Raw genomic sequence first — 118,667 nt, forward strand, 5'->3', positions numbered from 1 at the left:
GCATCTGTTGCCCTCTTTGTGAAGAACATGCAAACAGTTTTTTTCACATTGAGATGTAAACACGAGTCACTGAGCCACTTTGTAACCTGGACCATTACAGTAGTGAGTTCTTGTGCAGCTTGTTGTTTGCTCTTTGCATGCACATATATCACTGTATCATCTGCATACATTTGAACTTCAGACCCAGTACAGACAGAAGGCAGATCATTAATGTACAGGCTGAACAGGAGGGGCCCCAGTGTTGACCCTTGCGGCACGCCCAAATCATAGCTAAGAGTGGGCGACAGCTCATTGCTCACTCTGACACACTGAGTTCTGCCTTCAAGGTATGATTTCATCCATCTCAAGGCATCAGGGGAAAAGTTGAACTTGTAAAATTTTGTGATGAGAATCTCATGGTTAACAGTATCTAAGGCCTTCCTTAGGTCCAGAAACACAGCCCCAACAACGCCCCCTTTGTCCATCTTGGACAAAGTTGGCCGTTTCTGTGGAGTGGTTCGCTCTGAAGCCAAACTGCATGGAGTGTAATGTGAAGGGGCTGCTGTTGAGGTGGGCAAATCAGTTGTTCTGCGACACACTTTTCAACAACCTTCAACACCATAGGTAGTATACTAATGGGCCTGTAGTTACTCACATCAGCAGGGTCTCCCGATATAAAGATGGCCGTTATTATGGCCGACTTCCATACCCTTGGAAACACCCTGAGACCAATAGATGTGTTGGTGACCTTGTAATGGGGCCAATGAGTTACTCTTTGTAGTTTTTAAGAAAGGTAGAGTCCAGCCCAAACACATCTTTGGCTTTAGAGTTCTTTAGTGAGCTAATCACCTTCACCTTTGACTCAGAAACCTCCCTTATGATGAAGACAGGTTGAGCGTCATTCACTAGCACTGAGCCCAAGAAACCAGTGGAGGGGTTCTGTGTCAGTACCCTTACAGAGTCAATAAAGAAGGAATTGAAGGCTATTGCTATTTCGACTGCATCCTGTGTTAGATTGTTAATCACCAAGATTTCTAGTCTTTTTTGCAGTGTTACCATGGTCTTTCCCTGTTAACTTTTTTAGATTCTCCCAAATCAATTTAGAATTTCCCTTTGCTTCACCATTTATCTTAATAAAAAAGTTTGCCTTGGCCTGTCTGATTTCTTTCATCACCTTATTTCTCAACATGGTAAACCTACGTCTGTCATGCTCCAATTTTGATCTTTAGGGCTATTGTTTAGAGCATAATCTCGTTCTTTCATCAATTTCCAGATTTCTCCATTTAGCCAAGGAAGAGTACTCTTATGGCCAGGTTTGGATTTGATTTTCTTTAGGAAATCATTTATTGTAGTCTGGATTGTGGATAGAAAAAAACATTTATCAACTATCAACTTCCACATCTGTATAGGACAAGAGGTCATTCCAGTTAATTCCCTTAATTGCGTTTTCAAAATAGTTTAATTCACTCTTAGGTATTCTTAGTTGATCCGGCTTTCTAACAGTAGAGAGGTTAAACCTGCTTTTAGACAGCTTTCTGGCTATAAGTGTCAGATTATGATCAGATAGCCCAGTAACCATATTGAATGGGACCTCTCAAAAAATACTTCTCAAAACTATACATTTTGCAGATAGAACCTTATAGTCCCAAGTCCTTGATTATTCATAAATAAGGTTCTGGTCCTCTTTTTCAATACTTACATTTATTTTCACTAGAATGACCATGCCGTGACTTTGATTAATGTGATGACTTATTTAACAAATCAACTAAATAATGTTTAATTGTTACTCAATTAAATGAATCATGTAACAATTAACTCATTGGGAATTTGGGGCACCACAAAATAAGTAGTTTAATGAGTTACCATCTCCCAAATTAAACTCAAGATGATCTAGATAGATAGATAAGTCATTTATTAATCATTACCTCATATGTCTCATTCTGAACGTCACAGACTTCTTGAATCCGCAAGAACCCCAGCCTTTTCTAATTATTCAGTTCTACACAAATGTATTTCATTATTTATTTACTAACTAACTAAATAATAACACAGAATACACAGACACTTGCATGAGACAAAAGTCCCTAGTGGACTGACAAGATATTACGGCTTGTTACACAATGGAGAGGGGGTGGGGAAAGAGAGAGACAGAGATAGGGACATTTATCGCAGATACATTCTATAACTATTCTCACATTAATCATATACCTTGCACATGAACCACCGCCCGCTTGGGTAAGAAAGTAACAAATATATTTATGTGGTGAATGCCTTCGTTCGTCGTCTATCTCGGTCAGAACCAAGCCCTGTCGGAAGGTTGTTTCAGCCGTGTAGCCACAACTACACGTTTTCTGGTCTTAGAGTTTAAACCATTTGTAATGTTTAGCTTACGCTTCACGTCTGCTGCTCTCATGTGTTAATTTTTAGCAAGTCCTTTTAAGCACTCCATCACACTGACATGCTCTTCTGACCTCATTCGGCACGTGGTTTAGGTTAATGTGCAAGGGACATGAAAACTATGATCCATTATAAAACTAAATTCACATTCCTAGCTTAACAAGAATAATTTCAACAATCTTCATATCGTATTAAAATCATATTGGATGGAAACTTAACATCGAAAGGGGATTTCCTCCCTAAGTTACAGTATTAGGTTCATAAAGTTTTTAATAACATCACCAAATGAAAAGCAATAAGACATGATTTTTCTTTAGATCCCCACTGACCATTTTAAACATTCTTATCTTAGAAATATTTTTACAAAGTTCCCTCTCTGGAGAGTTTTTGGGCGGCAGAATGTCTTTGTAACGAAGACATTCCAATCATGATACTAAAAAACAAGAGAGGGTTCTCTGCTGCATAAGATTTACAATTGGCCTGAGGTGTCATAAAACCGGCCCAGGTCTGGCTAGCTGTCAGCCATTTGCCAAGCTGATCTGAGGCCTTGGATCCTCCACCAGGATAGTCATGACAGCCATCTAAACTATTTGTGGGGAAAAAATAAATAAATGCAGGTACCTTAGAGCATGTTTTAGACCCTTAGGCGGGGCATTGCTGTTTTTGGCTTGTTCACTATCAATCCGAAAGCGTCCATGGGAGGAGTATTTCACAAAAATTACAAACTTACCACATTTGATTGATTAATAGAAAGTAGTCTAGTTTACTGACTTTGGGTATCAGAGACCAGAAAAACATCAGTTTACTCATCTAGAGCTATGCCATAGATAGAACAATGAGACAGATATTTCACCGGATGTATAAATGTGAAGCATCTGGCTGGCATTTTCACTCACTATCAAATGGTGGTGAGAGGCAGTGGGAGAAGATAGTGCGTATATATATTTAGAAAATACATCTCGCTCTACCGGTCAAAAATTTTAGAACACCTACTCTTTCAAGGGATTTTCTTTATTTTAACCATTTGTTTACATTGTAGAATAATAGCAAAGACATCAAAACTATGATAGTAGTATTCAAGTATTTATGCTGCAGTAGTTTGTGTCGGGGGGCTAGGGTCAGTTTGTTAAATCTGGAGTACTTCTCCTGTCTTATGCGGTGTCCTGTGTGAATTTAAGTATGCTCTCTCTAATTCTCTCTTTCTCTCTTTCTTTCTCTCTCTCGGAGGACCTGAGCCCTAGGACCATGCCTCAGGACTACCTGGCATGATGACTCCTTGCTGTCCCCAGTCCACCTGGCCGTGCTGCTGCTCCAGTTTCAACTGTTCTGCCTGCGGCTATGGAATCCTGACCTGTTCACCGGACGTGCTACCTGTCCCAGATCTGCTTTTTTAAACTCTCTAGAGACAGCAGGAGTGGTAGAGATACTCTTAATGATTGGCTATGAAAAGCCAACGGACATTTACTCCTGAGGTGCTGACTTGCTGCACCCTCGACAACTACTGTGATTATTATTATTTGACCATGCTGGTCATTTATGAACATTTGAACATCTTGGCCATGTTCTGTTATAATGTTCTGTTATAATCTCCACCCGGCATAGCCAGAAGAGGACTGGCCACCCCTCATAGCCTGGTTCCTCTCTAGGTTTCTTCCTAGGTTTTGGCCTTTCTAGGGAGTTTTTCCTAGCCACCGTGCTTCTACACCTGCATTGCTTCCTGTTTAGGGTTTTAGGCTGGGTTTCTGTCCAGCACTTTGAGATATCAGCTGATGTACGAAGGGCTATATTAAATACATTTGATTTGATATAACCAATATGGATCCAAAAATCTCAAATTTGGACTCAAATTTCCACTGATCTAATGTCCATTGTTTGGGTTTCTTGGCCCAAGCAAGTCGCTTCTTCTTATTGGTGTCCTTTAGCAGTGGTTTTGTTGCAGCAATTTGACCTTGGAGGCCTGATTCACGCAGTCTCCCCTGAACAGTTGATGTTGAGATGTGTCTGTTACTTGAACTCTGTGAAGCATTTATTTGGGCTGCAATTTCTGAGGCTGGTAATTCTAATTAACTTATCCTCTGCAGAAGAGGTAACTCCGGCTTCCATTCATGTGGCGGTCTTCATGAGAGACAGTTTCATCATAGTGCTTGATGGTTTTTGCGACTGCATTTGAAGATACTTTCAAAGTTCTTGAAATGTTCCGTATTGACTGACCTCCGTGTCTTAAAGTAATGATGGAATGTCGTTTCTCTTTGCATATTTGAGCTGTTCTTGCCATGCATTCCACCTCATGAAGCTGGTTGAGAGAATGTCAAGAGTGTGTAAAGCTCTCATCAAGGCAAAGGGTGGCTATTTGAAGAATCTCAAATATGAAATATATTTGGATTTAACACTTCTTTGGTTACTACATGATTCCATATGTGTTATTTCATAATTTTGATATCTTCACTATTATTCTACAATGTAGAAAATAGTAAAAATAAAGAAAAAGCCTTGAATGACTAGGTGTTCTAAAACTTTTGACCAGTAGTGTATACTGAACAAAAAGTGTTGGTCCCATGTTTCATGAGCTGAAATAAAAGATCCCAGAAATGTTCCATATGCACAAAAAGCGTATCTCTCTCAAATGTTGAGCACAAATTTGGTTACATCCCTGTTAGTGAGCGTTTATCATTTTCCAAGATAATCCATCCAACTGACAGGTGTGGCATATCGAGAAGGTGATTAAATAGCAAGATCATTACACCTTGTGCTGGGGACAATAAAATGTCACTCTAAAATATGCAGTTGTGGCACACAACACAATGCCACAAGTTTTGAAGGAGTGTGCATTTGACTGCAGGAATGTCCACCCGAGCTGTTGCCAGAGATTTTAATGTTAATTTCTCTACCATAAGCCACCTCCAACGTTGCTTTAGAGAATGTGGCAGTACGTCCAACCAGCCTCACAACCGCAGACCATGTGTAATCACGCCAGCCCAGGACCTCTACATTTGGAAAAACAAATTCTGATTGGCTGGGCCTGGCTCCCAAGTGGGTCGGCCTATGTCCTCCCAGGCCCACTCATAGCTGTGCCCCTGCCCAGTCAGGTGAAATCCATAGATCAGGGCCTAATGAAATTGTCAATTGACTGATTATCTTATAAGAACTGTAACTCAGTAAACTCGTTATAAATTGTTGATGTTGAGTTTATATTTTTGTTCAGTTTACATTTGAACAGGGCTGAAAAGCGACTGGTAGCAGGAATATATAAATACTTGGTAACATACTAATGGTAATATATACATATATATATATTTAAACGGGAATAATAGTGACCAGTAGCAGGATAAATACTAATGGTAATGGCAATCAAAGTTGTTGAAATGCAGTAACAGTGCTGTGGATAAAATCACTGTGGAAGCCAAAAAAAAGCCACATTACAACCTGTGCTGTGATAATTGCGCAGTTTGCTCTATAAATCCAGCTAATTCATATGACTTGTGACCGTGATGTATCGGCCCAAAGGCCGAGACAATAAGAAGTAAGACGATAGTGGCAGAATAAATTCAACCACACCTTTGTTTTCTCACAAAACCGGATAGTGACCTCTGTCCAGTGACGTCCACAAAGCATATTGCATGTAACAGACAGTTACATGACCCACAGCATGGTAAAGCAAGTTGATGTTTCAGACATTTTCGTCCCACTAAAGTACTATTGATTTAGAACCACAGATGGATACCGCAAGTGGCAAAGAAGGCAGGAGCTGCCTCCACTATTCTAGCACCATTTCAACATCATCAAATCACCTCTGCTTTGTCTAATACAGTGACAACTAAAAGATACTAAACCATTTTTTGTGCAATCAACGAAAACTAAATATGATGTAGCTGTCCATGGTTCTGATTTGTTTGTGTGCTCGTTCGTGCAAGTAGAAAAACATATTGACTCACACTACTTGTGGAGAAACGCCAATGCCATCCTCTCTTTCATGCTGACCAAACAGTCTCTCACGCTGTCATACAGTACATACTTTTATTTTTTTGTTTTCGTAGGCTACCGGGCTAAAGTGCTTGCTCGCTAGCTTAACTTCCATTTTGATATTTTATTTAGATCAATAAAGAACAAATTCTTATTTACAATGACTGCCTACCCTGGGCAAACCGACGACGCTGGGCCAATTGTGCGCTGCCCTACGGGACTCCCAATCGCGGCCGGTTGTGATACAGCCTGGAATCGAACCAGGGTCTGTAGTGACACCTCAAGCGCTGAGACCGCTGCACCACTCGGGAGCCCCTTCTACATCTAGCTACACGTTGAACTTCCATCCTCTCAGGCCAAGTGCACAACAATGTATTAATTAATGGTTGGATCAGAATTACCGTTATCATCATTGGCCAGTACGGAGAATTAAGTAAAACCACAAGTCCTAATCCTGATCTCCATCCATGGCTAATTGGTCAATTTTATGTGGATGTCTGGCTTCCTTTGTATTTTGTAAAATATTTTTGTATTTATTATGGATCCCCATTAGCTGCTGCCAAAGCAGCAGCTACTCTTCCTGGGGTCCAGCAAAATGAAGGCAGTTTATACAATTTTAAAACATTACAATACATTCACAGATTTCACAACACACTGTGTGCCCTCAGGAACTTACTCCACCACATACAGTGGGGCAAAAAAGTATTTAGTCAGCCACCAATTGTGCAAGTTCTCCCACTTAAAAATATGAGAGAGGCCTGTAATTTTCACCATAGGTACACTTCAACTATGACAGACGAATGAGAAAAAAAATCCAGAAAATCACATTGTAGGATTTTTTAATGGATTTATTTGCAAATTATGGTAGAAAATAAGTATTTGGTCAAGAACAAGTTTATCTCAATACTTTGTTATATACCCTTTGTTGGCAATGACAGAGGTCAAGCGTTTTCTGTAAGTCTTCACAAGGTTTTCACACACTGTTGCTGGTATTTTGGCCCAGTCCTCCATGCAGATCTCCTCTAGAGCAGTGATGTTTTGGGGCTGTTGCTGGGCAACACAGACTTTCAACTCCCTCCAAAGATTTTCTATGGGGTTGAGATCTGGAGACTGGCTAGGCCACTCCAGGACCTTGAAATGCATCTTACGAAGCCACTCCTTCGTTGGCTACACATGTTAATATGGCCTATTTTTAGCACTTTTCTGGGTTGCTTGATTGTTTTTAATGCTTTAACTGGGAAGCTTGTCAGAGGTAGGCTTACTCATGTTATTTACATTGGAGCTGATCATGCAGCTCACCCTGCACTAAGTGGTCTTCCTACTATTGCACACCGCCTCAGTGCTAACAGTGTAACTCTGATTTATAGGCTCATGATTACTGCTTACAATAGCTGTAGGATAAACAGATGTATTCGGTGCAATTAGGGGTATATAAATTAAATTACTTACATTGTGTTTGCCAATGCCCCTAAGATCATGTACATTTGATGCAGCATTATGAAGACTTATTGTCACAATGGTAGGGATTAACTGAGCTGGTCTAGGATCATTTACCAGTCATTGATCCAACGCAGCCTTGAAATGCACGAACAGAGTCCAGGAGCCAAGAAGATTTGGATGGGCTTAGTCATTCCTGTAGAGTATCTTCTGTTTCCAGAAGGTGTCAAAGTTATCAATAAAAGTGACTCCAGCAGAGCTACAGTCTTTTAGCCAGATGTGTAATGCAAGCAGTCTGCTGAATCTTTCACACCCGCGGCCCAACGATGGTACTGGACCTGAAGTTATTGGCCGTTTTATGTAGTCTTTTAATGATAAAATCAGTTCTTTAAAATACATTTTCAAATGTTCCGAGTTAGCCCTCCTTATGTCTTCAGCTCCCGGCATCTGTGGTAGAACAGTCAGAAGCAGCCTTGTTATGTCCTGTACTCGTGCTCCTTCGTAGCACAGGGGTTTTGCCTTGGGGACCGACATGTTTCTCACCATAGAGCTGCCTATGATGACAGCTGGTGGTGTTGAATGGACCGGTCTCTCAGGCAGTCTCACGGTCTGGTGAGGCTGGGAGCTCCGAGAATCTGAACCCGAGGTAGAACCCACTGGAGAGGGAGACAGATCCGAGGTTGCAACGTGCATCCATGAATACACGCCACTGCAGAAATGCAACGTGCACCCAGCTCGAATGCACCGAGTGTGTGTGTGCTGCCATCCTGTTAGAAGGTAACAGATTATTTTATTACAATGGTTAAATTGGATTTTCATTGTGTTCAATGGTGTTATTTGCCCCCTAGTGGCGCTTTCTGGTACTTAGAAAGACGACGCAAACAGGAAGTACAGAATTTGTTTTGCACGCATAGAAGCAGCTACAAACAACGCTACGGTGCAGGTCTTTCAATGTAGTTATTTCTTGTCACGCTTCAGCCTTGGAAAAATATTTGTTTGTAAGTTCGATTCAAGCATTTAGCTAATGATGATAATCTTGTTATTGATAGAGTTGCTTACATATCAATGTTGGTTGCATTTACTCACAAATTGCAATGCCTTTAATGTATGTCGTTAGCTCTATTACTTTGCTCATGCGTCATGCAAACGAATTGTAAAATATACAATACTGTAGTTTTGTTACTGTTTCTAGTGTAATATGCTTTGTTATTCTACATAGATGGTTATACATTATTAGAGTAATGAAAGGAGCCAATTACCATATGGTTAACAATTAGCTATATGGTTTGGCATCATGCCAGATGCATGGTACCTTAGCGCGTGCTTTGTATTTATGCAACTTCAAATGTTTAATGTACAGCTACAGTATGTCGGTGTGAATTGAACACTAAAGTATATTCTTTTCTGTATTTTGCAGTTTCACAACATAAACGTTTACAATATATTCATTCAAGAAAAAGAAAAATCACGCCTTGGGAGTTTTATTGAAGAGTTAGTTGTTAGCTATCTGTCTAGTTTTGCATGGGAACGCAACTCAAGGGCAGAATAGTGTGTCCCTTAGCTTTGAACTAAGTGGAATTACACTCCTGCTGAACTCCGCCCATGTTGAGCTTGCTTTTTGCGTCATCAAAAGTCGACGCTGAACTTTTGACGTGTAGAACGTGTTCGCCATAATAAATGCTGTGCTAAAACAAGTGACAACAAGGTGGCGTTTGTATTCTTATCAACAAATATTGGTGTAGTTAGCAAGTGTTTTGTCGGCATTGTAAAAAAAATAAGGAAGACTTAAAGAGCGAAGGAAAATTGAGCAGAAAAGGGTACGTATTCGCTAGCCAGCCAACAACACTGTTTGGCACACAAGCTGTCTTCCTAGACGGTCTTGTAGCTAGCTCGAGTGCCCACAACGCAGACAGCTGTTTCTGGTGCGGAACAACAACACTGAACTGATTGTAGCTCTTACACAGCGTACGTTCCAACGTTGTACTAGTACTAACTTTTATATAGGGCATATTCATAGCTAGTTGGTAGCGCAGCTAAAATACTCTGCATATGTGAAATATCCCTATCGATGATAGTTAGCTAACTAATGTACAATATGTAGCAAAGTACGGATGACTAACCAGTTCAGTAGTTGGCTAGCTGAATCACTACAAAACACGTGTGTACGTTAGTTTGTCATCATGATGAAGCTAACGTATTAGCTATATATTACAGAGAGTAAGTTAAGTAGCTAGTTGAGGAACGCAACTCCGTTTTCTTATATCGAGCCGGAGTTGAGTTTTGATGACTGGTCGCGGGACTTGCTAGCAACGTCATTGAGTCGCCATCAGTTGATTATTGTAAAAATGTCAATTCTGAAAACGCTTACCTATAGTTTATGTTTGTCCTGTACAACTGCGATCCTTCCGCGGGGTACTGAAATGCATTCTTCTAATAAAAATCGTAGCGAATACAACCGATTTTTGTTGTTGCTTGTACTACGTAAACTGAGATATAATTGGGTCAGTGCTATCACTGTGATATGGACATCGCCAAAGATCCCGGAAGTTTACATTTTAAATGGTACGGTTAGGGACGTCCCAAGGATTCCTGATAGTACGGACCCAATTTAATCGCAGTTTACGTAATACGAGCATGAAGGAAAAGTCGTTTGTGTTAGTTATATTTTTTTATTAGAATTATTTATTTTAGCACTTCGCGGATGGACCGGAGTTGTACAGGACCAACATATGTACACGTAAGGGTTTTCAGAATTGACATTTTTACAATAATCGATTGATGGTGGTGACTCAATGTTGTTGCCAGCAATTCCCGCGACCAGTCACCAAAACTATACTCTGTCTCGATAAAGATAACTAGTAACTAGCTAACATTAATTATACAGGGCAGGCTAACTAGTAGCTACTGCACAATGGCGAATGTTATTGGATGTTTTCTAGCAGAGCCATAAACATGACTATGGTTTCTAGCGTCATGCTCAAGGCCATGACCAAATCACCTGTTGACTGTCCCAAGAACCTGTATAGTTGGATCGGTTCTGAACTGGAGCCAAAATAAAGGTCAATTTTGTGTCACTGTTTGCAACTGGAGAGGAAGTCATGGTTTGTGAGCATCGATGGATCATGCATTAATTATATTTTATTTGAGGAGTAGGCCAAATTAGTAAACTAGTGTTAGGGATTATATGCTAAAAATGCTGTGTTGGTGCATGCAAGAGGAGGGAGTAGGGAATCAATCTAGCTCATATCAACATTTACAATGACAGGCGACTCTCTCCTTTTGCATGCACCAATGCAGGTTTTTATTTTTTTGCATGTTCTCTCTAGACTCCAAGTAAAGTTTAGTTGATGACATGATTTGTTCTGTGTGTCAGGCCAGACCATGGCGTCGGCATCTGCTAGTGTGGATTCCAAGGCAGAGCTGACCTCTCTGCTGGAGCAGTGGGAGAGGGAGCAGCAGGCCAGCACACCGGACCTGGTCAACATCCTGACTAAGTGAGTGTCTGAGTAATACAGGAGGATAATGGTTAGTAACACCAGTGGATATTCTGGGAAGTAACATCACTGAATGTTTTTTATTTTATTTGCGTTCACCTTATTTATTTATGCCACATATTACTTGATGAAGTTTTTTTTTTTAAGTCTCTGAACATTAAGGAATATGTGGTTGTCTGTTTTTGAGTATATCATGGGTTTTCTTTTCCCCTCAGGATTTCAGAGCTGGTGGAGAGGGAGACTGAGGAATATCACAAAGCTGATCCGGATCCTTTTGATGACAGGCACCCTGGTAAGATTATGTATTTATGTTGTATGTAGTCATAACTATAGTATTAGCTATATCAACAGTGATAGTTGTTGACCTTCTGTAGGTTTTTCTAATTCTCCCAACCCCTTGCCACTTAGGGAGAGCGGATCCGGAATGCGTCTTGGGTCAGCTGCTAAAGATCCTATTCAAAAATGATGACTTCATGAATGCTGTAAGACCTGAACTTTTTTAGATGTCTTTTTTCCCTCCACACATTTACAGAATGGTATTTGTTCAAATTTGAATTATTTTAACTCCTGTCTTTTTCTAGCTCGTTAATAGCTATGTGATGACCAGTAGAGAGCTCACCCTCAACACTGCAGCTTGTCGCCTGCTGCAGAATATCATGCCTGGGTTGGAGACTGCTGTGGTCTTTCAGGAGAAGGTAGGCTGTAACCTAAATCTGTGGAGATGCACTTGAACATGTTTGTGTATTTAGTCAGCTATAATATGCAACTGATTCAAATATTCATTAATCATGATGTCTCTGTTTGTGTGTGTACATGACAGGAGGGCATAGTGGAGAGGCTTTTTAAATGGGCCCAGGAGGCGGAGCAGCCCCTGAGAATCTATGCTACAGGCCTGTTGGCTGGAGCAATGGAGAACCAGGACATCGCTGCCAACTACAGGGAGGAGAACTCTGTCGTGGTCAGTGGCAACATCCTACTACTACCTGAGAAGGTTTATCAACATCAACATAAGATCTTGTGTAAATACGGTAATGTGGGTTCAATTGAATTTAGCCCTGTCACCACAAGTGGGTGTCCATCACCAGTATCTGTGAATGATGCTAGATGTCAGTATCTGTGAATGATGCTAGATGCATCCTTCTTTCTTTAGGTGCCTCTGATGCTGCAGCGGCTACGCGAGTTGCAGGCCAAGGACACTGAAAACCGGAAGGGGTTTAAACGGCCCAGTCCCAGGAAGTGCCTGGGGAACCTCTCCTTCCTCTGGATGAGGAGACGGTCGACGGGGGCTTCCAGGACAACCCTTTCCCCCCGGGGAATGAAGGCATTGAGAGGAATGAGAAGGGATCCGATGAGGACCGAGTGGAGATCCACAGCCACGAGTCTTACAGCGAGATCTCCTTCCACCTCAACTACCTTAACCACACCCACAAGACCAGTAGCTGCGCTAACTCCGCTGTCAAAGGACTGATGAAGCCTGTGTCTGCCCCGCCGCCTCTGTCCCACCGGGACTTCCCCGACTGCAGGGAGGAGGGCAGCACTCACCTCAAGAGGAGAACAGAGAGGGAGAATGGACGGAAGGTGAAACAGAAACTGAACTTCTCCCTGCCAGACCCGGAGAGGAACTTCAGCGAGCTGTCCAACAGCAGCTGGTCTGAGATGAGCCCCTGGGTGATTGGGAACAACTATCACCTTTACCCTCTGACCCCAGAGATGGAGCAGAGGCTCATCCTACAGTACCTCACCCCTCTGGGAGAGTACCAGGAGGTTAGTGTCTGCTACATAAACCTACCAGCAGATGTCAGTCTTATCAAACTCCATAACTGCCATAAATGACTGGTAGACAGACGAGTAGTTCTCTGTATAAATTTTTTATTTCTCTGTATTCATTTGCCTTTCAGCTTCTGGCTGTCTTCATGCAGATGGGAGCCTGTGAGCTGCTCATCCATTACATGGACCTGAAGCAGACCAATGATGTACAGCTCACCTTTGAGGCTCTCAAGGTAACATTTCTACAACTGACCTATAATGCATCTCAATTGTTTAAAGAGGAGCATCCCAGCCTTATCCTTAGATTCTCATTCGCTACCTGTAGTATCTAGCCTCCCTGCTCCTGCATAAGAAGTTTGCCGCCCAGTTTGTGGTCCATGGAGGGGTTCAGAAGCTGTTGGAGATCCCCAAGCCTTCCATGGCCGCCACAGGGGTGTCTCTGTGCCTCTACTACCTGGCCTACAACCAGGATGCCATGGAGAGGGTAGGACAAACACACACTGCATAAAAAGGTCAACTGTTGATAAAAGTTGTGACCTGTGGTACATGGGTGTAACATTATTTACTTCCATGTAAATGTGTAAGTCAATACAAACATGCGTTCATGTGTCCCCATTAACTGTGTCTTTGTTACCCCTAGGTGTGTATGCTGCCCCACTCTATCCTGTCTGACGTGGTGAGCTACAGTCTGTGGCTGTTGGAATGTTCCCATGCCTCGGGCTGCTGCCACGCCACCATGTTCTTCTCCATCTCTTTCTCCTTTAGAGCAGTGCTGGAACTCTTCGACAGGCAGGACGGCCTCCGGCGCATAGTCAACCTGGTAGGAGGACCTGTGTGGTTTAGTCATGCTTCTGTTACATCCAGTTGTATCCTAGTGAAATACCAAGTGCTTTTCACTGTCTCCAGAGCAGTTCTCTGAACATCCTCTGTGTTGGAGTGTATTAGACTGCTGTTTATTTTGTATTCTACGGTCTCCAGATCAGCACATTGGAGATCCTGAACCCTGAGGACCAGGGTGCCCTGCTGAGTGATGACCAGATCTTCTCCAGCAGGCAGACGGCCAAGCACACCTGCATGGCCCTGCGCAGGTACTCCGAGGCCCATCTGGCCATCAAGGTGGAGCAGGTCAAGCAGTCCCTGCAGCGGACTGAAGGAGGTGCTCCCATTCACCCACAGCCTTACTACAAGGTAGGAGGAACATGCTGTTCCATGTGTGTTGGGATATGGTGATTGAAATTATCTTGGGTCTTCTTTCAATTAATGAAATTGAATTTCAATTAACTTCCTCAATTGAAATGGATTTTACCGCCATCCCCCTGGAACCCATCATCACAGATTAACTTTGGTGATGGTTTTCCTTCAGTGATGCCTCATTCTCTTTATGTTCCCCAGGCATGTAGTTACACCCACGAGCAGGTGGTGGAGATGATGGAGTTCCTGATTGAGTACGGCCCAGTCAGGCTGTACTGGGAGCCTGCAGAAGTTTTCCATAAGCTCTCCTGTGTGCAGCTTCTCCTGCAGCTCATCTCCATTGCCTGTGACTGGAGGACCTACTACGGCAGGTGAGGACAGAAAATAAACGCATCCTTCCTTCTGATGAGAAGGATGGACTTATTTATCAACTCCATCTGCTCTATATTAAAATTACACCTCTGTTCGTTATGGAGAACATTTCTCACAAATTCAAGTGAACACAAAGTTGTACCCTGTGACTATTTCACCCTGTGTTGGCTTGTCCCCTAGGAGTGACACAGTGCGTTATGCCCTGGACATACTGAGCATCCTGACGGTGGTCCCTAAGACCCAGCTGCTGATGTCGGAGTCTGTGGCCGTGCTGGATGGGGAGGGGGGCAACGCCATCTCCACCGTGGGTATGTTGCACTGCCCTGCCTTATCATTAAAGTTGCACGATATGGGCAAAAGGTCATTGGGACATCTGTGTGTGGGAAGGAGCCACAAGAGGAGAGGGACAACAACTGAATAAACTGTAAAAACACACGTCACATGCAGCTAATTAGCATTTCAAAATATTTCATGCGATATGGATCTCTTGCGATATGAATATTGCACAAGTCAATGTACACTGTACAAAACATTAGGAACACCTTTCTTATATTTAGTTGCACCCCCTATTGCCTTCAGAACAGCCTCAATTCATCGGGGCAAGCACTCTACAAGGTGTCAAGCGTTCCGCAGGGATGCTGGCCCATGTTGACCCCAATGCTTCCCACAGTTGTCAAGTTGGCTGGATGTCCATTGGGTGGTACACTTGATACACATGGGAAACTGAGTGTGAAAAACCCAGCACTGTTGCAGTTCTTGACACAGTTGCCTGGCACCTACTACCATAACCTGTTCAGACACTTAAATCTTTTGTCTTGCCCATTCACCCTCTGATGGTCACACATACACAATCCATGTCTCAATTGTCTAAAGGCTTAAATCCTTCTTGAACCTGTCTCCTCCCCTTCATCTACACCAGTGGTTCCCAAACTTTTTATAGTCCCGTACCCTTTCAAACATTCAACCTCCAGCTGTGTACACCCTCTAGCACCAGGGTTAGCGCACTCTCAAATGTTATTTTTTGCCATCATTGTAAGCCTGCCACAGACGTGGGAAGTGACAGAGCTCTTATAGGACCAGGGCACAGAATAATAATAATTCATAATTTTGCTCTTTTATTTAGCCATCTTACATATAAAACCTTATTTGTTCTTCAAAAATGGTGAATAACTCACCACAGGTTAACGACAAGGGTGTGCTTGAAAGGATGCACATAACTCTGCAATGTTGGGTTGTATTGGAGAGAGTGTCTTAAATCATTTTCCACACAGTCCGTGCCTGTATTTATTTTTCATGCTAGTGAGGGCTGAGAATCCACTCTCACATAGTTGCAAAGGGCATCATTGTCTTAACAGCGAGATTTGCCAAGGGAGTGTGCTCCTGAGCGCAGCCCTATCCAGAAATCTGGCAGTGGAATCTGATTTAAATTCAATTTTCAAAGAAACGCTTGTTGCAATTTCGATGAGGCTCTCTTGTTCAGATATTGGTAAGTGGACTGGAGGCAGGGCATGAAAGGGATAATGAATCCAGTTGTTTGTGTTGTCCGTTTCGGGAAATTACCTGTGTAATTGAGCACCCAGCTCACTCAGGTGCTTTGGTATATCACATTTGACATTGTCCGTAAGCTTGAGTTCATTTACACACAAAAATCATACAATGATGGGAAGACCTGTGTGTTGTCATTGTTAATGCAGACAGAGAAGAGCTCCAACTTCTTCTTAATTATAGCCTCAATTTTGTCCCGCACATTGAATATAGTTGCGGAGAGTCCCTGTAATCCTAGCTTCAGGTCATTCAGGCGAGAATAAACATCACCTAGATAGGCCAGTCGTGTCATGCAAGTGGTGAGACAAGTGTTAATTATTGCCAGTAAAGAGAACTTTAATCTCGTCTCTCAATTTAAAAAAAAACATGTCAATACTTTGCCCCTTGATAACCAGCGCACTTCTGTATGTTGTAAAAGCTTTACATGGTCACTGCCCATATTGCACAATGCAGAAAATACAAGAGAGTTCAGGGGCCTTGCTTTTATAAAGTTAAACATTTTCGCTGAAGTGTCCAAAAAAATCTTTCAAGCTGTCAGGCATTCCCTTGGCAGCAAGAGCCTCGGTGGATGCTGCAGTGTACCCAAGTGGTGTCGGGAGAAACTGCTTGCACGATGCGCGTTACCACTCCACTATGTCTCCTTGTCACGCCTTTTGCTCCATCAGTACAGATACTAACACATCTAACACACCAAAGACCATTTGATGTCACAAAGCTGTCCAGTAACTTTAAAAAATATCCTCTCCTGGTTTGCGGAATTTTATTTTATTTTTGTCAGTGAAACGAGGCTACTCAGGCCGTGGGGGGAAACTCACCCAAATGTATAGCCCTGTTGGAAAATCTAAGTGGACTGTGTGAAAATGTGATTTGCATTTATATTTGGTGTTCCCCACGACGGCATTGCGCGTACCACTTGTTTGGGAATAGCCAATCTACACTGATTTTGAAGGGGATTTAACAAGTGACATTAATAAGGGATCATAGTGTTTACCTGATCAGTCTGTCATGAAAGGAGTAGGTGTTCCTCATTTGGGCTATACACAGAGTGTACAAAAACAAATGCCATGGCTTTCTATTTACACAACCCCATATATCCAGTAGACCAGTACTCTTGGCTTTGCGTTCTAATCTTAATGTTCTGTTGTTCCTCAGGTATGGGTGTAGTCCTGGTGGTGGCAGAGGGAGAGGTGTTTGTGAACGATGCCGAGATTCAGAAGTCTGCTCTGCAGGTGGTCATCAACTGTGTGTGCGCTCCAGATAAACGCATGTCCGGCATCGGCAAGTTCATCTCTGGCACGCCCCTCAGACGTCTACCCCAGACCACCAAGAACAGCGAGAGCGTGCTCACCAAGATGTGGAATGTGGTGCAGTCCAACAACGGCATCAAGGTGAAAATATTTATTTCAGAAATAATCAGAGCTCTTACGCTTGAATGTTTTTGGGCTCTACTGGTCTCATAGTTCTGCCATCTCCCTGTAGGTACTGCTGTCCCTGCTGACGGTGAAGATGCCCATCACAGATGCGGATCAGATTCGGACGCTGGCCTGTAAGGCCCTGGTGGGTCTGTCCCGCTCCAGCTCAGTCAGACAGATTATCAGCAAGCTGCCTCTCTTCAGCAGTGGACACATCCAGCAGCTCATGAAGGAGCCCGTGCTCCAGGACAAACGCAGCGAACACGTCAAGTTCTGCAAGTTTGCGGCAGAGCTAATCAAGCGGGTGTCTGGTAAACCCCTCATGATCGGGACGGATGTCTCCCTGGCCTGGCTGCAGAGGGCAAACGTGGTGGCCCAGTCCAGAATATCCTTTCCTGAGAAGGAGCTACTGCTGTTGATCCGGAACCACCTGGTGGTCAAGGGTCTGCATGACACTGCCACCACACTCACCAAGGAGGCCGACCTCCCCATGGCCATCCTCCCCCACCCATCTTCCTCAGCTTTGCTTCCTGTCGTTGTTCCCCCTGCTTCTCCTGCCCCTGCCCTCCCCCGGACCCCTCGGCTGGCCAATGGGGTCACAGCACGGTTGGTGAGCCACAGCTCTCATCCGTCCGTGCTGTTGTCAGTTCACCCCCAGCCTCGTCCCTCGACGTCGCAACTCCTCATGGTACCTCCGGCCGCCCCTCCCCTGTTGACCCCTCACCAAAGCAACGGCTCTCCCCTGATTGGGCGGATCGTGTTCATGCGAGAGCGCCCGTCGCCGTGCCCCGTGCCTGCCATCTGTAAGAAGCCGCGGGTGCTGAGGCAGAAGTCAGACTACGGTGCCTTCAGCCAGAGTCCAGCCATGAAGAAACAGCTGGACAGACACCTGCCCTCTCCCCCCGCCCTGGACAGCATCATCACAGAGTACCTGAGGGAGCAGCACGCGCGCTGCAAGAACCCCGTTACCACCTGCCCCCCTTCTCCCTCTTCACCCCCCACCAGTGCCCTGAGCCCAAGCAGAGGCGCCAGGCCCCAACCAACTTCACCTCCCGACACACACGCAGGGTTGTCTACCCAAAATACGGAGGGGTGGATGGCGGCTGCTTCGACCGACACCTCATCTTTAGCAGGTATGATTTCTTCCTACTACACTGGGGACTCAGCACAAAGTCCTTGAGTAACCGATGTGAAATGGCTAGCTAGTTAGCGGGGTGCGCGCTAATAGTGTTTCAATCGGTGATGTCACTTGATCTGATACCTTGAAGTAGTTGTTCCCCTTGCTCTGCAAGGGCTGCGGCTTTTGTGGCGTGATGGCTAACGATGCTTTGAGGGTGGCTGTTGTCGATGTGTGCAGAGGGTCCCTGGTTCGAGCCCAGGTAGGGACAGTAGCTACACTGTTACACTTGCCTTTCAGGCTGAGGTGGACCTTGGGTTTTTATATATCAACTCAGCAACAAACAAAAAACATCTCACTGTCAACTGTTTATTTTCAGAAAACTTAACCTGTGTAAATATTTGTATGAACATAACAAGATTCAACAACTGAGACATAAACTGAACAAGTTCCACAGACATGTGACGAACAGAAATGGAATAATGTGTCCCTGAACAAAGGGGGGGGGGGGTCAAAATCTAAAGTAATAGTCAGTATCTGGTGTGGCCAGCAGCTGCATTTAAGTACTGCAGTGCATCTCCTCCTCATGGACTGCACCAGATTTGCCATTTCTTGCTGTGAGATGTTACCCCACTCTTCCACCAAGGCACCTGCAAGTTCCCGGACATGAGGGAGGAGGATTTCTTCCCTGTAACGCAGAGCGTTGCGATTGCCTGCAATGACCACAAGCTCAGTCCAAGGATGTTGTGACACACCAACCCAGACCATGACGGACCCTCCACCTCCAAATCGATCCCGCTCCAGAGTACAGGCTTCGGTGTAACACTAATTCCTTCGACGATAAACACGGATCCGACCATCACCTCTGGTGAGACAAAACTGCGACTCGTCAGTGAAAAGCACTTTTTGCCAGTCCTGTCTGGTCCATCGACTGTGGGTTTGTACCCATAGGCAACATTGTTGCCTGTGGTGTCTGGTGAGGACCTGCCTTGCAACAGGCCTTCAATCCCTCAATCCAGCCTCTCTCAGCCTATTGCGGACAGTCTGAGCACTGATGGAGGGATTGTGCATTCCTGGTGTAACTCGGGCAGTTGTTGTTGCCATCCTGTACCTGTTCCGCAGGTGTGATGTTCGGATGTACCGATCCTGTGCAGGTGTTACAAGTGGTCTGCCACTGCGAGGACGATCAGCTGTCTGTCCTGTCTCCCTGTAGCGCTGTCTTAGGTGTCTCACAATACGGACATTGCAATTTATTGCCCTGGCCATATCTGCAGTCTTCATGGATCCTTGCAGAATGCCTGAGGCACATTCACGCAGATGAGCAGGGACCATGGGCATCTTTCTTTTGATGTTTTTCATTCAGTGGAAAGGTCTCTTTTAGTGTCCTAAGTTTTCATAACTGTGACATTAATTGCCTACCGTCGATAAGCTGCATCCTGTAGCTGTTCCACAGGTGCATGTTCATTAATTGTTTATGGTTCATTGAACAAGCATGGGAGACAGTGTTTAAACCCTACAATGAAGATTTTTGAAAGACAGGGTCCTGATTTTTTTCTTATTCCCCCCCAGGTTCCGACCCATCTCTGTGTTCAGGGAAGCAGACGAGGATGAGAGTGGGTTCATGTGTTGTGCCTTCTCTGCCCGTGAGCGGTTCTTGATGCTGGGGACATGTACGGGCCAGCTCAAACTCTACAATGTGTTCACAGGCCAGGAGGAGGCCAGCTATAGCTGCCACAGCTCTGCCATCACACACCTAGAGCCATCACGGGTCAGTGAGGCACATTTACAAATCAACCTATCTTGTGGGTATCTAAAACATAGTATTTAATTAAACCTATATTCTTGTCTTTTGTCATCAGGATGGCTCTCTGTTGTTGACGTCAGCCTCATGGAGTTATCCTCTGTCTGCACTGTGGGGCATGAAGTCAGTGTTCATCATGAAGTAAGTGTGACTCACATAAGACTAACCTTGGCCCAGTCAATACAGTTGGTTATTGCTTTCCATGGGGATGACTGCTCTACCGTTCCATTTCTATGGTTCATTTTACTGGTTCTGTGTCCTCAGAGCAGGGAGCTGCAGAAAGGGGCTGACAGGTTCTTTAATTATGCACACTAACTGAACTGCCTTAGGGCTGGAATCTTCACTTCATAGAACACAGACAGTGTAGTGGGGCCACAGTTTAACAAAAGCAACATTGGGGTTTTTGTGATTTTAGCTAGAACATCGGTCCCTCATTGCTTAACCAAAATGGCTTTTAAAAAACATTTATTTTCCATTTGTCTTTATTTTTTAGATGTTTGATTTGATCTATATATATATATGCGCGTTTCCCTTTTTCTTTCCAGGCATTCCTTCTTAGATGACCATTATGTGGAGTTCAGTAAACTTTCACAAGACCGAGTCATTGGCACAAAGGAACACATAGCTCACGTAAGTTTTCTTTCTCAACATCTAAAGGTGAAACTGAACAACCATGTATATATACTGAATATACTGAACATTAGGAACACCTTCCTAATATTGAGTTGCACCCCCCCCTGGTTGACTGCAATGCTTCCCACAGTTGTCAAGTAGCCAATTTGTCTGTGCTTTGGTTGGGGGACCATTCTTGATACACACGGGAAATGGTTCAGCGTGGAAAAACCTAGCAGCATTGCCAGGCGTATCGGTTTGTGTCAAGAACTGCATCTACTACCATACACCGTTCAAAGGCGCTTAAATCATGTCTTGCCCATTCACCCTCTGAATGGCATAAACATAATTAATGTCTCAAGGCTTAAAAATCCTTTGTTGAAGTGGATTTAACAAGTGACATCAAGGGATCATAGCTTTCACCTGGTCAGTCTGTCATGGAAAGAGCATGTGTTCTTAATGTTTTCTATACTCTGTGTATAAGCTGAAATCATGACATCGTCTTTGGGTCTCAGATCTACGACATCCAGACAGGGCAGAAGACCCTCACCCTCCACTACCCGGACCTGTCCAACAACTACAAGAGGAACTGTGCAACCTTTAACCCCACCGACGACCTGGTGCTGAACGACGGCGTGCTGTGGGATGTGCGCTCAGCTCAGGCCATCCACAAGTTTGACAAGTTCAACATGAACATCAGCGGAGTGTTCCACCCCAACGGCCTGGAGCTTATTGTCAACACTGAGATTGTATCCTTTACTCACTTACTGTACAATAGTAATAATACATTTTTAAAGAGTATTCCCAATGCTCAGTTGTCGGTACTTCGCCTACACCAGTTGGTCAGATGTTATCAAGCCTCAAAAGTGGCCTCGTGTCAAGATTAGTTTGTCACGTGTCATCTGTTGTGTAGATCCAGTAAAATACCCCAACACCAAATTAATTGGAAAAAATAGTCATTACATTATAGTGAAAGTGATGTGACATTGTGATTTCTTAATGAGCGTGTCGGCAGTGGGACCTGCGGACCTTCCACCTGCTCCACACAGTGCCAGCTCTGGACCAGTGCAGGATCGTCTTCAACAACAACGGCACGGTCATCTACGGAGGTGAGGACTGAACTCACTGCATGATGGGAAATACAGTACTGTATCCTGTGTCAGCGAGATTAATCCAATTTCACCTGCTGAACAGCTAGCACTTTATAGATGTGTGTAAAAAGGTGAGTGCTTGGGGGTTGTGTATTTCTCAAGTATTGGAGGCGCATGTAGAGGTGTGTGTTTGATGCCACACTGCCCCACTGAACCATATGGCCAGGAGGCTGTGCCCTGAGCTGGCAGAGGAGAGCACCAGCTGGTTCACACCACCTCACAGCCAGAGCCACAGGGAGGCCATGATGGATCCACCCACATCCATATCACTCGAGTGTCTCCGTAGCCTGAGCCATGTGGAGGCCAAGATGTTGCCAACCACAGCAGTGGCACTCGAGCAGCAGTATCACTCTTCTCATACAATCTCTTTATCCACCCATACGTACATCCATGCAGTTTGTACGTATGCAACTCGTGTTATTTTGTGATCATGGATCCTCGCATTGCCAAAATTCATTACATTTTCCCCAAATTTAGTTGTATATCTGTCTTTGTTTTTTTTGGTAATCTTTTCACATCTCACTTTTTAATAGAACATTAAAAAATATATATAATAATTGTAATTGGGAGGGGATATACCCGTTTTAATCTAAGTGTTAGCAGTTGATGTTAACTCGCAATAACACAGATTCCAACGCAGATCAGGTAGAGAAGAATGGGTTTATTCAAAGAGGACAAATCATAGATGTTATGCTGAGAGGGAGATGTTCATTCTCCCCTTTCCTCAGTGACTCTCCTCAGTGATTCTCAACACAGAGCAAATGGAGAGGATGTAGTTTTTTTTACCCAACCCTAGCCTGTGGTTGACCAATTGGAATTCCTTGCAATTAAACTGTGACAATGGCCAAATAAGTATCCTATTTCAGGCTTAATGTATAGACAAATTCCTCCCATGTCTCTGACCCATTGCTCATTAATTCCCTATTACAGAAAAAACACTTTCCTTTGATCGTTAGTATTGTATTGACCTTCAGTCCTCTTGACCTTTAGTCCTCTGCATTGTGTATTTACATTTACATTTACATTTAAGTCATTTAGCAGACGCTCTTATCCAGAGCGACTTACAAATTGGTGCGTTCACCTTAAGACATCCAGTGGAACAGCCACTTTACAATAGTGCATCTAAATCTTTTAAGGGGGGTGAGAAGGATTACTTTATCCTATCCTAGGTATTCCTGAAAGAGGTGGGGTTTCAGGTGTCTCCGGAAGGTGGTGATTGACTCCGCTGTCCTGGCGTCGTGAGGGAGTTTGTTCCACCATTGGGGGGCCAGAGCAGCGAACAGTTTTGACTGGGCTGCGCGGGAACTGTACTTCCTCAGTGGTAGGGAGGCGAGCAGGCCAGAGGTGGATGAACGCAGTGCCCTTGTTTGGGTGTAGGGCCTGATCAGAGCCTGGAGGTACTGAGGTGCCGTTCCCCTCACAGCTCCATAGGCAAGCACCATGGTCTTGTAGCGGATGCGAGCTTCAACTGGAAGCCAGTGGAGAGAGCGGAGGAGCGGGGTGACGTGAGAGAACTTGGGAAGGTTGAACACCAGACGGGCTGCGGCGTTCTGGATGAGTTGTAGGGGTTTAATGGCACAGGCAGGGAGCCCAGCCAACAGCGAGTTGCAGTAATCCAGACGGGAGATCACAAGTGCCTGGATTAGGACCTGCGCCGCTTCCTGTGTGAGGCAGGGTCGTACTCTGCGGATGTTGTAGAGCATGAACCTACAGGAACGGGCCACCGCCTTGATGTTAGTTGAGAACGACAGGGTGTTGTCCAGGATCATGCCAAGGTTCTTAGCGCTCTGGGAGGAGGACACAATGGAGTTGTCAACCGTGATGGCGAGATCATGGAACGGGCAGTCCTTCCCCGGGAGGAAGAGCAGCTCCGTCTTGCCGAGGTTCAGCTTGAGGTGGTGATCCGTCATCCACACTGATATGTCTGCCAGACATGCAGAGATGCGATTCGCCACCTGGTCATCAGAAGGGGGAAAGGAGAAGATTAATTGTGTGTCGTCTGCATAGCAATGATAGGAGAGACCATGTGAGGTTATGACAGAGCCAAGTGACTTGGTGTATAGCGAGAATAGGAGAGGGCCTAGAACAGAGCCCTGGGGGACGCCAGTGGTGAGAGCGCGTGGTGAGGAGACAGATTCTCGCCACGCCACCTGGTAGGAGCGACCTGTCAGGTAGGACGCAATCCAAGCGTGGGCCGCGCCGGAGATGCCCAACTCGGAGAGGGTGGAGAGGAGGATCTGATGGTTCACAGTATCGAAGGCAGCCGATAGGTCTAGAAGGATGAGAGCAGAGGAGAGAGAGTTAGCTTTAGCAGTGCGGAGGGCCTCCGTGATACAGAGAAGAGCAGTCTCAGTTGAATGACTAGTCTTGAAACCTGACTGATTTGGATCAAGAAGGTCATTCTGAGAGAGATAGAGATTTAAGAGATTTATCTTTAAAATATTCTTACAGAAGTGAGCATCAGATGGAGACCATGTGATTCTTGAGTTTGCTAAACGAATGGCCTCGATTGATGCAAATGAGCATGATATCATTCTGCTAGGTAGGCGTAGGCTTTAATGTCTAACATTTCATGGAGTGTTTTTGGGGGGAAAGCCTTCACATCTTCAAAGTGTAGACTAGACATGCAAACGCACTGCACACAACACGCACAGACGGGCATTCCTGTGCCGTTTCCAAAAGATGCTGGAAAATACAAATCACAGATGCATTTTATTATGATGAACTTGGGCAAATTAATGTATTTTCTAATTGGTTCACTACATTTAGTTGCTTTCCTACTACGTTTAATACATTCTGGAACATTGTTGAATTCTGTTCTGTCCAGATTCTGAGAGACCCTCTGCATTTTCCGCAATGTGGCCCTATGGTACCAGAATTGAGCAATGCCTATTTTCAAGCAGCATTTTTCAATTCTTTCATTGGAATTCCTATTCACTTTTTTTGCTTTGACTGAATAGAAATGGAATTGACCCCAACTCTGTTACCTAGGGCCATGTGGATGCCATGAAGGCTCTGCCCACACACACACGCACCCACACCACTCTGTTTAGTAGCCAGAACCATGGCATGTGTAAAGGAAACGTAACCCTAATGTTGTTTTTCCAGCGATGCTACAGGCAGATAATGAGGACGATCTATTGGAAATGCAGATGAAGACTCCCTTTGGCTCCTCCTTCAGGACGTTCAACGCCACTGACTACAAACCCATTGGTAAGACTGCTCTAAGACACACTGTCACAACAGTGTCTAGGGCCTTGCATTTATCAGAAGTAGACTAACCTATTTTAAATTGCAACCCAGGCATGACTCAATAGTGGCCCCTGTCCTGACCCACCATCTGGGAAACACTAGTTTTGTAAAACTACAGCTTCATGTGTTGGAAATGGAGTCGGATTAGCTTTTTTCAAATTGACTCTTCACAAAATAGTTTATTCTTCCTGTATCAACTCCTTTCAATATTGTGAAGTCATATGAGAGGTTTATTATTTCCCCCCCCAGCCACCATCGACGTGAAGAGGAATATATTTGACCTCTGCACGGATACTAAGGACTGCTACCTGGCTGTGATCGAGGTCCATCTTCTGTCATCTGTTAGATTACTCGATAAAGCTGAATCACATACCCCACTTTGTTCAGTCAGATATTGAGTTTAGTGGTGGTGGGGCTTAGTACTATTGAGACATACAACTTTTGCCAGACCTTCTGTGTGTTTCCCCTCCAGAACCAAGACTCGGTCAACACAGACACGGTGTGCAGACTGTACGAGGTGGGACGCCAGAGACTGGCTGAGGAGGAGGAGGATGAGGAAGATCAGGTAAAGGACCCAACGTACCCCTTCACAAAGCGCCCCCTCTTGTGTTATGTTGGTTGATAATCCATCAAATAACCAATTGCTAACATTGGCATTGATTATTGGTTGGTTGTGCCAGATTTCTTTTTTTATTGCAAGTAATCCAGCCTAAATATCGAAATATAAGATCTGGTTCTTCTGGGACACTTGTCCCCTATCAGGAGGATGATGATCAAGAGGATGACGATGATGATGAAGATGACTCTGACGACGACATCGACACAGACCCACTGGTTGCCGAGCTGGAAAATGAAAATGGAGGAGAGGACGAGGAAGATGGGAACAATGAATTCTCTCCCTCTGACGATGAAGAGGTAGCTCGTCTGCTTGAGGGGGATGATGACGATGACTCGGATGGGGACCTTGCCCTGGATAACAGTGAGTAACAGTTGTCAGTGTATCCCTCAGCCACGCACTCATCTAGGTACAGCATTGGATGAAGGACCAGGCAGGGTTGAAGTTTGTGGTAACATTGAACTTTAACCTTCTGTCATAAGGGCTAGGATACATAATTAAAAAAAATAATTACATAAAACAGGGGCATTCCACTCTTACCCTATGAGGTCCGGAGCCTGCTGGTTCTCTGTTCTGCTTGATAATTAATTGCACCCACCTGGTGTGCCAGGTTTAAATCAGTCTGTGATTAGAGGGGAACAATGAAAAAACGCCAGTGGAACTAGCTTCGAAGGTCAAGAGTTGAGCTTAAGAGCCATAGACGCCATAGCCATTTATGTTTATTAATAGAATGCAACTTTATTGTCCATCCAGGATGGAAATGTTCCTTTGGCATTTACCGTACGAAGAGGATTGCCAACACATTCACATCGTACACATGAAACCTGTCACTCATGCATACACAAAAACAATTTTAGAATCTCCCTGACTGCCTAGCTTTTATTTTGGTCATTGCTAATTCTCTATATAGGTTCATTTAGGGCTGTTGCGGTGACCAGATTACCGGCAGTCATGGGTCACGACCACAGTAAAATTCCATGTGACCGTTGAGTCATGGTAATCTTCTTTATGAACCCTGGACATGCTTTGGTAGTACCCAACTTGTGAACTACCATCAGGTCCTAATGGCCTGGTACTCAGGGCTCTATTGTTCTTCCATCAGGTCCTAATGACCTGGTACTCAGGGCTCTATGGTCCCTCTAACCACTCTGACAACAATGCAAATGCAATCAAAAATAACATTAAACACTTATCATCAAAACAGTAGGTCTATCACACTTTTAAAACTCAACTCACTGTGATGATCAAATTGAAGAGCGAGGTTCAACACCAGCTTGAAACAGTGTAAAACATGGTTGTGTATGTTTCAAAGCCTAATATAACGAAATGGACAGCGCTTTCTAAGGTGACGATTAATTCAAATAACCCGTACACATATTAGAGCTTATGCATAGGCTTATGAGCCCAAGCCAATATAACGGAATTAAAATTATTATTTTGCTATTACACAATAGATGTCCTACTGCACATTACGCATGGCAGAAAAACATAAAACAAAACTGATTTTAGCCTTTGAGTGTGGACTGTATTATTATGCATACTGGATGCTGGTTACCTTATCCTACACTCAAAAATGCAGATCCATGAGTGGGAGAGAATGAATAGGCCTAGGCGATGTTGTTTCATTGGTTGTGCTGGGTGTCTTACAGTTAACTTACCATTACAAAATTGGATTTTGAAAAGCCTAGTAACAGGGATTTAAAATCTATATATTTAAATGTTTTCTATTTCATTAATTGGGTGACCTTAAGCAATACAGAAGATTTCCCTACCATGTGTTTCCATCTCCTCCGCTCCCTCCTTTTATTTCTTTCTCAAGTGCAAAGACGTGCTGTCAACAGTTTTAGTGAAATATGTTTTGTTGTGAAAACATGTTACTATCGATGTTCCTGAACAGATTTCACTTGGTTTCCCAAATTAAGTTACTGGATAGCTGCAGGAACAAGTTTGGAGAGCTCATGGCATACAGTTTGGGGCAGAATATCACCTGTCGGGCAGCGAGAGCATGCTCCTCAGTGTTTGATGCATGGAGTGAAATAAGTGTTCTTGTATTTATTTCTCAGCTGCTCATATGGACCGGCGGGAATATGTGCGGCCTCCATTCGCTATTTGAGTGCATACAGATTACATGTATTTTTGCCCTTGTTCCTGTCCATTTGATAATGGGCCATTCTAAATCAAATGTCCATACTAGTAAAGACTAGATTAAATTGAGAGTAGTCTGATGGGTGAAAATATAATCACTTGATGAGAGAACATCTGTGCAGCCTGAGGCAAGGAACAGTGCAATATTTTTTTTGCTGCTTTCTTAAATCATCAATGTTGCATCATGCAGACCCATATGTTTTGATTTCTGACATTCTGTGTTCATCAAACTGTTTCAAATAATCACATTTACGCTCAACAGTGCCTTCGGTAAGTATAAAGACCCCTAGACCTTTTCCACATTTTGTTAGGTTACAGCCTTGTTCGAGGCAGTCATTGTAAATAAGAAATTGTTCTTAACTGACGTGCCTAGTTAAATTTATGTAAATATTTAGTTTTTTCCCCCTGAATCTACAGTGGGGCAAAAAAGTATTTAGTCAGCCACCAATTGTGCAAGTTCTCCCACTTAAAAAGATGAGAGAAGCCTGTAATTTTCATCATAGGTACACTTCAACTATGACAGACAAAATGAGGAAAAAAAATCCAGAAAATCACATTGTAGGATTTTTATTTGCAAATTATAGTGGAAATTAAGTATTTGGTCACCTACAAACAAACAAGATTTATGGCCAAGACCAAAGAGCTGTCAAAGGACACCAGAAACAAAATTGTAGACCTGCACCAGGCTGGGAAGACTGAATCTGCAATAGGTAAGCAGCTTGGTTTGAAGAAATCAACTGTGGGAGCAATTATTAGAAAATGGAAGACATACAAGACCACTGATAATCTCCCTCGATCTGGGGCTCCACGCAAGATCTCACCCCGTTGGGTCAAAATGATCACAAGAACTGTGAGCAAAAATCCCAGAACCACACGGGGGGACCTAGTGAATGACCTGCAGAGAGCTGGGACCAAAGTAACAAAGCCTACCATCAGTAAGACACTACGACGCCAGGGACTCAAATCCTGCAATGCCAGACGTGTCCCCCTGCTTAAGCCAGTACATGTCCAGGCCCGTCTGAAGTTTGCTAGAGAGCATTTGGATGGTCCAGAAGAAGATTTGGAGAAATGTCATATGGTCAGATGAAGCCAAAATATACATTTTTGGTAAAAACTCAACTCGTTGTGTTTGGAGGACAAAGAATGCCGAGTTGAATCCAAATAACACCATACCTACTGTGAAGCATGGGGGTGGAAACATCATGCTTTGGAGCTGTTTTTCCGCAAAGGGACCAGGACGACTGATCAGTGTAAAGGAAAGAATGAATGGGGCCATGTATCGTGAGATTTTGAGTGAAAACCTCCTTCCATCAGCAAGGGCATTGAAAATGAAACATGGCTGGGTCTTTCAGCATGACAATGATCCCAAACACACCGCCCGGGCAACGAAGGAGTGGCTTCGTAAGAAGCATTTCAAGGTCCTGGAGTGGCCTAGCCAGTCTCCAGATCTCAACCCCATAGAAAATCTTTGGAGGGAGTTGAAAGTCCGTGTTGCCCAGCAACAGCCCCAAAACAAATCAAATCAAATCAAATTTTATTTGTCACATACACATGGTTAGCAGATGTTAATGCGAGTGTAGCGAAATGCTTGTGCTTCTAGTTCCGACAATGCAGTGATAACCAACAAGTAATCTAACTAACAATTCTAAAACTACTGTCTTATACACAGTGTAAGGGGATAAAGAATATGTACATAAGGATATATGAGTGAGTGATGGTACAGAGCAGCATACAGTAGATGGTATCGAGTACAGTATATACATATGAGATGAGTATGTAGACAAAGTAAACAAAGTGGCATAGTTAAAGTGGCTAGTGATACATGTATTACATAAGGATGCAGTCGATGATGTAGAGTACAGTATGCATATGAGATGAATAATGTAGGGTAAGTAACATTATATAAGGTAGCATTGTTTAAAGTGGCTAGTGATATATTTACATCATTTCCCATCAATTCCCATTATTAAAGTGGCTGGAGTTGGGTCAGTGTCAATGACAGAGTGTTGGCAGCAGCCACTCAATGGTGGCTGTTTAACAGTCTGATAGCCTTGAGATAGAAGCTGTTTTTCAGTCTCTCAGTCCCAGCTTTGATGCACCTGTACTGACCTCGCCTTCTGGATGATAGCGGGGTGAACAGGCAGTGGTTCGGGTGGTTGATGTCCTTGATGATCTTTATGGCCTTCCTGTAACATCGGGTGGTGTAGGTGTCCTGGAGGGCAGGTAGTTTGCCCCGGTGATGCGTTGTGCAGACCTCACTACCCTCTGGAGAGCCTTACGGTTGAGGGCGGAGCAGTTGCCGTACCAGGCGGTGATACAGCCCGCCAGGATGCTCTCGATTGTGCATCTGTAGAAGTTCGTGAGTGCTTTTGGTGACAAGCCGAATTTCTTCAGCCTCCTGAGGTTGAAGAGGCGCTGCTGCGCCTTCTTCACGACGCTGTCAGTGTGAGTGGACCAATTCAGTTTGTCTGTGATGTGTATGCCGAGGAACTTAAAACTTGCTACCCTCTCCACTACTGTTCCATCGATGTGGATAGGGGGTGTTCCCTCTGCTGTTTCCTGAAGTCCACAATCATCTCCTTAGTTTTGTTGACGTTGAGTGTGAGGTTATTTTCCTGACACCACACTCCGAGGGCCCTCACCTCCTCCCTGTAGGCCGTCTCGTCGTTGTTGGTAATCAAGCCTACCACTGTTGTGTCGTCCGCAAACTTGATGATTGAGTTGGAGGCGTGCGTGGCCACGCAGTCGTGGGTGAACAGGGAGTACAGGAGAGGGCTCAGAACGCACCCTTGTGGGGCCCCGTGTTGAGGATCAGCGGGGAGGAGATGTTGTTGCCTACCCTCACCACCTGGGGGCGGCCCGTCAGGAAGTCCAGTACCCAGTTGCACAGGGCGGGGTCGAGACCCAGGGTCTCGAGCTTGATGACGAGCTTGGAGGGTACTATGGTGTTGAATGCCGAGCTGTAGTCGATGAACAGCATTCTCACATAGGTATTCCTCTTGTCCAGGTGGGTTAGGGCAGTGTGCAGTGTGGTTGAGATTGCATCGTCTGTGGACCTATTTGGGCGGTAAGCAAATTGGAGTGGGTCTAGGGTGTCAGGTAGGGTGGAGGTGATATGGTCCTTGACTAGTCTCTCAAAGCACTTCATGATGACGGAAGTGAGTGCTACGGGGCGGTAGTCGTTTAGCTCAGTTACCTTAGCTTTCTTGGGAACAGGAACAATGGTGGCCCTCTTGAAGCATGTGGGAACAGCAGACTGGTATAGGGATTGATTGAATATGTCCGTAAACACACCGGCCAGCTGGTCTGCGCATGCTCTGAGGGCGCGGCTGGGGATGCCGTCTGGGCCTGCAGCCTTGCGAGGGTTAAACATCACTGCTCTAGAGGAGATCTGCGTGGAGGAATGGGCCAAAATACCAGCAACGGTGTGTGAAAACCTTGTGAAGACTTGCAGAAAATGTTTGACCTCTGTCATTGCCAACAAAGGGTATATAACAAAGTATTGAGAAACTTTTGTTATTGACCAAATACTTATTTTCCACCATAATTTGCAAATAAATTCATTAAAAATTCAATTAAAAATTTCTGGATTTTGTTTTCCTCATTTTGTCTGTCATAGTTGAAGTGGACCAATGATGAAAATTACAGGCCTCATCTTTTTAAGTGGGAGAACTTGCACAATTGGTGGCTGACTAAATACTTTTTTGCCCACTGTATATACAATACCCCATAATGACAAAACAAAAACTGTTTGTTTTTTAGACATTTTTGCCAATGTATTAAAAATAAAATATATATTTTTTCACCTTTTTATTTCACCATTTAGGCTAGTTGAGAACAAGTTCTCATTTACAACTGCGACCGTGCCAAGATAAAGCACCGCAGTTCGACACATACAACAACAGTTACACATGGAATAAATAAACAAACATACGTGCATACAGTCAATAATACAGTAGAAAAAATAAAAATCTATATACAGTGAGTGCAAATGAGGTAAGGCAATAAATAGGCCTTGGTGGCAAAGTAATTAGAATATAGCAATTAGACACTGGAATGGTAGATGTGTAGAAGATTAATGTGCAAGTAGTGTTACTAGGGTGCAAAGGAGCAAGATAAATAAATAGTATGGGGATGAGGTAGTTGGATGGGCTGTTTACAGATGGGCTATGTGCAGTGATCTGTGAGCTGCTCTGACAGCTGGTGCTTAAAGCTAGTGAGGGAGATATGGGTCTCCAGCTTCAGTGATTTTTGCAGTTCATTCCAGTCATTGGCAGCAGAGAACTGGAAGGAAAGGCTGCCAAAGGAAGAATTGGCTTTGGGGGTGACCAGTGAGATATATACCTGCTGGAGCACGTGCTGCGGGTGGGTGCTGCAATGGTGACCAGTGAGCTGAGATAAGGCGGGGCTTTACCTAGCAGAGACTTGTAGATGACTTGGAGCCAGTGGGTTTGGCGACGAGTATGAAGCGAGGGCCAACCAACGAGAGCGTACAGGTCGCAGTGGTGCGTAATATATGGGGCTTTGGTGACAAAACAGATGGCAGTGTGAGACTGCACCCAATTTGTTGAGTAGAGTGTTGGAGGCTATTTTACAGATGACATCGCTGAAGTCGAGGATCGGTAGGATGGTCAGTTTTACAAGGGTATGTTTAGCAGCATGAAGGATGCTTTGTTGCGAAATAGGAAGCAGAGTCTAGATTTAATTTTGGATTGGAGATGCTTAATGTGAGTCTGGAAGGAGAGTTTACAGTCTAGCCAGACACCTAGGTATTTGTAGTTGTCCATGTATTCTAAGTTAGAACCGTCTAGGGTAGTGATGGTGGATGGGCGGGCAGGGTGCGGGCAGTGATCGGTTGAAGAGCATGCATTTAGTTTTACTTGCATTTTAGAGCAATTGGAGGCCACGGAAGGAGAGTTGTATGGCATTGACGCTCGTCTGGAGGTTAGTTAAGTGTCCAAAGAAGGGCCAGAAGTATACAGAATGGTGTTGTCTGCGTAGAGGTGGATCAGAGAATCACCAGCAGCGAGAGCAACATCATTGATATATACAGAGAAGACTCGGCCCGAGAATTGAACCCTGTGGCACTGCCATAGACTGCAAGAGGTCCGGACAACATGCCTTCTGATTTGACACACTGAGCTCTATCAGAGAAGTAGTTGGTGAACCAGGCGAGGCAATCATTTGAGAAACCAAGGCGGTTGAGTCTGCCAATAAGAATATGGGGATTGATAGAGTTGAAAGCCTTAGCCAGGTCGATGAATACGGCTGCACAGTAATGTCTCTTATCGATGGCGTTTATGATATCGTTTAGGACCTTGAGCGTGGCTGAGGTGCATCCATGACCAGCTCTGAAACCAGATTGCATGGCGGAGAAGGTACGATGTGATTGGAAATGGTTGGTAATCTGTTTGTTGACTTGGCTTTCGAAGACCTTAGAAAGGCAGGGTAGGATAGATGTATGTAGCAATTTGGGTCTAGTGTCTCCCCCTTTGAATAGGGGGATGACCGCGGCAGCTTTCCAATCTATGGGAATCTCAGACGATACGAAAGAGAGGTTGAGCAGGCTAGTAATAGGGGTTGCAACAATTTCGGGAGATCATTTTAATGAGTGGGAGTTCTATCTTGTCGGAAAATGTTATAGTTAGGGATGGAAATTTCAGGGTTTTTGGGGGTCTTCCTGAGCCAGGATTCAGACACGGCTAGCACATCCGGGTTGGCAGAGTGTGCTAGGGCATTGAATAAAACAAACTTAGGGGAGAGGCTTCGAATGTTAACATGCACGAAACCAAGGATTTTATGGTTACAGAAGTCAGCAAATCATAGCGCCTGGGGAATGGGATTGGAGCTAGGTACTGCAGTGCCTGGATTAACCTCCACATCACCAGAGGAGCAGTAGGATAAGGGTACGGCTAAAGGCTAAAATAACTGGTTGTCTAGTACATTCAGAATAGAGAGTAAATGGAGCAATTTTCTGGGCACGGTAGAATAGATTCAAGGCATAATGTACAGACAAAGGTATGGTAGGATGTGAATACAGTGGGGGTAAACCTGTGCATAGAGTGATGATGAAAGAGCTATTGTCCCTACAAATATCATTTAAACCAGGTGATATCACCGCATGTGTGGGAGGTGGAACTAAAGTGTTAAATAAGTCGTATTGAGCAGGGCTAGAGGCTCTACAGTGAAATAAGGCAATAAATACTAACCAAAACAGCAATGGACAAGGCATATTGACGTTAGCGAGAGGCATGTGAAGCAGAGTGATCATAGGAGTCCAGTGAGTGGCTTCAGGCAGCTTGCGGGCCGGGGCTAGCAAGCTAACAGAAGGGCCTTGGAGGGACGTCGCGACGGAAGAATGTCTGTTGTGGCCCCCTCGTGCTATTACATCGGCATGCCAATTGGCAGAATATGCATAGTGGCCAAAGAATTTGTTCGGTGGGCCTCTTAATTAAGCTAACAGGCCGATGTGCTCTGGACAGCTAGCAGGCCGCGGCTAGCATGCTAGTGGATGGGATTTCAGGGGACGAAGCGACGGCGGAGCCAGTTGAGAAAAACCCCACCGGGCGAATCACGTCGGTGGTCCAGTCGTGATGAGTTGGCGGGGGTCCAAGCCAGTTATCAAAAAGAGGTATAGTAGTGGCTGATGGACCTCTTTAGCTAGCCGGGAGATGGGCCAGGCAAGGCTAGCGCCAGGCTAATTGGTTCTTCTTTGGGACAGTGACGTTAGCCAGGAGTGGCCACTCGAATAGCAGCTAGTTAGCTGTGATGATCCAGGTGAAGGAAAAAAAAGGTTCAGAGCTTGCAGTAGGAATTCGGAGATATGGAGAAAAGTTTGTCAGATTTGCTCTGGTTTGAGTCACACTGTGCAGACTGGCGAGAGTTGTCCGTGCTAGAGGTGGCTGATGACCCCTAGCAATGGCTAGCTGACTACTATCTAGTAGCTAGTTAGCTGGCTAGCTTCTGTTGGGGTTCCGGTTCAGGCAACGGATCAAGCTGGGCTCCGTATGTTGGGTATCGTGGCCAAAGAATTTGTCCGATGGGCCTCTTACAGTCTGATGTACTTTAGACAGCTAGCAGGCCGTGGCTAACTAGTAGCCAGTTAGCTGGTAGCTTTTGAGTTGATGAGTTCTTAAGTATAAAAATAGCAGATCTGTACCACATTGGGTGAGGCGGTTGCAGGACAAAAATATTCAGTCCGTAGATAGAAAGTGATATTAAAATTTTAAATATATACGGGAAAAAAAGGAAAAACAATGTTTACAGGGGACAGGAAGGGACAAGACAAAAACACACGTCCGACTGATACGCCATCTTGGAATATTTTTGAACTATTCAAACCCTTTACTCAGTACTATTTTGAAGAACCTTTGGCAGCGATTACAGCCTTGAGTCGTCTTCGGAAAGACGTAACAAGCTTGGCACACCTGTATTTGGGGAGTTTCTCCTATGCTTCTCTGCAGATCCTCAAGGTCTGTCAGGTTGGATGGGGAGTGTTGCTGCACAGCTATTTTCAGGTCTCTCCAGAGATGTTTAAAAGGGTTCAAGTCCAGGCTCTGGCTGGGCCGCTCTAGAACGTTCAGAGACTTCTCCCGAAGCCACTACTGCATTGTCTTGGCTGTGTGCTTAGGGTTTTTGTCCTGTTGGAAGGTGAACCTTCACCCCAGTCTGAGGTCCTGAGCACTCTAGAGCAAGTTTTCATCAAGGATCTCTTTTTACTTTGCTCCATTTATCTTTGTCTCGATCCTGACTAGTTTCCCAGTCCCTGCAGCTGAAAAACATCCACACAGCATGATTCTACCACCACCATGCTTCACGGTAGGGATGGTGTCATTGTTTTTCCAGACATAATGCTTGCATTCAGGCCAAAGAGTACAATCTTGCTTTCATCAGACCAATCTTGTTTCTCATGGTCTGAGTCCTTTAGGTGCCTTTTGTCAAATTCCAAGCGGGCAGTCGTGCCTTTTACTGCCAGACCAAGGCCCTTCTCCCCCGGTTTCTTAGTTTGGCCGGGCCGCCAGCTCCAGGACGAGTCTTGGTGTTTCCGAACTTCTTCCATTTAAGAATGATGGAGGCCACTGTGTTCTTGGGTACCTTCAATGCTGCAGAAATGTTTTGGTACCCTTCCTCAGATCTGTGTCTTGACACAATCCTGTCTCGGAGCTCTACGGATAATTCCTTCGACCTCATGGTTTGGTTTTTGCTCTGAAATGCACTGTCCACTGTGGGACCTTTTTTATATTGAATTTACCACAGGTGGACTTCAATCAAGTTGTAGAAACATTCCATGCTCAGTGGAAACAGGATTTACCTGAGCTCAATTTTGAGTCTCGTAGCAAAGGGTCTGAATACTTATGTAAATAAGTTTTTTTTTTTTTTTATCTGCAAAAATGTCTGAACTTGTCTTCGTTTTGTCATTATGGGATATTGTGTGTAGATTTGATTTAATACCTTTTAGAATAAGGCTGTAACGTAACAAAGTGTAAAAAGTCAAAGGGTCTGAATACTTTCTGAAGGCACTGCATTCACAAACTTAAGGATATTTTCCCATTACTATTTTATTCAGTTAAGTTCAATTATATTCTTCTAACTATAAAGTCATATAATGGCACGGGACTTATAAGCATATCTTGTCTGCTAAATGTCTGCTAACGAACATACAGTAGGCCAACTCATATTCTGTTCTTCTGAAATACATTTTCTTACCATAATGTTAATTTAGATCTGACTAAAATAAATAATGGATTTATTGATGGTGTTCATAGACTTATTATACTTCTTTTTAACGGTGCGCATCAGTGTTTTGTATGCCGGCTATTACTTGCCTTTTTGTAAATAGTCCTCGTTCTCTGTGAAGCTTGTTATCAAAATTATTGCTTCAAAAAAGTGTTACTATACTGCTGCGTGGACATTTCATCTTTAAAGAGTGAGTAAGGAAAAACAGAGAGATGAACCCTCACACATTCTGTTGCAGGAGACAGGTTTCTACTTTGTGGCATTTTTACTCTAGCACCGTGACTTGTACAGTATTCTGTGCCGTTATTCCGCGGACCTCTAAATCTGTTTTTACTTTCTTTCTGTCAACCCAGCAGACAGCTCAGACCTTGAGGATGACATAATCCTGTCCCTGAATGAGTGAGGAGTTGTCTGGGACCGAGAAACTAGGACAACATGTCCGGACATCTAGTGAGAGCTCTCCCGTGGGTGAACACTCATTAACAACTGAGACAAGACGGTAAGGTACAGTTGGGGAGAAAGAAGGATGGGATTTGGGAAATGAACTGCGAAAGCCGACAGCACTGCGAGTTTGGAATATTGTCCCAATGCCCACCTACCGCCCAGGAGCAATAGTGGGAGAAGCTGATTGGAGAGTCCGAAGTAGAGGGTCAGAAGAAAGTTCCGCCTTTCAAAAAGTTTCCACGGAATGGTATTCCTGAAGAAAAAAAAACCTGAAGATTTGTTTATGATATAGTTTTATATTACACAGTTTGCTTGATGAGTGGGGGAAAAAACTGGTACACACAACAAAGACTGACTCTTTTAAAATGTTGATTTCATTAAAGCTCTTTTCAAAGTTTTTCCCCCTTATGGACTATTGGTCATTTTCTAGAATGCTGAATGACCACCGTCATGTGTAGACTGTTTTAGATTGGGAAACTGAAGGAAACCACATCTCTCTGTGGATTGATAAGGCAGAGTGTTCGCTGACTCAAGCTTTCTGTACTGCATCAGCTCCTATGTGGTCTGCTAAAGACTAAGGTGCTGCTTGAGGCCGCCACTGTAAAAACAAACACCCACACAGAGAGCTGATAATCTGTGGAGCTAAACCAGCCATATCCTCAGGTTCATCTCCACTGCACCACCTACAATACAAACGTAACTAACGACCAAGACACCACACACAATAGTGCCATCAATGACCAACACCACTGGGTTTCACTGTGTAATCATAAAGGATTAAACATGGTGCTCTTTAAAAATGCTGAATGCTGGCAATTTAGGAACTGTACTCACATTAGTGAGTGTAAAACCGTGGACTCTACAAATATTGTCAGCACGTGATTGATGTAGGTGTATGTCTACATAACGAGGCCTTAAATGATGCCTGACATTTTAATTTTTTTACACCGTGTATGAATTTGGCTTAGATTTACATTTTGAGTGTTTGATATCAACATTGGATTTATGCTGTCTACACACAGGAAATGTTATATTGTAAGACAGAAAGCAAACTTTACCTTACATTTTGGGTTAACATCTTTTGGGGGGTTCATTAGTGGACATTGCTTGGTATTCAGTTGTTATTTCCCTACAACCTGTTTTATTTTATATATATATATATTATAACAACACTTAGGATTTGTTTGGTTCCTCTCATGGAACACCCCTGACAGAAGTGCATTGGATGATGTTTTAGTTGCTGACTGTCAATAATGCAGAGACACTGGGTGCACATGTTTTGCATTAAGGGATGTCCGGGTGGGTGAATTTGGCACTTGATTGGCGATTTAGGAGCCTGGTGGAAAACACAGAATCCCACCCTCAAAACTGCCGGTGAGGCCGGTTATAGGGATAGCGTTGAAAACAAAACAATGAAAATCGTTCCCCCGGTTATGCAAAACAAGCGCACTGTATTTTGGCTGAGGTGTGTTTTGTTTGGATTATGGTTTTGACCTTGAACTTTGTTGGGTGGAAGGGAGGGTGGTTTTAGAAGCTATTCCTGGTAAGTATTAAATTGTGCACAGCTGTATTATTCAGTTGCTGCTACTTTTTAACGAGACAGTCAATATTCAAATGTAGGATGGTCTCGCATGTATTGCCAACATATCATGATTTTTCTTCCCGAATCATGATCTTTTCCTAGTTTTGATTTCATTATTTTCCTTCTGCCTCTCTTCATTTCTTTGTTAGAGGCGCTCTTATAACGAGCCATAAGAAACATGTTCTGTACAGTAATGTATCTAAAAGTATTTTTGCTCCCATTTAATTTAAAGATTGAGTGCTGTCATCTTTAGGCCTAAATTAGAATACCCTGACATTAAGAGATTAACGCCCTGGTGTGAACATATATGACCTGCATCATGCACCCAAAAGCTATAATTCAGTTGCTGTGATGGAAGAGTTCACTCATCTCTAACCTACGTAGGAGCCAGGGGTTCACGACCAGAACATAAACGTATAGAATATACCTCAGAAATGTACTATAGATTTAGTCATTTGCCGTTCCCAATTTAAGCCTATTTTATGGATATTATAATACACACATTTGTTTCGAAACTTCACTATTTATTGTACACTATATGCTCTGTCTACAGACATGGGCTATTTGCTATATAATCAGCTAATTCAGTAGTGTGCTGTTGCATCACCATTGGTTACCATATGTTAAATTGGATTATGTAATGTTCTTAGATAATTATAGAATGGGATCATAACATTCTAAAAACAACCTTGTTTTGATTAAAAGTTATTTAAAAATGTGTGCGTGTATGAGGTATTGGTCTGTATGAGCATGCTAGAGTAGTGCATGGGAGATGTCTGTGTTGTGCTGAAAACAGGCATGATCTTGTCTAAGATAGGAATACATTTATTTTTTTCTCTCTGTGGGTGATGTTGCAAGCGGAGGCTATCTTGTCTGTGTGAATATAGTAGTTGGGATGGAGGACTGATTCTGTGTCTGCCCATAATAAAGTAGCTTATAGTGTCTGTCTGTTATGTTTGAGCAGAGAATTGTGTGTGTGTGTGTGTAAGAGAGGGAGACCGAATAGATTTTATCTGCGTATGTCTTGTTTGCACGTGTGTATGACAGGGGGAAAAAACACTCCCTCAGCCAATCTTATTAGGGCAAACGGTACTAAACGACTGTGTACAATAACATCTAAAACGTCTTTCAATCAAAGCGTTCATTAGATGTCTTCTATGTATCAACTTCAATGAAAGTAGAGCCAGAAAATCACACTGTATAGTTTGGTTAATGTTTTAAAGTTCATTTAAATTTTAAAATGTTCTTGTGCCCCTGTTACAGGTTCTAAAATACCATGTTTGCTTTTCCCAGATGGTGCAGAATGTACTTCGCTACTCTACCATACTATTTTCTCTCACTGGCTGTCACTAACCAATTATGTTAAACATTTTATTTATTTTTTATTTTATTTCACCTTTATTTAACCAGGTAGGCAAGTTGAGAACAAGTTCTCATTTACAATTGCGACCTGGCCAAGATAAAGCAAAGCAGTTCGACAGATACAACGACACAGAGTTACACATGGAGTAAAACAAACATACAGTCAATAATACAGTATAAACAAGTCTATATACAATGTGAGCAAATGAGGTGAGAAGGGAGGTAAAGGCAAAAAAGGCCATGGTGGCAAAGTAAATACAATATAGTAAGTAAAACACTGGAATGGTAGTTTTGCAATGGAAGAATGTGCAAAGTAGAAATAAAAATAATGGGGTGCAAAGGAGCAAAATAAATTAATTAAATACAGTTGGGAAAGAGGTAGTTGTTTGGGCTAAATTATAGGTGGGCTATGTACAGGTGCAGTAATCTGTGAGCTACTCTGACAGTTGGTGCTTGAAGCTAGTGAGGGACATAAGTGTTTCCAGTTTCAGAGATTTTTGTAGTTCGTTCCAGTCATTGGCAGCAGAGAACTGGAAGGAGAGGCGGCCAAAGAAAGAATTGGTTTTGGGGGTGACTAGAGAGATATACCTGCTGGAGCATGTGCTACAGGTGGGAGATGCTATGGTGACCAGCGAGCTGAGATAAGGGGGGACTTTACCTAGCAGGGTCTTGTAGATGACATGGAGCCAGTGGGTTTGGCGACGAGTATGAAGCGAGGGCCAGCCAACGAGAGCGTACAGGTCGCAATGGTGGGTAGTATATGGGGCTTTGGTGACAAAACGGATTGCACTGTGTTAGACTGCATCCAATTTGTTTAGTAGGGTATTTGAGGCTATTTTGTAAATGACATCGCCAAAGTCGAGGATTTGTAGGATGGTCAGTTTTACAAGGGTATGTTTGGCAGCATGAGTGAAGGATGCTTTGTTGCGAAATAGGAAGCCAATTCTAGATTTAAATTTGGATTGGAGATGTTTGATATGGGTCTGGAAGGAGAGTTTACAGTCTAACCAGACACCTAAGTATTTGTAGTTGTCCACGTATTCTAAGTCAGAGCCGTCCAGAGTAGTGATGTTGGATAGGCGGGTAGGTGCAGGTAGCGATCGGTTGAAGAGCATGCATTTAGTTTACCTTGTATTTAAGAGCAATTGGAGGCCACGGAAGGAGAGTTGTATGGCATTGAAGCTTGCCTGGAGGGTTGTTAACAGTGTCCAAAGAAGGGCCGGAAGTATACAGAATGGTGTCGTCTGCGTAGAGGTGGATCAGAGACTCACCGGCAGCAAGAGCGACCTCATTGATGTATACAGAGAAGAGAGTCGGTCCAAGAATTGAACCCTGTGGCACCCCCATAGAGACTGCCAGAGGTCCGGACAGCAGACCCTCCGATTTGACACACTGAACTCTATCAGAGAAGTAGTTGGTGAACCAGGCGAGGCAATCATTTGAGAAACCAAGGCTCTCGAGTCTGCCGATGAGGATGTGGTGATTGACAGAGTCGGAACCGTTGGCCAGATCAATAAATACGGCTGCACAGTAATGTTTCTTATCGATGGCGGTTAAGATATCGTTTAGGACCTTGAGCGTGGCTGAGGTGCACCCATGACCAGCTCTGAAACCAGATCGCATAGCAGAGAAGGTATGGTGAGATTCGAAATGGTCGGTAATCTGTTTGTTGACTTGGCTTTCGAAGACCTTAGAAAGGCATGGTAGGATAGATATAGGTCTGTAGCAGTTTGGGTCAAGAGTGTCCCCCCCTTAGAAGAGGGGGATGACGGCAGCTGCTTTCCAATCTTTGGGAATCTCAGACGACACGAAAGAGAGGTTGAACAGGCTATTAATAAGGGTGGCAACAATTTCGGCAGATAATTTTAGAAAGAAAGGGTCCAGATTGTCTAGCCCGTCCAGATTTTTATAACATAACGTAATTATATTGCGTTGACATCAGTTCTTATTTTTGTCAGTAGGAATAGGAATCAAATGTCAAGCTAGATCAGGGATCATCAACTAGATCATCAACTAGATTCAGCCACGGTCTGGTTTTATTTTCTTTAGCTGAGTCAATATTTGCGGTGTTGACCCTTCTTTTTCAAGACCTCTGCAATCCACCCTGGCATGCTTTCAATTAACTTCTGGGCCACATCCTGACTGATGGCAGCCCATTCTTGCATAATCAATGCTTGGAGTTTGTCATAATTTGTGGGGTTTTGTTTGTCCACCCGCCTCTTGAGGATTGACCAGAAGTTCTCAATGGGATAAAGGTCTGGGGAGTTTCCTGGCCATGGACCCAAAATATCAATGTTTTGTTCCCCGAGCCACTTAGTTATCACTTTTGCCTTATGGCAAGGTGCTCCATCATGCTGGAAAAGGCATTGTTCGTCACCAAACTGTTCCTGAATGGTTGGGAGAAGTTGCTCTCGGAGGATGTGTTGGTACCATTCTTTATTCATGGCTGTGTTCTTAGGCAAAATTGTGAGTGAGCCCACTCCCTTGGCTGAGAAGCAACCCCACACATGAATGGTCTCAGGATGCTTTAATGTTGGCATGACACAGGACTGATGGTAGCGCTCACCTTGTCTTCTCCAGACAAGCTTTTTTCCAGATGCCCCAAACAATCAGAAAGGGGATTCATCAGAGAAAATGACTTTACCCCAGTCCTCAGCAGTCCAATCTCTGTACCTTTTGCAGAATATCAGTCTGTCCCTGATGTTTTTCCTGGAGATAAGTGGCTTCTTTACTGCCCTTCTTGACACCAGGCCATCTTTCAAAAGTCTTCACCTCACTGTGCGTGCAGAGGCACTCACACCTGCCTGCTGCCATTCCTGAGCAAGCTCTGTCCTGGTGGTGCCCCGATCCCGCAGCTGAATCAACTTTAGGAGACGGTCCTGGCGCTTGCTGAACTTTCTTGGGCGCCCTGAAGCTGCCTTCACAACAATTGAACCACTCTCCGTGAAGTTCTTGATGATCCGATAAATGGTTGATTTAGGTGCAATCTTACTGGCAGCAATATCCTTGCCTGTGAAGCCCTTTTTGCGCAAAGCAATGATGACGGCACGTGTTTCCTTGCAGGTATGCATGGTTGACAGAGGAAGAACAATGATTCCAAGCACCACCCTCCTTTTGAAGCTTCCTGTCTGTTAATCGAACTCAATCAGTATGCCAGTGATCTCCAGCCTTGTCCTCGTCAACTCTCACACCTGTGTTAATGAGAGAATCACTGACATGATGTCTGCTGGTCCTTTTGTGGCGGGGCTGAAATACAGTGGAAATTGTTTTTTGGGGATTCAGTTAATTTGCATGGCAAAGAGGGACTTTGCAATTAATTGCAATTCATCTGATCACTCTTCATAATATTCTGGAGTATATGCATATTGCCATCATACAAACGGAGGAAGCAGACTTGGTGAAAATTAATATTTGTGTCATTCTCAACTTTTGGCCAGGACTGTACACATCAAACATTCTGAGACTCAATCATCGGATCATTGTATTTTTCATAAATCTTTATTTATGTACAGTAAAGTTATTTCACCTGGAATATATTTGTTCTCCCTGTACAGAATGACATTCTGCATATCATGCTCTGACCCAGGGCGGCAGGAGGATGATGTTATACTCCAGGTAGCTGTGCTGGTTTTCAAGGCAAAAATATTAGATTGTGTTTCCCAAAATATATTTTCACGAGGACTTTAATGGGTTTCAGTACTGGCAGGAAGACTGCATTCTTTGAGCCCTCTGCCGTTCTGAATGCAGTAAGCTGACTGGATTCAAGAACCCACTGATATGTTTGCTGATATGATTACGTTGTACAGTAATTGTAGAAGACAGAACTAGTCAGGTACAATATTTAAATTCATATAATTTCATATTCATATTTTCCATTCATTATTTCACACATACAGTGCATTTGTAAAGTATTCAGACCTTTTGACTTTTTCCACATTTTGTTAGGTTACAGCCTTATTCTAAAATGGATTAAAGCGCTTTTTCCCCTTATCGATCTACACACAATACCCCTTAGTAACAAAGAAAAAAAACATTTACATAAGTTTTCAGACCCTTTTACTCACGTTTGATTGATGTATGTTGATTGATAGACTATAAGATTAAGTTCACCTTTTTCCATTTCTGATTGATTAATATGCATTAAACATAGGCCCCCTCTTGTACTCCCTGTTCACATATGACTGCGTGACCATGCACACCTCCAACTCAATCAAGTTTGCAGACGACACAACAGTAGTGGACTTGATTACCAACAACGACAAGACGGCCTACAGGGAGGAGATGAGGGCAATCGAAGTGTGGTGTCAGCAAAATAACCTCTCACTCAACGTCAACAAAACAAAGGAGATGAGAGTGGACTTCAGGAAACAGCTGAGGGAGCACCCCCCTATCCACATCAACGGGACAGCAGTGGAGAAGGTGGAATGCGCAACAGCGCCTCTTCAACCTCAGGAGACTAAAGAAATTTGCCTTGTCACCTAAAACCCTGAACTTTGACATATGCCCAATTGAGAACATCCTGTCGGGCTGCATCACTGCCTGATACGGCTCTCCAGAGGGTGGTGCGGTCTGCTCAACGCATCACAGGGTTCAAACTACCCACCCTCCAGGACAGCTACAGCTCCCGATGTCACAGGAAGGCCAAAAAGATCATCAAAGATGACAACCACCCAAGCCACTGCTTGTTCACCCTGCTACAACCCCAAAAGGTGAGATCAGTACAGGTGCATCAAAGCTGGGACCGAAAGACTGAAAAACAGCTTAGATCTCAAGGCCATCTGACTGTTAAACAGCCATCACTAGCACAGGGAGGCTGCTGCCTACATACAGACTGGAAATCATTTGCCACTTTTAATAAATGGATCACTAGTCACTTTAATAATGCCACTAATATTGTTTACATATCTGGCATTACTCATCTATGTATATACTGAACTTCCGGCGCTGACAAAGATGGCCGCCTCGCTTCGCGTTCCTAGGAAACAATGCAGCTCTGTCAATGCTCATCCATGTATTTATGTGTATATATTCTTATTCCATTCCTTTGATTAGTGTATATTAGGTAATTGTTAGATATTAATGCACTGTTTGCTACACTCGCAATAACATTTGCTAGCCATGTGACCAATACAATTTGATTTGAAATAACATTCTCCTGGCAGATCCCTTTTTAAGTGTGTATATAGACCAATAAAGAGGTTCTGTAACCATTTTTTGACAGACCCTGTAAGGAAAGCCTACCACATCTCAGTCTTGGTTCCAGTAACTGATGTAATAGCATGGACAGCTTGGTTTAGCCCAGGAGCTGAAGATTCAATTTTAAGGCACAGTGAAGCTAGGTAGCTGCCCATGACAGTGAAAGTGCAATTAGTGATGGATGCAATTGCCATGCAGTTGCGCTCCGACAGTCAAATTTACATTTGTAAATGCTTAACACAACCGTATTGACAAAACGAGTCATGTGACGACCATGAAGATGGCGCATCTTACAGTATATAGCAGTTTTCTGAAAATGTCTTGCCCCTCAATACCAGTTTGGACCGGCGGACAATATCACGAGTGTTAATTATCGTCTGACTCAACCCAATCGCGGGGACCCGATATCACAGCGTTGTTGATCATTGGGAATCCGACTTGGTAATGAACCACAGGCTAATGACTAACCTGGAAATACATAAATAAACCGTAAAAAAACATTCCCGTTCCTATCGAGATGCTGCTGCAACAATAGCGTTTGGAGATTTAGATGACCGTGTGTATTGGGTAGGTGGACACCGAGACTGCATCTTGTGTGACTAGGAGACACAGCGAGCAGAGCAGACCGGGAGATAAAGGAACCGCGGGCGAAGACATTGGTGGTCCATTATATGTTGTTGCCTATAATAGCCTATATTTCTAACGAGTTGTAGCCTAGTCCCGTTCGATACATAAAGAGCCGGGGATATTCCTATAGCTTTCATTTAGCCAAATCCTCCCACGATATCGACAGAATGAGGCTTGGTCTCCAGGTGGGAAAATAACAAAAATCCCAAGATGTGGATACCGACAGAAGAGGAAAAAATCGGAGTTGGTGAGTAGATTCAGTATTTATCTGGCTATTTATCTTTTTTTTTAATGAATTATTTTCAATGTGATTTACTTTTCTCATTCAAAACGGATTATTTTCTTATGAAGAAGCGCTGTGACGATCACAGCTTCGGATTTGATATCCTGTTTGGTCATACAGGTTATTATATGTAACTGTAAGGTATTCGCATCAAACAGTCACAATGTCTAGTGTTTTAAATTCATGTAATGAGGCTATAGCTTACAAAACACAAGTCTATCAGCTGTGCTTAATGGCTGAGGATAACCTGACAATAAGAAAAGGTAAAATATCGGTTATTGCGTGGGATGATATCGCCTAGTATAGGCATGCTACCTCTGTATGCCTGTATCACCAGTGGCTATCCATAACCTAGTCCTACAGTATGCTTATCATTCATTCATACTAGGCTACATTGTATGTTTTGAAAATGCGTCAATAATTGTGTTCAGATAGGCTCTGACGCTCTTCAATGCCTATCTGAAAAGGCATTCGACTGGAAACCACGAGGGGCAATGGGATAGCGTTATGCCAACAGGTGTAGCCTAGAGTCTGAGTATGCGCATGCTTACCTGTCGGCATTTGTAACACAGCACCACGACTACTTAGCTACTACTACTACTACCACCATCTGTGATCTACAACCACTATGTCATAATGCTCAAGCCGAATCATTGTGAAAAGTGCTAGTAGCCCCAGAGGTAATGGGTCATTTATATCAGGAGTATTGGAACTATCTGCAAAATGTTCCTGGCGATTTGAATGAGTCATGTTGAATCAGTTCGCTCAGAACACACACTGCACTGCTTGTTGTAGTATAGGTTCGACAAAATACCCAGACTCCAGAACTATTGATTTGTGTTCAACAAAGAGAAGTCATTGGTGGAGAACGGGAGAGAAGCAAGTTTGAGAGCACACAGTGTACTGTACCTTTTGATTTAACCAGCCATCCTTTTCGTTTCGCTGTCCGTGGTGCTGAAAATTATGCTTCAACCAACCGCGTGTCGCTGTCCAGGGTGCTGAGACACAGAAAGCAGCGAATATGACCAGCGTTTGTCAATTCCGGTGGCACAATTTTGTAAGCGCAACATTGCAGTGCACACACCTGATTCAGCTAATCAACTAATAGTCACGCGTGTTAGTGGTGGGTAGAACAAAATGTGAAACCCTGTACGTAGGCCCACGATTTGAAAAACACCGGAGTAGGCTACAGCCAGAGGCAAGGGACTGCACACTGTTAGAAGACCCGCGGTGTCCATTTCGCTCTACTACTCAGAATTTTGCCAGAGTAAACAAAAGCCACATATTCATCAGATTTGTGGGCTGCTGCTAAGGTTTGATGCTTGATATTTGAAGCTGTCCTTGTGAAAATCATGTACAATGTTGAAAGCTACAAACTGACATTGAGTTTTCAGTTTTGATTGGAAGTATCTACTATTGCATTTGGGACACATTTCTTCATCCACCCAATGGTCAGGATTGGGGCAATTGTATCCGTTCCTAGATCCGCGTTTGGGGCAACTTCTACTATACAGTTTAAAACGAAGTGCGGTATCTGATCCTAGATCTTTTTTAGAGGTAACTTCTACCATACTGTCTAAAAGCTGCTGTACTCTTCTCTGTGGGCCTCATTCCTCCCATCTTATCTTAATGGGCACAGGCTAACAAAGAGAACATATAGAACCCAAATAATGAAAAATGGAATATCTCCTTTTAGACAACCTCATTATTTGTTTTTTTTATTGGACATAATACGTCTCTGTGAATGTCTTCGTCACTATACAGTATCTCACCCTGTGTCCTCTTCCCAAACTTAGCAGGTGATTTGCAGGTAGTTCCAACAGTTGTATCTGGTGGTAGTGAGGTGATATGGTAGTTGGCAATAGCTGTACACATGACTGTATTCACTTCTCACTCTGGTTCAGAAACATCTGCCCCTCATGTGGCTCTGACATTGGCATGCCCTTGCACCTCCACATGCAACGGCTCAAGTGCAACTCAATATAGAAATAAGTTGAAGTCGGAAATTTACATACACCTTAGCCAAATGCATATAAACTCAGTTTTTCACAATTCCCGACATTAAACCTAGTACAAATTCCCTGTCTTAGGTCAGTTAGGATCACCACTTTATTTTAAGAATGTGAAAGGTCAGAATAATAGTCGAGTGATTTTATTTCAGCTTTTATTTCTTTCATCACATTCCCAGTGGGTCAGAAGTTTACATTCACTCAATTAGTATTTGGTAGCCTTGCCTTAAACAATTTAAACTTGGGTCAAACGTTTCGGGTAGCCTTTCACATGCTTCCCACAATAAGTTTGGTGAATTTTGGCCCCTTCCTCCTGACAGAGCTGTAACTGAGTCATGGTTGTATGCCCCCTTGCTCGCACACGCTTTTTCAGCTCTGCCCACAAAATTTCTGTCGGATTGAGGTCAGGGCTTTGTGATGGCCACTCCAATACCTTGACTTTGTTGGCCTTAAGCCATTTTTCCACAACTTTGGATGTATGTTTGGGGTCATTGTCCATTTGGAAGACTCATTTGCGACCAAGCTTCACTTCTTGACTGATGTCTTGAGATGTTGCTTCAATATATCCACATAATTTTTCTTCCTGATGATACAATCGATTTTGTGAAGTGCACCAATCCCTCCTGCAGCAAAGCACCCCCACAACATGATGCTGCCTCCCCCGTGCTTCACCGTTGGGATGGTGTTCTTCAGCTTGCAAGTCTCCCCCTTTTTCCTCCAAACATAACGATGGTCATTATGGCCAAACAGTTCTATTTTTGTTTCATTAGACCAGGGGACATTTCTCCAAAAAGTGTGATCTTTGTCCCCATGTGCAGTTGCAAACCGTAGTCTGACTTTTTTATGGTGGTTTTGGAGCAGTGGCTTATTCCTTGCTGAGCGGCTTTTCAGGTTATGTCGATATAGGACTTGTTTTACTGTGGATATAGATACTTTTGTACCCGTTTCCTCCAGCATCTTCACAAGATCCTTTGCTGTTGTTCTGGGATTGATTTGCACTTTTTTGCACCAAAGTACGTTAATCTCTAGGAGACAGAAGGCGTCCCCTTCCTGACGGCTGCATGATCACATGGCGTTTATACTTGCGAACTATTGTTTGTACAGTTGAACGTGGTACCTTCAGACGTTTGGAAATTGCTCCCAAGGATGAACCAGACTTGTGGAGGTCAATTTTGTTTTCTGACGTATTGGCTAATTTTCCTTTGATTTTCACATGATGTCAAGCAAAGAGGCACTGAATTTGACGGTAAGCCTTGAAATACATCCACAGGTACACCTCCAATTGACTGAAATGATGTCAATTAGCCTATCAGAAGCTTCTAAAGCCATGACATTTTCTGGAATTTTCCAAGCTGTTTTAAGGCACGGTCAATTTAGTTTATGTAAACTTCTGACCCACTGGAATTGTGATACAGTGAAATAATCTGTCTGTAAACAATTGTTGGAAAAATTACTTGTCATGCACAACGTAGATGTCCTTAACCGACTTGCCAAAACTATAGTTTGTTACCAAGAAATTGTGTGAAATTGAGTCATTGAAGAATGAGTTTTAATGACTCTAACCAAAGTGTATGTAAACTTCCCATATAACTGTGAATTAGAAAGTCATGGCAATTTGAAGCTATGACATCTTGGACAATAATATGAATGGACAGCCATAATTAAGTAAAGCAGGAGATACAGCTAATGTCCAATTGGTAGGGGGATTACAGAGTTTGGTATACCCTAAGCACCATTTCTTAATGGTTTTAACCCGCTGAGGACACAACCACTCATCACCTCCTTTGCTGCAGGTTGTTAAACAGAGCTTGAGTAACAACCCTTCTGGAATCAATGGGATTTCTGCTCTCATCAGTAGAAAGTTGAGCGTTAGTCCAATATGGCCTATTTTTAAACATTTGTGTATGTGTGTGTTGCGTGCGTCTGTATGTATGTAGGTGGGCGGCATGTGTGTCTGGTGGCATCTGTGTATGTGTTCGTGTGTGTTTGCGTGAGTGTTTGCTCTTTTGAAATGTAATAAAAGGTAACGTGGTCATCAAGTAGTCATGTGATCTCCACTGCAGACGGGTGCCATGCTCACTCAGACAGATCTGGTTGCTGTTCTGAAATCAGATCTGACAAAAGCACTCGGGTACTCGCGTGGCAGAAGTCCTTAGGTTAGCAGGACCTGAGAACAGCCCAGTGATGCGGTGTGTGTCTGAGTGAGCGTGCATTCAGGTCATGCTGAACAGCATGACTCATTGGGCCAAACAGAAAAAGCTCTTGTGTCATTTTTTACTTTGCCATTTGAGTATCTGGGACAGGGTTACTGAAATCTAGGAGAGAAGCAGGACCTCCGGGGTCTGCATGCTTAGTCACAATGCATTACTGGAATGGCTAAAGGAACTAATCTGTGATGCGCTTCACTGTGATCACCAGCCCTACCAGTAATGTTTTGGATTGGCTCTGAAAGCATCCAGGAAGTTTCTATTCAATACAGCACTTAAATAATAGTAAAACAATCACAGATTTAAGAATGAACTGCATACAGTGGTCAGAAAGGGTAAGACGCATTGTACATCAGTAATGTGATGTCCTTCAAGACATGTATTTCTCTGTAGTTTTAGATGATCTTGCAAGTAAAGATGCCGCAGTTTAAAGGGATAGTTCGCCCACGTTACAGAATGACACATTGGTTTCATTACCCGGCAAGCTTTCAATGGACAAGGTATGACAGCAATCTGTGCTTTGTTTAAGTGTCCCTAGCACTGTTTCCAGTCATGGGACCAATATTAGCATTTTTTTGCACATCATCTGAAAACATCTATAATTGATTGTGAAGCTCAACAAAGTTGCTTATATATGATTTCATTCGATGTGTGAAAGTTTCTGATATCGTCCCGTGACTTGAATGGGATATGTCATTTTTTAAAATTTGTGTGAACTGTCCCTTTATCATCCATCTGCTAGTGTACTCCTTTCTGTACATTCTTTATGGTACCATAAAGCCTCCTCAGAAACCATGCTCACCCTCTGTGTACTGTTATTATGCTGTCCCTGTCTACAATTTACTATGTAAATACATTGCTTTTGCTTCAGTTCATGTGAAGTTGCCCCAAAAAGAGATGTTAGGGTTGCATTTACTCTTGTTGGTGGGGTTTGATGCTCGCTGCCCTTTAAACTGCCCTTCAGGGCATAGTACAGTACAATCTAGTACAGTATGTCTGTCTCTCAGCTTTGTTTTCCTGACCATGTGTGCTGTCTGTTTGCTAAATGTTTCCATCAACACAGAATCAAAGCTGAACTGAGAGAGCAGTAACCTACTTACCTCCATGTTCCATTAAGCGATATTTACAATGAGTGATGTGTATGTCTGTGGTGAAAGAATAGATAGATCATTCTTGGATGACTGTGACTTCAGTCTGGAGTTCATTATCTTATCGCCAGAGAAACTACTTTGATTTTCATTTTGATGAATAGTTCTATAAAACATTTTTTTTTTTCACTTTGTGTCATTTTGATGACCATACAAATAGGTGCATAGTAATGATCATTTTGTGTGCTGTGCATATTTGAACGAGGCTATTTACATGGTTGATTTAGCCTGGGGACTGAGAGAGTGACACACACTGTAAAGACCTGGGTTGAATAGATAGACAACTATACAAAAGGCTTTGTAGACATCCATGTGATATAAAAGTGAACAATGTAAACACTGTTTTAAAAAGCAAGGATCAATTCAACTGAGCTTTTTTTCTCTTGTTCACTTTACAAACCTAACAAAAGATGACTGATAGGAGCCTGTAACTCCACAACATTGGCTTACTAATTTACAAAGCAACAATGACTTAACCTTGATCTCTGTCATCTGTGTAGGTAAGTCTCTTCCTCTGTGTGTGTGGGTGTGTGTAAGTCAGTCTCTTTCTCTCTGTGTGTGTGGGTGGTTGGGTGGGTTTGTGTGTGTGTGGCCCTTCTCTGTTTTCACACTGCAGGGAGCACAAAACTGCAGCATCTGCCTACCATCATTGTACATTGTGGGCCCACATAAACTGCTGCTGCCTTTAAAAAAAATGGCTTCAGCTGAATCTCTGCAAAAATAAGATTTAATCTGAATTCCAAAGTTGAGGAATTAAGGAACAACTTCCTAATCATAAGCAGGCTCCTCAACTAACATCAGTTTGTTGCAAATCATCAACAATGGCACTTCATGCAACCTAATACTCTAACATAGTTCATATACGTTTTTCCTTTTGCCCATTTAGATATTACTCTCTCACTTCACTACTTTTACTGTACATTTCTGTCTTGGTTTGTGTTTTCCGATGAGTGGACACTGCCATTACCGTTCACTGTTGGCTACTATTTTACTCACACCGGTTGTTGATTGTGGAAATGCCTTGCTTCTGCCAGGTCTCATTTATCACACACCCTAATGTACTCGCACATCAACATTTTCAGTTTGAATCTGAACTCTGAACTCAACTGTTGTTGTTACAGTCACTCCCTGTATTGCTACATTGTACAGTAACTATACTGTTGGGGTGGTGATGGGCACCACCCCAGTAGGCCTGTGATTGATAGATGGAAAAGGAAGTGAGTTCAATACTTTTAAGTAATGCAGGTTTGCTTGTTTGTTTCTGAGTTTGCGTCTCAAATGACACCCAATTCCCTATATAGTGCGTTACTTTTGAGGCACAACATGGGGAATAGTGATGTAATTGAAGATACTATATAGTGCATTACTTTTGAGGCACAACATGGGGAATAGTGATGCAATTGAAGATACTATATAGTGCATTACTTTTGAGGCACAACATGGGGAATAGTGATGCAATTGAAGATACTATATAGTGCATTACTTTTGAGGCACAATATGGGGAATAGTAATGTAATTGAAGATACTAAATAGTGCATTACTTTTGAGGCACAATATGGGGAATAGTGATAAAACATGGATCCACATTTCAGCAAGGGAATATTTCAAATCCAAGTAAAGAGCAGTGTCAACAGAGCCTGTGAAATAGAACCACAATCTCCAGTGAAACAGTCCCATCTTGTTCTGACATGGACACTCTGCTGAGGGTCTCATAATGGTTCCAGTGTAATTAAGCAACTTACACGAACTAGGGGACATTAAAAGACAAGGACTTTGAAGTAGAGAATGTTTAGGCCAGGTTGGTAATAGACCTGTCGCAGAGTTAGAGAAGGTGACAAGAAGATCCCTCTTCAAGTCTTTCTCTCTTGTCACTTAGATGGTTATATGTTCAGATTATCTCGCTCCATCTCTCTCTCTCTCTCTCTCCATCTGATCTATGCCCTGTGCTTGTGATTTGGACCCTGTGCGCAGCAGCAGCACATCTATATTCCTGCCTTTTTAAAATGCCCAGATCCCTGCAGCAGTTATACAGTGAAGAAAGCCCTACAGTTTTATAGATGATCTGTTGCCATAGCTACCGTAGCAGAGGAACTAAGTGCTCGTTTCCCACAAACCGAACAAGTGCTCTGGCCTCTCCCTTCTCCCCTCCCCCCACTCATTGGGTCCCCTGACTGGGTCATTAGCATAATGACTCACACAGAACTCTCCTCCAAGGGCCACCATTTGTGGGTTTTGGAATCGTGAATGGAGCCCTGTCGTCGCCAAACAAGTTTGCCTTGTACTGAGGCCTGTAGACATTACATCTCTGTTCTGCTGTTAAGTTACTCTGCTCCTCGACTGATGCACCATTTAAGAGGTATTAAAGGTAGTACTCTATAGTACGGGTCCCCTGAAGATGGCGCTAATGCATCCTTAATCATGTTCTCTGAGTCACAGTATTTGATTCAGCCAGCAGTACTCTGCATACTTTAAAGGGCATTGGTTGAATTTATGCTGCAGTGAGAACACACATACAGCACACAGTTCAGTTCAGCATTGAAGATTTATGCACAGATATGATGGAGGAGCGTTTACCCCTACTGTTTAGCAGTAGAATGTGTGCTATGTGTAGGGTCCATATTTGGAGACTTAACTTTACATTGTATTAAAATTAGGACTGCTTAAGAATCAGTTGCCTTAAAATGCCTACACACTTCAGGGAGGGGGGCCTGTTTCCAGTTGGTTGAGCTGGGGCTCCTTTGCGAGGACTGTTTGGGGCTTATAAAAAAAAAAAAAAAAGCTGTTAACAGCTCGGCGACAAACCAAAACACATGCTGTTTGAAAACATGACTGATGGGGAGGGATGCACCTCGTGGAAAGTAACACAAGGATAAAGCCAAGGACAGAGTATCTCATCCTTAGGCTGGGCACTTGACTGTTTCTGTTTACAGGAAAGGGATGTAATGATGAGCAGAGCTTTGAGTCTTTGAGTAATCTCTATTCACTGAATAAACAATATCATAAAAAACAAACACGTTGGCTATAACAGAAACAGACATAACTTCATGAAGTTTATAATGTTTACCCTTTTTATTTTTTCTCAGTTATTTGTAACTTCCGGGGCTCAGTATGTCAGGCCCTGGTTCTGGAGATAGGAGAGACGGTGCAGATCCTGGAGAAGAGTGAAGGTAAGAGCTGCTGAATAACAGTTTATAGAGAATAACATTGTATAGTATAGTATACTCACTTTACCTTCAGCTAAAAAAAGCACTTTGGTGTGTGTGTGTGTGTGTGTGTGTGGACATATCAACCAGCTGAACAGGGACTATGAATCTTTGGTTTCTCTTTAGGTTGGTACAGAGGGTTTTCCACCAAGAAGCCTTCAATCAAGGTAAACACATCAGCCTTTTTCTTTTAGAATCACACTTTACATTCACTGCTTGTATTGCCGCTATTATTGAGAGTGGTCCTGTTTGACCAGGCAGCTATCAGCCACTGTTTGTTTGAAGCTATTTTTTCACAGCAAAGTGATTCCTCATGCAAACCTCAACCTCAGCATGCTTACTTTTCTTAGTGTTGTCATGTTTGGGCACCGCAATTAGTATGTGTTAGGTGCAATCTACCATATTTTCTCTCCTCTCTGTGTGGCAGAGAATACGATGCACACTTTGGATTTCTGGAGGCGTTGTATTGGATGAGTAGCGGTACATATACAATAAGAGTTACACCATTTATTTTATCAGTTCACCTTCCACACCCACACATACATACTGATGGATCATCTGTGTTAAAAAGTGTTTCTACCGCTCACACAGAGGCCTACAATGTGGCACTGTGTTTACTGTACACTTCATCTTGCTTCCAATGAGATGAGTGCAATGGGAGAATATGTTGGTACTTGCATCTAAGATAAAAAGCATGAAGCCATTTGTGTTGAGAGCGAGAGACACCGACCCATCCATCCATCCACCCACCCACTATCAGGCGTCTCCTGCTAGTACATTCCCTCCAGAGAGCCTGCTCAGGCTGCTGTTTTGACATGCAGTTCCATGTAAACTGGCAAACCTCACCTCCAGGTAGTGCTCCATTAACACACTGTCTCCAAAAGGTACAATAAGATGCACAGAAATGCAACAATACATCACGAAATGACAAACAGGGTTTCCTTTTCGATTTGGATTCGATTACAAAGTGTGCAGGCATTCATCTTCATTTTTTCTATGGTATTATTAGTACTTGCCTGCACCTGTGGAAGTTTGTTGGATGTGTACGTACACTATGTTTGAACTAAATAGGTCCAGCACCTCCAGGCAATGTTCCACTATAGCTGCTGCCATCGATCTGTTCTGCACTGCAGTTCATGGTTAATATATATTACTGATGCATCCACTTCCGATCCAATCAATTGTTCAGTAAACCATGTTTATAACTGTACCTGTTTTTTCGGCATCATGTTCCAAATCAAAATGTCTGACACATGATACCAATCACTGAGTAGCTTTTCATGAAAAACATTCAAACCCCCCTTTTTCTTCACAATTTCGATTTTGTCTCTTCGTTGCAACTCCCAAATGGGCTCGGGAAGGCGAAGGTCGAGTCATGCGTCCTCTGAAACATGACCCGCCAAACTGCGCTTCTTAACACCCGCCTGTTTAACCCGGAAGCCAGCCGCACTGAAACACGTTCACCTGACGACCGAGCTCAGCCTGCAGGCGCCCGGCACACAACAAGGATTCACTAGAGCACAATGAGCCAAGTAAAGCACCCCCCCATAATCTGAACGATGCTGGGCCGATCGTGCGCCACCCTATGGGACTCCCGAACACGGCCGGTTGTGATACAGCCCCAGTGCCTGAGACCACTGTGTCACTCGGGAGGCCTCATTCAGTCAGTATCTTAATAAGCTGTGAAACCAGTGAAGAACCTGTGATACCTTAGTCTGGCCCTGGTCCCAGATCTGTGTGTGGTTTTACTCCTCTTCAATGGCATGACAGTGATAGACAATACCTCTGCTGCCTCATCATTCTTCTGAGTCAAGCTGAAATAAAAGGTCAGTCAGATTGAGTTGTCAGGTAACATACTGTTCCAGAAAGACACACTAAAACTCCTCACAATCCTGCCAGATAGCTAGAGGTCTTATGGGATGCCAATGCCCGTTCTGCTCTCACTACTCTCATCAGCTAGTTACAGTCCCCCACCAATACGCCTCCATTTTTATGTACTCTTCCTCCCACGTTCCCTCACTTGCCCTCATACTCTCCCTGAGCTGCCACAATTAACTGTGCTCACTGTGCCCAATTCATCACATCTGGCAGATTAGAGCCAGAGAGAGGAACTGCAAGGGTGGCAGTTGGCACTGTTCTGTCTCTCATGCCCTTCCCAGCGAAGCGACAATTGGGGCTGAGCTGCTGCATATTCAGTTTGTGTGTGTCAGAGAGTTAGAGCAGTATTAAAATAGCCACAATCTAAGCGTAGCTTGTTGCTACAGTAGTTTTTCGTCTGTCAAGAACTCCGCTCCTCTAACTACTGCTCCACATTACAGTTGACCAATGCATATCATGTACAACACAGGGACACACACATGCAGCATGTGGGACATACTGTTTACATGCATGCAGAGCACAGGACTACGGTCTTCAGTTGCAGCACCTTGCCACATTTTTCTCTTCTACTTCTGCCCTTTCCATCCATCAGGGTATATTCCCAACCAACTATGTGCACCTGAAGAAATCCACAGTCACCAACAGAGGGTGAGTCTCTTCCTGTTAAATCATATGAGCCCAGTTTGTCAGAGACTGAAAATTATTGCCACCCGTGATAATGATGTGCAAAAACTACTATATCAAGTGAATAATACAAATACTGAGCTATATTGTCTGCAAAAACAATGGGGAAATTATATTATTTTACGACAATTGCTCAAAGAAAGAGATTTTGTTGAAACTAAAAAAGATGAGGGTCAAAGTTATTGGCACCCCTCTGTTCAATACTCCAGCACCCTCCCCTTGCGAGGATAAAAGCACTGAGCCTTTTTCCTAAATGTTTTATGAGATTGGAGAACACATTGGGAGGGATCTTAGACCATTGCTCCATACAGAATCTTTCCAGATCCTTGATGTCCTTCGTCTGTACTTATGGACTGCCCCATTCAATTCAAACCACAGGTTTTCAATGGGGTTTAAATTCGGAGACTGTGATGACCCTTGCAAAATGTACAGACGAAGGACATCAAGGATCTGGAAAGATTCTGTATGGAGGAATTGTCTAAGATCCCTCCCAATGTGTTCTCCAATCTGAGAAATGTTTTCGGAAAAACCCCTTATCTTTTCGAGATTAAAAAAAAAAAAATCTTTCTCTGAGAAATTGTATAATTTCCCTTTTTTTTTTTTGTGGTTTCATACAACAGCTCAATATTTGTATTCATTTTATACAGTCTTTTTTGCTCAGCTTTATCAAGGGTGCCAATAATTTCAGATATAAGGTGCAGAATCACTGGTTAATGGAAGCCAAATGAAGCTCTATCTTTTCCACAACATATTGTAGAGCTGCCATTGGGTAAGATTTATTAATCAACAATGGGGTGGTGTGTGCATGTCCCACCCATTTCTGTTGCCTCGTTTCCCTCATCACTGATCTGTGAGGATCTGTAGTTAAACGGCATTAGGTCTGCTCTGCCAGTGAAGCATGCTTCCACACACACATACACACACACACACACACACACACACACACATACTACTCTCCCACGGACACACACGACACAAGTGGTCATCCGAGTTGTGCTGCTGTTTAAGGCACACAAGCTGTTCATGGCAGTGGCAGCAGAGAGAGGGCAGTGCAAAGACAAAGGGAGGCAGGCAAGCTCTTATACCAGCCAGTGTTGATGGAGATTAGATCTGCAGGCAGGGATCAGTGACAGTGTGGACTGGGAGGATCGTTCATAGTGTTATATCACCACCCTCCTGTGCACTTATAACACACATTCAGAGAGCTCTCGTTTGCTTCTAAAACAGGTGCAGACTTGGAAATGGTCATTATTACACTTCCCTGCTCAAAGGGTTGAATTTGGGAAATGTGCATTGCAGTTTAGTCTGGTTAATGATATGAAAACACCTACTTGTTATCCCAGTGCATCAGAGCTATAGAGTATCATTCTGGCTTGTTATGTTATGTAATGGATGGACTGTCTTGTGTTTTTAACTAGACACGTTTTCTATAGAACAAATGTATGCAATACATTATAGAATCCATTATAGAATCCAAAGCCAGAGTGCAGAGAACCACATTTCACAACATAACCTGGCTATCTTCTCCTTTTCTCCTGCTTAAGGTCTTTCATTTAGTCTCATAGTTGGTACTCTGAAATATAAATTGTCCGTTGTAGTTTTGCTCTAGTGATCTTTATAATCCTAATTTCACAATTGAGTGAAATATAGTTTTTCCATCATGAAAGAGTTATGTCATGACAGTGCCAGCACAGGGCAGTGATCGAAGTGTGTGTGTGTGTTGGTTCGTTCAATTGTGTTTTTGTGTTTCTCTATTTGTACTGTCGGCAGATATGTCTGTGTCAGTTTTAGGTTTTCGAGTGTCTGACTCTGTTTCTATAACTGTGTGTGTCTCACCCTAGGCTGTGTGAGACGGTGGTGCCTCTGGAAGATCCCATTATCACTGAGACCACCTCCACCCTGCAGGAATGGGGCGTGCTGTGGAAGCAACTCTACGTGGTCAGTATCGCCTCACACGGACTCCATTTAAATGCAACGTACAGGGTTAGAAGAGTGGTTGATCAGAAAGGGAAAGAGGACAGGAGCTGCACCCACCCCTGCGTTACATACTTAGCTCAAAAGATTTGATGAGATACATTTTTACCTGCAGTATGCAGTGTTCACCTCATTCAATAGCTGAAAAAGCCATGTCTATTTGCAAAAGACTGGGGGATAGCAAAAACCATTGGGGTTGAACATACTGTATATACATCCCCTTCCCATGATTCCCCATAGTGTGTCATATAGGCTGTAATTCCACTCTTCATCGTCTTATCCTGCCTATGTATCTCCCAAAATAGTCATTGTCTATAAATAATGTCGTAGTAGATAGCTATCATAGGCAATTTCACAGAATGTAACTCTGCCATTACTATACTTCTTTGCCTAACCTGGTCCCAGATCTCTCTGTGCCGTAGCCAACTCGTCTATCGTTGGCATGCCATTCATGACAATGACAGTCAGAGGAGATGGCTAAGGAACACTGATCTGTCCCTGGATAATGTTTATGTTATGGGCTATTATACAGTCATCTTAAAACTCAATGCAGTATTGTACATTCAGCCAGCATCATCATCACCCTGCCACTGTATAAATGTTTATGGAGACCTAAATAAACCCTAATCCTGCTAAGTGTGGAAGGGGCAGGAGGATATACGTAGCTGAGGTTTGACCTGAGCAGAGGGAGGGAGATTTTGTCGAGCTTGGCTGCCAGCGACTTTTTACATAACCTATCACTGAGGACTGCTCATGCTCAGAGCAACCAAGGAGCCTAGGGCAGGACTGTGGTGATGTAACTTCCTGTCAAGCACAACAAATTCGAACCACTGATTTAACACTACTCATTTCGGGCACTCACTCTGCCCCCCTGTGTTGTAGCCAGTGTAGCCAGTCACCACGTTTACCATCCATAAAAACAGGATGTATCTTTGGCTAAATCAGGGGTGTCAAACTCATTTTCCCCGGGGGCCGCATTCGTTCTTCGAGGTCCGTAGGGCTGCACTGAAAATTGGTTATATTTCGGCGAGATATATATATTTATATAGTATAAAAATGGTCCTCTATCCATTGTTCTTGGAATTTTTATGCTCCTTGACTTTCTAGCTAGGTGATTATTAGTGAGCTGTACACTAATAATGTAGGTCCATTATCATTTCTACACAGTTTGGATTTGATTTTAGTCATTTGCAAGTATATATATACTTGGAATATTATTTATAACTCGCGGGCCAGATTAGACCTCCTCGCGGGTCAGATCTGGCCCCCACGCCATTTGTTTGACACCCCTGGGCTAGATGTTTACACATTTTATTTGTTTTCATTTAATGTTTTGCGCTCAAGGCATATTGCAATTAGAATGCATCGCGGTACCTCAGGGAGCGATGGCCTTTGAATTAGTGTGTATCTGTTGTAATGTACATAATTAGGCCTCACAGAACAGCCGACCGAGAGGCCTAATCGGCTCTGACTAAAATCGTTGTTTTCCTACAGCCACCAGCAGGTTGAGAACATGGAATGTTTACCCTAATTAAATGTCCATGAATGTTGTAAATGCGGTTAAACTTTGCACTTATCTAAACTAAACTGGGAGGTAGTGTGGGCTTGTCAGGCCAATGGGAGGAATATAAAATGCTTCAATTAAAAGTGCTGTCCTTGATCATGGAGAAAAACTACATTTGCTGATGAAACCCTGTAAGGACTGAGTAGGACATATATTTATATTTGTATAATTAATTGTGCTGGTACTTTAGCTCTATCAGTGGAACTCATGTGGTAACTATGTAGCCTCCAGTAGAAAAGAAATACCCTTGTTGGTTGTTTGTTAACAGTGAAACAGGTTTCACCGAACACCCATTTTCCATTATAGCTGTATAATTCCTGCATAATTATTTAATGACACAGCCATGCTAGTGTGTTTCATTAACACTCATTACAGTCTCATAACCCTGACCTTCTACTACTGTCAGGAGGAACACTTGCAATCTAACAGCAGCTAGTTGCTTAGTTGTGTGTTTCATAATGGAAGTTTATTTAAAACCATGGATTGAATCATGAGGGTGCCTGGAGCTGGAGTTGCTGTTACTTCCATAGCAGACCAGGGAACTCTCATAAGAATAGAGATACTGACGTAGAAACGTCAAGAGTCCAGATCAATATAGACATACTTTATTGTGGGAATGTCCAAGAGCCAATGTGTTATGTTACATGTATGTTTTGATCATATTGTTGTGTGTGTGATCCCCACAGAAGCACAAGGTGGACCTGTTCCACAAGCTGCGTCATGTGATGAATGAGCTCATTGACCTGCGCCGGCAGCTCATCCAGGGTCACCTGGCCCAGGACCAGACCAGAGAGATCAAACGCCACATAACCGTGCGCCTGGACTGGGGCAACGAGTGAGTTGATGTAGTGTAGCGCATGGGCCAGGGCCCATATCATGTTTGTGTGTGCATTTGTAATACTGTATCCTGCTACAGAACATAATGTAGATGTAATGTATTGACACGGTCATTTAGCAGATTTGTTTATACAAAGCGATTCCTAGATAATCTATACAGTGGGTATCATAAGTATTCACCCCCCTTGGATTTGTTAAAAAAAAATATGACTGATATACCTTGATTACAAGGCCCTCCCTCGCTCTCCCTTTGTCAAATCAGATCCCGCCTCCGTTCTGCTCCTCCCCACCTATAGGCAGAATACACCTCCCGTGGTAAGGATTGTTCATCGTTAATCTGATCAATCGGAATCTATGCTTCAAGATTGTTTTGATCACGAGGACTGGGAAATATTCCGGGTCGCCTCTGAGAATAGTATCGATGTATACACTGACTCGGGAAGGGCATAGAGGATGTTGTTCCCACTGTGACGATTCGATACTTATCCAAACCAAAAAACTTGTATAGATGGCAGCATTCAAGCAAAAATTAAAGCCCAAATTACCACATTTAACCATGGCAATGTGACTGGGAACATGGACGTGTACAAACAGACCAGCTACGACCTCTGTAAGGCAATCAGAGGCAAAACGGGACTTGCGCTGAGTGTAAAAAACATTAAGGACACCTTCCTAATATTGAGTCATACACCCCCCCTTTACCCTCAATAGCCTAAATTCGGCTGTGCGTGGACTCTACAAGGTGTCGAAAGCATTTCACAGGGATGCTGGCCCATGTCGACCTCAATGCTTCTGAAAGTTGTGTCAAGTTGGCTGGATTTCCAAGTTGGCTGGATTTCCAAATTGGCTGAATTTTTGGGTGGTAGACCATTCTTGACACATGGGAAACTGTTGAGCTTGAAAAACCCAGCAGTGTTGCAGTTCTTGACACAAACCGGTGTGCCTGGCAACCTACTACCATACCCCATTCAAAGGCACTTAAATATTTTGTCTTGCCCATTCACCCTCTGAATGGCATACAAACACAATCAATGTCTCAATTGTCACAAGGCTTAAAAATCCTTCTTTAACCTGTCTCCTCCCCTTCATCTACACTGATTGGAGTGTATTTAACAAGTGACATCAATAAGAGATCATAGCTTTCACCAGGATCCACCTGGTCAGTCTGTCATGGAAAGAGCAGGTATCTTTAATGTTTTGTACACTCAGTGTATGTGGCAGGGACTCCAGACAATCACGGATTATAAAGGGAAAGCCAGCCACGTTGCGGACACCGACACCTCGCTCCCGGACGAGCTAAACACCTTCGCCTGCTTCCAGGACTGTGCTCTCATTCTCCATGGCCGACGTGAGTAAGGTATTTAAGGGTGTTAAACCTCGCAAGGCCATCAGCCCAGATGTCTTCTCAGAGCAAGTGCTGACAAGCTGGCTGGAATTTTTTAAAGAAATATTCAATCTCTCCATATCACCATCTGTTGTCCCCACTTGCTTCAAGGTGTCAACCATTGTTCCTGTACCCAATAAATTGAAGGTAACTGAACTAAATTACTATTGTCCCGTAGCACTCACTTCTGTCATTTTTATTATTTTTATTTTACCTTTAGTTAACTAGGCAAGTCAGTTAGGAACACATTCTTATTTACAATGACGGCCTAGGAAAAGTGGGTTAACTGCCTTGTTCAGGGGCAGAACAACGATCATGAAGTGCTTAAGAGGCTAGTTAAGGACTATATCACCTCCACCTTACCCGACACCCTAGACCAACTACAATTTGCATATCGCCCCAACAGATCCACTGATTAAGCAATTGCCATTGCACTGCCCTATCCAACCTGGAGGAGAGAGATACCTATGTAAGAATGCTGTTAATAGACTACAGCTCAGCCTTCAGCACCATAGTGCCCTCCCAAGCTCATCACTGAGCTCAGGGCCCTGGGACTGAACCCCTCTGTGTGCAACTGGGTCCTGGACTTCCTGATGGGATGACCCCAAGTGATGAAGGTAGGCAACAACCACTCTGCCATGCTGATCCTCAACACGGGGGCGCCATAGGGGTGCGTGCTCAGCCCCCTCCTGTACTTCCTGTTCACCCATGACTGCATGGCCACCCATGTCTCCAACTCAATCATCAAGGTTGCTGACAACAACAGTGGTAGGCATGATTACCAACAATGATCAGACCGCCTACAAGGAGGGGGTGAGAGCCCCGGTGGAGTGGTGCTAGGAAAATAACCACTTCCTCAACGTCAACAAAATGAAGGAGCTGATCGTGGACTACAGGAGAGGGCAAAAAACACACCCCAATCCACATTGATGGGGCCGCAGTGGAGAGAGCCAAAGCTTCAAGTTCATCTACGTGGATATCACTGACAACCTGAATTGGTCCCTTCACACAGACGGCATGGTGATGAAGGTGCACTCTTCAACCTCAGGAGGCTGGAGAAATTTGGCTTGGCCCCTAAGACCCTCACAAACTTCTACAGATGCATCATAGAGAGCATCCTGTCGGGCTGCACCATCTGCAACTGCAGGGCTCTCCAGAGTGCATAGTCTAACGCATCACTGGGGGCACACTGCCTGCCCTACAGCACATCTACAGCACCCAGTGTCACAGGAAGTCCAAGAACATCATCAAGGACCTGAGCCACGGCCTGTTCATCCCGCTATCATCTTGAACTGGCTCTCTTGAGGACCGCCACAGGAAAGGAAGACCCAGAGTTACCTCTACTGCAGAGGATACTTTCATTAGAGATAACTGCACCTCAGATTGCAGCCCAAATAAATGCTTCACAGAGTTCAAGTAACAGACACATCTCAACATCAACTGTTCAGAGAAGACTGCATGTATCAGGCCTTCATGGTTGAATTGCTGCAAAGAAACCACTACAAAAGGACACCAATAGTAATAAAAAACTTGCCTGGGCCAAGAAACACGAGCAGTGGACATTAGACCGGTGGAAATCTGTCCTTTGGACAATGATCCAACACACCTCCAGGCTGTGTAAGGACTATTTGACCAAGAAGGAGAGTGATGGAGTGCTTCATCAGATTATCTGGCCTCCACAATCACACGACCTCAACCCAATTGAGATGTTTTGGGATGAGTTGTATCGCGTAGTGAGGGAAAAGCAGCCAACAAGTGCTCAGTATATGTGGGGACTCCTTCAAGACTGTTGGAAAAGCATTCGAGGTGCAGCTGATTGAGAGAATGCCAAGAGTGTGCAAAGCGGTCATCCGGGCAACACTTTAAAGAATCTAAAATATATTTTGATTTAAAACTTTTTTTTGGTCACTACATGATTCCATGTGTTATTTCATAGTTTTGATGTCTTTACTATTATTCTACAATGTAGAAAACAGTAAAAATAAATAAAAACCCTTGGATGAGTGGGTGTGTCCAAACTTTTGACTTACTGTGTGGCTGAAGTATTCATACCCCTTGACTTATTCAACTTTTTGTTGTGTTACAGCCTTAACAAAATTGTTTTTCCTCACCCATTTACACACAATATCCCATAATGACAAAGTGAAAACATATTTTTATTTTAGCACGTGTATTGAATTGAAAATGAAATACAGAGATATCTCATTTCAATTAGTATTCACACCCTTGAATCAATACATGTTAGAACAGCTGTGAGTCTTTCTGGGTATGCCTCTAAGAGCTTTGCACACCTGGATTGTACAATATTTGCATATTACTTGTTAAAGATTCATCCAGCTCTGCCAAGTTGACATCCATTTTTAAGTCTTGCCATAGATTTTCAAACCAATTTCAGTCAAAACCGTAACTAGGCCACTCCAGGACATTCAATGTCATCTTGGTAAGGCACTCCAGTGTATATTTGGCCTTGTGTTTTAGGTTCTTGTCCTGCTAAACGGTAAATTTGTCTTCCAGTGTCTATTGGAAAGCAGACTGAACCAGGTTTTCCTGTAGGATTTTGCTTGTGCTTAGCTCTCTTTACATTCTTTTTTTATCCTAAAAAAAACTCCCTAGTCCTTGATGATCACAAACATACCCATAAAATGATGTGGCCACCGCATTGTGTGTTGGATTTGCCCCAAACGTAATGCTTTGAATTCAGGACATAAATTGAATTTCTTTGCTACATTTTTTGCAGTTTTACTTTAGTGCCTTATTGCAAACAGGATGCTTGTTTTGGAATATTTTAAATCTATACCGGCGTCCTTCTTTTCACTGTAATTTATGTTTAGTATTGTGGACTAACTGCAATGTTGTTGGTCCATCCTCAGTTTTCTATCACAGCCGTTAAAATCTGTAACTGTTTTAGTCATGATTGGCCTCATGGAGAAATCTCTGAGTGGTTTCCTTCTTCGTCTCAGACAACTGATTTAGGAAGGACAACCTGTATCTTTGCAGTGACTGGGTTGTACCACAACAAAATGTGGAAAATGTCAAGGGGTGTGAATACTTACTGAAAGCACTGTATATTTATGTACAATATAGTGTGTATTTATTTATTTATATATAACACACTACCTTTCAAAAGTTTGGGGTCACATAGACATTTCCTTGTTTTTGAAAGAAAATCACATTTTCTGTCCATTAAAATAACATCAAATTGATCAGAAATACAGTGTAGACATTGTTAATGTTGTAAATGACTATTGTAGCTGGAAACGGCTGATTTTTAATGGATTGTCTATATAGGCGTACAGAGGCACATTATCAGCAACCATCACTCCTGTGTTTCAATGGCACGTTGTGTTAGCTAATCAAATCAAATCGAATTTATTTATATAGCCCTTCGTACATCAGCTGATATCTCAAAGTGCTGTACAGAAACCCAGCCTAAAACCCCAAACAGCAAGCAATGCAGGTGTAGAAGCACGGTGGCTAGGAAAAACTCCCTAGAAAGGCCAAAACCTAGGAAGAAACCTAGAGAGGAACCAGGCTATGTGGGGTGGCCAGTCCTCTTCTGGCTGTGCCGGGTGGAGATTATAACAGAACATGGCCAAGATGTTCAAATGTTCATAAATGACCAGCATGGTCGAATAATAATAAGGCAGAACAGTTGAAACTGGAGCAGCAGCACAGTCAGGTGGACTGGGGACAGCAAGGAGTCATCATGTCAGGTATTCCTGGGGCACGGTCCTAGGGCTCAGGTCCTCTGAGAGAGAGAAAGAGAGAATTAGAGAGAGCATATGTGGGGTGGCCAGTCCTCTTCTGGCTGTGCCGTGTGGAGATTATAACAGAACATGGCCAAGATGTTCAAATGTTCATAAATGACCAGCATGGTCGAATAATAATAAGGCAGAACAGTTTAAACTGGAGCAGCAGCACAGTCAGGTGGACTGGGGACAGCAAGGAGTCATCATGTCAGGTATTCCTGGGGCACGGTCCTAGTGCTCAGGTCTGGAGCAGCAGCATGGCCAGGTGGACTGGGGACAGCAAGGAGTCATCATGTCAGGTAGTCCTGGGGCATGGTCCTAGGGCTCAGGTCAGTTGAAACTGGAGCAGCAGCATGGCCAGGTGGACTGGGGACAGCAAGGAGTCTAATCCAAGTTTATCATTTTAAAAGGCTAATTGATCATTAGAGGGGCAAAAAAGTATTTAGTCAGCCACCAATTGTGCAAGTTCTCTAACTTAAAAAGATGAGAGGCCTGTAATTTTCATCATAGGTACACTTCAACTATGACAGACACAATTAGAAAAAAAATGGGGTGTCAAAAACATTGTAGGATTTTGAATGAATTTATTTGCAAATTATGGAGGAAAATAAGTTTGGTCACCTACAAACGAGCAAGATTTCTGGCTCTCACAGACCTGTAACTTCTTCTTTAAGAGGCTCCTCTGTCCTCCACTCGTTACCTGTATTAATGGCACCTGTTTGAACTTGTTATCTGTATAAAAGACACCTGTCCACAAACCCAAACAGTCACACTCCAAACTCCACTTTGGCCCAGACCAAAGAGCGGTCAAAAGACACCAGAAACAAAATTGTAGACCTGCACCAGGCTGGGAAGACTGAATCTGCAATAGGTAAGCAGCTTGGTTTGAAGAAATCAACTGTGGGAGCAATTATTAGGAAATGGAAGACATACAAGACCACTGATAATCTCCCTCGATCTGGGGCTCCACGCAAGATCTCACCCCGTGGGGTCAAAATGATCACAAGAACCGTGAGCAAAAATCCCAGAACCACACGGGGGGACCTAGTGAATGACCTGCAGAGAGCTGGGACCAAAGTAACATAGCCTACCATCAGTAACACACTACGCCGCCAGGGACTCAAATCCCGCAGTGCCAGACGTGTCCCCCTGCTTAAGCCAGTACATGTCCAGGCCCATCTGAAGTTTGCTAGAGAGCATTTGGATGATCCAGAAGAAGATTGGGAGAATGTCATATGGTCAGACTAAATACTTTTTTGCCCCACTGTATGTTAGCACAGCTGAAAACTGTTGTGCTGATTTAAAGACGCAATAAAACTGGCCTTCTTTCGACTAGTTGAGTATCTGAAGCTTCAGCATTTGTGGGTTCGATTACAGACTCAAAATGGCCAGAAACAAAGACCTTAATTCTGTAACTCGTCAGTCGATGCCTGTTCTAAGAAATTAAGGCAATTCCATGCGAGAAATTACCAAGAAACTGAAGATCTCATTTTAATGCTTCTTTAAATCAGCACAACAGTTTTCAGCTGTGCTAGCATATTTGTAAAATGGTTTTCTAATGATCAATTAGCCTTTTAAAATTATAAACTTGGGTTAGCTAACATAACGTGCCATTGGAACACAGGAGTGATAGTTGCTGATAATGTGCCTCTGTACGCCTATGTACATATTCCATAAAAAATCAGCCGTTTCCAGCTCAAATAGTCATTTACAACATGTCTACACCGTACTTCTGATCCATTTGTTGTTAATTTAATGGACAAAAGTGCTTTTCTTTAAAAAACAAGGACATTTCTAAGTGACCCCAAACTTTTGAAAGGTTGAGTATACAGTCGGAAGTTTAAAACTCGTTTTTCAACCACTACACAAATTTCTTATTAACAATCTATAGTTTTGGCAAGTCGGTTAGGACATCTACTTTGTGAATGACACAAGTCATTTTTCCAACAATCGTTTACAGACAGATTATTTCACTTATAATTCACCGTATCACAATTCCAGTGGGTCAGAAGTTTACATACACTAAGTTGACTGTGCCTTTAAACAGCTTGGAAAATTCCAGAAAATGGCTTTAGAAGCTTCTGGTAGGCTAACTGACATAATTTGAGTCAATTGGAGGTGTACCCGTTGATGTATTTCAAGGCCTACCTTCAAACTCGGTGCCTCTGCTTGACATCCTAGGAAAATCAAAAGAAATCAGCTAAGACCTCTGAATAAAAATTGTAGACCTCCACAAGTCTGGCTCATCTTTGGGAGCAATTTCCATGCGCCTGAAGGTACCACGTTCATCTGTACAAACAATAGTACGCAAGTATAAACTCCATGGGACCACGCAGCCATCATACCACTCAGGAAGGAGATGAGTTCTGTTTCCTAGATATTAACGTACTTTGGTGTGAAAAGTGCAAATCAATCCCAGAACAACAGCAAAGGACCATGTGAAGATGCTGGAGGAAACCGGTACACAAGTATCTATATCCACAGTAAAACGAGTCCTATATCGACATAACCTGAAAGGTCGCTCAGCATGGAAGAAGCCACTGCTCCAAAACCACCATAAAAAAGCCAGACTACAGTTTGCAACTGCACATGGGGACAAAGATTGTACTTTTTGGAGAAATGTCCTCTTGTCTGATGAAACAAAAATAGAACTGTTTGGCCATAATGACCATCGTTAGGTTTGGAGGAAAAAGGGGGAGGCTTGCCAAGCTGAAGAACACCATCCCAACCATGAAGCACGGAGGTGGCAGCAGCATGTTGTGGGGGTGCTTTGCTGAAGGAGGGGCTGGTGCACTTCACAAATAGATGGCATCACGAGAAAGAAAAATTGTGGATATATTGAAGCAACATCTCAAGACATCAGTCAGGAAGTTAAAGCTTGGTCGCAAATGGGTCTTCCAAATGGACAATGACCCCGAGCATACTTCCAAAGTTGTGGCAAAATGGCTTAAGGACAACAAAGTCAAGGTATTGGAGTGGCCATCACAAAGCTCCGACCTCAATCCTATAGAAAATGTGTGGGCAGAGCTGAAAAAGCGTGTGGGAGCAAGGAGGCCGACAGACCTGACTTAGTTACACCAGCTCTGTGAGGAGGAATGGGCCAAAATTCACCCAACTTATTGTGGTAAGCCTGTGGAAGGCTCTCCGAAGTGTTTGACCCATCTTAAACAATTTAAAGGCAATGCTTCCAAATACTAATTGAGTGTATGTAAACTTCTGGCCCACTGGGAATGTGATGAAATAAATAAAAGCTGAACTAAATTATTCTCTCTTATTATTCTGACATTTCACATTCTTAAAATAAAGTGGTGATCCTAACTCACCTAAAACATGGAAGTTTTTACTTGGATTAAATGTCAGGGATTGTGAAAAACTGAGTTGAAATGTATTTGGCTAAGGTGTATGTAAACTTCCGACTTTAGCTGTATTCCTTTTGTCCAGGTGGGTGAGGGCAGTGTGGAGTGCAACAGAAATTGCATCATCTGTGGTTCTGTTGGGGCGGTATGCAAATTGGAGTGGGTCTCAGGTTTCTGGGATAATGGTGTTGGTATGAGCCAGAATGATAAGCATTTCAGGACTATAGATGTGAGTGCTACAGGCTTGAAACAAGTTGATATTACAGACCGGGTCAGGCATAGGAGAATACATGTGCCAGCTGTTCAGTGCATGCTCTCAATCCACGTCATAGTATTCCGTCTGGCCTTGCGAATGTTAACCTGTTTAAAGGTTTTACTCACGTCGACTACGGAGAGCGAGGTTGTAGTTGGGCTCTCAGGCGCCTGAGCAATGGAGAAAATGGAGCAGCTGCATCCCCACATTTTTACCAGAAAAGTGTCATGATCCATTGGAAAATTTGTCATTTTCAATGATTAGTAATGTTTTTAGCTAGTCTGTACTAAGATGGATATGTCAACTTTATTTATTATATAATTAACAGATTGCATTTTGCAGCCCCTCAAGATGAATGGTTTGTCCCACTTGAAAGTTTTTTTGCCTCCCTCCTGCATGCCACTTTTTTGGTTCAGTTAGAAAGCACTAGTTGCTCCACTGGTGTTTTAAAATCCAAAGGCACCTGCAGGCATTTAACACCACTGTGCATTGTTGCCATATATTTTCCCAACATCAATCGGTTAATCCTTAAGTCTATTGACGCCCCCTTGCATCAATCTAATTAACATAATATTCAAATCCCCATGAAAATCCTTCAGTTTTTAAGCTTGAGATGTTTTTTGTTGTTGTTTTTGTTTTTTGCATGGGCTGCATCTCAATCCACCACATACCCCTATGTCAGCCTGTCGCGTCTGCAGTGGAAAGTGGCAGAGTTACAGCGCTGTTTGTCAGACCAGGAAACAGCCCGCAAATCGGGTTGTAGAGCAAAACGGAGTCTCCCCTTTCCAGAGTGGGGTTAAATTAGTTTGTAGCCCAAACAGTTCAGATGCTACAGACAGAAGTTGGCAGATGAGTCCCGAGGGGCTTGTGGGGGTCGTAGAGCAAAACGGAGAACACCATCGTGCTCCTGATAGTCTCGTCTCTCAATAGTGGCCATATTAGTCAGTAGGCCAAACCATTCAGATACTACAGATGTTTTCTTGAGAAAACAGATTTCAGGATGTCTCCTCCTCTTACAAACAGCGCTGTAGCTCTGTCACTTTCCACCGCCGATGTAATGGATTGAGATGCGGGCCCATGCAAAAACACAAAAATATACATTATCTCTAGTTTAAACTGACAGATTTTGATGGGATATTTTTATTATGTTAATTAGATTATGGACTCTTAAGGATTAATTATTGGGGGTGGGACTTTCAGGGGAGGGAGTAGATTAGTAATCTAGTCATTAAACACATTTTCAATGTAATTTGTTGTGGCAAATCCTATGTCAATCAAATTTCAATGTAATGTATTTATAATGTATTTATAACCAGGCTCAGAGTGGTGGCCAGTCTTCTGGCTGTGCTGGGCGGAGATTATACACATGGCCATTAAGGCCACATTTTTCTTCAAGATGTTCAAATAGTTGTTATGTTCATAAATATGGATTCCCCTGTGAAGAAACAGTGTAAAATTGCAGGAAATTATTTTTATGCAATTCCAAAAAATATTAACAAAATATTTTATCAACAAAAAAATACACCACCACTTTCAGACAAAGCCAGGTGCTCATGCTCTTGCAAGAATAAAAGGTAATTAGCTCTTGTTCAAACCCTTCTTACAAAAGGGATATTTTGGCAATGACGCACGAGAGCCAGCTGAACGAGGAGCCAGATCAACTCATGGATACCGTGAAGTCTCTCTGCATCCAGTATGAAGGAAGTTAGATGTAGTTTCGCAAGCCAATGCAAACTAGAGTTGATGCAATGACTGGAGGTGCGCTAACGCAAATTAGCGACTGCACTAACGCTAGTTAGCGACTGAACTAACGCTAGTTAGCGACTGCACTAACGCTAGTTAGCAACTTTCTTCAAACTGCACGCAGACATATAAATAATATCAATGAGTTCATCTCATATATTGTAGATAAAGGGCTTTCGCAAAAATCCTGAAGTATCCCTTTAATAATAGCTTTCTGAACAAGACCTAAATGCCTTATATGCTTGCTTATAAGAGTATTTATGATGTAGATAAGAGGAAATGCTTTTTGTGTGTTCTATGATGGTTAATGTTATGATTTGTTGCTTCCCACCTCTCGCTGGCTCTTCTTTCTCGCTCTCCTCATCTCTCTCTCTCTCTCTCTCTCTCTCTCTCTCTCTCTCTCTCTCTCTCTCAACAGGCACCTTGGCCTGGACCTTGTTCCTAGAAAGGAGTTTGAAATGGTGGATCCGGATCATATCAGTGCATCTGAACTCTACAAAATGGTATGGTCAACATAGGGAGGTATTAATGTTGCATTCTATACATGGCCATTCTATATGGGTGTTATGTGTGAATGCAAATCTATACACATCATTTCCCCTACCAAACCCCTGGGAAATAAGAGAACAGTGACCCTCAAGATGTGCATTATTATAATGTATTTATGAATTGAATATTATTTTACAGGCACAGGGTACTTCCATATATTTGACTAAAACTGTTCTTCCTTTGTGTGGTAATATTTTAATGTAAGTGTGTGGGTCGTGAATTACTGTATTTTTTTGTATTTACTGACAAGTGTGTTTTATGCAAATGTATGTTGGAATCTGTGTGTGCTGTATGATTTGTGTTTCTCTGCCTTGTACACTTGTGAATGTATGTGTCTTGTAATGCATTTTCTTAGTAAGGGTGTTTGAGCGCGTGTGCGTGCGGCACAACTCTGCTTTTGTGGCTCAAAACAGTTCATCCCCCCTGCTCTTTAAGCCCACGTTTCTGCCATATTGAGAGTGTCCCTCTACAAGCGCACACGTGACCAAAACTTGAATGTTCACTAGATGCACTGTGACAACCCTGTGAGAGGATTTTAAAAAGCAATAGTTTTGGTTATTGTAATTGCAATACTACAGTCTGGGTTATGTAAACTAACCACATCTATAGTTGAGACACAATTCTATAAATAAGATATATCCCAAATGTGCTCTTGGAATTTGGAATAAGCTGTAGTAACGTATTAGGGAGTTGTAAGCTAAGTGTACACCCCCAGTAAAAGGCGATTTTAGAATTTCTCAGCCTGATCCAGAATTAGGAAAGTGTAATCACTGCTCAGACGCAGATGTCATGTTTTGGGGGAGGCCGTCTTGGAAACAGGAGACCCAGTCTTGACCAATAGTGGAGGGTCAATATGCTGGTCTAATACCGTCTCCTACTGCCCTGCAGTCGCCTTTTATTCCTGTGCCATTTTTATCGGCTTTGCAGGCAGATTGTTAGTGCATTAAGTGTTCGGTCCAGAAACAACAGTGTGGTTCATCCCTGCCAAAAGCCTCCTCACTAGGTCGATGAAAGTGAGCTTGTTTTTGGCAGGGCACACAGGCCTTGGCACCTCTTCAGGTGGGAGTAAAAGAGATCTCTTAGTTTGCGGAGCAGAGAGGTTTGTGCGTGTGTGTGTGTGTGTGTGTGTGGTGTGTGTGTGGGAGATATGTGCTTTGTCCTCTCCTCTCCCATGGGCTCATGCTTTGCCTCATGTGGACTTATTTTGGGGATACTGCTCACTGAAGCAACCTCTAGGCAAAATTGGTGGGCGCCTTTTTATCAGAATTCATGCCTCTATTGCACAGTACTATACAACAGGTGTGGGCTTTTTGTGAGGAACTAGTGTATTGATCATGAATAGAATGTTTGACTAAACTAAAATCACTCTTCTCTATGTACCCCACAGCATGCATCCAGCAGACACTGTGGCCAGCCAAGCACAAACCAGGTATGAACTCAATATAATCTGCTATGCAGTAGCTAGATAATGGGTGGAGATACACTATATGCATGAGAACTAATTTGACATTACTTTACTGACAAAACCCATGCCTCCATTTTGAATGATCACAATAACCATCAACACTATCACAAATCCATTCAATGTGAACGATCACCAAGCTGACAAAACGCATCCACGAACATGTGTACCACACAGTGACAACCTTCAAAGGGTAGATAGACGTAGCATGCGTGCAGTGCAGTCAGAGCTTTGCCCCTCAGTAAGGACCTGTCTTGTTAGTGTTCGTCGTCCGATCGTTCTCAGGGCGACAGCGTGCGTCAGCGCCATGGAGACGGTTGCCGTGTTCCGGTGCAACACCACCTCTTCATCAACCTGAAGAGTTTCACCTACAACACCATCAGCGAGGAGGCAGATGTCTTCTTCTCCCTCTACGACACCCGTGACAACAAACAGATCAGGTATATGCACGGTCAACACTAAATAAACACACACCGGACACACGAACACAACCTCTACAGGCACTTGTGCAAAAGCAAGCAGGTCAGTTACTTGAGAGGGAGCCACAGGACATCTTATTTTACTTCTATGATACATGTGACAATGAGCAGAACCGGTACTGGAGGGAGGGCTCCAGTACACATACAGCAAACATACAGGATGGACACACACAACTCATACACACACACAGGGCATGCACATGCAGAACACACACACTCAAACAACCCAAGTTGAGCAAGTGCTAGAGGGCATAGTAGACACACACCACACCCACAACATGTCACCCTTACTCAGCGCAAGGCCTTCCCCTCATGTGACCCATTTACACCCCCAGACAGCACCACATTGTGAAGTTCAAGGTTTCTTACACTCGCAAAATAGAATGATCTCAATGGGACTACTTGGTTGAATGAGTAAATGAAGAACAGTGTGCCTTGATTCATGTACTGTAACATATGTCTTCCTCCTCAGTGAGAAGTTTATGGTGAGACTGAACAAAAGTGGAGGACCAAAGAACCCAGAGAAGGTGGACCGTCTGTGTGCTCTCTTCACGGTAACTCTCAGCTCTCCACCCTTAGATGATAGCTCATAGGATTTTAGCTTAGATGAGCTATTCTTAGATATGTTTTTCAACAGCAACCACGGTAAAACAGCAACAAATGTAAGTAAATAATGTGTTGTGTACATAAACGCATGCCTCACATCCATGTGCTTTGAGTAAGCTCCAGTATTTTCTTGTTAATAGTGGATTTATGTTTTATTTTTAGGATCTGAGCAGTAAAGACCTGAAGAGAGACCTGTACATTGTAGCACATGTCATACGAACTGGTAAGCCTATGTGAGATGGAGTAACAGAATTATCACAATGTTCATTCCAGGAAACCTTGGAAAGTAGCATTCCTCATATCGAGCTAATGCGTTGTTGTTGATGTTGTCTCCAGGTCGTATGTTGTTGAATGACTCAAAGAAGGGTCCACCCCACGTGCAGTACAGGAGACCGTACGGCTGTGCTGCTCTGGCCATGAGTGACGTGTTTCACACCATCACAGACCTCCAAGAGGAGAAGGACTTTGTGCTCAAAGTTTACACGTGAGTCACTGTCTGATCCTGACTCGCATTCTACATTTCAGTCATTTAGCAGATGATCTTATCCACAGCGACTTACAATGTATTTATTTGACTGGGACAATGCACATGAACTAACATTTAAACTAAAGTTTAAAAAAAATACTAAACTGTTCTTTTGCTGATACCTCATACTATACCGTATGTAGCTGGAGTCTTTGTAAATAGGGACACCATCTAAATTAGTATGAGGTGATAGCCAGAATAACTGAACACTGTAGTGTGTCATCAGCCTTTCACAAAGATATCTCTATTAAAATGACTGAAAAATGATCTCTGGAGACAAAGCCATTAGCTGTAATTCTGCTGTTTTTACCGAGGTATGAATGTTCTACCAATGTTGTGTGAATGTTCCCTACCAAGAGCTTGACTGTTTTGATGTGTTGTGCACTTGGACCAGAATGATAATGAAGTGTCCTCTGGAAAATCAATATCTGCTCAACCAGGGCCTAAGATTGTGCTCCTGGTGTGATGTGAATCTGGCTCCCTCTGTTAGGCACCACTCAAGAGACACTCCTGTACCCCCGCCAAGCGATGAAGAGATTAGAGAGGCAGAGAGAGAGGAAGACTGAAAGAGAGAGAATGTGTGTGTATGTATGAGAGCATGATGGAGATGACACTTAGACAAATGAACAAAGTTAGAGGACAAAGCTTGATGAGGAGTAGAAGGGGAAAATAACACCAAATGAAGAATTCTGACTCAGTGACTCAACAGATAGCTATAGCACATCCCTTACTGTCTGTCCTCCTATATCCTCCTTCTTTCTTCCTCCACCTCTGTCATCCTCAGGGGTCTGTATCATGTGTTTTGGATGTGGCCTAGCCCGACACTACTGATTTCTACTGTGGCACTGATGCTCTTTTAAATACTCTTTCCCTACATACACTACAGGGCCAAATGTATGTGGACACCTGCTAGTCGAATATCTCATTCCAAAATCATGGGCATTAATATGGAATTGGACCCCCTTTGCTGCTATAACAGCCTCCAGTCTTCTGGGAAGGCTTTCTATTAGATGGAAAGCCTTCCATTCAGCTGCAAGAGCATTAGTGAGGTCGGGCACTGATGTTGAGCGATTAGACCTGGCTTGCAGTCGGCGTTCCAATTCATCCCAAAGGTGTTCGATGGGTTGTCAGGGCTCTGTGCAGGCCAGTCAAGTTCTTCCACACCAATCACTGGTCCTCGCTTTGTGCACGGGGGCATTGTCATGCTGAAACAGGAAAGGACCTTCCCCAAACTGTTGCCACAAAGTTGGAAGCACAGAATCATTTACAATGTCATTGTAGCGTCAAGATATCCCTTCACTGGAACTAAGGGGTCTAGCCTGAACCATGAAAAACAGCCCCAGACCATTATTCCTCCTTCATCAAACTTTACAGTTGGCACTATGCATTGGGGCAGGTAGTGTTCTCCTGGCATCCGCCAAACCCAGATTCGTCCGTCGGACTGCCAGATGGTGAAGCGTGATTCGTCACTCCAGAGAATGCGTTTCCACTGCTCCAGAGTCCAATGGTGGCTAGCTTTACACCACTCCAGCAAACGCTTGGCATTGCGCATGGTGATATTAGGCTTGTGTGAGGCTGCTCGGCCACGGAAACCATTTCAAGACGCTCCCGACAAACAGTCCTTGTTCTGATGTTGCTTCCAGAGGCAGTTTGAATCTCGGTAGTGTATGTTGCAACCAAGGAGAGATCATTTTTACGCAATGCGCGCTTCAGCACTAGGTGGTCCTGTTCTGTGAGCTTGTGTGGTCTATCACTTCGCGGTAGCGCCGTTATTGCTCCTAGACATTTCCACTTCACATAACAGCACTTACAGTTGACCAGGGAAGCTCTAGCAGGGCAGAAATTTGACAATATTGACTTGTTGGGAAGATGGTATCCTATGACTGTGCCATGTTGAAAGTCACTGAGCTCTTCAGTAAGGCCCATTCTACTGCCAATGTTTGTCTATGAAGATTGCATGGCCGTGTGCTCAATTGTATACACCTGTCAGCACCGGGTGTAGCTGCAATAGCCGAATCCACTAATTTTGACGGGGTGTCCACATACTTCTGTATAAATAATGTATCTTGCCTTGAAACGGCTTGATACCGTACACTAAAGAAATTGTGCATTATAAAATGAACTATTTTTATGATGATGATTATAATTAGCCCTTTGCACATGTCTCAGAAAAAGCAAGCAGCGTTGTGAGCACAGAGCTGCCTCCTAAACTGTCCGCTCCGATAAGGCTTCAGCATGTGCGTTTCCCCCCATGCCTCTCCCAGGGGCCCTTGGGCCTCCTCTCCTAGTGGAGAGGAGAGAACTTGCTGTCAGCTCAGCTTAGTGGCCTGTGAGTTTGGGGTAATATGCTGCTTGATAGCGTCCCCCCCAGCTGGTACCTTTTGTCCCGGAGGAAAACGCTTCTGGGACATGCTGTTCAGTTAGTCCCCCGGCAACCGTCCAAATCTCTCCATCTGTCCCCCTCTAATGTGGGTGTCGTTAATGCTTTTCTCCATCTTCTCTTTTTCTCCAGATGTAATAATGAGAACGACTGGTTTCAGATCCACGAGAACATCATCCGCAAGTCTAGTACCAAGTACTCAGCTCCTAGCACCAACTATGGTACATATGATGGCATCATTCAGGACTGTACATCTGTGGGGTCAGTTCCATTTCAATTCAGGAAGTAAAAATTGGAAATGAGTCATCTTCATCGAAGATAAATGGCAGTTTTCAATTCTTGAATTGAAATGACAATCTCCTAAATTGACTAAATTTAAATGGAATTCTAGGACATTGTATGTTGTTAAAGGGTGTGAATTACCAACTAAGAAAGAAGGTAAGTTGAAAAGAACGTTTTAGACGTGTTATGAGATGCATACGTTACTGGCCCTGTCTGTCCTCGAAGATTGAGTATTGATCACCATGACCGTGACAATCAGCATTGAGGTTAAGCTGAAGGAAAGGGCTGTTATTATTGATGTTTAACTGCATATGTCCAGGAGATAGAGTATATACTCTATTATCTGTGGTTAGGTATGTCAGTTCGTTTTAGTTGGACTGATAGAATGTCTGCACTACAAACATCTTTATGTCCCTCAGTTTTTTTTCTCCGAATCTCACTGGTATATTTCTACAGCATAATGCGAGTCACTGAATTCAGTCATCTTGTCTTGCTCCAAAACCCTTCTCCTCTGTTTTTCTATTCCTAAAACCAACCACTTTTTCTCTCTCCTATTCCTTGCTCTGACTCCCATCTCTCCATCCATGCTCCTGTCTCTACCTCCCCCGCACTCTGATTAACGTCCCTTAAATACCCCTTTTCCCTCACCCTCTTTCTCTCTTCTTTCTCTCACTTTTCCTTCTCCTCCCTCTATCATCCTCTTCCTCTTTTCCCCCCTTTTGCTTGCGTGCTCCCCCCCCCCCAGGCCTCATCATCTCTCTACAGCTGCTGCGGGGGGAGCTGGATCAGATCAGGAGGGAGAATCATGCTGTGTTCAGCAGGTCCCTGGCCATCATGCGCAAACTCGGCTTCTCTGATGTCATCATGCCAGGTGAAGGGTAGGGGGTAGGATGATAGAACCTGGCCATGTTCAGCAGGGCCCTGGCCATTACACACAAACTGGGCTTCCCTGACATCATTGTGCCAGGTCAGGGGTAGGGGATAGGGAGTAGGGCAGGGATCATTAACTAGATTCAGTCATGGTGCGATTTGTTCAGTCATGGTGCGATCTTGAGCGGATGATCAGGGGGCCGGAAAATTTTAACAAATAATTTGAAGACTACAAAATAACCGCAAAAAGCCCAAACAGATATAATATTGAACTAAAACATAATCAATTCAAAATTTGTACACGATTCAATTTGATTTTGTTACTTATCTTTGAACTCTGCATTGTTGGAAAATGACCCGTAAGCATTTTGCTCTTAGTCTACACCTGTTGTCTACAAAGCATGTGACAAATAACTTTGATTTGATCACATACAGTTGAAGTTGGAAGGTTACAAACACTTAGGTTGGAGTATTTAAAACTTGTTTTTCAACCACTCCACAAATTTCTTGTAAACAAACTATAGTTTTGGCAAGTCGGTTAGGACATTTACTTTGTGTATGACACAGGTAATTTTTCTAACTATTCTAACAGACGGATTATTTAACTTATAATTGATTGTATCACAATTCCATTGGGTCAGAAGTTTACATACACTAAATTGACTGTGCCTTTAAACAGCTTGGAAAATAACAGAAAATGTCATGGCTTTAGAAGGATAGGATAAAGTAATCCTTCTCACCCCCCCTTAAAAGATTTAGATGCACTATTGTAAAGTGGCTGTTCCACTGGATGTCTTAAGGTGAACGCACCAATTTGTAAGTCGCTCTGGATAAGAGCGTCTGCTAAATGACTTAAATGTAAATGTAATGTAAATGTAGAAGCTGATTTGCTAATTTACATCATTTGAGTCAATTGGAGGTGTACCTGTGGATTGGATTTCAAGGCCTACCTTCAAACTCAGTGCCTCTTTGCTTGACATCATGGGAAAATCAAAAGAAATCAGCCAAGACCTCAGAAAAAAATTGTAGACATCCACAAGTCTGGTTCATCTTTGGGAGCAATTTCCAAACGCCTGAAGGTGCCATGTTCATCTGTACAAACAATAGTACGCAAGTATGAACACCATGGGACCACGCAGCCGTCACACCTCTCAGGAAGGAGACGCGTTCTGTCTCCTAGAGATGAAGGTACTTTGGTGCAAAAAGTGTAAATCAATCCCAGAACAACAGCAAAGGACCTGTGAAGATGCTGAAGGAAACCGGTACACAAGTATCTATATCCACAGTAAAACGAGTCCTACATCGACGGAACCTGAAAGGCCGCTCAGCAAGGAAGAAGCCACTGCTCCAAAACCGCCATAAAATAGCCAGACTACGGTTTGCAAATGCACATGGGGACAAAGATCGTACTTTTTGGAGAAATGTCTTCTTGTCTGATGAAACAAAAATAGAACTGTTTGGCCATAATGACCATCGTTATGTTTGGAGGAAAAAGGGGGAGGCTTGCAAGCTGAAAAACACCATCCCAACCGTGAAGCATGGGGGTGGCAGCATCATGTTGTGGGGGTGCTTTGCTGCAGGAGGGACTGGTGCACTTCACAAAATAGATGGCATCATGAGGGAGTAAAATTATGTGGATATATTGAAGCAATATCTCAAGACATCAGTCAGGAAGTTAAAGCTTCCAAATGGACAATGACCCGAGCATACTTCCAAAGGTTTGGCAAAATGGCTTAAGGACAACAAAGTCAAGGTATTGGAGTGGCCATCACAAAGTGCCGACCTCAATCCTATAGCAAATTTGTGGGCAGAACTGAAAAAGTTTGCAAGCAAGGAGGCCTACAAACCTGACTCAGTTTCACCAGCTCTGTCAGGAGGAATGGGCCAAAATTCACCCAACTTATTGTGGGAAGCTTGTGGAAGGCTACCCGAAACGTTTGATCCAGGTTAAACAATTTAAAGGCAATGCTTCCAAAAACGAATTGAGTGTATGTAAACTTCTGACCCACTGGGAATGTGATGAAAGAAATAAAAGCTGAAATAAATAATTCTCTCTACTCTCCACTATGACATTTCACATTCTTAAAATAAAGTGGTGATACCAACTGACCTATGACAGGGAATGACAAAGATATGACAAAGATTTCCAAAATTAAAATGACTTGGAGCTGATTTGCTGTGTGTTTTTACAGTCTTATGTCAAAAAATAATTGTCCTATAGTAAAGTGTTCTTTGGGCTCAGAAAACTGGCAGGGAAGGCAAATAAAATCACCCATGGGCCAATAGTTGGGAAACCCTGAGGTAGGGGATAGGGTGTTGGGTAGTAGGTCAAAGTCAAAATTGGCTATATCGTAAAAATGTATGAAAACAAAAATGTGCTTTTTGGTCTTAATTTACAGTTAGGGTTAGCAATGTGGTTAAGGCTATGGTTAGGTTTAAAATCTGATTTAAAAATGATAAATTGTAAATATAGGCAGGGTTTATGACTTTGTGGCTGTCGTAAGTTGTGACGACCGGAGTAGAGGGTAGGAAGTAGGGAGGGGTTCCAGAAACTATGGCTAGTGTTTCGTTCAAGGGAAGTGAGTAATTAGGTGAGCAAACCAGATGTTCAGGAGGACACCAGTTGAACAGACCCAGTTGGACACCAGACACCAAAATGCTCACAACCAGATGTTTTACTTGAAATAAACACATTTCAGTTAGGTCTGTACTGGGGAGAATGTAGGCGGCAGTTCTATACTTCTGACAACATTTTGGTCAGAGGCTAAAACCATGACCATTTGTAAACAAATAACTGAGGTCTTCAAAGAATAAAGGAGTAAAGTAAGTTGTGTGTGTGCGCGCTTTTGTGAGATGTGTGCATTTCTCTCACATGTTTATTTCAACTTGTTTCATCATTCAGCATTCCTCTTCTAGGCCTCAATTGAGATTTAATACTACAGTGTGTACACACACACACACACACACACACACACACATACAGTACCAGTCAAAAGTTTGGACACACCTACTCATTCAAGGGCTTTTCTTTATATTGACTGTTTTCTAAGTTGTAGAATAATAGTAGTGAAGAAATAGTAATAACCAAAAAAGTGTTTAACAAATCAAAATATATTTTATAACCATATTTTTTAACTGGTTGAGAGAATGCCAAGAGTGTACAAAGCTGTCATCAAGGCAAAGGGTGGCTGCTGAAGATTCTAAAATCTCAAATATATTTGGATTTGTTTAACACTTTTTTTGGTTACTGCATGATTCCACGTGTTATTTCATAGTTTTGATGTCGTCACTATTATTCTACAGTGTAGAAAATAGTTAAAATAAAGATAAAACCCTTGAATGAGTACGTGTCCAAACCTTTGACTGGTACTGTTAATAACATCTGATTTTATAAATAAATGCAATATCTTCTTTCACTGTAGTCATTTCTATATTTTCCATTAAGCACGGACCTCATAAGGGGTGCTGAGACAGTTATAAGCTAGTGTGTACATTACAGCTCAGGAGGGCAATTTTTTGTTGTTGACAAGAACAATAATGTTTGGCGTCATCACTGCATCCTTATTCATCATGTTCACACTCCTCTGTGCTACCCCAGGATCACTTGGGGCTCAGGTAAATTATAGAAGAAGACAAAAACAGAGTATAATTAAAGGTAAACGAACAATTCCGTGCTCATGAAACTTCCATTCGCAGCACATGGCACAGGTTTTGTACTAGGCTTGGAAGGCCTGTTCCTCTGAACTGTAGTGACATTGTATCTGGGAAGGCCTGAGAGAATAGTTTAAAACTGACCACTGTGTTAGTGCCTAACGTGGTTTGACTGTGCCCGTATCCTAGGTGACACTCGTAATGACCTGTACCTGACCCTGGAGCGTGGGGACTTTGAGAGGGGGGGCAAGAGTGTCCAGAAAAACATTGAGGTCACTGTCTATGTGCTTTACGCTGATGGGGACACACTCAAGGTAAGAGAGAATATTTCTGTTGGTTTGTCGTAGTTGTTTGGGATTTTTTATTTCGACAATTTGATAGACTATAACACCATTATACATCCATCCATTTATTTATCCATCCAGCTACAGATGTTGAATCTTTATTTGACCCATTTCGTCGCAGGAGGAAAATAATCCTACAGCATGAGGAATTGATCATCTGAAGAAATATGTAGAATCGCCGCCAGGGGGCAGCTGTAAGCAGTGTTTATATACAATGCACTACCGTACCAACATTGTACCTTAGGGCTCAGACACACCAATAGTGTTTGCTGGTCAAGAGTACTTAGCACCTCTGAATGTAATTTGCAAACAGAGTGCACACTGATTTTACATGTGGAACCGCAAGACAAATGGCGGTAGTCAGGCACCTACAGCAGGTGGTACTTAAAACACAGCACCCTGAACGACTGACAGACAAAAGCTATATCCAAATTCTGTGCATGTGTGCGAGCCTTAACTGCAGGTCCACTGGGCGCCAGTTAACACACTTTGGTTGTGTTTGATTGTTTTGTGCCCAATATAAATAATGTATTGTCATTTTGGAGTCACTTTTTTATAAATAAGAATAGAGTATGTTTCTAAACACTTCTTCAACATTAATGTTGATGCTATTATGATTACAGATAGTCCTGAATGAACCGTGAATAATAATGAATGAGAAAGTTACAGACGCACAAATATCATACCCCCAAGACATTTTTTTTTTTTGGGGGGGGGGGGTTATGATATTTGTGTGCCTGTAACTTTCTCATTCATTGTAAACTCAGGAAAAAAAGAAACGTCCTCTCACTGTCAACTGCGTTTATTTTCAGCAAACTTAACATGTGTAAATATTTGTATGAACATGACAAGATTCAACAACTGAGACATAAACTGAACAAGTTCCACAGACATGTGACTAACAGATATTGAATAGGAGGGGGGGGTCAAAATCAAAAGTAACAGTCAGTATCTGGTGTGGCCACCAGCTGCATTATGTACTGCAGTGCATCTCCCCTCCTCATGGACTGCACCAGATGTGTCTGTTCTTGCTGTGAGATGTTATCCCACTCTTCCACCAAGGCACCTGCAAGTTCCCGGACATTTCTGGGGGGAATAGCCCTAGCCCTCACCCTCCGATCCAACAGGTCCCAGACGTGCTCAATGGGATTGAGATCCGGGCTCTTCGCTGGCGATGGCAGAACACTGACGTTCCTGTCTTGCAGGATATCACGCACAGAACGAGCAGTAAGGCTGGTGGCATTGTCATGCTGGAGGGTGATGTCAGGATGAGCCTGCAGGAAGGGTACCACATAAGGGAGGATGATGTCTTCCCTGTAACGCACAGCATTGAGATTGCCTGCAACGACAACAAGCTCAGTCTGATGCTGTGACACACTGCCCAGAGTACAGGCCTCGGTGTAACACTCATTCCTTCGACGATAAACAAGGGTCCGACCATCACCCCTGTTGAGACAAAACCGCGACTTGTCAGTGAAGAGCACTTTTTGCCAGTCCTGTCTGGTCCAGCGACGGTGGGTTTGTGTCCATAGGCAATGTTGTTGCTGGTGATGTCTGGTGAGGACCTGCCTTACAACAGGCCTACAAGCCCTCAGTCCAGCCTCTCTCAGCCTATTGCCGACAGTCTGATCACTGATGGAGGGATTATGCGTTCCTGGTATAACTTGGGCAGTTGTTGCCATCCTGTACCTGTCACGCAGGTGTGATGTTCCGATGTACCGATCCTGTGCAGATGTTACACGTGGTCTGCCACTGCGAGGATGATCAGCTGTCCTTCCTGTCTCTCTGTAGCGCTTTCTTAGGCGTCTCACAGTACAGACATGGCAATTTATTGCCCTTGCCACATCTGCATGCCTCCTTGCAGCATGCCTAAGGCACGTTCACGCAGATGAGCAGGGACCCTGGGCATCTTTCTTTTTTGTGTTTTTCAGAGTCAGTAGAAAGGCCTCCTTAGTGTCCTAAGTTTTCATAACTGTGAAACTGTGAACTCTGCCTACCGTCTGTAAGCTGTTAGTGCCTTAACGACCGTTCCACAGGTGCATGTTCATTTGTTGTTTATGGTTCATTGAACAAGCACGAGAAACAGTGTTAACACCCTTTACAATGAAGATCTGTAAAGTTATTTGGATTTTTACGAATTATCTTTGAAAGACAGTGTCCTGAAAAAGGGACATTTCTTTTGTTTGCTGAGTTTATAAGCTTTGGAGTCAACATGGGCCAGCATCCCTGTGGAAAGCTTTCAACACCTTGTAGAGTCCATGCCCCAAAGAATTGAGAATGTTCTGAGGGCAAAAGGGGGTGCAACTCAATATTAGGAAGGTGTTCATAATGTTGTGTACACTCAGGGTATACTGTAGATCTAAAATATATATATATATTTTTTCCAGTCAGTCACACTCCATTCCATAGGCTGCCTCACTATTCTCAATTTCATATTTTCTTTACATCTGATATTAGGCCTGTGTGTGAGTAGTTTTGATGGGCTATAGTTTAGGTGTAGTCTACTGTATGGCTGCATTTTGAATACACTTGACAGCTGGCACTGGTCTGAATTACTTGACTGCCCCTGCATGGTGAGAAAGAGACCGTATCTAAATCAGTGAACATACTGCATCTAAGTCGCTCTGGATAAGAGCGTCTGCTAAATGACTTAAATGTAAATGTAAATGTAAATCACAGGGCTCATTTAAATTTGCTGATATGCAGGAACATTTGCCGCCACAAAACAGTGATCAAATTAAGAGTACCTGTCCTCTCTCTGTTCCCACCATCAGGACTGTATCAGTCTGGGTAGTGGGGAGCCAAACACAAGTGAGCACCGGTCCTTTGTCCTCTACCACAACAACAGCCCTCGCTGGAGTGAGATGATCAAACTACCCATCCCCATAGACCGCTTCAGAGGATCACACCTGCGCTTCGAGTTCAGACACTGCTCCAGTAGGTCAACATGACTTAAAATATTATTGTTATGAACCTGATAGCAATACAGAATTGTGTATGGTGTTGTCTATGCTGTGTATATGGTATAAACTATTTGGTAATGCCTTTGTCTCTCCTCAGCTAAAGACAAAGGGGAGAAGAAGCTGTTTGGTTTTTCCTTCACTCCTTTGATGAGGGAGGATGGGACCACGCTATCAGATGAGAGCCATGAACTCTATGTCTATAAGGTGGGGTCACACAGACTTGCACCAATGCTTGCATATAGCAGCTATTCTACATTATTCTCTGTCATTTCTATCTAACACGTGTCTATGTTGTGCCTCTGTTCCCCAGTGTGATGAGAATGCAACGTTCAGTAACCAGGGCCTGTACCTGAGCATGCCCTGCTGTAAGGAGGACTTCAACAGCTGCCCCAACCTGCCCTCCACCCTGCCCTTCCAGAGGAACCCCAAGGAGACCTTCTGGGTCTCCACACAGCTTTGCTCCACCAAGCTCACCCAGAATGGTATGGCCCACTCACTACACTGCATCTCACCACACTCACACAGCGCTATAACAGAGCTTTGACTGTCCTAGCCTCAGCCATTAGCCAGAGCTTTACATGTATTTCTGTTTATTCTATTCTGTTTCCAGTGGACCTCCTGGCCCTACTGAACTGGAAAGCCCACACTGACCGGGTGTTGGACATCCTGGGCAGACTACGCCACATCAACGGAGAGGAGATTGTCAAGGCAACACTCTTTTAGTCAATCAATACATACATCTAGGAAATACCCCTCTTGACTGTTTGGCCAAACACTAACAGATCTGTGACTAGACAAATTTATGGGGAAATATGATGATGAAATGATTGACCTGGCTCCTCTCTCCTGCAGTTCCTACGAGATGTCCTGGATACACTGTTTTGTCTCCTGGATGACAACACCGATAAATACGGACCACTGGTTTTCCAGTCATTGGTAGGTCAAGATGGAGAGATCAACCTCATTCAATGTAATGGAATATTGTGTATGTGTTACTACATGTGTGAATGCCTGCATGTGTGTGACTACATCATAATCAACTTTTCTCCATTATGGCTAAAACCTATCTTTTGTTTTCCTCTCTGTCTGTCTTTTTGCCCTCAGGTGTTTATCATCAACCTTCTCAGGGACAGTCGTTTCTACCACTTCCGGCCTGTAATGGAGGCCTACATACAGAACCACTTTGCAGGAGCTCTGGCCTACAAGTAATGTGCCACGTATACCATTTAAACTGCTTCTATTGTTTGAGAGGTATTGATGTCAGTATCATGTAGCTGAGTGGAAGCCATAGCAGTTTTTTTTTGCTCATAACGTATTATACAAGATTTGTCTTGCTCTCTGCAATAATACAGAAATATAGTATGACGCTAATGTGCATTTTGTTTGTCTTATATGGCCATGGGATCCCCCATGTTTTACACACTTTACTCTGTCTTCTCGTAGAGAGCTAATCCGCTGTCTGAAGTGGTACATGGACCGCTCTGCTGAGGTTGTCAGACAGGACCACATCCAAGAGGCCATGAAGGTAAAGCTCACATCAGGACATGAGAGGGAGGTCTGGACAAACCTTCAAACGGTTACACTCCCAACATGCTTTTCTTTACCAAACATGCAACATATAGATGAAAGGAAATATGACTTGACACAACACAACAGAACACATCATATAAACAAATGGTATTTTACAGGTAATTGTAACTTGTTCCGTCCTCTGTCCACCCTGCAGGCTTTGGAGTACCTGTTTAAGTTCATTGTCCAGTCTCGGATCCTGTACTCACGGGCGACCTGTGGTATGGAGGAGGACCAGTTCAGAGCCAGCATCCAGGAACTCTTCCAGTCCATCCGCTTTGTGTTGAGTCTGGACAGCCGCAGCTCTGAGACCCTCGTCTTCACACAGGTCAGAACATCAAAATGTCATGTCTGTCTGTATATAACTTAGCTTTTCTTTATGCCAGAAGGCTGAAATGTTATAGTTCTTGACCCTGGGTATTGTCCTCCTCTTCTACATAGAAGACCAGTGAAAATGCACTGATTTGTCTATCTGTTGCTTGCATGTAATGCATTTGTCATTTGTATAATTGTATTTTTGCTCTGATCCCTCCTTTTACTGTTGGCCCATCCTTGGCTTGCTCTTGGACAGTTTAGGGGTGTGATCAACTGCATGCCTTTCTGTGGTAGTCATGCTCCAGGGGTCTCTCCTGTCTCAGTAAGTCACAGTGCCACCTTGTGTTGGTGACCCAGTGCAGCAGTTGCTCTCTGTCAGCTTGTGAACCTCCCGCAATCAGATATGCGTCGCACTGCCAGGTCCATGCTTGCTGAACTCTTGCTGAAACCGGAGGCTTAGACCTTTTGTATAAAACGGCTACCTCCGGTTTATACATATACAAAACCTCTGGTTTAAGCAAGAGTTTGCGAGTATGGACCCGCCCTGTTTTTGTTTGTCCTCTTTTTATAGGACATTTTACGATTTGTCTCTTTACGCACCCTGTATGGATGTTACTATAACTACCTTACCGATGACATAGTGTCATTTATAGAATGGAGGAATACGAATGATCTAAAGACCTGCTCCTCTCTCTCTGCCCTTCTCTCTTTGTCGCTCTGTCTCCCTCTGTCTGTCGGTTCCTCTATCTCCCTCTCACTCCCTCCTTCTCTCTTCGACTTGACTCTGTCAGGCGGCGTTGTTGAACAGTTTCCCAGACATTTTTGACGAGCTGCTGCAGATGTTCACAGTGCAGGAGGTGGCTGAGTACGTCCGGGGCACGCTGGGGAGCATGCCCAGTACGGTGGACATCGGCCAGTCTATGGACGTGGTCAAACTGCAGTCCATCGCCCGCACCGTCGAGAGCAGGCTCTTCTTCTTCCCTGGTAGGACTACCGGACAACTTAACTTACACTAAATGTGTCTGTGAACACTTTGTTGCTCCCAAAGTGGAAATTTAATAGATGGTGTATCTGGGTCAAAATAATCTAAAGGTCAAGGGTTAAGCTGGTTATATATCTTTCTACATTTGATCCTGTCACTTTCTCCCAATCTCACTCGCTCTCCATACTCCCTCCCACTCTCTCCCCCTCTCCTTCCTTCTCTCTCCCCCTCTCAGAGTCTCGTAGTATCTTGCTGCCGGTGGTCCTGCATCACATCCACCTGCACCTACGCCAGCAGAGGGAGCTGCTGATCTGCTCAGGAATTCTCACCAGCATCTTCTCCATCATCAAGACCAGCTCTATGGTATATCACCACTGAATCTACTGTAGCTGTAAGGGTTGGAAGAGTATGCCCTTAACTACAGATCAAGGATCAGATTACACTACCCCCAGGCCTAATCATAATCATTAGGGGGATTAAATTATATCTGACCCTGTATCAGTGGTTAGCGGCTACTTTTCTGTACCATAACTGGGTACTAGTACATCTGCTGTACCTAGTAATCTTAGCTAAACATTTTTTCACATTTCCTGTTTCAAATGGAATTAAATATGAGACGACTGAGTAGTTGGTAAAATGTTATACAGTGCCAAGGCTTGTTAAGGTAAGCATAACACCATGTCATTGTTTAGACATTATTGTCAAGGCATTATTATGTAGGGCACTTCATGTTGAGGGATGCATTTATCTTTTAAATGGTCTGTCAAGCAGCTTATGCAAATACATTAATTATTCATTAAATTCCCTGTCTCTCTCTTCTTCTCTACCTCTGCCACTGCTCATCGCTCCCACCATTTTGTCTCCCCTTCTATCTCTGTCTCCTCCATGACTTCTCTCCTTCTCTCTGTTTCTCTCTCCCTCTCTTCCTAGGAGTCTTCTGTGCAGGAGGAGGTAGAGATGATGGTGGAGAGCCTGTTGGATGTTCTGCTCCAGACTCTGTTGTCCATCATGTCCAAGTCTCAGTCTCTGGAGACGGCTAGGGGGCAGCGCTGTCCCCAGTGCACCGCTGAGATCACGGTCAGCGATTCTCCTCTCCTACCCTGTCTGGCTGGATCTTTATTCACTACATGGAACAGACACTGTATATATTTCGTAATGCATGTAACCTCTCTAATATGGGTGGGATTCTGCCTGTCCAGGGGGAGTATGTGTCCACTCTGCTGTCTCTACTCAGACAGATGTCAGAGATCCACTTCCACCACCTGCTCAACAACTTCCACAGCAAAGAGGAACTCAAGGTGAGTGCTTCTGTGTCAGTCTTAGTCTGACAGAGGAACTTGGGGTTGAGCTATAGTATGTAGATCATGTACCCAACACCAGCTAATTCATTGTCTTCCAGGAGTTCCTGTTGAAGATCTTCTGCGTGTTCCGGAACCTGATGAAGCTCACCATCTTCCCCCGAGACTGGAGTGTCATGCGGCTACTGACCAGTCAGTAAGTCTGACTCAGATGACCTATAACACTGCCTTCATATTTCCTCCTATATGAGATAAGGGAACATATCCAACCATGAGATGACAATCTCCTGACTCTGATTGCATGTGACATTCGTGTAGCTGTTGCATCATCTATTTTTATCATAAAGTTTTGCTGTTTCCTTCTGCAGTGTCATTGTGGCGACAACACAGTACCTGTCTCCAGCGTTACACAAGAACTTCTCAGAGGCGGATTTTGACTTCAAGGTGTGTCTCTGTAGAGAAACGAGAAGTGTCATGTTGAACAAGAGCTGTACGCAAGTAAACAAGAGAGCCTTCAATATCCCGGAGAAGTCGACCCCAAACCTGCTGCTCTTTCCATGTCTTTCTCTGTTTACGAAGGGATGTCTTTATTTCTGTACATGGTTTCCTAAATACAGTATGCTGTTCTTCTCTGATCTATCTCCAGTCCAATGTGGCTGATATTTTTGTTGTTGTCCAACCTGGATTTATGCCTAGAGGGAAACTACGGAAATGCAAAACCTGATGGTGAACTAAGGGGCCAATGAAAAGGTGTATACAGTAGTTAGAACTTTATTGGAATCAAAATACGATTTGATGTTTGTATGTGTTGTATGTGTGTTCTCTGTACCAGGTGTGGAATTCCTTCTTCAGCCTGACGGTCCTGTACATCAACCAGCCCAGTCTGCAGTTGGAGCCCTTGACCCAGGCCAAGAGGAAGAAGGTCCTGGACAAGTAAGGACCTCTGTTCAATGTCCATCAATTATATCCTGAAACACTCAGGAAATATATAGTTTAAAGACATATTTCCCACATCTACCTATGTGTGGTCACTCAGTAGCTAGTATTCTCCACATTCTCCCCATGTACATTCTCTGCAGGTATGGAGATATGCGGGTGATGATGGCCTATGAGCTCTTCAGCATGTGGCAGAAGCTTGGTAAGATAACACTACATTCATAATCAACTGTCTTGTCGTTCTAGCCTTCAAGGATAATGTTGTGTGTGTTTCTAACATCTCTGTGTGCGCTAGGTGAGAATAAGCCTCACTTTATCCCTGGAATGATGGGTCCGTTCCTGGGAGTGACGCTGGTGCCTCAGTGCGAAGTCCGGAATATCATGATCCCCATCTTCCATGACATGATGGACTGGGAGCAGAGGAAGAACGGCAACTTTAAGCTGGTCAGTACTGTCCCCTGCTGCGTGACACCACTCTTCCTTTGTAGACCTTGTATTACTACAGGTTATCACCCAATATCAGAACTATGTTATGGATCTATGATTTTACTGCTATACGTGTCTAGGAAAATGTTGTGGTGATTGATTGCTTATACACTAACATCTATGTTGTGTAGGTGGAAGCAGAGTTGATGGACAAGCTGGAGAGTATGGTGGCTGATGGGAAAGGGGACGGCAATCACAGAGAGCTCTTTGGCCTGCTGTAAGCACCAACAACCTCCGTCTTCTATTCATACTCAGTGCCAAATTGTTACTTGAGTGTGCTGCACTACTGTTATTTTCTATGCTTCTGACTTCTCTTGGGTCTTTCTGCTGTGCCATTCAGGACCCAGTTGTTTGGGCCTTACCCCAGGTAAGTTATAGCTCTACCACTATCACGGTCCTTTCAAACATACCAGTGCTTACAGTTCCATGTCCAATGTTACTGTGCACCAGTAACATAGAGCTTGTCTGTCTCTGTCTTTTAGCCTACTGGAAAAAATTGAGCAGGAAACATGGAGAGAGACAGGCATTTCGTTTGTCACCTCCGTCACGAGACTGATGGAGCGCTTGCTAGACTACAGGTGTTATTACTACTGATCGACTGGATTACAGATTACAAACAACATGTTAATATCCTAACATTGACTATTGATACAGGGATGTACTGTAGAGATGGGACTTTACAAACCTGCTCTGCTTTTAGGGACTGTATGAAAGGAGATGAGATGGAGAACAAGAAAATGGGTGGTTCTTCCAACCTCATGGTGAGGCATTTGATGTGTTTTAACCTTGACAGTACCTCAGTTATGGCCAGATAATAATACCCATGTGTGCTACAGTATGTCCATGTAATGATGTGTTGCTTCCATTTGTCTGTCCTCCCCAGAACTTCTACAAGTCAGAGATCAACAAGGAGGACATGTACATCCGCTACATCCACAAGCTGTGTGACCTGCACCTGCATGCAGAGGACTACACGGGTAACTGGTTGGGATGTATATAACACGTTCAACGTGCTCACACTGCATAGAACCCTGTGACCGTCAGGACTACCATGTGATGTCAATGATGGTTAATCGTGGTGACCTTTGACCTCTGTGTCCTCCCCACCACCAGAGGCAGCATTTACCTTGCTGCTGTACTGGGAGCTGCTGCACTGGGAGGACCGACCCCTCAGAGAGTTCCTCCACTACCCCACACAGAGCGAGTGGCAGCGCAAAGAGGGCCTCAGCCGCAAAGTGCTCCACTACTTTAACAAGGGAAAGGCAAGCCAAGCTAAATCAAGCTAAGTTAAACAACAAGGGGAATGCAAGTCAGGCTATTTCCAGTCACTTTGGGTAGTGTTTCATGTGAGACAATCAAATCAAACTTATTATTTTACATAAGTCCCACATGGGTCTACTTAGAAACATCTCAAGTCAGAATCTGAAGTCGAAACACTTCTCGATGTTCATGATGTCGTTGATGGCTGTTCAATTCTGGAAATCCAACATTTTCCCCTTCAAATCCTCCTGAGAATGATGTTCAATAGACAGGATATTGTAAACATGTATTGAGAGATTCCATATGTGTGAGATCTCGGTCTGTTTATCTCTTTCCAGTGTTGGGAATATGGAATATCACTCTGCCGGGAACTGGCTTTCCAGTATGAAACCTTATATGACTACCAGAGCCTGAGCTGGATACGGGTGAGTCTGTCTGACAACCCAGCACTGTATGCTGTCTCTCGCTCTCTCGCTCTCGCTCTCTCTACTTTATCCCCCAGTGACTACTCATCATCACGAAGATGGAAAGTAAGTAGAATGGAATTGAATATAAATTCCTCACAATGTGGAAATGTATTCACATTGCAATAGACTGACGAAATACCAAAAACCTTATGAGCCCTATGATCAAGGGAACCTCATTGATGTGTGTTGCTGATAAAAGCTCAAGATGCTCTCTTAGAGTTGAATCAAGTATTTTTGTATTTTATAGAAAATGGAGGCTGCGTACTATGACAACATCATAGAACAGCAGAGGATTGAACCAGAGTTCTTTAGGATGGGCTTCTATGGCAGAAAGTTTCCTTTTTTCCTCAGGGTGAGATGAACACACACACACACAATCTTTTATCTAAATGATAATGAATTGGTTTTACGTATCAGTTGGATGACAACCCTTCTCTCTCCAGAATAAGGAGTTTGTTTGCCGGGGATATAACTATGAACGACTGGAGGACTTTCAGCAAAGGATGCTGGGAGAATTCCCACATGCCATTGCCATGCAGCACCCCAACCAACCAGATGACGCCCTCCTACAAAGTGATGTTCAGTGTATCCTAACCATGGTCAATGTGTTGTGTCTGTCAACTCAACTGTCAGTATATTTGGGTGTGTTTTCCTTAACGCCTGGCCTCAGACCTGCAGATCTATGCGGTTACCCCAGTGTCAGACATCACTGACGTGCCTCAGCTGGAGCGCGTACCCGAGAGGATCAAGAGCTTCTACCGCATTAACAATGTCACTCGCTTTCACTATGACAGACCCTTCCACAAGGGACCCAAGGACAGGGAGAATGAGTTCAGGGTATGTGTGTGTGTGGAAGGAATTAGAATAGAATGTAACTAAAATTGTCTGTTGATACAAACTGTGTATAATTACTATACAGAAGTGTTTTGTGTGTGTCTTCAGAGCCTGTGGATCGAGAGAACCACCCTGATTCTGTCTCGTCCTCTCCCTGGCATATCCCGCTGGGCTGAGGTGGAGAGGAGAGAACTGGTGAGGAGCACTGGCGTCATAAATGTTTACATAAAACACTACATAAAATGTATTTTCCTCAGGGAAATGATGCAAGCAAGTGCATGATTTGTGTCGAATCAAAATCTAAGTTTATTGGTCGCATACACCAGTGGAGGCTGGTGACTTAAAAAAGGAGGATGGGAGACCCACGGTATAGGAGCGGACCGTACGGAGTCGACAAAGTGTGTTTCTAAAATCGTCGAAGACTAATTATTTTTAACTAAAGCATTTAATAAAGACATTTTATAGTACAATATTATGGGGAATGGGAATGAGAGGGCTACTTGCAGTGTTGGGAAGGGATCAGAGCAGTGATTGAATGAGGGTATGAGGCATGAGTTGAGGTGTTCAGAGGCTCGACTTCAGTGCAGAACAGGGGCTGAGATGTTCATAGGCTTCAGTGCAGGACAGGCTCATCATGGATGGATGGTGTTGAAGAGGTCAACTCTTCCACTGAGGACAGGACTTGACTGGGAAGACAAAAAACAATAACACGACACACTACACAGTTAGACAATAGAGCTAAGAATGAGTTAGTCCAAGCAAGGAGTATTCATGGATGATGCAATGGAAGCAATCAAATCATTCTGAATTGATTTTTGACATCCCTGAGAAGACAGTAGAAACTTCTATATGCTCAGCAAGTAAAGCATCATAACTTGGGCCTCCCGAGTGTCAAGCGGTCTAAGGCACTGCTTCTCAGTGCTAGAGGTGTCACTATAGATCTGGGTTCGATCCCGGGCTGTATCACAACCGGCCATGATTGGGAGCCCCATAGGACTGCGCACAATTGGCCCAGCTTCGTCCGGGTTAGGCGAGGGTTTGGCCGGGGGGGCTTTACAAGTAGGCCATCATTGTAAATCAGAATTTGTTCTTAACTGACTTGACTAGTTAAATAAAGGTTAAATAAAATAAAAAATTACCTCTGCAAGCTCCTTATAGTTCAGTTAGCTGAACGTTCCTTCCCATCGTGCCCCTAAGTAAAAGCCAACTCTTAAACTGCTTGTGATCCTGTTCTTCTTAACTTCTCATTGTGTCGCATAGTTTGAATACACAGACGTTTGTCCGTTTACATGATCCATAAAGCTTTTTCCAAGAAGCTCCAAGAATCTGATTTGGGCAATGAAACAAAAATCGACTATATTGTTGTTTGCATTATCTAGCCATTTCTGGTGCAGAAAACTGCACTCTGGTAGCTAGCTAACATTAACACTGGCTACTAAAGTTATCATGGAAAATTGAAATAATTGCACTAACTCCACACAAAAATAAAGTTTGAAAACTGAGAACACTACATAAAATCTACCTCCTAGAAACTCATTTGAATTGAATAATATTCTAAAAATGCTCAACTATCACTCTTCACTCTAAATCTCTATCCAAATGTAACCAACCTCACCAAGCTTCTCAACACATAGAACCCCCATCATTTTTTATTTAACCTTTATTTAACTAGGCAAGTCAGTTAAGAACAAATTCTTATTTACAGCCTTATTCTAAAATGTATTAAATTGTTTTTAACCCTCAGCAATCTATATAAAATACCCCATAATAACAAAGTAAAAACAGGTTTTTTTTATTTTATTTTGCAAAATTATTTTTAAAAATAAAATAAAAAACACATTACATTTACTTAAGTATTCAGACGTTTTACTCTGTACTTTGTTGAAGCACCTTTGGCAGCGATTACAGCCTCGAGTCTTCTTGGGTATGTTGCCACAAGCTTGACTCACCTGTATTTGGATAGTTTCTCCCATTATTCTCTGCAGATCCTCTCAAACTGTCAGGTTGGATCTGGTGAATGTTGCTCCACAGCTATTTTCAGGTCTCTCCAGAGACGTTTGAAGAGTTTCAAGTCCGGGCTCTGGCTGGGCCACTCAAGGACATTTAGCGACTTGTCCCAAAGCAACTCCTGCGTTGTCTTCGCTGTGTGCTTAGGGTTGTTGTCCTATTGGAAGATTAACCTTCACCCCAGTCTGAGGTCCTGAGCGCTCTGGAGCAGGTTTTCATCAAAGATCTCTCTGTACTTCGTTCATCTTTCCCTTGATCCTGACTAATCTTGCAGTCCCTGCCGCTGAAAAACATCCCCACAGCATGATGCTGCTACCACCATGCTTCACCTTAGAGATGGTGCCAGGTTTCCTCCAGACGTGATGCTTGGCATTCAGGCCAACCAGAGAATGTTGTTTTTCATTGTCTGAGTCCTTTAGGTGCCTTTTTGGAAAACTCCTTGCAGGCTGTCGTGCATTTTACTGAGGAGTGGCTTCCGTCTAGCCACTCTACCACGAAGGCCTGATTTGGTGGAGTGCTGCAGAGATGGTTGTCCTTCTGGAACGTTCTCCCATCTCCACAGAGGAGCTCTGTCAGCGTGACCATCGGGTTCTTGGTCACCTCCCTGACCAAGGCCCTTCTCTCCTGATTGCTCAGTTTGGCCAGGCGGACAGCTCTAGGAAGAGTGTTGGCGCTTCCAAACTTCTTCCATTTAAGAATGATGGAGGCCACTGTGTTGGGCACCTTCATTGCTGCAGACATTTTTTGTTACCCTTCCCCAGATCTGTGCCTCGACACAATCCCGTCTCGGAGCTCTACAGACAATTCCTCAAGGGTTATCAATGGAAACAGGATGCACCTGAGCTCAATTTCGAGTCTCGTTGCGAAGGGTCTGAATAATTATGTAAATAAGGTATTTCTGTTTTTTATTTTTAATACATTTTCAAATACATTTGTTTTGGCTTCGTCATTATGCGGTATTGTGCGTAGATTGATGAGGAAAATGTTTTATTTGATACATTTTAGAATAAGGCTGTAACGTAACAATGTGGAAAAAGTGAAGGTGTCTGAATACTTTCCGACGGTACTGTTTGTGGTGTGTGTGTGTGCGTGCAGTTGGAGGTGAGCCCTCTGGAGAATGCCATCTACGTGGTGGAGAATAAGACCCAGGAGCTGCGGACCCTGATTAGCCAGTACCAGAACAGACAGCACCATGGCAACATTAACCCCCTCAGCATGCTGCTCAACGGGGTCATAGACGCTGCCGTCAATGGGGGCATTGCCAGATACCAGGAGGTACTAAGGGAAGGGAGGGAGATGGGGGTGGGTTGGTTGGTCGGTCGGTCGGTGGGTTTGAATGGATACTTTGGTAATTTTCTTCCAGAACATATATTGTTATCTGCCATGTAATGCATTCATATCCTATATTCCTCCTCCACAGGCGTTCTTTGAAAAGGACTACATGAACAGCCACACAGAGGACACAGAGAAGATCACTCAGCTCAAAGACTTGATGCAGGAACAGGTCAGACAAAGCTCTTAACTTGTCACTGGCCAGTGGTCCACACAGTGTATATGGGTATAGAAGACAGAAACCATATCTTTCCTACATGTCGTTTCATTGTCACAGGTTCACATCCTTGGAGTGGGGCTGGCTGTCCATGAGAAGTTGGTGCACCCAGAAATGCGTCCCCTGCACAAAAAGCTGATAGATCAGTTCCACATGATGAGGACTGGTTTACATCAGGTGAGTGGTTCTACATACTCTTCTGTTTGTGTGTCCTAACGAGTTTGTGTGTGTGTGTGTGTGTGTGTGCAGTCAGAGTGATTATTCAGAGCAGTGTTATGTGGCCCAGCAGGGGTTGCCAGCAGCCTGCACTGGAGTCAACAATCCCAGAGGCATCCTGACCACTCACAGCCACATGAGCCCAGAAAGTGTCCGTCTGATTCACAGACACAGGTCAGTCACATATTGTATAAGATTTAACTTGCAAAAAAGAGATGCTACAGTAATCTGTGAGATTAGAATATGATTCTCTCTCTGCAGCCCTATGAACCTGCAGGGTTCTATCCGTCAGTCCTCCTCCTCCCTCTCTTCTCACACCTCCAGCGAGGCGGGAGGAAACCTGGTCATCCTGACAGACGGCCTATTGGGAGAGCACCCTGAGGACACGGCTCACATGGAGGTGGGTGGAATGAATACACACACATGCAGGTTTTGTATGTTTTGAAGATATGTGAATGAACAGATGTATTATTTTACAGCCAAGCCCCTCCTCCTCCAGTCTGAGCTCCATTCGGTCCACCTCCTCCCAGGTTATTAACTCTGCCCCATCTAGTGCCAGAGGTGAGTGTCACCTGCACCAGGCAGTAAATACTTCCAACTCATCATTATCATGTTCTTGGCCAGTTGTACATTTAACATTCTCAACAATGTACAGTACCAGTCAAAAGTTTTTCTTAATTTTTTTTTACTATTTTCTACATTGTAGAATAAAAGTAAAGACATTACAGCTATGAAATAGCAAACATGGAATCATGTAGTAAACAAAAAAGTGTTAAACAAATCTAAATATATTTTGGATTTTAGGTTCTTCAAAGTAGCCACCCTTTGAAAAAGCCAGTTGAAAAACAAATGATAGTCCCACTAAGCGCAAACCTGATTGGATGGTATATCACTGCAGAATACCATTTTAGCCATACTGGTTAAGTGTGCCTTGAATTCTAAATAAATCACAGTGCCACCAGCAAAGCACCATCACACCACCTCCTCCATGCTTCATGGTGGGAACCACACATGCAGAGATCATCAGTTCACCTACTTTGCTTCTCATAAAGACAAAAATCTCAAATTTGTACTCAAACCAAAGGACAGATTTCAACCAGTCTGATATCCATTGCTCATATTTCTTTGCAGCAATTCGAACATGAAGGTATGACTCACGCAGTCTCCTCTGAACAGTTGATGATGAGATGTGTCTGTTACTTGAACTCTGTGAAGCATTTATTTGGGCTGCAATCTGAGCTGCAGTTATCTTTAATGAACTTATCCTCTGTAGCAGAGGTAACTCTGTGTCTTCCTTTCCTGTGGTGGTTCTCATGAGAGCCAGTTTCATCATAGAGCTTGATGGTTTTTGCGATTGCACTTGAAAAAACTTTCGAAGTTCATGTCTTAAAGTAATGATGGACTGTCGTTTCTCTTTGCTTATTTGAGCCGTTTTTACCATAATATGGACTTGATCTTTTCCCAAATAGGGCTATCTTCTGTATACCACCCCTACCTTGTCACAACACAACTGATTGGCTCAAACACATTAAGAAGGATATGTTAATTGAACTGCATTCCTTATGAAGCTGGTTGAGAGAATGCCAAGACTGTGCAAAGCTGTCAAGGCAAAGGGTGGCTACTTTGAAGAATCTCAAATATAACATATATTTTGTTTTGTTTAACACTTTTTTGGTAAATACCATCTGTGTTATTTCATAGTTTTGATGTCTTCACTAAAATATAAAGAAAACCCTGCAATGAGGTGTGTCCAATCTTTTGACCTGTCCTGTATATTTTACCTGACATGTTGTGCTGAGAAACAACAGTATTAGCAAGCTTAGATACTGTAGAACATCAGATGAAATATCTATGATAATGGTTTTCATGCTTTGCTTGAATTATTTCTGGCAAACAGGGATCCCTAACAGATCTGTAAGCATCCATTTTAAACTTGTGTTCATGGTTGTGATATGAGCCTATTTTACTGTTAGTCAGTGTACTTCCAATGTATCAATGGGGGAAAAGTCTGTCCTCTCCTCGACTCCTCCGTGAGCTGGGAACCGATAAATGGTCACCATATGTAGGAGTTTGTTAATTGGCGAACCGAGGAGTTTGCTCCTCTCCTCGAAAGCCTCCTTTGGCCTTGGATACGCAAATGTATCCTATTCGAAAGAGATGTGAAATCTGCCACACCTCCTTTTGAATCATCTGTTGTTTTATCGGAGGAGAAAAGCATTCGCACATTAACAAAATGCTACTTATATTTTTATCTACTATAAAATGTCTGGCACAACTAGCAACATTTATTTTTACCACTTTACACATGTTTCGCGATTCCTCATCTGTAAACGTAATTTGCCTGATGACGGGTTAGTGGAGAAGGAGAATCTCATTTCATACAAGAGCATTTGTTTCCAGGCTTCCTCTCCTTTCCTCCTCACATCAATTATCTTTGACCTTTTTTTAAAAGGAGGGAAGGAGAGGATGAAGAAGAGAACCTGAAGAATTTAGCAAATCCAATTGAGATTCTCCCAATGGGTCTCTGATGTCTGTCTGACCTGTCCTCTCCCCCCTTCCTCCCCCAGGCTCTCCGTCCCTGCCGGATAAAGCCAAACACAACCGGGAGGTGATGCTGCTGCCGCCTCAACAGAGAGTCAACAACACCATGTACTACACCATGACTGAGAACGGACAGGTGCTGACATTACAGACCAAACTATGTTAAAATAGCACTGAAGTGAACTGATGACATTGCTGCGTTAGTTAATTAAGGAGAAGACGACAGCTAGTTCACTGAGCGTGAGAATGATAGGCTGGCCAAAGCAGAAATAGACTGGTACTGAGCCCCCAGAACACACTGTTTGTTCTTGTCCTTTTCAGTTATCTTTAGATTCTGGTGTCTCTCTGTTTGCAGAGCAACCATCAGCAACGTGCCTTACTCCAGCAAGTGAACCCCTGTAAGCCGTGTGTTGACCCTCCCATGAACTTGCCAGAGAAAGGTGAGTATACTGTATGCCTGTCTTACAATTGGTAAATGCTGGTGTTCTCTAGTGTTCATGAGAAATGACCTAAGTAGGACAGAACTTAGTCCTAGCTCTGTAGTGAGCCTGTGGTTTGCTGGTGTTCCCCCAGTGTTCCCTAGTGGCCCGAGCAGCTGGAGTCTAGATGGCGAGGGCAGGGAGACAGTGCCCTACATCCAGGGACCTACAGGGGGCATCATCATGCCCCCTGTCCCACCCAGGTCCTTCCCACCAGGTACCACCAATTTATATACACCTTATCTATGGGTAAGAGTCCCTTGGCTGTCATGTCCAGTAGACAGGAGGTTTTGGAAGTTTATTCTGATATGACTGTTTTCACCTCCGCTTTAGGTCACTTCCTGATGCACTTTGATGCGTTCCACCACCAGAACAGTGACCCACCCCCGGCACTGCCTGTTCGCTCTCTCAGAAAGGTAACAGACCGTTCAACATACTGTACCAGTACATCTTCTTTACTTGGTCAACAGATGCCAACCCATTTCTTATCTTCCTCTTTCTCTCTCTCCATCCCTCCAGTCTCCTCTCCACCCCATACCTGGCTCCCCCACTAGTCCTCAGTCAGCCCTGGGGGGCAGTAATTCCACCCTCTCGGGCAGTGCCAGCAGCGGGGTCTCCTCTCTGAGTGAGAGTAACTTTGGGGCCCAGTACCCCGATGCCCAAACTGTGCGGAATGACGCCATGGAGCCCTTACCCAGCCACCTGTGGACCCCTGATGAGTACCTGGCCTCTCCCTATCTGCACATCCACTACAGTGGGCCAGAACCAGAGTCCCTCGACCATGTCCGACCCTTTCACTACCGTAACCCTGTCTCACACCTCCCCCAATCCCAAACTCACTTCCACCCCCACTCTCACCACCAACCGGCCATCCTTGACGGCCACCCTCATCCCCACGGGCCCACCCACCACCAGGTACCCCTCCACGGCCCACACCACATTCCTTACCGGCGCCCTCAGCCCCCAGCTGTGCCCCCCAAGCCCTACCTGAGGGAAGGGTGCATCCCTGAGGAGGACCTGAGCTCCCTGGTGCCCCAGCCCATCCCCCTTCCTCGGAGGATCTTCCACTCCCCATAGCCACAGAGAGGAGCTAGCCAAGGCTGCCTGGGAGCAGTGCATCAGCGAGGAGCACGAGGAGACACCATGAGGAGACTACAGGGCTGGGCCTCTTGGTACATCTTACTAGTCTAAAGTGGCTCCCTTCCTGTTGTCTCCTTGCCATCATCTGTATTGATGTGAAAGAACATGGGCTGGTGAATCATGCAAATACATTGTAGGCATTAAAAATATTGCTGTCATCCATCCCATGTTTTTATATCAGAGCAGATGAAGGGGAGAGGAAGCCACTTTAGACTATTGAGTTACACCTTCACTCTCCCCAGTGTATTCAGTCTGATTCTGAATGGATGAAGCAGCATCATAGGAATTAATAAGGGAATAGTATCTGTTGGACAATATGACCGATAATAATCACTTTGTTTAAATAGATGTTGACTGTACACTGTTGTACAACTAGTCTGTGAGCATGTTTATTTTAATTTGAGAACATTATACAGGCGTTTTGTGAAACATGACGATCCTCATCAACATGATCAACCCATACGAACCCCAAATAGAATCCCCCTCCCTTTTCCACAACGAAAGGCAACTGCACAAAGTTATACTCTTAGTAAAGTCATGATGACTTTTCTGCTTTTAATACTCCATATATCTATCCTATTATTTTGATACACTTGCTACAGTATGTATGGGGTTTTCAAATGGACTTTCCATCCTCTGATTTACAAAACGCTGTATAGTGCTTCACCATATGACATTCTCCAATCTTCTGTTCTATTCTGCTACCTGCTTGTCATTGAATGCAGGTCTGTTGTTTGGACCTGGGTCACTCTTCTTGACCAAAGCCTCTAGGGACATATAAAACCTCAGTTTAGGATTATCCCTCCATACAGTACGTATGGAAAACAATGTGAATGTATTCAAACAAGATGTGCTGTTTTGTATGACACAAGTGGCAGGTCTTCTTTTCTGTTCATGTGAAGTTGTCTTTATTACAGTCTTCTTGCCTTTTGTGTAACAGACTGAAATATCTCATGAGAGGAGCGTGAATGTGACCCAGACTGACAGAGCTGATAAATCCCTGGGAGGACTACAAGGGAGGGTTGGGATTGTCCGGTGCCACAGAGAGCTCTGGAACAACAGCGAGTTCCCAATGTCAGTTGCACAGGTTGAGTTGGACTCCATAAGACTGGATTGTTCCTTGAAAGGAGATAGTGATGGAGAAAATGAACCATGGTGAAAACATCCTTAACCCTCAACTAGGAGTAAGATGAGAAGTAGCGAAGAATAATGGCTCAACAGTACCTCAACCACCTACTGGACTAACTATACTCGTAAAAACAGTTATCACACCCTCTCTCTGCCTCTCTATGTTTCAAGACCATGTCAATTAACAAGTAATACATATGGACTGTGTGTAAAAGGACTAAAGGCAATGACATTGCTCCTGTCAGTTACCTGTTCTACACTCACCGTCACCCCCCTCTGCCCACCGAATGGCAAATCCAAACTCCCTCAAACAGTGTTCTAAAACAACTACCTGCCTTAAGTGCACTGAAATGCAGTATCAGTCTCTCATTCTGACACCTCCCTTGACTGTTTCTGTGAAGCTCATGAAATGACAGCGCTCATTTTTTCATCACGTTCTCTACGCTTTCCGAACAAACCTCATGATATCTACATCTGTTTTGTCCTGCCTTGGTTTGTAGAGCTACAGTATACTTAGTTTTTGCTTACAGTTTCTCTTCACTCTGATCTGCAATAGAGAGATGTTTGTGTGTACAGAGGAGGAGTATGAGAAGCTCAGACAGGACCATGAGGTTGACCTCCTTGGGCAATGAAAGTACAACAGACAGTGTTTGCTGAGATGTAATGTATAACCAACCAGTGGGTTGGAAGGTGGAGGTTACTGTTAAAAAATACAGGTCTTTGTTTCCCCGTGTAGTTTTTTTTGCAGGTGAATGCTTTGCTTTGTGTTCTTGCACATTAGGTTGTCCACTGATCAGACAACATTTATTTTTGTATGCAGGTACATCCAGTTGTGAGGACATAGTTCACCGATGTCTCATGGAAGGATGCAGGGTATGTTTTGCAGACTGTGGAATTAGTATGGAAGAACAGAACTATGGATCAAATATAAGATGAAAGTCAGACGTATGGGGAGGCTGATGTTTGTGTGAAGAGGAGCGATACTCAGATCAAATATAGGTACAATAGAATTTTTCAATGTAAATTCTGTTACTGTACATACAGCGGTATTGAAATATTTTTGAAAATTATTGCAGCCCCCCCCCCTAAAATAATTTTATTGTTGTTTTGTGTAAATACATGTACTCCAGAAATCGATGTAATTGATGAATATCTATAATCAATGTTTAAAGAAGACAAATACATTAGACTGTGGTTGTCTGCATTGTTCTTGACTTCAAGTCTTCAAATATAAATACTTTATACACTTTTCAATGTGCTTTCTTGTACAGATGGTGTTAGCATGATCAAACAGTGTTTGGTTGTAAAGGTGGTTTTCCTACTCCCATAACTGCTGTGGTATGGATTCATTAACAATGCCAAACATTAAAGACAATCTTTTATCAGCTCGGTCTTTGTCATTTCCATCGCTTGCTGCTCTGTGGAAAATAGAACCAATGATTGGCAGTATGTTTGACTGGGAATGGAAAATGACAGTAGGTGACACCGTTACTTCCACATACACAAATCACTGTCAGTCAATCTTTATAAGAAGGACATTTGGTTGCAGACAAATGTGACAGTTCAATACAAATGTTTAGCTATTAAGAAAGACATTTGGTTGTGAAAAGTTTTCTCTTGTAAGGTTCAAAGGAGCAAAAGGCATGACCTCTTGTAGGAACTTTGTATAGAAAGTTTTAAAAAGAAAAGGAAGTGAAGATAAATCACCAAAAGCAAAGCTAAATTGACAGCTGCTTTAAATATATTTAAGAATCAAAAGTAAAAGTATAAAGAGTTTCACAATCCTTATATTAAGCAAACCAGACTGCACCATTTAAATTTATTTTATACAGATAGCCAGGGGCACACTTCAACAATCAGAATCATCATAATTTACAAAGTAAGCAATTGTTTAGTGAGTCCACCAGATCAGAGGCAGTAGGGATGACCAGGGATGTTCTCTGTTCAGTGAGTCCTCCAGATCAGAGGCAGTAGGGATGTTCTATTGATAAGAATTAAAGTGTAACAAGTACTTTCGGGTGTCAGGGACAATTTATGGAGTAAAAAGTACTTTATTTTCTTTAGGAATGTGGCAGTAAAAGTTGTCAAAAATATAAATCGTAAAGTACAGATACCCCAAAAAAGACTTAAGTACAGTGAGGGAAAAAACGATTCGATCCCTTGCTGATTTTGTACGTTTGCCCACTGACAGAAATGATCCGTCTATAATTTTAATGGTAGGTTTATTTGAACAGTGAGAGACAGAATAACAACAACAAAAATCCAGAAAAACGCATGTCAAATGTTATAAATTGATTTGCATTTTAATAAGGGAAATAAGTATTTGACCCCTCTCAATCAGAACGATTTCTGGCTCCCAGGTGTCTTCTATACAGGTAACAAACTGAGATTAGGAGCACACTCTATGATATGGTACTGACATGTTGAATGCACCGAGCTGTCTGTTTTAACTGCTGGCACACAGCTCGGACACCCATGCATATCCCACAAGACATTCCACAAGAGGTCTCTTCACAGTCCCAAAGTCCAGAACAGACTATGGGAGGCTCACAGTACTAAATAGAGCCATGACTACATGGAACTCTATTCCACATCAAGTAACTGATGCAAGCATAGGCACACACACACACACACACACACACTATAAAACATGCGCACTATACACACACGTACACACAGATTTTGGACTGTAGATATGTGGTGGAGTAAGGTCCTGAGGGCACACAGTGTGTTGTGAAATCTGTGAATGTATTATGTTTTTAAAATTGTATGAACTACCTTAATTTTGCTAGACCCCAGGAAGAGTAGCGGCTGCCTTGGCCAGAGGTCAGTACGTGGGTAAGTCAGAGCTCAGGCACGATAGACGAGTTTCCCACTAGTAATTACCAGTTGGAGGGACGTTCAAGTGGATTTTTCCCAGTGGTACTTGGTTAGGATCGTAGCATTACCTCATATCTGGAAGACAGCAAGGGCAGGTGTGTAATGCTGCATTCGTAACCAAGTGGGAAGTGGACATTTACCACTTACGACTTTGAATAATCGTTTTGAACGGTGCTCCAACTGGTATTTACTAGTGGAAACTCACCTATTATCCAGAGCTCCCAATTTACCTTGATAACCGCATTTTCTGCACTTAAATGCAGCAAAACATGATTTATAAAAAGCTCTCCATTAATATGGTTTTTGAACACTATCATTTGTTTACAAGCATGATAGCTGTAATCCTATTTTTAGTTGATGGTTTAGGTAGCTTTTTGGCCATTAGCCAATCAGCGTTTCTCAACAAGTTCAAAGCACATGAATCATAGGAGATTGGTGGGAACTTAATTGGGGAGGATGGGCTTGTAGTAATGGCTAGGAGCGGGAAATATGGAATGGTATCACTACTGGTAAATTCCCACTTATCTCCTGGTTACAAAAGGAGCATAAGTCAAATGATTACATATTTTAAACACAAACATTCCATGCATATAATGTTTTATTTTATTCTTTTTATATACATTCTAGATTAGTTTTTCAATATATAAATGTGGAGCATACACATTTTATTACTGGCAAAATAATTAATGAACCAAAATGATTACCACCCCTTCTTCAAGAACAGAGTAGCGCCTACGCAGTGTAAAGGTGCTCTAGCAAGTATGTGCATTGTTTCGGGAACACACTTCGACCCCTAGTGCATGATACTTGCTTGTTCCTGCTCCACCAAACTCAGCCAAAGACAGTGGTGCAAGTTAATGGTAATGTTAGACAATAAAAACAAATGTATTTGAAACAGTAATAAATATTCAGAGTTGAGCTGTGCAGGCTACATGTACAGTATGTCATAACTTACTGCAAACAAACAAAATGTCCGCAAGGGGTTAACCGGCCTGTACCACAGCTACCAATTATTAGAACAGAGGAGTGGAGGAGCGCTATGTGCATCTCCACAATCTCCACCAATACATTTTTTATTTATTTTTATTTATTAGCATGTAGTAAATGCTTTTGTATTAGTTAAGGTACACATTTCACAATACATTCTTGACAAAAAATGTGACAATACATAGGCTACTAAATATCCCATCAGAATATAGGAGATTAACTGTAGATCAGATGATATTTCACAAAGTTATAATTCTCTTTTTCCCTTCATTTTTCTCTTCCACCTTTTCTTCTCACATCTCTCCAGCTCCTTCTCCTCCTTGAAGTCTTCTCCGCCTGGCTGCCTTTTCCAACTCGGTTTGGCAGCTTGAGACATCTCCTTCTCCTCCTTGAAGTCTTCTCCGCCTGGCTGCCTTTTCCAACTCGGTTTGGCAGCTTGTTTGGCAGCTTGAGACATCTCCTTCTCCTCCTTGAAGTCTTCTCCGCCTGGCTGCCTTTTCCAACTCGGTTTGGCAGCTTGAGACATCTCCTTCTCCTCCTTGAAGTCTTCTCCGCCTGGCTGCCTTTTCCAACTCGGTTTGGCAGCTTGAGACATCTCCTTCTCCTCCTTGAATTCTTCTCCGCCTGGCTGCCTTTTCCAACTCGGTTTGGCAGCTTGAGACATCTCCTTCTCCTCCTTGAATTCTTCTCCGCCTGGCTGCCTTTTCCAACTCGGTTTGGCAGCTTGAGACATCTTCTTCTCCTCCTTGAAGTCTTCTCCGCCTGGCTGCCTTTTCCAACTCGGTTTGGCAGCTTCAGACATCTCCTTCTCCATCCTTTTATACCTGTACCTTTAAGGTGGCCTCCAGCACAGCCGGATCAGTCAATCACGAGGAGTCTGGCATCAGCTTCACTCTGACTGTTTATCTTTTCATACATGGAGGGCACCATGTCTACGTCATTTCCTATCTCTCAACTTCATATTCCCAGACATTTGTGGGTCACATTGTATTGAGGTTGTCCTTGCTCCCAGTTTTTGAATGAGTCGGCACTCTGGTCTGACCACTTGAAGGAGTCTCTGTGCAGGCCGATCCACATATGATACCCCCACTTTGTAGTTGTCTGGATCCTCTGGTTTTTATTCTGGTTCAGGGCACTGGCTAGGTCTGTGTGGTGCTGTCGACGGTACTTCTGATAATCTTCCCAGATAAAAGTCCACAGCAACATCTAAGGAATTTATCTCAGAAATGAGAGAAATAGGCAGATTTCATAACCCCAATAGTTACTGTAAATACAAGGACTACTGTCAAGGGATATGTGGGTTAGTGTTTAAGTGGTTGGGGAAGTAAAGACGTATTGATAAAAACAAAAATATGTTATGGCCGAGATTAAATCCGTATCGTGGAAGATTTGAATGCTGAGAATGCATTCACGGTAACCTCTGCATATGTCGGTTCAATCGGATAATACCTTAAAATGTTAATCGCACTATTAGGCAGTTTTTAAATCTGTACTGTATCTGTACCATATCATCTTCCAGTCGTCCAGTGCGTTTGTGCACAATAGTGTTGGGTTGTCATCACCCAAGTTCCCGTCTAGACATTCCCCTGAATATAACCAATACCACCTGACAGAATCGTCCTTCTGCAGCCCTATCCAGACTGATCCTCTATAACCACTGCCTACAGAGTCCTCCATGCTGTCTATGGTGGCCAGGTCAGTGTACCTCCCTCTGCAGTAATTCTGAGCTTCACAACTACGCACGCACAAATGTACAGACAGACTGACAGACGGGCGGATGAACAGACAGACAGACAAAAAAATAGTGCCACTGACCTGAGCGGAGCAAGATGAGAAATGTCCTCCCCTCCATAGCTGTAATGGAGTTAGTTGTAAAACAAGGAATAATAGTAACAAACTCCTTTGTCCATTACGTAACACATTATATAATTCCTCCCTTTTCAACATTGAACGTTCAAATTTCGGTGATTACATTCTAAGATAGTGACAATGGCATGATATTTATTTTTACAGTATTTGTCATTATGATTATTTTCAAAGTTTGATTCATTAATATGTCAGATTTCCTTGGAATACCTTTAAACAACCAAGTCAAGATGGTATACCAGTCTTTTAATAAAAGAGAATACTTCTTACCTACAAAGGGAATGGCTGAGGTTCCAGATCCAAAGCTTTTCCATCTGCTAAGGATATTGTGTATATCCCTCTTCTTCGCCATCTCTCTTCAGATATAGTAACATCTCTACTCAATGTCACAGCACTAGCACACCTGATTTAACCAGTTAAACACTTCATCATTTATTTTTAACAGGTATGCAAATGCTGGGCTGGAACAGGAGGCTGAAAAGATTTGGCAATTGGCCCTCAGATCCTCAAAAGGTTCTACAGCTGCACCATTGAGAGCATCTTGAATGGTACGGCCACTGCACTACCCTCGACCGCAAAGCTACAGAGGGTGGTGCGGATTTCACTTGGGCTGAGCTCCCTGCCATCCAGGACTTCTATATCAGGCTGTGTTCACTCTGCTACCGTCTGGCAAATGGTAATAGAGCATTGCCTCTCGCACCAACAGACTCTGACAGCTTCTACCCCCAAGCCATAAGACTGCTAAATAGTTACTCAAATGTTTACCTGGACTATCTGCATTGACCTTATCTTACACTGACTCTATGCACACACACAAGACTTTACTCACTCAGTCACACTGACACAAACTCATACACTACACGGACACACACCCTATGCTGCTGGTACTCTGTTCTTTATTTTACTTATATTATTATAATCTATTCTGATGCCTAGGCACTTTAGCCCTGCCTTTATGTACATATCTACCTCGTTACTCATTGTGTATTTATGTTACGGTTTTCTTCTGGTGAAAGAGAGGCGGACCAAAACGCAGCGTGGTTATTTATAAACATCTTTAATAAAGATGATAACGTGAACAATATACTTATACAAAACGTGGAAAACCAAAAACAGTCCTAACTGGTGCAAAACACAGAGACAGGAACAATCACCCACAAAATACCCAAAGAATATGGCTGCCTAAATATGGATCCCAATCAGAGACAACGATAAACACCTGCATCTTATTGAGAACCACTCTAGGCAACCATATACTTTCCTAGACTACTTAACTAAACACAATCCCATAAACTAGAAAACCCCTAGACAAAACAAACCACATAAATCACCCATGTCACACCCTGACCTAACCACAATAATAAGGAAAACACAAAATACTAAGGCCAGGGCGTGACAATTTATTCCTCGTATGTAGCTAAGTTTACATTTACATTTACATTTAAGTCATTTAGCAGACGCTCTTATCCAGAGCGACTTACAAATTGGTGCATTCACCTTATGACATCCAGTGGAACAGTAGTGCATCTAAATCTTTTAAGGGGGGGGGGGGTGAGAGGGATTACTTTATCCTATCCTAGGTATTCCTTAAAGAGGTGGGGTTTCAGGTGTCTCCGGAAGGTGGTGATTGACTCCGCTGTCCTGGCGTCGTGAGGGAGTTTGTTCCACCATTGGGGGGCCAGAGCAGCGAACAGTTTTGACTGGGCTGAGCGGGCACTGTACTTCCTCAGTGGTAGGGAGGCGAGCAGGCCAGAGGTGGATGAACGCAGTGCCCTTGTTTGGGTGTAGGGCCTGATCAGAGCCTGGAGGTACTGAGGTGCCGTTCCCCTCACAGCTCCGTAGGCAAGCACCATGGTCTTGTAGCGGATGCGAGCTTCAACTGGAAGCCAGTGGAGAGAGCGGAGGAGCGGGGTGACGTGAGAGAACTTGGGAAGGTTGAACACCAGACGGGCTGCGGCGTTCTGGATGAGTTGTAGGGGTTTAATGGCACAGGCAGGGAGCCCAGCCAACAGCGAGTTGCAGTAATCCAGACGGGAGATGACGAGTGCCTGGATTAGGACCTGCGCCGCTTCCTGTGTGAGGCAGGGTCGTACTCTGCGGATGTTGTAGAGCATGAACCTACAGGAACGGGCCACCGCCTTGATGTTAGTTGAGAACGACAGGGTGTTGTCCAGGATCACGCCAAGGTTCTTAGCGCTCTGGGAGGAGGACACAATGGAGTTGTCAACCGTGATGGCGTGATCATGGAACGGGCAGTCCTTCCCCGGGAGGAAGAGCAGCTCCGTCTTGCCGAGGTTCAGCTTGAGGTGGTGCTCCGTCATCCACACTGATATGTCTGCCAGACATGCAGAGATGCGATTCGCCACCTGATCATCAGAAGGGGGAAAGGAGAAGATTAATTGTGTGTCGTCGGAATAGCAATGATAGGAGAGACCATGTGAGGTTATGACAGAGCCAAGTGACTTGGTGTATAGCGAGAATAGGAGAGGGCCTAGAACAGAGCCCTGGGGGACACCAGTGGTGAGAGCACGTGGTGTGGAGACGGATTCTCGCCACGCCACCTGGTAGGAGCGACCTGTCAGGTAGGACGCAATCCAAGCGTGGGCCGCGCCGGAGATGCCCAACTCGGAGAGGGTGGAGAGGAGGATCTGATGGTTCACAGTATCGAAGGCAGCCAATAGGTCTAGAAGGATGAGAGCAGAGGAGAGAGAGTTAGCTTTAGCAGTGCGGAGCGCCTCCGTGATACAGAGAAGAGCAGTCTCAGTTGAATGACTAGTCTTGAAACCTGACTGATTTGGATCAAGAAGGTCATTCTGAGAGAGATAGCGGGAGAGCTGGCCAAGGACGGCACGTTCAAGAGTTTTGGAGAGAAAAGAAAGAAGGGATACTGGTCTGTAGTTGTTGACATCGGAGGGATCGAGTGTAGGTTTTTTCAGAAGGGGTGCAACTCTCGCTCTCTTGAAGACGGAAGGGACGTAGCCAGCGGTCAGGGATGAGTTGATGAGCGAGGTGAGGTAAGGGAGAAGGTCTCCGGAAATGGTCTGGAGAAGAGAGGAGGGGATAGGGTCAAGCGGGCAGGTTGTTGGGCGGCCGGCCGTCACAAGACGCGAGATTTCATCTGGAGAGAGGGGGAGAAAGAGGTCAGAGCACAGGGTAGGGCAGTGTGAGCAGAACCAGCGGTGTCGTTTGACTTAGCAAACGAGGATCGGATGTCGTCGACCTTCTTTTCAAAATGGTTGACGAAGTCATCTGCAGAGAGGGAGGAGGGGGGGGGAAGGAGGATTCAGGAGGGAGGAGAAGGTTGCAAAGAGCTTCCTAGGGTTAGAGGCAGATGCTTGGAATTTAGAGTGGTAGAAAGTGGCTTTAGCAGCAGAGAGAGAAGAGGAAAATGTAGAGAGGAGGGAGTGAAAGGATGTCAGGTCCGCAGGGAGGCGAGTTTTCCTCCATTTCCGCTCGGCTGTCCGGAGCCCTGTTCTGTGAGCTCGCAATGAGTCGTTGAGCCACGGAGCGGGAGGGGAGGACCGAGCCGGCCTGGAGGATAGGGGACATAGAGAGTCAAAGGATGCAGAAAGGGAGGAGAGGAGGGTTGAGGAGGCAGAATCAGGAGATAGGTTGGAGAAGGTTTGAGCAGAGGGAAGAGATGATAGGATGGAAGAGGAGAGAGTAGCGGGGGAGAGAGAGCGAAGGTTGGGACGGCGCGATACCATCCGAGTAGGGGCAGTGTGGGAAGTGTTGGATGAGAGCGAGAGGGAGAAGGATACAAGGTAGTGGTCGGAGACTTGGAGGGGAGTTGCAATGAGGTTAGTGGAAGAACAGCATCTAGTAAAGATGAGGTCGAGCGTATTTCCTGCCTTGTAAGTTCTAAGTACCTTCTAAGTTCTTGTGTATTTTAATCCGATATGTTACTTATTCGTTTTTTTCTTATTTTTAACAATGCAGGGTTCATAATTAAACATTTCACGGTAAAGTCTACACCTGTTGTATTTGGCATATGTAACAAATACATTTTGATTTGATTTGAAAAACAAAGATGTGCAAACCTAGGGGTCCCCAAGTTACAGATAGGGAAAAACTGTTTTATAGACTAATGTATATGTACATGAGGCTTTGATGGGTCTTTGGGGACAAACTTCCATCATGTGACATGCATCAACAAGCAACTTAAAAAAAAGATGCTATCCATATTCATTTTTGTGAACACCTTTTTATTGATTATTAATGAACAGAAATGGCAAATTGTTATCTTTCATTTAAGGCCTTTTGTAACGGTGTGGTATATGAATGTGTTATATCCGATGATGATCTAGAAAATGCACTCTCGGTCTCAAGTTCAAGTTGACTAGTAGCCTATTTAAAACAACATGGACACTTTCCTTCAGGACATGCACACAATATGCTTTGTTTGCTTGAAGCCAGACATCAGTGGAAATGTTGTTAACTACTCAACTCCATCCATTTGCTATGCTTTGTGTTTGAATAAATAGTAGAGAATCTGTCAGGTCTTTGATGCTGTGGTCTTGATGATTCCAGTAACTGCATTGTGTTGCCTACATCACAGTTATTGTCACCCACAAGAACAAGGGTTCTTCTAAGATCCTCAAAGCCCTTAGAAGATGAATATTAAATCAACAAAGAGTTAAAAATATGCAGGCTGTATCACATCCGGGCGTGATTGGGAGTTCCATAGGACGGCGCACAATTGGCCTAGCGTCGTCCGTGTTTGACCGGGGTAAGCTGTCATTGTAAATAAGAATTTGTTCCTAACTGACTTGCCTGGTTAAATTAAGGTTAAATAAAACAATTAAAATGAACATGTTGAAGGCTAGCTGTATTGGGTGCAGATGACTGAACTGCTCACTTTTGTGTCTGCAGGTATACAGAGGAAGAAGCATACAAAGGTATACAAATTGGTATTGGTATGTTATGCAGATCACATGTACCATCCTCCTTTTTTATACTTATTTTCCACCATAATTTGCAAATAAATTCATAAAAAATCCTGCAATGTGATTTTCTGGATTTTTTTTCCTCATTTTGTCTGTCATAGTTGAAGTGTACCTATGATGAAAATTACAGGCCTCTCTCATCTTTTTAAGTGGGAGAACTTGCACAATTGGTGGCTGACTAAATACTTTTTTGACCCACTGTATAGGGGTTCCCCCTCAGTTTCAATTTGAATAACCCCTAAAGGATTCTCCAGGAACCTTTTCTTTTTTACAGTGTAAGCAAGTAAGAAAGTGTCCGTACATGAAAGTGTGTGTGCATGTGTGTGTGTGTGTTACGAAAGGGTTCACTTCGGACCCCTGGGTCCATGGCAGACCCTAGAAGATGCTTTAGCCTACACAATTCCCTCCTCCTGTGCTTCAGGCAGCAAATAATGCAAACTCTGGGAATGGATTAGGAAGAAAAACCTGAATAATAAAGGTAGCATAGCTACTGTGGTCTGACATCACAGCTCATTTATTCTCATTTGCTCTCATTCCAAAGTCTTTCCATGTAACGTACATAGAAAACAGGAGGCCTGTACAGGGTGTTGTACGTATTAAGGGGGAGAGAGAGAGAGTGAGATGGATAGATTGTGTGATAAAGGTCAACAGCTGTTCAATTCACTCCATCCGTTAGCTGTCAAAATGCATTAGACTAGGTAGCAGACCTAGGCAGCCGTGCATTCAATGGGGCTATGTATACTTGTTCCTGCAGGTGGCACAAGTGCTCCTGTGCATTCTCATTCATATATACAGTATGGGCATTTGTACAGAGCACAATATTTGTTAATGATGTAGTGTTGGGACACAAACATAATCAAAGATAGTAGTTTCTGATTTGTAGATAATGCAAGATAATGATGTTTTGCTTTCAGTGTATGTATGAATCAATTTGTTGTATTATTGTGTGCAGTGAGAGATCTTAGTAAGAATATGAGAGAGGAAGATAAATAGGGTGTGAGTGAGAAGGAGCAAGAAAGAGAGAGAGGGGGAGTAGAAAGATGGAGCGTGAGAGGGATGCGGGAGGTAGAGACAGACCATTGAGGGCATGGATATTTTATGACCTTTGGCTCAATGCTCTGGAGCAGAATTAGGCTGTAGAGAGGAGGAGAGAGAGAGACAGAGAAAGTGAGGGAGGGAGGGAGATCCAATTCTACAGTAGGCAAATCAGCCAACACTAACAATAGCTCTTCCATATCAGCAGCGTAAAGAAACTGGATCATTTGAATACTTTCATGGCCCTCAGCTGAATTTACATAAAGGGACGTCACAGCGTGGTGAAAGGGTAATATTGTTGCATGTCTTCTGAGACCACGTGTAAGTGAATAACTATGGCAACAGTAATGACACATCACTGTCAAGGCCTCCTGTCAATCCCACTGAGAAGTATTCTAAGAGTGGAATGAAACAAGGCTGGTTTTCTCTCCAGAGGATGATTTTGCTGTGGTGAATTTTGATGCTGTTGCTGAATTTCCTTTCACATTATTTTGCCTTCCAGCTGTCACTGCATGTGCCCTTATCTTCCTTGCTCTCTCCACATGTACCCTCGTCTCTGTGCATCAGTTGATCTGGATGTGTGTGCATGCGTGCGTGCGTGCGTGCGTGCGTGCGTGCGTGCGTGCGTGCGTGCGTGCGTGTGCGTGTGTGTACACAGTATCTGAGTGTGTGTGTGTGCATACAGAGCAGCAAGGGGAACTGCCCCTCGCTACTTTCTAACCCTACACCCCAACCCGAACACTCCATTCTGCCACCTTGGGTCTCTTGGCCTTCCCACCCGGTCAAAATCAAATCAAAGTTTATTTGTCACGTGCGCCGAATACAACAGATGAAATGTGAAATGCTTACTTACAGGCTCTAACCAATAGTGCAAAAAACAGGTGTGTTTGTGTGTAGGTAAGTAAAGAAATAAAACAACAGTAAAAAGACATTTGAAAATAAGAGTATACAGGCACCGGTTAGTCGGTTAGTTAGCTAATTGAGGTAGTATGTACATGTAGGTATGGTTAAAGTGACTATGCATATATGATGAACAGAGAGTAGCAGTAGCGTAAAAGGAGGGGTTGGCGGGTGGGACACAATGCAGATAGCCCGGTTAGCCAATGTGCGGGAGCACTGGTTGGTAGGTCCAATTGAGGTAGTATGCACATTGATGTATGGTTAAAGTGACTATGCATATAAGATAAACAGAGAGTAACAGCAGCGTAAAAGAGGGGTTGGGGGGAGGGGGCACACAATGCAAATAGTCCGGGTAACCATTGGTTTGGTTACCTGTTCAGAAGTCTTATGGCTTGGATGTAAAAACTGTTGTCCTAGACTTGGCACTCCGGTAATGCTTGCCATGCGGTAGTAGAGAGAACAGTCTATGACTGGGGTCTTTGACAATTTTTAGGGCCTTCCTCTGACACCGCCTGGTGTAGAGGTCCTGGATGGCAGGCAGCTTTGCCCGAGTGATGTATTGGGCCATACGGACTACCCTCTGAAGTGCCTTGCGGTCAGAGGCCGAGCAATTGCGGTACCGGGCAGTGATGCAACCGGTCAGGATGCTCTTGATGTTGCAGCTGTAGAACCTTTTGAGGATCTCAGGACCCATGCCAAATCTTTTTAGTTTCCTGAGGGGGAATAGGCTTTGTCGTGCCCTCTTCACGATTGTCTTGGTGTGTTTGGACCATTGTAGTTTGTTGTTGATGTGGACACCAAGGAATTTGAAGCTCTCAACCTGCTCCACTACAGCCCCGTCGATGAGAATGGGGACGTGCTCGGTGCTCCTTTTCCTGTAGTCCACAATCATAGTCTTGGTTATGTTGAGGGATAGGTTGTTATTCTGGCACCACCCGGCCAGGTCTCTGACCTCCTCCCTATGGGCTGTCTCGTCATTGTCGTGATCAGGCCTACCACTGTTGTGTCATCAGCAAACTTGATGATGGTGTTGGAGTCGTGCCTGGCCATGCAGTCGTGGGTGAACAGGGAGTACAGGAGAGACTAGGCACGTACCCCTGGGGAACTCCCGTGTTGAGGATCAGTGTGGCAGATATTTTGCTACCTACCCTCACCACATGGGGGCGACCCGTCAGGAAGTCCAGGATCCAGTTGCAGAGGTAGGTGTTTAGTCCCAGGTTCCTTAGCTTAGTGATGAGCTTTGAGTGTATTATGGTGTTGAACGCTGAGCTGTAGTCAATGAATAGCATTCTCACATAAGTGTTCCTTTTGTCCAGGTAGGAAAGGGCAGTGTGGAGTGCAATACAGATTGCATCATCTGTGGATCTGTTTGGACGGTATGCAAATTGGAGTGGGTCTATGGTTTCTGGAATAATGATGTTGATGTGAGCCATTACCAGACTTTCAAAGAACTTCATGGCTATGGACGTGAGTGCTACGGGTCTGTAGTCATTTAGGCAGGTTGCCTTCGTGTTCTTGGGCACAGGGACTATGGTGGTCTGCTTGAAGCATGTTGGTATTACAGACTCAATCAGGGACATGTTGAAAATGTCAGTGAGGACACCTGCCAGTTGGTCAGCACATGCCCGGAGCACACGTTCTGGTAATCTGTCTGGCCCTGCAGCCTTGTGTATGTTGACCTGTTTAAACATCTTACTCACGTCGGGTATGGAGCGCGTGATCACACAGTCGTCCGGAACAGCTGATGCTCTCATATGCATGCCTCAGTGTTGCTTGCCTCGAAGCGAGCATAGAAGTGATTTAGCTCGTCTGGTAGGCTCGTGTCACTGGGCAGCTCGCGGCTCTGCTTACCTTTGTAGCCTGTAATAGTTTGCAAGCCCTGCCACATCTGACGAGCGTCGGAGCCGGTGTAGTATGATTCAATCTTAGCCCTGTTTTGACCATTTGGCGGTTTGATTGTTCGTCGCAGAGCATAGCGGGATTTCTTGTAAGCTTAAAGCGGCAGCTCTACCCTTTAGCTCAGTATGAATGTTACCTGTAATCCATGGCTTCTGGTTGGGGTATGTACAGTGGGGCAAAAAAGTATTTAGTCAGCCACCAATTGTGCAAGTTCTCTCACTTAAAAAGATGAGAGAGGCCTGTAATTTTCATCATAGGTACACTTCAACTATGACAGACAAAATGAGAAAAAAATCCAGAAAATCACATTGTAGGATTTTTACTGAATTTATTTGCAAATTATGGTGGAAAATAAGTATTTGGTCAAT

The 118,667-nt window shown here is 43.5% G+C and overlaps 2 protein-coding genes and 1 long non-coding RNA gene across 3 annotated transcripts; 2 read left to right on the plus strand and 1 right to left on the minus strand.

Moving 5' to 3' along the window:
- Positions 1-7,169: 7,169 nt before the first annotated feature.
- On the minus strand, positions 7,170-10,314 carry LOC135572511 (uncharacterized). Its single transcript, XR_010464362.1, has 2 exons — positions 10,142-10,314; positions 7,170-8,540 (listed from the first exon to the last, which is right to left on the minus strand). It is a non-coding gene; the product is annotated as an uncharacterized LOC135572511 (long non-coding RNA).
- Positions 8,551-39,954, plus strand: LOC115131829 (DDB1- and CUL4-associated factor 1-like). The gene is given in 28 exon segments (XM_029663841.2): positions 8,551-8,771; positions 9,191-9,590; positions 11,147-11,267; positions 11,483-11,559; positions 11,676-11,749; positions 11,849-11,962; positions 12,088-12,225; positions 12,418-12,520; positions 12,523-13,031; positions 13,166-13,267; positions 13,360-13,518; positions 13,675-13,854; positions 14,013-14,222; positions 14,427-14,596; positions 14,778-14,905; positions 17,295-17,530; positions 17,622-18,534; positions 18,537-18,687; positions 20,241-20,439; positions 20,531-20,613; positions 21,018-21,102; positions 21,600-21,833; positions 22,100-22,193; positions 25,344-25,448; positions 25,737-25,810; positions 25,960-26,052; positions 26,250-26,466; positions 37,338-39,954. Coding segments are annotated over 26 exon segments (4,611 nt in total). The 5' UTR covers positions 8,551-8,771; positions 9,191-9,590; positions 11,147-11,154; the 3' UTR covers positions 37,388-39,954.
- Positions 39,955-44,563: 4,609 nt separating this feature from the next.
- Positions 44,564-105,171, plus strand: LOC115131828 (dedicator of cytokinesis protein 3-like). Its single transcript, XM_065021073.1, is given in 57 exon segments — positions 44,564-44,668; positions 44,929-45,081; positions 46,140-46,227; positions 54,926-55,009; positions 55,172-55,212; positions 57,516-57,571; positions 59,449-59,545; positions 61,832-61,980; positions 72,886-72,970; positions 74,404-74,445; positions 74,740-74,918; positions 75,430-75,511; positions 75,726-75,786; positions 75,900-76,047; positions 78,602-78,690; positions 79,497-79,622; positions 83,462-83,586; positions 86,391-86,553; positions 86,677-86,783; positions 86,890-87,061; positions 87,190-87,287; positions 87,432-87,515; positions 87,684-87,784; positions 88,023-88,104; positions 88,306-88,476; positions 89,255-89,447; positions 89,681-89,808; positions 90,376-90,522; positions 90,645-90,743; positions 90,845-90,939; positions 91,112-91,187; positions 91,576-91,676; positions 91,823-91,881; positions 91,975-92,123; positions 92,297-92,382; positions 92,506-92,532; positions 92,648-92,743; positions 92,866-92,926; positions 93,049-93,142; positions 93,279-93,427; positions 93,764-93,850; positions 94,140-94,244; positions 94,336-94,477; positions 94,563-94,729; positions 94,835-94,921; positions 97,829-98,008; positions 98,154-98,237; positions 98,343-98,459; positions 98,554-98,672; positions 98,760-98,898; positions 98,978-99,059; positions 101,066-101,175; positions 101,395-101,479; positions 101,613-101,735; positions 101,852-101,934; positions 102,038-102,585; positions 102,587-105,171. Coding segments are annotated over 57 exon segments (6,585 nt in total). The 3' UTR covers positions 102,666-105,171.
- The last annotated feature ends 13,496 nt before the right edge of the window (positions 105,172-118,667 follow it).

Source organism: Oncorhynchus nerka, linkage group LG7 (assembly GCF_034236695.1).
Source record: "Oncorhynchus nerka isolate Pitt River linkage group LG7, Oner_Uvic_2.0, whole genome shotgun sequence".
NCBI classification, from domain to species: Eukaryota; Metazoa; Chordata; class Actinopteri; order Salmoniformes; family Salmonidae; genus Oncorhynchus; species Oncorhynchus nerka.